The 144,179-nt window shown below is 49.7% G+C and overlaps 1 protein-coding gene and 1 pseudogene across 2 annotated transcripts; one reads left to right on the forward strand and one right to left on the reverse strand.

Moving 5' to 3' along the window:
• Positions 1-9,806: 9,806 nt before the first annotated feature.
• LOC103649269 (DNA repair protein RAD51 homolog A-like) lies at positions 9,807-98,851 on the reverse strand (annotated as a pseudogene).
• A 4,530-nt stretch (positions 98,852-103,381) lies between these two features.
• LOC100280305 (uncharacterized) lies at positions 103,382-119,459 on the forward strand. 2 transcript variants are annotated; one of them, XM_008669640.2, is made up of 11 exons: positions 103,382-103,694; positions 104,577-104,698; positions 110,803-110,949; positions 111,212-111,437; positions 111,930-112,003; positions 112,174-112,266; positions 114,257-114,374; positions 114,907-114,969; positions 117,986-118,018; positions 118,715-118,793; positions 119,176-119,459. In XM_008669640.2, exons 1-10 carry the CDS (start codon positions 103,497-103,499, stop codon positions 118,787-118,789), a joined length of 1,149 nt encoding a protein of 382 aa, XP_008667862.1. In that variant the 5' UTR covers positions 103,382-103,496; the 3' UTR covers positions 118,790-118,793; positions 119,176-119,459. The 2 variants fall into 2 exon arrangements, with proteins under 2 accessions (XP_008667862.1, NP_001146703.1); NM_001153231.1 differs by having other exon boundaries at positions 103,471-103,694; positions 118,867-119,426.
• The last annotated feature ends 24,720 nt before the right edge of the window (positions 119,460-144,179 follow it).

Consider the following 144,179-nt stretch of genomic DNA (forward strand, 5'->3'; position numbering starts at 1 on the left):
ATCCGGCCAGCTCCGCCGGATGGGCAATGATGGCGCTCCACAAGCTCTGTGACGACGGCGGCCCCCAGCTCTCTTACGGAAGCAGGGCGACGTCAGCAAGGACTCGACCGCTCCAACAGCTGTCCCTCCGCCAGGCTCCGTCGCACCTCCGACAGCCACGACATCACGCCAGCAAGGTGCCAAGACCTCTCCGGCTGCCACATTGGCATGTACCTAGGGCGCTAGCTCTCTCTCCGCTAGACACGTAGCACTCTGCTACACCCCCCATTGTACACCTGGATCCTCTCCTTACGACTATAAAAGGGAGGGCCAGGGCCTTCTTGAAGAAGGTGGGCCGCGCGGGACCGAGGACGGGACAGGCGCTCTCTTGGGGTCGCTCGCTTCCCTCACCCGCGTGGACGCTTGTAACCCCCCTACTGCAAGCGCACCCGACCTGGGCGCGGGACGAACACGAAGGCCGCGGGACTTCCACCTCTCTCACGCTCGACTCCGGCCACCTCGCCTCTCCCCCCTTCGCGCTCGCCCACGCGCTCGACCCATCTGGGCTGGGGCACGCAGCACACTCACTCGTCGGCTTTGGGACCCCCCTGTCTCGAAACGCCGACAACAAGGCATGTTAAGAGGAGATTGAAATCTGTTAGAAAGTTGAAAAACTCCGGAGTTATAACTGTGGATTATGTCCACACATCGAATAATTTGGCAGATCAATTCACTAAGGGTCTGTCACGCAATGTGATAGAAAGTGCATCGAGGGAAATGGGTATGAGACCCATGTGAAATCTACTCTAGTGGTAACCTGCTCTATGTGATCGGAGATCCCGTGAAGTAGAGTGGAGAAACAAGCTAGGAGTAGATTGTGAGGAAAGATCCCTTCTTTAACTTATTTCTGATGCACATCTTTCCTATCTGTAAGGCAGGATGGTATTTTACCTTAATGTATTCCAAGAGTCTTATAAAGGTGAGATGTTGTCCTACAGAACATCTTTTGAGGAATACACTTATATGAGTCAGACTGCTGGTCACAGTCTATAGGACTTGGGTAATCCCTAAATACTCATGAAAGGCACTGAAGTGTGACTTATATGCTTCTAAACAGCGGGAATACCCTTTTGCAGCGTAGTATCAGCAAAGGCTTTGAGTAAATCTCACTTCGCACAAAACTGTCAATTCAAGGCTTAGTCCATTGTTCAGTTGTGAATGGATAAAACTCTTATTCTAGATGGATGTTCAACTTAACAGTCTCCATCAAAACACTGGTATATCAAAGGATTGTGATTCTGATACTTCATCATTACAAACCCTAGAGTTTGATGGGGTTGTTGGATCTTTTATGGGCTTGGCCCATTTATTGAATAAACTCTATGGTGTGTAATGGTGGAGAATACTAATAGTACCATATTGGAAGTCCAAGGGTCTGTTGGCTTGACTTATATGGTGGGAATTATTCCACCTAATTTGAGAAGTCAAGAAATGGTCAAGGGCGTGCCACACGCGCGCGCGCCGCCGCCGCCGCCGGCCGGGCGGGGCATGGCGTGGCGTGGCAGGCAGGCAGGCAGACGGCGAGCGGGCGAGGCGTGGTGTGGTGTGGTTGTGTTAATTTTTAGCACTCATTAACCGCGGGAGTTTTCACTCCGGGTTGACCTTTCAGTTGCCCGTCCCTTCGTCTGCCGCATGCGTCGGCGAGCCGACTCATGGCGTGACTCGGCTCTTCCCCTTCAGCTGGCCGACTCATGGCGTGACTCGGCGAGACCCTTCTCCTTCAGCTGACCGACTCTTGGCGTGACTCGGCGAGACTTTAAATAGAGGAGCACCCCTGTCACTCGGTACACACAAAAACAAAACCTTTTCAGAGTCACAAAATCCAGCCGCAAATGAGGGTGTTTCCATCTCGTTGCTCTGCGCGCACAGAGAGGCGAGAGGGCAGGTGCCTCCGGAGCCCTTGCCGTTCGAGACCCTGCTCGGGGGATCGGCAATTAGGTTTTTGGGAGCGTCTACATGACTGCCCAACGTACGTCGTTGTCTTCATGGGCTGGTTCCTGGCATCTTCATCTAGTACGACATGACAAGTGAAGTTGGACAAGGATCTAGATCCTCAGAGCGCATGGGAGGGTATGATCAATTCATCTTCTTACTGATTTACATTCTGCAAATTATATATGTCCATACATCCTGTTTTATATATAGCCATAAATTTATCCAATCTGTTTTGTCGTATTATATCATGACATGTCTGATGCCTGTTCATACTAGTAATATGATAAATCTGTTTGTCTTAATTTTACAGTAATGCTGTTTATGTTGGTATCTGTTTATTTTCAGTTGTTCCATAATAATACATGTTCCATGTTTATATGCTTATTGTATTTATATGATTCATATGCTTTATGTTCTCTTGATCCATATTGTTATGGATATATTTGAGGTCGTGATTTCTATGATTAAACATATTTTATATGTCATCATCATAATGTTAATTTATGGAATTAAAATGATACAGAAAATGACTATATTTCTAACAGTCGCCGCATCAATCCTGGAGCACGCTCTCTAGCCTCAGCAAGGGTAATCACAAACTCCACCGCCAAGTGCCTGGTCCCATCTTCCAGCTGTGCAGCCTCAGCAACTTGCAACATTGCTCCTTCGACATCAGCAATCTGCCTCCTCAGGAACCTTGACTCAGAGCCAGCGAGCTCCACAAGCAGCTCCAGTGCCTCCTGCGCGGAGGCCTCCTGACCAGAGTTTAGGCAATCAGTGAGCGCCCTCATCATTGCTGGAAGCAAATCCTGCATCTTATCCTGGTCGGAGTTGATTGACAGGCACTGGACGAGGTTGACTGCAGCACCCAGGGCCGCAATCCGAACATCAGGGGATGTGGGATGTGCCAGGGCAGAGGCGAAGAGGTTCTGGATAGTCATCAGATGGTTGCGGAGTGATTCCGCGATGTAATCCGCCAGCCTCGCGAAGATGAGCAGCGCTGACTCCTGAAGGTTGGGCGCCTCAGGCCCCGAGGCAGCGCGGAAGAGGAACGGCAGCAGGTCGGGCCAGGCGCTCTCCTCGGGCCCCGTGACAACGTAAAAGGGGGAGCCGTTCTCGCGTAGCAGCGAGGCGGCCAGCTCAGAGATGGCATCGCAGACCTTCTTGGCGATGGGCTTGGGAGGATCGGACTGGAGCGCGGAGAGGAGGTGCGCCTTGAGCGCGGTCTGCCCCGCGGGGGAGAGCTGCGGCCAGAGCGGCGCCGGGGGCGTGGCGTTGTTGGAAAATGCGTAGGAGGACGGGGTCGGGGATAAAGAGCTTGCGGAGGAGGACCCCCGACATGGCGCGCAAGTCGGCGGGGGTGGTGGGCGCAGCGAGCGAGGTGGCCAGCCGCAGCGCGAGGGGCTCCGGATGCGAGGCCCGGAGGCGGTGGAAGGCAGCCTCGGCGGCAGGCAGAGCGGTCGGCGTTGGAAGACGACATGAGCGTCGAGAGTAGCGCGTCGAACGCCGCCAGGTCGCCCCCCAGCAGCGCGGCGGCCGCGGCCTGGTCCTCGGCTGACGCCATCGATCGGAATTTAATCCGGGACTGTCGGACGGCGGTGGTGGGTAGGGTTTCGGGGAGAGGGTTGAACCGTTGGTGGCGGTGGCGGGAAGGGGAGAGTGAGGGTGGTGGAGAGAGAAACTGAGAAATGCTCGGGTTGGGCCCGTCGTTGGCAGTTGCTACGTTTTGCACCGGTGTCGCGCGCTTGCGCGCATTGGTAGAGCTAATGTTTACCGCATGTTTGAATGCACTACAGTTAATAGTTAGTGGCTAAAATTAGTTAAGATATCTAAATACCTTAACTAATAGTTCAGCTATCAACTATTTTTTGTAAATTAGTTAATAGTTAGATAACTATTTATTTGCTAGCTAATTCCACTACCAATTTTTAGCCAACTAATTATTAGTTCTAGTATATTCAAACGCTCTCCTAGCTAAAAAATATACTAGTAGTATTAGCTAGCTAACAAATAGTTAGCTACCTAGTAGCTAATTTACTAAAAATAGCTAATAGTTGAACTATTAACTAGAGTGTTTGGATGTCTCTAACTAATTTTAGCCACTAACTATTATCTCTAGTACATTTAAACATCCCTTAACGTTTGGTTGCGGGACAGCCAGGACAGGAACGTTTTTTGGCGTCCTTTCTTATCCCTCCAATTTTGAGGGATAACTGGAGATAACACTAGAATAGTATTGTTCTAACCCTTGACCCTTAACCAAATAAACTTATTTGAAAGATCGTCTCATCTCGTCTTATTCTGTCATTGCAATCGAACACATTCTAAGTATAGATATAGGAAGTTGCTAAAGAGATTTCTTCAGAGAGAAAAAGTTAGGCCTCCAACAGATCCTTACATTTAGGATCCAAATCAAATTTAAATCTCTGTCGACACCACATGTACTTTTTTTATTTCCTCTTCGTCTGAATCTCACCAGAAATAAGTGCAAGTGGATCAGTTTATTATTGCAGGTGCAGCCGTGTAGGTGCTTTTCTCGAATCCTCTCTATACGCACATCCGAGTTCCAATGCAGGTGTACACCTTTGTGTAGCAGAGTCCAGGTATTGATCGGTGGAGGCTCGCTCAACGTATTGCCGCCACCGAAAAAAACCTCTCCTTGGTACGTGGTGTCACTCCAAAAAAAAATTTTGACTTCTACTCTTTACACATTCCATCTGATTGGTTAGTCGCACTGTCTCATCCTGCATCAGTGCGTGCATTGACTTTATTTAATTCTTTGTTTGGTTGCCTGTATACTAGAAGCGTGAGCTGCATTAGTGGATGCAAAATAATTTATTTTGAGGTTGTTTGACTGCATCTGCTCATACGTCAAAAACTTCGGTTCCTAGCCGGCCTGGATGGCACGCGGTGACCGTTGACCGCCGGCCGAACGATGGGTCGGTACGTCTCCTTGAACAGCAGCTTGGCGTAGCGCTCCGCGGCCGAGACGAGGTACGGGTTACCTGACGACGCGACGATGATGTGGAACGACGGCGACACCGGGACGGACGCGTGCGGCTCCGCCCAGGACATGGACGTCGGCTTGGGCCAGACATTGACAGGAAACGACGCGCCCGCGGCCACGCATGTTAGGAGAGTCACAGGAGAGCCGAGCAAGAACAGCAGCCGAAGGAGGAGCGTCGCCATTGCAGCTCTGGATTGAGTTGCTCCGCTCTGCAGCTCTTGATTGGTGCGGTCCTTGATGTCAAAGGCTCTTTGCTATATATACGTACGTTACAAGTGTGGTGTTATCTGAAGAGATAATTGCAATGTTCTTCGCTGCTGCCTCCAAGTGGCTCAATCAAGTGTTCTTGGAACTAGCGCTCGTCTGCTTCTTGTACCGCTTCTGTCCACAACCTCTTTAAAATCCTTGTCTCCGGTTGCGTCTCGTATCCCAAGTCTGGCCTTGGAACTTACGCTTCGCCGGTTAACTTACACGGCGGAGTTTCTGTGACCTAAGGCTATCCGCAATCGTTTCTCCTAAATTTTTCCCCCTATATATATCACTTTTTTGAGTCACATCATCAACATTTCACTCCCTATGTTTTTATCTCTCGCAGCGGTTCCCCCTAAATACTCCCCCTATACCCCACTACAACTATAAAATATTATTTTCTATATCTAATACCAATTTTTATCTACTAACAATTACTCGTGTCCCTACAGCACAGTGTTGTAGGGGGTGAATAGTGAACCTCTTGATCTGGGGGACTCCCGCGTCCACCCCTACGGCTGCAGCGTGTAGGGGGCTCTCTAGCGTCAGCCGCTGCGCGCGGAGAGGCCCCCTACGCAAGCGGAGAGGGCGCGGTAGCGCAACCGCTGCGCTCAGTCTAAACAATTCGCGTTCAAGCTCCATTTGTCCTGGTCGCAACAGAGATCGAGTTGATTTCACGTCTTCCGCGGCGGTTGTTTAGAGCGCAGTGAACGGGTAGTGGAAGGCCTGATGTTTTTTGGGGGGCTGGGATCTGCCAAACTGGAATACAAATTTCCTAGGAACGTAGCAATAGAAATGGTGCGTGACGGCGGCTCGTAAAAAAATATGTCTATGGTTGACTTCATGAAGCTTCATCCCGTGTGAAGTTAAGCGTGGATACAAAGAAGATTTGTTCACGATGCCTGTTTTTTTAACCAATACGTGCTCGATCGAGCATAAACGGACGAAATCATTAATACATGGATCACCTCCTAAACAAACCTGTAACTCAGATTAATGTAACGATCACATTCCATTATACTACATGCATCCGTCCATAACCAAAAAAAACCCCGTAATTTCTCGTTGGACCATCCTTATCAATTAAATTATTGACAACTAGATTATCTATTCCTTGCTATAGCATTGAACTGAAGAGATCAGCAGACATGGGATTCTGTACCCACGGTTCCTGTAAAAATGTCATTTGGATTATTTATTCCTAGCTGTAGGCTGTAGCGTTGAACTGAGAATTGTTATTTGTTGAAGCTTTACACACAACTTCAGCGCCTCAACTTCCTTTCTGCATAGATGAGCTTACCCTCTTGGTCGTCGAAGCACCCGCCCGCCGAGTGTCGCGTCGTGCCAATGATATGGCTGAGACATCCTAGCTTCAACAACTTCTCTAGGAGTTTCACAACTCTCTTTCTAGGACTACCCTCGTCTACTACGTCAACATTAACGTCATCTACCTCTTTGTCAACCCAGTTCAATACCAACGCACAAAGTATGTCAAAACTGGTCTCCACTTTGTCCATGAGTGGGCTGCTATCGGGGATGTTCACGTCACGATAGCCTTGCCGACATCTTTATCAAGAGCATGTCCTCTTTGATGTATACAACCTTTTGATTCAATCTTAATATCTATCGTGGCTAGAGTTTCGACTACAAGAAATGTTACACTATTATGTGATGTTATGTATATGAGCATAAAGCCCAACCCATGTGGGCTGCTAGTGGGTTGTAATCCTAGACTGGTTAGACTATAGGCCCTACACTGTAGCACTTCTCCAATAATTTAAAGCATCCATTTACCCTCTTCCAAAAAAAACCAATACAATCATAGGTGCCTGTCGGAGAGGAAAATCTATGGCCGGGTGGCAGAACGCACCTGCCCTAAATCCTAATATGAGAAGGGGCCTAAGTGTTTTGTCTGTCTGCTAGATGGTCGATGAACACGAGTGGACACGAGGATTTAGAGTGGTTCAGGCCGCCGGAGCGTAATACCCTACTCCACTGTCTGTGTGTTGTATTGAGTCTGTGAGCTTGAGAGAGCTTGTGAGCCTGTTTGAGCGTCCGTGTGAACTTGTCTTGTAACGTTGTGTGTCTTCCCTTTTATAGCTCAATGGAGGCACATATAAAGATGTTGAGCCCCGCCATATGGGCCCAGGAGCATAACGGAAGGAATACATTATAGGAGTAACTAATGCAAGTAATGCCTGAGCAATCTCCGGGCGCCATGATGTCCGCAGTCCATGCAGTATTGATATGTGGCGGCTGCTTCCTTGGTAACGCGCGAGTGATGATGAGCGTAGTGCACGCGACAGTATGGTCGTGCCGCCTGCCAGTGGAACGGACGGGCATGCCGCCTGTCGCCTGTGGAATGGACAGGTCGCTGCCTGCCAGCGGAATGGACAGGTCTCAATAAATGCAGAGGCGACACACCGCCTGCCAGTGGAATGGACAGGTCTCAATAAATACAGAGGCGGCACACCGTCTGCCAGTGGAATGGACAGACGGCCGCCTTATCCTCAATAAATACAGAGACCGCGTAGCCCAGAGGCCTTACGTCAGGCTCCGCCCGTTGGCTTACGTCACGTGCAGTAGGCCACGCGGCAGCATCGGGTCTCCGCCTGGGCGGGGAGCAGAAGCGTATACGATAAGGTCCGGACACGTGCCGGCTCCGGACCCCCGCCCGACCTTGATTAAGGCCTAGGTATTCTCTGTCCCAGAATCCCGGGACCCTGCTGTGAGCGGCCCAAATCCCACACAGAGGGGTCCAAATCCCATCCTAGGGGTCCGGTTTGCGCCGTGGAGGTCCTGGACCTTACCCAGAGGCCCGGTCTGTATATATAGGGGTCCGGCACCTCCACATGGGGTCTGGGCCCGCTGGTGATGCCCCAGAGTGTGCAGCTCTCTGGACACGCGGCGGTACCGGACTTGCCCAGGTGGTGAGGTCGGTGCTGTTGCTGGCCCAGAGTAGTCGCCCGACGCTTGGGCGAGTCATGGTCTGGTCCCACGTACAGCCTTTTTACCACGCGACTAAAGATAGCCGCGTGGGTACTGCGTCTTCATACAGTAATAAGGGTACCCCTGTTTTAGGGTACTGACAGTGCCTTATACATATCTCGTACACCGCTTGATCGCAAATAAACCTGATGGAACAGTGATGCACATTCATATTCATCAATGCTTCGTTTGAATATCAGTATTGGAGGGTATGGAATTGAATTGGTTTCAATATCAAATTTATTATGGTATTGAAATGAGATACAATTATAGTTCTATTGTTTGGATGTTATAGGAGTTTGAAAGTGGGTGATCTAATTCCACACAATACAGAGGGGTGACACTCTAAACTGAGAGAGTTTCTAGTTATAGTCCAGAATTGGCTCTTTGATTCCAAATCTCAATTCCATGTGCAACCAAACAACATAATTCAGTAAAGCTGATTCCAATTCTCAATTCTGTGCACCAATATCTACATACAAACGGGTATAACTACTTTATCAAGATCGGCCACTGTTGTTTTGTGGATTCTTGTGTCTATAATCCAACACTACACATGCAGCGATTGCTGTGGTAAGCAAGCAATAAAACCCAAAATGGGAACCAAAGTGACATTTGATACATCACAACTACATTTGTGTCAATAATTGTTGGAGTTGTCAGATTGCATGCAACACACAACAGAGCAACATGCATCTTTATTTTAAAACATGACGCCCAGTCACAGGCGTGCATTCACATCTGTGAAGACAGGTGTTTCGTACATCAATGTGAGGCAACACAAAAGTTAACCCAGGAATGCTGAAGCAGACAGACCAGCAATGGATATGAAGATGACATATGCAACACCTTCAGGTAGGGGTGGGCATTTTAAAACCGAAAACCGAACCCGAACCGAACCCGAATAGACCGAATTGTGAGTCTATTCGGGTTTTCGGGTTCGGGTTCGGTTCCTATATGTGCTATATTTCGGGTTATGGGTTCGGGTTCGGTTCCTAACCTTTAAAACCCGAATAGACCTAATAACCCGAAATATAAAAAAACTCTTAATATGTGATGGTATTATTATATGATTTATGAACTTATTAGCTAGAAATAATGATATCATCTTAACAATAGTATATATATCTTTGTATGCTAATTTTTATAGTCACTTGTTGTAGTAATAGTACTTTCAATTAATTATTCATTGTATATATTTTAACAAAATATACTAGTCTCTCTACAATTCGGGTCTATTCGGTGGACCGAATAGACCGAACCGAAATTGTGAGTCTATTCGGGTTCGGTTCCTAAAATATTTTTGGAAATTTCGGTTCTCATTTTTCAGAACCCGAAATTTCACAAACCCGAATAGACCGAACCGAATTACCCTAATAAACCGAATGCCCAGCCCTACCTTCAGGGCTAGTTTGGAAACTTAAGGTCTTGTTCGTTTGTGTCGGATTAGTGGATCGGAACGATTCCTGACCGGATTGCTTTTCTAATTTATATAAAGTTTGATTAAGTGGAACGATTCCGGATGCAATCCGACACAAACGAACAAGGCCTAAATCTACTTCGGGGTTGAAAGAGATTGGACAGGAAATTAGTTCATTTTCACCCCAATTCCCTCCAATCTCGAAAAAGATTTGAGATTCCCAAAGTAGCCCTTAGAAGCTAACTGAAACCTTGCTTCGGCTTAGGCCAAGCAGGAGAGCTTATTACTTCATAGATCCGCTCCTCCCCTCGTCCCTTGCGAATAGCAAGCTTGATAGAAACATCACTGGCATTTTAAGGAAGGGTACATATAGGAATAGAGCTGACATATTGAGAGCTTGGATGTAGATAATAACTAGTTTATGATCAACTGGAGGAGGAGCAATGCACCTTGTAGTCGAAGCATGGGCCATGATGTTTCCTCCAATGGGCTTGAACTGTGGTCCCGCAAACATAGCAGATCCATCCACCTGTGCTACTACTTGATTGGTGATAACAACTACTCCAAACTGCAATGACCAATAAAATCAATTTAAGCAAATCGAACAACCATGATAAAAGGCTAATACATAGCAATAAAGATAAAAGGATACAATTTTCTCAATGACATAAAGTAAAGAATGCTAACATACAACTGACCTCATCAGCTAACTTCTGAAGGCTCCTCAGGAACTTAGCCATGTGCATTTGCCTCGCTGAAAGCTCCCCCCTTCCTGAGAAATCAGTTCTGTACAGAACTGTGGCACTATCTACAACCATGAGAGCAAACCTGCAAATGTAGAGATCCAGAACACAGCTAGGTCCGCTATTATCAGTCTTCATAAAAATCATATAGTGAAAACAGGCATCAGCTATATGGTCATGTGGATATGTACAAGATGCACCAAAAAAACATTTGAAAGAAGAGTTAATGAAAAACACTTCAACATAGTAGCAGTTGCAGCAACAAAAATTGTCTGGTTTCTGTATTGGCTGGTCCGCTGATGTGATAAGATTGTGAGGCGAGATTATCATGCTAGTGACCACAGCATTGGTATATGCGGCCTAACCATAGCACGTGACTAATTAACAGTGTGTCATCTGTCCTGTGTGGTTTGATATGCTAAATATACATCAAATGGCTAACTATATTATATTTTGACTAGTTACTGACATGAATAGCACTGTATCATGAATAAATTTGGGACATTCTTATTCAATGCGCATATACTGAAAATTCACAATACTACAGCTGTAAATAAAAGTGAAGTTCAGTCCAGTACAAGAGGCGCGTGCATATTTTAATGTCACATGGAACCGACATGGCTACAAAGGATCAATACTTTTAACTAAGGCATGATTCCTTTGATTCGTTTGCAGAAAGATAACAAACCATTTTTAAACTCATTTACCTAGTGTATAACTATTGCTCGCCAATCTATAGTAAGTAAATCATGCTTGTATTTGCTATGTGCTCAAAGTAAGACAGTTCACACATAGTAAGTAAATCATGGAAGCTGCCTCCAGCAGAAGTCTAGATTGATGATCCGTGTTATAGCTCTGGCATATGCCACATTCTCTAACACATCCGCACCATTCAGTCCAAACCTAGATTCCAGCATGTGCACGTTTAGCAATCAAAGTTATGTTATAATCTCAAAAAAAATTAGTATGACTAAGGTATAACTAGAGATGGTAATAGTCTCTATATTTTACACTAAAAACTTTAAGGATCGAATCGGATTAGGATCGGACACTATTCCTATTCATTTTTGAACTAACATTATTTAAGGGCTCTAACGTTTTGTGAAGGTACATTTGGATCGTGATCCATTACCACCCCTAGGTATAACCTGTCAGCAATCTCCGGGAGCTAGCCTTTATGGTCTAAATGTACCCTCTCCATCAATATATAGAGCCTTTACTTCACCACCACTACATATTTGAGACCAACAGAGCAATTAAGGAATGAAATGGGAAAAGGGGTGGGTAGATAAAAATCTCACCTGACATGTAACACAAAGGGTGTGACACAACTGCGTCTTTCCAGAGCAAAACTCACCATATATCTCAGTTATAGATCATGTTTCTATCCCACCTGTGGCAGGTATGTCATAATAGAATGCTAAAATCAGTAATCACTGTGACTTGTTATAGTACAATAGTGTATGGAAAATAATATAATGGAATATGCAAGCTCATTACCCTCCAAGATTTTATCAAGCTCTCTTGATCCAGTTGTAACTTGAATAATCTCCGGCCGCTGATCATGAAGTTGACTGACACTTATAAATCCCTGTGGAACTATCTTGGATGCTGCAAAAAGTTTGCAGACAGTTATGAGTTAGAAAGCGTGCAATATAACTTCAATACAACATAACCCATGTGGAAAACTCTAACCCTGGAATAAGGTTGGGAGTTGTATTTATAGACTTGAGGTAAGTGGGTCAGACCCATTATAAAGGGGTGAGAGGGTAATTATATGCAGGGGCGGATTTGGAACCCGGGTCACCTGGGCCGTGGCCCGAGGCGCAGCCCAAAAGTCCTCTTGTATATAAGTTTTTTTTAGCCAAAAAATCTAGCTTAAAATATATTTCAGCCCAAAAATGTGGCCTAAAAGACCTCCTGCTTGCAGCGATTGAGCCTGGCGCTAGCGGCCTCCTTCAGTCGCCCGAGTCATGAGAACACAAGCTCTTCCAATTATTTCGCAAACCTGCGCGGCTGCGTTTCCTATGTTGCCAGTGGCACGACCGCCTCCCTCCAGTCCTCTATCATTCTCCAAGCCTTTGGGCTCCACGAATCCGGCAAGGGCATAAGGCAGCAACCTCCGAGGCGACCGGGCAGGCTCGGACTCAGGCATCTGCCACCGCCAGTCTGACCTCTGCCTCCGCCAGTCTGCCTCTGTCACACCCGGGTTTTAGGGGTCCAAAGCCCGGGCGCGAACATAAACACCAGGTGTGCTGGGACCAAGTCTCACACATATGATGCATAGTGGCACATGATCGAATGTCACATCTTTACTATATAACAGGAGTTCTATACAAAATAATTAAATAATTACATCATATGAGGAAACGATCCAGCAACCCAAAATTGACTGGGAGACGACGGCCTAGACCTCTCACGAACACATCGCAGCATCCTCCATGCGCCTCATCCTGTGGTACCTGTTCTTGACCTGTGGGGGGTGTGAGACAGCAAGAGTGAGCTCACATACGTTCATCGCTCAACAAGTTGTGGGGAATAATGTGTATGAACTCGCCAAAGGTGGGAGCTCACGTGAAGTGTAAGGCTTACCAAAGAGGATGGTTGAAGCTGAGCATTGCTTTTAAAGTTGGTCAAAATTTTATTAGCAATTACTAAGTATAAGTAAATACCAACCCAATTAAATAGTAGAACAAAAGTAACATCATCACCTGCGATGCAATGCATATGACAAATTGAATTTAGTTTCATAAGTTAATCATCAGAGAGTCCTGAGCTGCTCATGACCGTGAGCTCGACTAGTATACCAGTTTTACACTCTGCAGAGGTGGTACCCTTTACCCACAAGTCATGTTACCCATCTGCCAAGGGATCACGACTTCCCATACACCTCTACCGAGGAGGCAAGGCAGGGTAACACTACGAGGCCTTTACAAAGTTTCACTAGCTTCAGAAAACCCGCTACAGTTTATAGGAAGCTCCAATGCAGGGTTCTTGCCTGACCGCCATCGCAGCGAAGTCAAGCAAGGACCTCCCTACACTGACCACTCCCCTACTGCCCTTGCCCCTTTCGGGTAAGGTAGTCCTCCACTAGCTTTCCTAATTAATCAGCCAAGGGCGTCCATAAACCCTTGTGGTGGCACATGTTTCTCAAGTTAAGCTCTATGTTCCAATTAACATTTAATGATCTTGTCATGAACATAAATAAAATAACAACATAATTGGAACATAGATATAATGAAATATTAACCCAAAACTGTAACGCCCTGAATTTGGGGGTAGAATTTTTTTCTTCTTCTCTCTCACCAAATTCGGGCGTTACTCTCTTTTCTCTTTCCCCGTTTGCTCCTTCTTCCCAATTTCAAACCAGTATAACGGCATGTGTCCGTGTCATGTATAAACCAAAACCCAAGTGTCATGGGTGTTGCATCATGCCGAAGCACATTTCTTTGTCTGATGTTGAGTGTTCGTCTCGTTCCGTTCCGGATTTTGATTCGCGTTTTAAGTTCGTTTAGTGGTCCGCGCTCGTCGTGGGTTTTCGATCCGCGAAGTGGCTCGGCCCAGCCCAACTTAGCCCAGCCCAGCTCAGCCGGCCCGGCCCGCCCCGGCCTGCGCGCCCCTAGCGCCCAACCCCCCCTGCGCCCCCCATCCTCTCTCCCTCTCTCATTTGGATCTCCCGCGCAACAACTTCCCTCTCCCTCTTCCACCTCTCTCTCCCCGTGGTGCCCTAGGGTTTGGAGACGGCGATCACCGGATTTTGGACCCCGAGGTGAGCTCCCCTCCCCTTCTTCTCTCTCTCTCTCTCTCTCCCTCCTCTTCTCCCCCGCGCGCGCACTCTCCCTCTTCCCCCTGCCCACGCCCGACCCCGTCCCTGCCCGGCGCGGCGGCGCCCCTGCCCGCCCGCTCGCCCTCCCCGCGGCGGCGCTCGGCGCCCGCCCCCGGCTCGCCCGCCCGGCCTCCCTCCCGCGGCGGCGCTCGGCTCCCCGTCCCCGGCCTCCCCCCCCCCGCTCGGCCCCCTCGGCTCCCCGGCGGCGCTCGGCCCCGCTCGGCCCCGCTCGGCCCTCCCCGGCGGCGCTCGGCCGCCTGCCCCTGCCCGTCCCGCGGCGGCTCCCCGCTCGGCTCCCCGTCCCCGGCCTTCCCCCCCGGCTCGCCCGCCCGGCCTCCCTCCCGCGGCGGCGCTCGGCTCCCCGTCCCCGCCCGGCCTCCCCGCTCGGCCCTCCCCGCTCGGCCCCTCCCCGGCGGCGCCCGGCTCGCCCGCTCGGCGCCCGTCCCCGGCTCCCCCGCCCGGCCTCCCTCCCGCGGCCTCGCCCGCCCCTTCCCCGATCCCGGCGGCCTCGCCCGCTCCCTCCCCCGCCCATCCCCCGGCGCGGCCCCCGACGCGGCTCCTGGCCGGTTCAACCGCTCCTGGCCGGTTCAACCGCCCTTGGGCCGGTTGAAAGGGAATTAGGCTTACACCTAGTTCCTAAATAATTTTGGTGGTTGAATTGCCCAACACAAATAATTGGACTAACTAGTTTGCCCAAGTGTGTAGATTATACAGGTGTAAAAGGTTCACCCTCAGCCAATAAAAAGACCAAGTTTTGGATTCAATAAAGGAGCAAAGGGGCAACCGAAGGCACCCCTGGTCTGGCGCACCGGACTGTCCGGTGTGCCACCGGACAGTGAACAGTACCTGTCCGGTGCACCAGGGGACTCAGACTCAAACTCGCTACCTTCGGGAATTTCCAGAGGCGACTCGGCTATAATTCACCGGACTGTCCGGTGTACACCGGACAGTGTCCGGTGCGCCAAGGGAGGTCGGCCTCAGGAACTCGCCAGCGTCGGGAATCTCCAACGGCTCGTCCACTATAATTCACCGGACTGTCCGGTGTGCACCGGACTGTCCGGTGCGACTCCAGAGCAACGACTACTTCGCGCCAACGGCTACCTGCTGTAGCATTTAATGCGCGCACAGCGCGCGCAGGAGTCAGAATCGCCCATGCTGGCACACCGGACAGCAAACAGTACCTGTCCGGTGTGCACCGGACACCCAGGCGGGCCCACAAGTCAGAAGCTCCAACGGTCAGAATCCAACGGCAGTAATGACGTGGCAGGGGGCACCGGACTGTCCGGTGCGCCATCGAACAGACAGCCTCCCAACGGCCACTTTTGGTGGTTGAGGCTATAAATACCCCAACCACCCCACCATTCATTGCATCCAAGTTTTCCACTTCTCAACTACTACAAGAGCTCTAGCATTCAATTCTAGACACACTAAAAAGATCAAATCCTCTCCAATTCCACACAAAGCCCTAGTGACTAGTGAGAGTGATTTGCCGTGTTCATTTGAGCTCTTGCGCTTGGATTGCTTCTTTTCTTTCTCACTTGTTCTTAAGATCACAACTCCATTGTAATCAAGGCAAGAGGCACCAATTGTGTGGTGGCCCTTGCGGGGAAGTTTTGTTCCCGGCTTTGATTTGAGAAAAGAAGCTCACTCGGTCCGAGGGACCGTTTGAGAGAGGGAAGGGTTGAAAGAGACCCGGCCTTTGTGGCCTCCTCAACGGGGAGTAGGTTTGCAAGAACCGAACCTCGGTAAAACAAATCTCCGTGTCTCACTTGATTATTCGCTTGGGATTTGTTTTGCGCCCTCTCTCGCGGACTCGTTTATATTTCTAACGCTAACCCGGCTTGTAGTTGTGTTTATATTTGTAAATTTCAGTTTCGCCCTATTCACCCCCCCTCTAGGCGACTATCAATTGGTATCAGAACCCGGTGCTTCATTAGAGCCTAACCGCTCGAAGTGATGTCGGGAGATCACGCCAAGAAGGAGATGGAAACCGGCGAAAAGCCCACTACAAGCCACGGGAGCACTTCATCGGAAGAGTCCCGCACCAAAAGGAGGGAGAGGAAGAAGAGCTCCTCCAACAAAGGGAAGGAGAAGAAATCTTCTTCTCACCACAAAGAGAAGAAGGAAAAATCTTCTTCCCACAAGCCGCATCGGAAAGGCGACAAGCACAAGAGGATGAGGAAGGTGGTCTACTACGAGACCGACACTTCATCAACATCGACCTCCGACTCCGATGCGCCCTCCGTCACTTCTAAGCGCCAAGAGCGCAAGAAGTATAGTAAGATCCCCCTACGCTACCCTCGCATTTCCAAACATACTCCTTTACTTTCCGTCCCATTAGGCAAACCACCAACTTTTGATGGTGAAGATTACGCTAGGTGGAGCGATTTAATGCGATTTCATCTAACCTCGCTCCACAAAAGCATATGGGATGTTGTTGAGTTTGGTGCGCAGGTACCATCCGTAGGGGATGAGAACTATGATGAGGATGAGGTGGCCCAAATCGAGCACTTCAACTCTCAAGCAACAACAATACTCCTAGCCTCTTTGAGTAGAGAGGAGTATAACAAAGTTCAAGGGTTGAAGAACGCAAAGGAGATTTGGGATTTACTCAAGACCGCGCATGAAGGTGATGAGCTCACCAAGATCACCAAGCGGGAAACGATTGAGGGGGAGCTCGGTCGGTTCCGGCTTCGCAAAGGGGAGGAGCCACAACACATGTACAATCGGCTCAAGACCTTGGTGAACCAAGCGCGCAACCTCGGGAGCGTAAAGTGGGATGACCACGAGGTGGTTAAGGTTATTCTAAGATCACTTATTTTCCTTAACCCTACTCAAGTTCAATTAATCCGTGGTAATCCTAGATATACCAAAATGACCCCCGAGGAAGTTATCGGGAATTTTGTGAGTTTTGAGTGCATGATCGAAGGCTCGAGGAAGATCAACGAGCTTGATGATGCCACCACATCCGAAGCTCAACCCGTTGCATTCAAGGCAACGGAGGAGAAGAAGGAGGAGTCTACACCAAGTCGACAACCAATAGACGCCTCCAAGCTCGACAATGAGGAAATGGCGCTCGTCATCAAGAGCTTCCGCCAAATCCTCAAGCAAAGGAAGGGGAAGGACTACAAGTCCCGCTCCAAGAAGGTTTGCTACAAGTGTGGTAAGCCCGGTCATTTTATTGCTAAATGTCCCATATCTAGTGACAGTGACCGAGGCGACGACAAGAAGGGGAGAAGAAAGGAAAAGAAGAGATACTACAAGAAGAAGGGCGGGGATGCTCATATTTGTCGGGAGTGGGATTCCGACGAAAGCTCAAGCGACTCCTCCGACGACGAGGACGCCGCCAACATCGCCGTCACCAAGGGACTCCTCTTCCCCAACGTCGGCCACAAGTGCCTCATGGCAAAGGACGGCAAACGAAAGAAGGTTAAATCCAACTCCTCCACTAAATATGAATCTTCTAGTGATGATAATGCTAGTGATGAGGAGGATAATTTGCGTTCCCTTTTTGCCAACCTTAACATAGCTCAAAAGGAAAAATTAAATGAATTGGTTAGTGCTATTCATGAAAAGGATGACCTTTTGGACTGCCAAGAGGATTGTCTAATTAAAGAAAACAAGAAACATGTTAAGGTTAAAAAGGCTTATGCTCTAGAAGTAGAAAAATGTGAAAAATTATCTAGTGAGCTAAGCACTTGCCGTGAGATGATTGACAACCTTAGGAATGAAAATGCTAGTTTAAATACTAAGGTTGATTCTCATGTTTGTAATGTTTCAATTCCCAATCCTAGAAATAATAATGATGATTTGCTTGCTAGGATTGAAGAATTAAACATTTCTCTTGCTAGCCTTAAAATTGAAAATGAAAAATTGCTTACTAAGGCTAAAGATCTTGATATTTGCAATGCTACAATTTCCGACCTTAGAACTAAAAATGACATGTTACAAGCTAAGGTTGTAGAATTAAAATCTTGCAAACCCTCTACATCTATCGTTGAGCATGTATCTATTTGCACTAGATGTAGAGATGTTAACATTGATGCTATTCATGATCATATGGCTTTAATTAAACAACAAAATGATCATATAGCAAAACTAGACGCTAAAATTGCCGAGCATAACTTGGAAAATGAAAAATTTAAATTTGCTAGAAGTATGCTCTATAATGGGAGACGCCCTGGCATTAAGGATGGCATTGGCTACCAAAGGGGAGACAATGTCAAACTTAATGCCCCTCCTAAGAACTTGTCTAATTTTGTTAAGGGCAAGGCTCCCATGCCTCAGGATAACGAGGGGTACATTTTATACCCTGCCGGTTATCCTGAGAGCAAAATTAGAAGAATTCATTCTAGGAAGTCTCACTCTGGCCCTAATCATGCTTTTATGTATAAGGGTGAGACATCTAGCTCTAGGCAACCAACCCGTGCTAAGTTGCCTAAGAAAACTCCTATTGCATCAAATGAGCATAACATTTCATTTAAGACTTTTGATGCATCTTATGTGTTGACTAACAAATCCGGCAAGATAGTTGCCAAATATGTTGGGGGCAAGCACAAGGGCTCCAAGACTTGTGTTTGGGTACCCAAAGTTCTTGTGTCTAATGCCAAAGGACCCAAAACCGTTTGGGTACCTAAAGTCAAGAACTAAAATTGTTTTGTAGGTTTATGCATCCGGGGGCTCAAGTTGGATACTCGACAGCGGGTGCACAAACCACATGACCGGGGAGAAAAGGATGTTCTCCTCATATGAGAAAAACCAAGATCCCCAACGAGCTATCACATTCGGGGATGGAAATCAAGGTTTGGTCAAAGGTCTTGGTAAAATTGCTATATCTCCTGACCATTCTATTTCCAATGTTTTTCTTGTTGATTCATTAGACTACAACTTGCTTTCTGTTTCCCAATTATGTCAAATGGGCTACAACTGTCTTTTTACTGATGTAGGTGTCACTGTCTTTAGAAGAAGTGATGATTCAATAGCATTTAAGGGTGTGTTAGAGGGTCAGCTATACTTAGTAGATTTTGATAGAGCTGAACTCGACACCTGCTTAATTGCTAAGACTAACATGGGTTGGCTCTGGCACCGCCGACTAGCCCACGTTGGGATGAAGAATCTTCATAAGCTTCTAAAGGGAGAGCACATTTTAGGATTAACAAATGTTCATTTTGAGAAAGACAGGATTTGTAGCGCATGCCAGGCGGGGAAGCAAGTTGGAGTCCATCATCCACACAAGAACATCATGACGACCGACAGGCCGCTTGAGCTACTCCACATGGATCTTTTCGGCCCGATTGCTTACATAAGCATCGGCGGGAGTAAGTATTGTCTTGTAATAGTGGATGATTATTCTCGCTTCACTTGGGTATTCTTTTTACAGGAAAAATCTCAAACCCAAGAGACCTTAAAGGGATTCTTGAGACGGGCTCAAAATGAGTTCGGCTTAAGGATCAAGAAAATAAGAAGCGACAACGGGACGGAGTTCAAGAACTCACAAATTGAAGGCTTCCTTGAGGAGGAGGGCATCAAGCATGAGTTCTCCTCTCCCTACACGCCACAACAAAATGGTGTAGTGGAGAGAAAGAATCGAACTCTATTGGACATGGCAAGAACCATGCTTGATGAGTACAAGACACCGGACCGGTTTTGGGCCGAAGCGGTCAACACCGCCTGCTACGCCATCAATCGGTTATATCTTCACCGAATCCTCAAGAAGACATCCTATGAACTCCTAACCGGTAAAAAGCCCAACATTTCATACTTTAGAGTTTTTGGTAGCAAATGCTTTATTCTTGTTAAAAGAGGTAGAAAATCTAAATTTGCTCCTAAAACTGTAGAAGGCTTTTTACTTGGTTATGACTCAAACACAAGGGCATATAGGGTCTTTAACAAGTCCACTGGACTAGTTGAAGTCTCATGTGACGTTGTGTTTGATGAAACTAACGGCTCTCAAGTAGAGCAAGTTGATCTTGATGAAATAGGTAATGAAGAGGCTCCGTGCATCGCGCTAAGGAACATGTCCATTGGGGATGTGTGTCCTAGGGAATCCGAAGAGCCTCCAAGTGCACAAGATCAACCGTCCTCCTCCATGCAAGCATCTCCACCAACTCAAAATGAGGATGAAGCTCAAGTTGATGAAGGGCAAAATCAAGAAGATGAGCCACCCCAAGATGATGGCAATGATCAAGGGGGAGATGCAATTGATCAAGAAAAGGAGGATGAGGAAGAACCAAGGCCGCCACACCCAAGAGTCCACCAAGCAATCCAACGAGATCACCCCGTCGACACCATCCTCGGCGACATTCATAAGGGGGTAACTACTAGATCTCGGGTTGCTCATTTTTGTGAACATTACTCCTTTGTTTCCTCTATTGAGCCACACAGGGTGGAGGAAGCACTTCAAGATTCGGATTGGGTGGTGGCGATGCAAGAGGAGCTCAACAACTTCACTAGGAATGAGGTATGGCATTTAGTTCCACGTCCTAACCAAAATGTTGTAGGAACCAAATGGGTCTTCCGCAACAAGCAAGATGAGCATGGTGTGGTGACAAGGAACAAAGCACGACTTGTGGCCAAGGGATACTCCCAAGTCGAAGGTTTGGATTTCGGTGAAACCTATGCACCAGTAGCTAGGCTTGAGTCAATTCGTATATTATTGGCCTATGCTACTTACCATGGCTTTAAGCTTTATCAAATGGACGTGAAAAGTGCCTTCCTCAACGGACCAATCAAGGAAGAGGTCTATGTTGAGCAACCTCCCGGCTTTGAAGACAGTGAGTACCCTAACCATGTCTATAGACTCTCTAAGGCGCTTTATGGGCTCAAGCAAGCCCCAAGAGCATGGTATGAATGCCTAAGAGATTTCCTTATTGCTAATGGCTTCAAAGTCGGAAAAGCCGATCCTACACTCTTTACTAAAACTCTTAAAAATGACTTGTTTGTATGCCAAATTTATGTTGATGATATTATATTTGGGTCTACTAACGAGTCTACATGTGAAGAGTTTAGTAGGATTATGACACAGAAATTCGAGATGTCTATGATGGGGGAGCTGAAGTATTTCTTAGGATTCCAAGTAAAGCAACTCCAAGAGGGCACTTTCATTAGCCAAATGAAGTACACTCAAGACATCCTAAGCAAGTTTGGAATGAAGGATGCCAAGCCCATCAAGACACCCATGGGAACCAATGGGCATCTCGACCTCGACACGGGAGGTAAGTCCGTGGATCAAAAGGTATACTGGTCGATGATTGGTTCTTTACTCTATTTATGTGCATCTCGACCGGATATTATGCTTTCCGTTTGCATGTGTGCAAGATTCCAATCCGACCCTAAGGAATCCCACCTTACGGCTGTAAAACGAATCTTGAGATATTTGGCTTATACACCTAAGTTTGGGCTTTGGTACCCTCGGGGATCCACATTTGATTTGATTGGTTATTCGGATGCCGATTGGGCGGGGTGTAAGATTAATAGGAAGAGCACATCGGGGACTTGCCAGTTCTTGGGAAGATCCTTGGTGTCTTGGGCTTCAAAGAAGCAAAACTCGGTCGCTCTTTCCACCGCCGAAGCCGAGTACATTGCCGCAGGTCATTGTTACGCGCAATTACTTTGGATGAGGCAAACCCTGCGGGACTACGGTTACAAATTAACCAAAGTCCCCTTGCTATGTGATAATGAAAGTGCAATCAAAATGGCTGACAATCCCGTCGAGCATAGCCACACTAAGCACATAGCCATTCGGTATCATTTTCTTAGGGATCACCAACAAAAGGGAGATATCGAGATTTCATACATTAATACTAAAGATCAATTAGCCGATATCTTTACCAAGCCTCTTGATGAACAAACTTTTACCAAACTTAGGCATGAGCTCAATATTCTTGATTCGCGCAATTTCTTTTGCTAGATTGCACACGTAGCTCATTTATATACTTTTGATCATATCTCTTTCATATGCTATGACTAATGTGTTTTTCAAGAGTATTTCGAACCAAGTCATAGGTATATTGAAAGGGAATTGGAGTCTTCGGCGAAGACAAAGGCTTCCACTCCGTAACTCATTCTTCGCCATCACTCCAAGCAAACTCTCTATTCTTTGGGGAGAAATGAGCATCAAAGAAAAGGACTTCATCTTTGGTATAATCTTAACTCATTCATTTATGACCAAAGGGGAAGATAGCACTCTAAGGGCTCTAATGATTCCGTTTTTGGCGATTCATGCCAAAAAGGGGGAGAAATGAGCCCAAAGCAAAAGGACCGCACCACCACCACCAAATTCAAAAACTTAGTGTTTTCCAAAAGTATTTATCAATTGATATCCTATTATGTTCAAAAGGGGGATTTCAAAAATCTTACATCAAAACCCTCTTGAACACTAAGAGGAGGATTTAATTTAGGGGGAGTTTTGTTTAGTCAAAGGAAAAGCATTTGAAACAGAGGGAGAAAATTTCAAATCTTGAAAATGCTTTGCAAACTCTTATTCATTTACCTTTGACTATTTGCAAAAGATCTTTGAAATGAATTTACAAAATTTTTTTTTGCAAAAACAAAACATGTGGTGCAAACGTGGTCCAAAATACTAAATAAGAAAGAAACATTCCATGCATATCTTGTAAGTAGTTATATTGGCTCAATTCCAAGCAACCTTTACACTTACATTATGCAAACTAGTTCAATTATGCACATCTCTGTTTGCTTTGGTTTGTGTTGGCATCAATCACCAAAAAGGGGGAGATTGAAAGGGAATTAGGCTTACACCTAGTTCCTAAATAATTTTGGTGGTTGAATTGCCCAACACAAATAATTGGACTAACTAGTTTGCCCAAGTGTGTAGATTATACAGGTGTAAAAGGTTCACCCTCAGCCAATAAAAAGACCAAGTTTTGGATTCAATAAAGGAGCAAAGGGGCAACCGAAGGCACCCCTGGTCTGGCGCACCGGACTGTCCGGTGTGCCACCGGACAGTGAACAGTACCTGTCCGGTGCACCAGGGGACTCAGACTCAAACTCGCTACCTTCGGGAATTTCCAGAGGCGACTCGGCTATAATTCACCGGACTGTCCGGTGTACACCGGACAGTGTCCGGTGCGCCAAGGGAGGTCGGCCTCAGGAACTCGCCAGCGTCGGGAATCTCCAACGGCTCGTCCACTATAATTCACCGGACTGTCCGGTGTGCACCGGACTGTCCGGTGCGACTCCAGAGCAACGGCTACTTCGCGCCAACGGCTACCTACTGTAGCATTTAATGCGCGCACAGCGCGCGCAGGAGTCAGAATCGCCCATGCTGGCACACCGGACAGCAAACAGTACCTGTCCGGTGTGCACCGGACACCCAGGCGGGCCCACAAGTCAGAAGCTCCAACGGTCAGAATCCAACGGCAGTAATGACGTGGCAGGGGGCACCGGACTGTCCGGTGCGCCATCGAACAGACAGCCTCCCAACGGCCACTTTTGGTGGTTGAGGCTATAAATACCCCAACCACCCCACCATTCATTGCATCCAAGTTTTCCACTTCTCAACTACTACAAGAGCTCTAGCATTCAATTCTAGACACACTAAAAAGATCAAATCCTCTCCAATTCCACACAAAGCCCTAGTGACTAGTGAGAGTGATTTGCCGTGTTCATTTGAGCTCTTGCGCTTGGATTGCTTCTTTTCTTTCTCACTTGTTCTTAAGATCACAACTCCATTGTAATCAAGGCAAGAGGCACCAATTGTGTGGTGGCCCTTGCGGGGAAGTTTTGTTCCCGGCTTTGATTTGAGAAAAGAAGCTCACTCGGTCCGAGGGACCGTTTGAGAGAGGGAAGGGTTGAAAGAGACCCGGCCTTTGTGGCCTCCTCAACGGGGAGTAGGTTTGCAAGAACCGAACCTCGGTAAAACAAATCTCCGTGTCTCACTTGATTATTCGCTTGGGATTTGTTTTGCGCCCTCTCTCGCGGACTCGTTTATATTTCTAACGCTAACCCGGCTTGTAGTTGTGTTTATATTTGTAAATTTCAGTTTCGCCCTATTCACCCCCCCTCTAGGCGACTATCACCGGTTCAACCGCCCCGGCCCCAGCTCGGCCGCCCGTTCCCCCGTCCCGGCCTCGCCCGACCGTATCTTCGCTCGCCCGCGCTCGCGGTGATTATTCGTTAATTAGCGTGTTGCGTCGCGCGCTTCGCCGCGCGACGGTTTGTCTAATTTCAGATTCTATCTTGTGTTGCGTCGTGCGCTTCGTCGCGCGACGATCCATTTTTGTTTCAGGTTGTTTAAGGTGTAGCGCCGCGTGTGTATTCACGCGACGTTCCACTTTGGACTCAGTTTAGTCGACGTATGCCGTCGTGCGCTTCGTCGCGCAACGTTTAACGTCTCCTCGTATCTAAGGCGAAGTGTCTCGCTGCGTGCTCGGTCGCGCGACGAGTCGTTAACTTTTTAATTTGTTTTAGAGAGCTTTGTCGCGCGTCTCGCCACGCGACCATTCTTTTTATTTATCTCCACCTGCTTATAATAATTAGACATGAAACATGACTTTACTTTACGCTAAACATAGTGTCTACATTAAATTTCCTTCCATTAAGCGAGTAGTTAATTTATAATCATGTAACGTGATCGTTTCTCGACTGTCTTTTCCTCTTTCTCTCTTAACCGTACTCGCGAACCCGCGTAGAACGTCTGTTTACTTATTGCATTCTATTGTATGGTGTACTGTTCTTTTGTATTTGAAAGGGAAATGTGCCCTTGGGCCATTTCTAAGTTTTTTGGTGATTGAGTGTCAACTCAAGTGCTTAAATGTGAATTTATGCAATGGATGAATAAAGTGCAAATCAAGAGCAAAGGTATGTTTCTAAGTCTTAGTACATTGGTTTTGTGTACTAATACACTTGTCTAAGTATTGGAAACAGGAAGAAAAAGAAAAGGAAAGAGGTGGCTGTGTACAGCCAAGGGGCTGTTTCGGTCTGGGGCACCGGACTGTCCGGTGGTGCACCGGACAGTGTCCGGTGCGCCAGGCTGCCTCGGCCGAAGTGGCCACTCTCGTGAATTCGCCGACGGCGTACGGCTAAAATTCACCGGACTGTCCGGTGTGCACCGGACTGTCCGGTGAGCCAACGGTCGGCTAGGGCCAACGGTCGGCCACGGATTCTGCGCACGACACGTGGCCAAGCCAACGGTCGGAAGGGGGCACCGGACTGTCCGGTGTGCACCGGACATGTCCGGTGCGCCAACGGCTCCCAGATCAGCAACGGTCGACTGCGCTGTTTAAGGAAGGAAATCGGGCACCGGACAGTGTCCGGTGTGCACCGGACTGTCCGGTGCGCCCGACGATAGAAGGCAAGATCAGCCTTCCAGATTTGCTCTCAACGGCTCCTAGCTGCCTTGGGGCTATAAAAGGGACCCCTAGGCGCATGGAGGAGAAGACAAAGCAACCTTAGAGCATTCCTGATCATTCACACTCAGTCTTTGCGCATTCGTTTGTCATTCTAAGTGATTCGAGCTCCGTTCTAGTGAGAACTTTGAGATAGTCTTTTGAGCTCGATTCTTGGCCGTGTGTGTGCGCATTTTGCTGTGGATTTGTGTGTGTTGCTTCCCTCCCTTACTCCGTATTTCTTGTTGAATCTCAAGTGTAAGGGCGAGAGACTCCAAGTTGTGGAGATTCCTCGCAAACGGGAAATTGAAAGGAAAAGCATAACACTGTGGTATTCAAGTTGATCATTGGATCACTTGAGAGGAGTTGAGTGCAACTCTCGTCCGTTGGGACGCCACAACGTGGAGTAGGCAAGTTTTGTACTTGGCCGAACCACGGGATAAATCACTGTGTCTTCTCTGTGTTGAACTCCTTGTGATTATCATATTGTGCAAGATCTTCTCTCCAGCCACTTGGCATTAACTGTGCTAACACTTAATCAAAGTTTTGTGGCTTAAGTTTTGAAGTTTACAGGATCACCTATTCACCCCCCCCCCTCTAGGTGCTCTCAATTGGTATCGGAGCCATTCTCTTCAAGAAAGGGACTAACCGCCCGAAGAGATGGATCCTAAGGGGAAGGGAATCGTGATCAACGATAAGGAGAAGGAGTCCTTCGTCAACGAGCCAAAGGATGACAAGTCAAACGACTCGGGCTCGGGTCATAGACGAAAAGATGGGAAGAAGAAGAAAACAAGGCGCATCAAGGAGATTGTCTACTACGACAGCGACGAATCTTCCTCTTCCCAAAAGGACGACGACAACGACTACAGGAAGACGGTCAATTCGAACTTTTCATTTGATTATTCTCGTATTCCAAATAATTCGAATTCGCATTTGCTTTCCATTCCTCTTGGCAAACCTCCACACTTCGATGGGGAAGACTACGGATTTTGGAGTCACAAAATGCGTAGTCACTTATTCTCTCTTCATCCAAGCATATGGGAGATTGTAGAGAATGGAATGAAATTTGATAGCTCGGATAGTCCTATGTTTATTAACGAACAAATTCATAAAAATGCACAAGCTGCTACTGTGTTGCTAGCCTCTTTGTGCAGGGACGAGTACAACAAGGTGAGCGGCTTGGACAATGCCAAGCAGATATGGGACACCCTCAAGATTTCTCACGAGGGAAACGACATCACCATGCTCACTAAAATGGAGTTGGTGGAGGGCGAGCTTGGAAGGTTTGCAATGATAAGGGGCGAGGAGCCAACCCAAACATACAACCGGCTCAAGACCCTTATCAACAAAATAAGGAGTTATGGAAGCACGCGATGGACGGACCATGACGTCGTCCGACTATTACTAAGGTCATTTACCGTTCTTGATCCTCATCTCGTGAACAATATTCGTGAGAATCCCAGGTACACGAAGATGACGCCCGAGGAGGTACTCGGAAAATTCGTAAGCGGGCGGATGATGATCAAGGAGGCAAGATACGTGGACGACGCCTTGAATGGACCAATCAACGAACCGCAACCTCTTGCTCTCAAAGCAACAAGAAGCAAGGAGGCGCTACCTAGCAAGGTGGCACAAATTGAGGCGGCCGGACTTAATGATGAAGAGATGGCTCTCATCATCAAACGCTTCAAGACGGTGCTAAAAGGTCACAAGGGGCAGCCAAGCAAGACCAAGACAAAGGGGAAGCGCTCATGCTTCAAGTGCGGTAAGATTGGTCATTTCATCGCTAACTGCCCCGATAACGATAGTGACCAGGAACAAGGGAACAAGAGGGAAAAGAAGAAGAATTACAAGAAGGCCAAGGGCGAGGCACACATCGGAAAGGAGTGGGATTCGGATTGCTCCTCCGACTCCGACAATGAAGGACTCGCCGCCACCGCCTTCAACAAGTCATCCCTCTTCCCCAACGAGCGTCACACATGCCTTATGGCAAGGGAGAAGAAGGTGAGTACTCGAGACTCCACTTATGCTTCTTCTAGTGATAATGAGTCTAGTGATGATGATGACATAGACTATTCATACTTATTCAAGGGTTTAGATAGATCTAAGATAGACAAAATTAATGAATTGATTGATGCCTTGAATGATAAGAATAGGCTTTTAGAAAAGCAAGAGGATTTGTTGTATGATGAGCATGATAAGTTTGTAGAGGCACAAAAATCCTATGCTTTAGAAGTTAAAAGAAATGAAGTACTTTCTAGTGAATTATCTTCTTGTCATGAAAACATTGCTACTTTAAAGAGAGTTAATGATGATTTAAATGCTAAGCTAGAAAAATCTAGTAAATCAACATCTTGTGTAGAACATGTTGTGATTTGCACTAGGTGTAAAGATTTTGACATTGATGCATGTAGTGAACATCTAGCTTCAATTTCTAAATTGAATGATGAAGTGTCTAGTCTTAATGCCCAACTTAAGACTAGCAAGAATGATTTCGATAAACTAAAATTTGCAAGGGATGCCTACACGATTGGTAGACACCCCTCAATTAAGGATGGACTTGGCTTCAAAAGGGAAGCCAAGAACTTAACAAGCCATAAGGCTCCCATTCCCGCTAAGGAGAAAGGGAAGGCCCCTATGGCTACTAGTGCTAAAAGGAACCATGCCTTTTTGTATCATGATAAGAAAAATTCTAGAAAGGCTTTTAGAAGTTATGATGCTTTTGATTCACATGCTTATGATTCTTATGCCATGACTGCTTCTAGTTCTTCCTATATGCATGGTAGAAATATGTCTAGGAGAAATGCTATTCATCATGTGCCTAGAGAGAATACTATTCATGCTCCTAGGAAAGTAGTAAGTGAACCCTCTACGATTTATTGTGCTTTAAATGCTTCCTTCGCTATTTGTAGAAAGGATAGGAAGATAGTTGCTAGGAAGTTAGGGGCAAAATGCAAGGGAGACAAAACTTGCATTTGGGTCCCTAAGGATATTTGCACTAACCTTGTAGGACCCAACAAGAGTTGGGTACCTAAGTCCCAAGCCTAAATTTGCCTTGCAGGTTTATGCATCCGGGGGTTCAAGCTGGATTATCGACAGCGGATGCACAAACCATATGACGGGGGAGAAGAAAATGTTCACCTCCTACGTCAAGAATAAGGATTCCCAAGATTCAATTATATTCGGTGATGGGAATCAAGGCAAGGTAAAAGGATTAGGTAAAATTGCAATCTCAAATGAGCACTTAATTTCCAATGTGTTTTTAGTTGAGTCCTTGGGATATAATTTGCTATCTGTTAGTCAATTATGCAACATGGGGTATAACTGTCTATTTACAAATGTAGATGTGTCTGTCTTTAGAAGAAGTGATGGTTCACTAGCTTTTAAGGGTGTATTAGACGACAAACTTTATTTAGTTGATTTTGCAAAAGAAGAGGCCGGTCTAGATGCATGCTTAATAGCTAAGACTAGCATGGGCTGGCTGTGGCATCGCCGCTTAGCTCATGTGGGGATGAAGAACCTTCACAAGCTTCTAAAGGGAGAACACGTGATAGGTTTGACTAACGTGCAATTCGAAAAAGATAGACCTTGTGCAGCTTGTCAAGCAGGTAAACAAGTGGGAGGAGCACATCACAGCAAGAATGTGATGACTACTTCAAGACCCCTGGAGCTGCTGCATATGGACCTCTTCGGACCCGTCGCCTATCTGAGCATAGGAGGGAGTAAGTATGGTCTAGTTATTGTTGATGACTTTTCCCGCTTCACTTGGGTGTTCTTTTTGCAGGATAAGTCTGAAACCCAAGGGACCCTCAAGCGCTTCCTCAGGAGAGCTCAAAATGAGTTTGAGCTCAAGGTGAAGAAGATAAGGAGCGACAACGGGTCCGAGTTCAAGAACCTTCAAGTGGAGGAGTTCCTTGAGGAGGAAGGGATCAAGCACGAGTTCTCCGCTCCCTATACACCACAGCAAAATGGTGTGGTAGAGAGGAAGAACAGGACGCTAATCGACATGGCGAGGACTATGCTTGGAGAGTTCAAGACCCCCGAGCGTTTTTGGTCGGAAGCCGTGAACACGGCTTGCCACGCCATCAACAGGGTCTACCTTCACCGCCTCCTCAAGAAGACGTCGTATGAGCTTCTAACCGGTAACAAACCCAATGTATCTTACTTTCGTGTATTTGGGAGCAAGTGCTACATTCTAGTGAAGAAGGGTAGAAATTCTAAGTTTGCTCCCAAAGCTGTAGAAGGGTTTTTATTAGGTTATGACTCAAATACAAAGGCGTATAGAGTCTTCAACAAATCATCGGGTTTGGTTGAAGTTTCTAGCGACGTTGTATTTGATGAGACTAATGGCTCTCCAAGAGAGCAAGTTGTTGATTGTGATGATGTAGATGAAGAAGATGTTCCAACGGCCGCTATACGAACCATGGCGATTGGAGAAGTGCGGCCACAGGAACACGATGAACGAGATCAAACATCTTCCTCAACTATGGTGCTACCCCCAACTCAAGACGATGAACAGGTTCATCAACAGGAGGCGTGTGATCAAGGGGGAGCACAAGATGATCGTGTGATGGAGGAAGATGCGCAATCAGCACCTCCAACCCAAGTTCGAGCGATGATTCAAAGGGATCATCCCGTCGACCAAATTCTGGGTGACATTAGCAAGGGAGTAACTACTCGATCTCGATTAGTTAATTTTTGTGAGCATTACTCCTTTGTCTCTTCTATTGAGCCTTTCAGGGTAGAGGAGGCCTTGCTAGATCCGGACTGGGTGTTGGCCATGCAGGAGGAGCTCAACAACTTCAAGAGAAATGAAGTTTGGACGCTGGTGCCTCGTCCGAAGCAAAATGTTGTGGGAACCAAGTGGGTGTTCCGCAACAAACAGGACGAACACGGGGTGGTGACGAGAAACAAGGCTCGACTTGTGGCAAAAGGTTATGCCCAAGTCGCAGGTTTGGATTTCGAGGAGACTTTTGCTCCTGTGGCTAGGCTAGAATCAATTCGTATTTTGCTAGCATATGCCGCTCACCATTCTTTCAGGTTGTACCAAATGGATGTGAAGAGCGCTTTCCTCAACGGGCCGATCAAGGAGGAGGTGTACGTGGAGCAACCCCCTGGCTTCGAGGATGAACGGTACCCCGACCACGTGTGTAAGCTCTCTAAGGCGCTCTATGGACTTAAGCAAGCCCCAAGAGCATGGTATGAATGCCTTAGAGACTTTCTAATTGCTAATGCTTTCAAGGTTGGGAAAGCCGATCCAACTCTTTTTACTAAGACATGTGATGGTGATTTGTTTGTGTGCCAAATTTATGTCGATGACATAATATTTGGTTCTACTAACCAAAAGTCTTGTGAAGAGTTTAGCAGGGTGATGACGCAGAAATTCGAGATGTCGATGATGGGCGAGTTGAACTACTTCCTTGGGTTCCAAGTGAAGCAACTCAAGGACGGCACCTTCATCTCCCAAACGAAGTACACGCAAGATCTGCTAAAGCGGTTTGGGATGAAGGACGCCAAGCCCGCAAAGACTCCGATGGGGACCGACGGACACACCGACCTCAACAAAGGAGGTAAGTCCGTTGATCAAAAAGCATACCAGTCAATGATAGGTTCTTTGCTTTACTTATGTGCTAGTAGACCGGATATTATGCTTAGCGTATGCATGTGTGCTAGATTTCAATCCGATCCTAAGGAGTGTCACTTAGTGGCGGTAAAGCGAATTCTTAGATATTTGGTTGCTACACCTTGCTTCGGGCTCTGGTATCCAAAGGGGTCTACCTTTGACTTAGTTGGATACTCAGACTCCGACTATGCTGGATGTAAGGTCGATAGGAAGAGTACATCGGGGACGTGCCAATTCTTAGGAAGGTCCCTGGTGTCATGGAACTCTAAGAAACAAACCTCCGTTGCCCTATCCACCGCTGAGGCCGAGTACGTTGCCGCAGGTCAGTGTTGCGCGCAACTACTTTGGATGAGGCAAACCCTCCGGGACTTTGGCTACAATCTGAGCAAAGTCCCACTCCTATGTGACAATGAGAGTGCTATCCGCATGGCGGAGAATCCTGTTGAGCACAGCCGCACAAAGCACATAGACATCCGGTATCACTTTTTGAGAGACCACCAGCAGAAGGGAGATATCGAAGTGTTTCATGTTAGCACCGAGAACCAGCTAGCCGATATCTTCACTAAGCCTCTAGATGAGAAGACCTTTTGCAGGTTGCGTAGTGAGCTAAATGTCTTAGATTCGCGGAACCTGGATTGAATTGTAGCATACATGTATTTATGCTTTTGATCATGTTCCTTGTTGCATTTTGTTGCTTATTATGGTGCTTAAGTTGTACAAACACTCCCTGGACCTCGCAAGTCCGTTGCAAAGTGATGCACATGTTTAGGGGGAGATGTGTTACAACTTGACCCTTTCGAGACTAACCATGTGCTTGAGTTTGATGATTTAGTCTCGAAGGAGGATTGAAAGGGAAAAGGTGGACTTGGATCATGAAAGACTTCCACTGCACTCCGATGAGAGGGTAACTTATTCCAAGTTCATCTTTAGACTCTTATTGCCTTTGTATTCTTATTGAAGATTTTGGTGAGGCAATGGGGTTAAGGGGCCAAGATTGATCCCGTTTTGGTGCTTGATGCCAAAGGGGGAGAAAATAAAGGCCAAAGCGATAAATGGATCAGCTACCACTTGAGAGATTTTGAAAACAGTAGAATAGAGTTTTTTTGTTTTGTCAAACTCTTTTATTGTCTCTTATTGTCTCTCTTGTCAAAAGTTGGCTTCTTGTGGGGAGAAGTGTTGATTATGGGAAATAGGGAGAGTTTTTGAAATCTTTGATCAATCTCTTTAATTTGGAATGACTCTCTTTATGCTTCAACATGTGTGTTTGACTTAAAGATAGAGATTTGAGTTTGATTTGCAAAAACAAACCAAGTGGTGGCAAAGGATGATCCATATATGCCAAAATTGAATCAAAATCAATTTGAGTTTTATTTGAAGTGTTTTTGCACTTGTTGCTTTATGTTGTGTTGGCATAAATCACCAAAAAGGGGGAGATTGAAAGGGAAATGTGCCCTTGGGCCATTTCTAAGTTTTTTGGTGATTGAGTGTCAACTCAAGTGCTTAAATGTGAATTTATGCAATGGATGAATAAAGTGCAAATCAAGAGCAAAGGTATGTTTCTAAGTCTTAGTACATTGGTTTTGTGTACTAATACACTTGTCTAAGTATTGGAAACAGGAAGAAAAAGAAAAGGAAAGAGGTGGCTGTGTACAGCCAAGGGGCTGTTTCGGTCTGGGGCACCGGACTGTCCGGTGGTGCACCGGACAGTGTCCGGTGCGCCAGGCTGCCTCGGCCGAAGTGGCCACTCTCGTGAATTCGCCGACGGCGTACGGCTAAAATTCACCGGACTGTCCGGTGTGCACCGGACTGTCCGGTGAGCCAACGGTCGGCTAGGGCCAACGGTCGGCCACGGATTCTGCGCACGACACGTGGCCAAGCCAACGGTCGGAAGGGGGCACCGGACTGTCCGGTGTGCACCGGACATGTCCGGTGCGCCAACGGCTCCCAGATCAGCAACGGTCGACTGCGCTGTTTAAGGAAGGAAATCGGGCACCGGACAGTGTCCGGTGTGCACCGGACTGTCCGGTGCGCCCGACGATAGAAGGCAAGATCAGCCTTCCAGATTTGCTCTCAACGGCTCCTAGCTGCCTTGGGGCTATAAAAGGGACCCCTAGGCGCATGGAGGAGAAGACAAAGCAACCTTAGAGCATTCCTGATCATTCACACTCAGTCTTTGCGCATTCGTTTGTCATTCTAAGTGATTCGAGCTCCGTTCTAGTGAGAACTTTGAGATAGTCTTTTGAGCTCGATTCTTGGCCGTGTGTGTGCGCATTTTGCTGTGGATTTGTGTGTGTTGCTTCCCTCCCTTACTCCGTATTTCTTGTTGAATCTCAAGTGTAAGGGCGAGAGACTCCAAGTTGTGGAGATTCCTCGCAAACGGGAAATTGAAAGGAAAAGCATAACACTGTGGTATTCAAGTTGATCATTGGATCACTTGAGAGGAGTTGAGTGCAACTCTCGCCCGTTGGGACGCCACAACGTGGAGTAGGCAAGTTTTGTACTTGGCCGAACCACGGGATAAATCACTGTGTCTTCTCTGTGTTGAACTCCTTGTGATTATCATATTGTGCAAGATCTTCTCTCCAGCCACTTGGCATTAACTGTGCTAACACTTAATCAAAGTTTTGTGGCTTAAGTTTTGAAGTTTACAGGATCACCTATTCACCCCCCCCCCCTTCTAGGTGCTCTCAGTATTAAATGTGTGGATGTATGTATGTTTGCAATCGCATAGAGAACGATCCGGTTGAAGAGCCCGAGGAACTCGCAGGAGAAGCCCCTGAGCAGCAGTCGGTTGGTGGAGGCAAGTGTCCTTTGACCTATCTCTGTCCTATTCATTCTTTAATTCACCCCCCGCTTTACATATTAATACCTAAGGTTTGACTAGCTTTTGTTATCCCTATCCTTGCTTACCTATTTGGGTTGGATTATTACTGTTTAGCTTTATGCTATTGCTCAACTCTAATCAATGAACATGATGAGATTATCTATGATACACTGTTTTCCCTTCTCTTATTATGATGTTATGCTTGTGGTCTTCGAGGGGGCTCGAGCGGTTTCTCGAGTGCCTCTCCGTAAGGACCTGTTCTATGGATGACCGCCCGGGAAAACAGTGCAACCATGAGGGTGGAATGGGATGCCCTTAGCTGAATAATTAGAGGATCCGGGGTGTAGTTCACTTAGCCGTCGTGCCGTCAATGGGGCTCGGTGTATGCGGCTCGCTCTGCCAAGGTTGATTTGTCCCTTGGGGAGGAGTGCGGTACATTTAGGAAACCTAACGGGTGGCTACAGCCCCGGGGAATCTTTGTAAAGGCTACGTAGTGATGCCCTGCTGGGTCACCTTGGTAGTGATCAATGGAGAGTCATGATCTCCGGGCAGAATGGGAATCACGGCTTGTGGGTAAAGTGCACAACCTCTACAGAGTGTTTGAAAACTGATATATCAGCCGTGCTCGCGGTTATGAGCGGCCAAGGGAGCTTCAATGATTAGTGGTACTTGATCAGAGACATTGTGGTACAGGTGGTTATGAGATTGATGGTTTTGGTTATGACTATGATGCTGGTAAGTGGTATTCTTTCCGTTTGGAAAGGGTACATCGGGTTAATAACTTGGGTAATGCTAAAACTTGGCTTTCTACTAGTAAGTAATAATCTGACCAACTAAAAGCAACTGCTTGACTTATCCCCACATAAAGCTAGCCCACCACAGCCAAACAGGATACTTGCTGAGTATGTTGATGTGTACTCACCCTTGCTCTACACACCAAACCCCCCCCAGGTTGTCAGCATTGCAATCACTGCTCAGGCGAAGATGAAGCTGTGGAAGGAGACTTCCAGGAGTTCCAAGACTACGACGAGTTCTAGGCGTGGGTTAGCGGCAACCCCCAGTCGGCTGCCTGTGAAGGCCGCGTTTATCTACGTTTCTTTTCCGCACTTTGATTTATTGTAAGAACTATATGGACGTCTCAGACGTACGATGTAATCAACTATTATTCCCTTTTAATACTATTTTGAGCACTGTGTGATGATGTCCATATTATGTAACTGCTGTGTACGTGAATAACTGATCCTGGCACGTACATGGTTCGCATTCGGTTTGCCTTTTAAAACCGGGTGTGACATAAGTGGTATCAGAGCCGTGCTGACTGTAGGACCGCTAACCTAGAGTAGAATGGTCGTTCTAAGGACTATAGACCTCTGTCTCTTCCTTGACTTTGTCATCCCTTCAAAAGTTGGTCATACCGACCAAACCTATGTTCTACTATATATTATACCTTGCTGAAAATCATGTTTTATTCTAATCCTTCATTTACTTATGATTCATTATTTGCTGGTCCTATTAATTCTATTCTTACCCCTTTGCTTGCGATGTCTTTTGTAGATGGCTCGACTTAGACACACTGCACGAAAGTCAGTCATCCCCTTCTTACCCTCCCGCCTTGCTGAGCGTCCGCTTCGCCGTCCCGTGGCCGGACAGTCCAGCCACTTGGAGAGACTACACCACCGCCTGCTTGAGGAGCAGGAACGTCGACGACAGGAGCAGGAGCAGCAGGGCTCTTCTTTCTCGCTCCACCAGGAGATAGAGTCTGTGAGGAGCTGCTCCCCTGTGCTTCCTCTGGAGCCGCCCCCTGCACCACCACTGGGCGTCCCAGCTTCTGGAGTAGCTGCTGGAGGAGACCCAGACGACGGAGATGGCGACGACAGCTCGAGCCACGACACCGACTTCTCTGCTAACCTTGAGCCGGAAGGATGGGTTGCTCGACCCATCACACGCGACGCTGCTCGCGGGTGTCACTTCCACGATGCGCTCGACACCCTGCTACGTCGGGCATTTGACCGGCATACTTGGTCCGTCGAGTATCGCTGTGTGGTCTACCAGCATAGTCGCGGGGTCCACCCGGACCGCTGGGAGGCAACCTGCTTGGTGCGCTGTCCGGAGAACAGTCTCCAGGGTGCTGAGGTCTGCTCAGAGCACTATTCTATCTCTGAACGGGACTCAGCTGAGGCAGCCATGCAAGATGCTGCACGGCGTGCGCTTTCGCACTACTGCTCGGTTTTCGGTGGGGTAGCTGACGGTCTTGACCTGAAGTATTACCCCCGCCGTCCATCTGGCAGCACAGGAGGCGTGATTGTCTCACCTGTCGGTGAGGGCAATCCTAGGTTGAGCAGCACAGTCAACCTAGCCGCCGTGCTAAACACGGAGCTGGACCATGCATTAGACGAGCTGAGTAGGGCTCGTGCTGAGATCGCCCTGCTGCGGGCTGAGCGCGCGGAACGTCGTCACTTGGATGGTGGTTCCCCCGCTCCCGTCGGGACTCAGCACCCGTACCGCTCACCTCAGCGTGGACACCAGTCTTATGGCAATCCCGACTGCAAGACCAAGATAACTCTAGAACCATAGATCGTTAGAGTTGGATCTTGTAATTAATACGAAATATATATACATAGAGGCTTCAGTCTTAGCGTTAGTCTCAGTTTTAGTTAGTCTTAGTTAGACAGGGTAGTTTGCTATATCCTGTGCATTTATGTTTGTCATGATGAACTTTGTTTGGTTTGGATCTTTGTAATGATTGTCACCAGAGTGTGGGTATCCCCTGCATTTTGGTTTACCTATTATGTTAATGGAGTTAGTTATATAGTTGGGAAACCCTTTATTCTCCTTTCCTCTTTATCTGAGAAGCTGTGTGGTCTGTGTTGGAGATCAGTGAAGATGCTCATCTGTTCAGTGCTGTTGAAGAATTCTATTCTCTTTCCTTATGCTGCAAGATTTGCCAGATCAGTTCTGATGTGTGGTTGCATTCTGCAGATGTCAGAGAACAGGCGCAGAGGAGGAAGGCGTGCTCAGCAGGAGCGAGCCGCTCAACAGGATGAGGTGCCCCAGCAGCAGCACCTGCCGCCCCCGCCCCCGATGTCCATCGAGCAGATGTTTCTGATGCAGACTCAGGCAGTTCAAGCCATCGGTCAGACTTTGGCCGCCATTCAGCAGCAGCAGCAGCAACAGCAGCAGGCCCCACCTCAGCCTCAGATGCCTCAGATGCCTAGAGACAAGCGTGCTGAATTCATGAGAGGTCATCCACCAACGTTCGCTCATTCTTCTGACCCCATGGATGCTGAAGATTGGCTGCGCACTGTGGAGCGGGAGTTGCATACCGCTCAGTGCGATGACAGGGAGAAAGTTCTGTATGGTCCCCGTCTGTTGAGAGGAGCAGCCCAGTCATGGTGGGAGTCTTACCTCGCCACCCATGCCCACCCTGACGCCATCACTTGGGAAGAGTTCAGAGGAAGCTTTCGTCAGTACCATGTTCCTGCAGGTCTGATGACAGTGAAGAAAGAGGAGTTCCTGGCTCTCAAGCAAGGGCCATTGTCGGTCAGTGAGTACCGAGACAGGTTTCTGCAATTGTCTCGCTATGCTCCTGAAGATGTCAACACCGACGCCAAGCGACAGTACCGTTTCCTGAGAGGCTTGGTTGACCCTCTGCAGTACCAACTGATGAATCACACCTTCCCGACATTCCAGCACCTGATTGACAGAGCAATCATGACAGAAAAGAAGCGTAAGGAGATGGAAGATCGTAAGCGCAAGATCAGTGGACCCCAGCCTGGAAGCAGCAGTCGTCCTCGTTTCTCAGGCAATCAACCTCAGCAGTTCAGGCAGAACCAGCGTCCACCTCAGCAGCATCAGCAGTTCCAAAGGCAGTATCCTCAGCACCAGTACCAGAACCGTCAGAGCAATCAGTCAGGAGGTCAGTTTCAGAGGCAGAATCAGCAGGCACCTCGTCTTCCTGCCCCAGCAAATCAGCAGAGCAGTCAGGCAGCACCAGCTCAGGTTGGAAACAGAGCATGTTTCCACTGTGGAGAGCAAGGCCACTGGGTGATGCAATGTCCGAAGAAGACAGCCCAGCAGCAGTCAGGCCCCAATGCCCCAGCAAAGCAGAATGTGCCTCAGTCTGGAGCAGGCAATCGCCCTCAGCCGCGTTATAATCATGGAAGACTGAATCACTTGGAGGCTGAAGCAGTTCAGGAGACCCCCGGCATGATAGTAGGTATGTTCCCAGTCGACTCCCATATTGCAGAGGTGTTGTTTGATACTGGAGCAACGCATTCTTTCATTACTGCATCATGGGTAGAAGCACATAATCTTCCAATTACTACCATGTCAACCCCCATTCAAATTGACTCAGCCGGTGGTAGAATTCGAGCCGATAGCATTTGTTTGAATATAAGTGTGGAAATAAGGGGGATAGCGTTTCCCGCCAACCTTATAGTAATGGGTACTCAGGGAATAGATGTCATCCTAGGGATGAATTGGCTAGATAAGTATCAGGCAGTTATCAGCTGTGATAAAAGGACAATCAAGTTGGTGTCCCCACTAGGAGAGGAAGTGGTGACCAAGTTAGTCCCGCCTGAGCCAAAGAAAGGAAGTTGTTATCAGATAGCTATTGATAGCAGTAAAGCAGACCCAATCGAGAGGATCAAGGTTGTGTCCGAGTTCCCGGATGTGTTTCCAAAGGACTTACCGGGTATGCCACCAGAGCGGAAAGTTGAATTTGCCATAGAGCTTCTTCCTGGAACTGCCCCTATCTTTAAGAGAGCTTACAGAATATCTGGACCAGAGTTGATTGAGCTTAAGAAGCAGATTGATGAGTTGTCAGAGAAAGGTTACATCCGGCCAAGCACCTCGCCTTGGGCCGCCCCTGTCCTATTTGTGGAGAAGAAAGATGGCACCAAGAGAATGTGTATCGATTACCGAGCTTTGAATGAGGTCACGATCAAGAACAAGTATCCTTTGCCCAGAATAGAAGATCTGTTCGACCAGTTGAGAGGAGCCAGTGTGTTCTCCAAGATTGATCTGAGGTCAGGTTATCATCAGCTCAGGATCCGACCTTCGGACATTCCGAAGACGGCATTCATTTCCAAGTATGGTTTGTATGAGTTCACAGTGATGTCTTTTGGTTTGACCAATGCGCCAGCGTTCTTCATGAACTTGATGAACAGTGTATTCATGGATTACCTTGATAAGTTTGTGGTGGTATTCATTGATGACATTCTGATTTATTCTCAAAGCGAAGAAGAGCATGCAGATCATTTGAGGATGGTATTGCAGAGATTGCGAGAGCACCAGTTGTATGCAAAGTTGAGCAAGTGTGAGTTCTGGATCAATGAAGTCCTGTTCTTGGGTCATATAATCAACAAAGAAGGTTTGGCTGTGGATCCGAAGAAAGTGGCAGACATTCTGAACTGGAAAGCGCCAACAGATGCTAGAGGAATCAAGAGTTTCATTGGAATGGCCGGATATTATCGGCGATTCATTGAAGGATTTTCGAAGATTGCGAAACCTATGACAGCGTTGCTAGGCAACAAAGTTGAGTTCAAGTGGACCCAGAAATGTCAAGAGGCCTTTGAAGCGCTGAAAGGGAAGTTGACTACAGCGCCTGTCCTAGTCTTGCCTGATGTGCACAAGCCCTTCTCGGTGTATTGTGATGCTTGCTACACATGTTTGGGATGTGTGTTGATGCAAGAGGGAAGAGTTGTGGCTTACTCGTCCCGACAGCTGAAGGTTCATGAGAAGAATTACCCAATCCATGATCTAGAGTTGGCAGCAGTGGTTCACGCACTGAAGACATGGAGGCACTATCTGTATGGACAGAAATGCGATGTTTACACAGATCACAAGAGTCTGAAGTACATATTCACTCAGTCAGAGTTGAACATGAGGCAACGAAGATGGTTAGAGTTGATCAAAGACTATGAGTTGGAGATTCATTACCATCCAGGCAAAGCAAACGTAGTGGCAGATGCTTTGAGCAGAAAGAGTCAAGTCAATCTGATGGTCGCTCGTCCGATGCCTTATGAGTTGGCCAAGGAGTTTGACAGGTTGAGTCTCGGATTTCTGAACAATTCGCGAGGAGTCACAGTTGAGTTGGAACCTACCTTGGAGCGCGAAATCAAAGAAGCGCAGAAGAATGATGAAAAGATCAGTGAGATTCGGCGACTGATTCTAGATGGCAAAGGCAAAGATTCTCGAGAAGATGCAGAAGGCGTGATATGGTTCAAAGACCGCTTGTGTGTTCCCAATGTCCAGTCTATTCGGGAGTTGATTCTTAAGGAAGCTCATGAGACAGCATATTCTATTCACCCTGGCAGTGAGAAGATGTATCAGGATCTGAAAAAGAAATTCTGGTGGTACGGAATGAAAAGGGAAATCGCAGAGCATGTGGCTATGTGCGATAGTTGTCGAAGAATTAAGGCAGAGCACCAGAGACCTGCTGGGTTGTTGCAACCGTTGCAGATCCCTCAGTGGAAATGGGATGAAATCGGTATGGATTTCATAGTCGGATTGCCTCGCACTCGAGCCGGCTACGATTCCATTTGGGTAGTAGTGGACCGCTTGACCAAGTCAGCCCACTTCATACCTGTCAAGACCAACTATAGCAGTGCAGTATTGGCAGAATTGTAAATGTCTCGGATCGTTTGTCTTCATGGTGTGCCAAAGAAGATAGTGTCAGACAGAGGAACGCAGTTCACCTCTCATTTCTGGCAGCAGTTGCATGAAGTTTTGGGCACGCATCTGAATTTCAGTTCAGCTTATCATCCGCAGACAGATGGCCAGACCGAAAGAATCAATCAAATTCTCGAAGACATGTTGAGAGCCTGTGCGTTGCAAGATCAGTCCGGATGGGACAAGAGATTGCCTTATGCGGAGTTTTCCTATAACAACAGTTATCAGGCCAGTTTGAAGATGTCACCATTTCAGGCGCTCTATGGAAGGAGTTGTAGAACTCCGTTGCAATGGGATCAGCCTGGAGAGAAGCAAGTGTTTGGGCCAGACATTTTGCTTGAAGCCGAAGAGAACATCAAGATGGTTCGAGAGAATCTGAAGATAGCGCAATCGAGGCAGCGAAGCTATGCAGACACAAGAAGAAGAGAGCTGAGTTTCGAAGTCGGAGACTTTGTCTATCTGAAGTGTCACCGATCAGAGGAGTCAGAAGATTCGGAGTGAAAGGCAAGCTAGCACCCCGCTACATTGGTCCGTATCAGATTCTTGCAAGACGTGGAGAAGTGGCCTATCAGCTCAGTTTGCCCGAGAATTTGTCTGCTGTGCATGATGTCTTTCATGTGTCTCAGTTGAAGAAGTGCTTGCGTGTGCCAGAAGAGCAGTTGCCAGTGGAAGGTCTTGAAGTCCAGGAGGACTTGACCTACGTTTAAGAAGCCAGTGCAAATCCTTGAGGTTGCAGACAGAGTCACCCGAAGGAAGACCATCAGAATGTGCAAAGTCAAATGGAATCATCACTCTGAGGAAGAAGCAACCTGGGAGCGTGAAGATGATCTGATGGCTAAATACCCCGAGCTCTTTGCTAGCCAACCCTGAATCTCGAGGGCGAGATTCTTTTAAGGGGGATAGGTTTGTAACGCCCTGAATTTGGGGGTAGAATTTTTTTCTTCTTCTCTCTCACCAAATTCGGGCGTTACTCTCTTTTCTCTTTCCCCGTTTGCTCCTTCTTCCCAATTTCAAACCAGTATAACAGCATGTGTCCGTGTCATGTATAAACCAAAACCCAAGTGTCATGGGTGTTGCATCATGCCGAAGCACATTTCTTTGTCTGATGTTGAGTGTTCGTCTCGTTCCGTTCCGGATTTTGATTCGCGTTTTAAGTTCGTTTAGTGGTCCTCGCTCGTCGTGGGTTTTCGATCCGCGAAGTGGCTCGGCCCAGCCCAACTTAGCCCAGCCCAGCTCAGCCGGCCCGGCCCGCCCCGGCCTGCGCGCCCCTGGCGCCCAACCCCCCCTGCGCCCCCCATCCTCTCTCCCTCTCTCATTTGGATCTCCCGCGCAACAACTTCCCTCTCCCTCTTCCACCTCTCTCTCCCCGTGGTGCCCTAGGGTTTGGAGACGGCGATCACCGGATTTTGGACCCCGAGGTGAGCTCCCCTCCCCTTCTTCTCTCTCTCTCTCTCTCCCTCCTCTTCTCCCCCGCGCGCGCACTCTCCCTCTTCCCCCTGCCCGCGCCCGACCCCGTCCCTGCCCGGCACGGCGGCGCCCCTGCCCGCCCGCTCGGCCCCTCCCCGCGGCGGCGCCCCTGCCCGCCCGCTCGCCCTCCCCGCGGCGGCGCTCGGCGCCCGCCCCCGGCTCGCCCGCCCGGCCTCCCTCCCGCGGCGGCGCTCGGCTCCCCGTCCCCGGCCTCCCCCCCCCCGCTCGGCCCCCTCGGCTCCCCGGCGGCGCTCGGCCCCGCTCGGCCCTCCCCGGCGGCGCTCGGCCGCCTGCCCCTGCCCGTCCCGCGGCGGCTCCCCGCTCGGCTCCCCGTCCCCGGCCTTCCCCCCCGGCTCGCCCGCCCGGCCTCCCTCCCGCGGCGGCGCTCGGCTCCCCGTCCCCGCCCGGCCTCCCCGCTCGGCCCTCCCCGCTCGGCCCCTCCCCGGCGGCGCCCGGCTCGCCCGCTCGGCGCCCGTCCCCGGCTCCCCCGCCCGGCCTCCCTCCCGCGGCCTCGCCCGCCCCTTCCCCAATCCCGGCGGCCTCGCCCGCTCCCTCCCCCGCCCGACCCCGGCGCGGCTCCTGGCCGGTTCAACCGCTCCTGGCCGGTTCAACCGCCCTTGGGCCGGTTCAACCGCCCCGGCCCCAGCTCGGCCGCCCGTTCCCCCGTCTCGGCCTCGCCCGACCGTATCTTCGCTCGCCGCGCTCGCGGTGATTATTCGTTAATTAGCGTGTTGCGTCGCGCGCTTCGCCGCACGACGGTTTGTCTAATTTCAGATTCTATCTTGTGTTGCGTCGTGCGCTTCGTCGCGCGACGATCCATTTTTGTTTCAGGTTGTTTAAGGTGTAGCGCCACGTGTGTATTCACGCGACGTTCCACTTTGGACTCAGTTTAGTCGACGTATGTCGTCGTGCGCTTCGTCGCGCAACGTTTAACGTCTCCTCGTATCTAAGGCGAAGTGTCTCGCTGCGTGCTCGGTCGCGCGACGAGTCGTTAACTTTTTAATTTGTTTTAGAGAGCTTTGTCGCGCGTCTCGCCACGCGACCATTCTTTTTATTTATCTCCACCTGCTTATAATAATTAGACATGAAACATGACTTTACTTTATGCTAAACATAGTGTCTACATTAAATTTCCTTCCATTAAGCGAGTAGTTAATTTATAATCATGTAACGTGATCGTTTCTCGACTGTCTTTTCCTCTTTCTCTCTTAACCGTACTCGCGAACCCGCGTAGAACGTCTGTTTACTTATTGCATTCTATTGTATGGTGTACTGTTCTTTTGTATTAAATGTGTGGATGTATGTATGTTTGCAATCGCATAGAGAACGATCCGGTTGAAGAGCCCGAGGAACTCGCAGGAGAAGCCCCTGAGCAGCAGTCGGTTGGTGGAGGCAAGTGTCCTTTGACCTATCTCTGTCCTATTCATTCTTTAATTCACCCCCCGCTTTACATATTAATACCTAAGGTTTGACTAGCTTTTGTTATCCCTATCCTTGCTTACCTATTTGGGTTGGATTATTACTGTTTAGCTTTATGCTATTGCTCAACTCTAATCAATGAACATGATGAGATTATCTATGATACGCTGTTTTCCCTTCTCTTATTATGATGTTATGCTTGTGGTCTTCAAGGGGGCTCGAGCGGTTTCTCGAGTGCCTCTCCGTAAGGACCTGTTCTATGGATGACCGCCCGGGAAAACAGTGCAACCATGAGGGTGGAATGGGATGCCCTTAGCTGAATAATTAGAGGATCCGGGGTGTAGTTCACTTAGCCGTCGTGCCGTCAATGGGGCTCGGTGTATGCGGCTCGCTCTGCCAAGGTTGATTTGTCCCTTGGGGAGGAGTGCGGTACATTTAGGAAACCTAACGGGTGGCTACAGCCCCGGGGAATCTTTGTAAAGGCTACGTAGTGATGCCCTGCTAGGTCACCTTGGTAGTGATCAATGGAGAGTCATGATCTCCGGGCAGAATGGGAATCACGGCTTGTGGGTAAAGTGCACAACCTCTGCAGAGTGTTTGAAAACTGATATATCAGCCGTGCTCGCGGTTATGAGCGGCCAAGGGAGCTCCAATGATTAGTGGTACTTGATCAGAGACATTGTGGTACAGGTGGTTATGAGATTGATGGTTTTGGTTATGACTATGATGCTGGTAAGTGGTATTCTTTCCGTTTGGAAAGGGTACATCGGGTTAATAACTTGGGTAATGCTAAAACTTGGCTTTCTACTAGTAAGTAATAATCTGACCAACTAAAAGCAACTGCTTGACTTATCCCCACATAAAGCTAGTCCACCACAGCCAAACAGGATACTTGCTGAGTATGTTGATGTGTACTCACCCTTGCTCTACACACCAAACCCCCCCCCCCCAGGTTGTCAGCATTGCAATCACTGCTCAGGCGAAGATGAAGCTGTGGAAGGAGACTTCTAGGAGTTCCAAGACTACGACGAGTTCTAGGCGTGGGTTAGCGGCAACCCCCAGTCGGCTGCCTGTGAAGGCCGCGTTTATCTACGTTTCTTTTCCGCACTTTGATTTATTGTAAGAACTATATGGACGTCTCAGACGTACGATGTAATCAACTATTATTCCCTTTTAATACTATTTTGAGCACTGTGTGATGATGTCCATATTATGTAACTGCTGTGTACGTGAATAACTGATCCTGGCACGTACATGGTTCGCATTCGGTTTGCCTTTTAAAACCGGGTGTGACAAAAACCATATAAAGCAGTAGCAGAACTACCCAAGTGATTCAGGGGTAAACAAGGTATTCAGGATAAACAAACTAGGGTGACCTATTGGGTCCCATCAAAATTAAACCTATGCATGGTAAATGATTATAAAGAACATTATTGAGTACAAAGTGGACAAGGGCACAACTTGCCTGGCACTTGAGATTCCAGGTACCAACTTGCTCTTCAGGTGACTCGTGTCCTCACTGCTAAACGTAGCAATACAGACAAACATGGTGCAGGCAAAATTAACATCACACCAAACATATAAATAAAATACACAATAATAATTATCTACGCGTTGCTACGAGATCGCGGGAACGAGAACCACTAAAATCGGAGTTACGGTTAAGGAGTTATGATTTTATGGAGAATTTATGTGATTAAAATGTTAAACTATATTATAAATTGGTTAATACAAATAATATAAGAAGTTATTCTATAAATACTTATCTCAACTTTAATCTAAGTTATAAATTGACATATATCATATTTTAGTAGATCAACATACTAACAAACTATAACCAACATAGGTTAAATACAGATCTAATTATAAAATAATAAGACATGGTATAATAAGTGTTGTTATTGTATAGTAAATGTTTGTACGAGACTAACGCAACTTGAATGAATCAAATCGGAGTTAAAACAGAGAAATTATGAATTTTCGAAGTTATATATTCATTCAAATGAACAATTTTAATTCAAGTTTCAGGGCTAAACAGTGTTACTAGTTGATAGATAATATTAAAACAAAATTATAGGAACTGGAATGGGTTAAAAAGGAGCTAGTATGAAATTTCTATGAATTCTACAAGTTCCAACATTTATTTTTCCGCTATAAATCAATTTCTGTTATTAATTATCAACTTCTTCTGATCCCTGGACTGCGCTCTAAATAAACAGAAGAACAGGGGCTAGCCTGCAAATGTTCCTAAGACTCAGGCTACTCTGCAATGGATGGCGGGTTTAAATACGAAAAAGAGCAGGGGCTCTTTAACAAAAGGTCATGGCCGAAGGGGTACGGGGCGCTTTCTACCGTCCGATTAGAGATCAAGCGCCCAGATTAATTCGAACTGGCTAGGTACACTGCTGTGCCAGTAACCGTTGGATTCGATTTTAACGGTGAAGATTTTATTATCCTAGATCTAACCCTGGCCGCTGGATCAGAGATCCATGACCCAGATCAAAAGATATCATGGCTGATTCTTAACGGTCCGATCTAGATCGAGGGTTCGGATTCAATCTCGAAGGGGGTATGCCCGGGATCCAATCTCAGTCGTACACTCTACATCCTACGGCTCACACTGATTCACCCCCATCCCACCCTTTTTCCTTGGCCCGCATAGCGGCGACGCCGTCCAGCATGGCGGCGCCATGGCTGTGCATGCTAAGCAACGGTCCCAAGGCCAAAAGTCCAATCGGAGTAGTACTACGCGAGGCGGTTACGATCACGAGCATAAAGAGATAAGTCTCACCGGTTATCGCGGCGTGGAGGGCACCGGCCACGGTGCAGCACGGACCGCGGCGGAGCAGAGGCATTGGAGAGCAATTCCGGCGGCTATAGGGTCCTTCCCTCTCCCCTGACGCCCCCATAAGCTTCCCTGCATATCGCCGAACCCCACCGTACACCAATCGAGCCCCCAGCAACGATATGTCTCCAATTAGCCGACGGTGGCGCGACGACAACCCATCCACCCTCCGCCAACATCGATGGTGGCCAGGATAGTCAACTGCTGGGGGTAACACCCGATTGGTTGGGTCCAGGGTGTCGCGGAGCTTGACTTTTATACACCACGGACAAGTCCGCGCGAGGGGGGGGGAAGTTCGACTGGCGAACCTATCGGCGAGGATCACGCGCGTGGAGATCGGTTGACTTGGTTGGAGTCCGCCCTGTTGGCCACGGCATCCGCGAGATTCGCTCCGCCGTTGTACACAGGAGAAGAACCTGTCGGAGCTTGACAGGGAGGACCAAGGGTGGCGAGTGGGCCAGGGACATGGTTGGGTGCGGACAACATCCAGCAACCAGTTGGTCAACAACCGCAGCGGCCGCGGCGAAGTATGCGCGGAGAGCACGACGCGGAGGAGATTTCGGCGGTAGGTAGGTGGGAGATGGCGCTGACGTGCGGGGGCCACAAGTCAGCGAGAAGTCGAGCGCGCGCTGAAGACCGACAAGCGAGCCCCGGCTGGCAGCCAACGGAGAGCGTGCGCGCGGTGAGTGGATGCCAGTGGGCCCCGCCGGTCAGTGCAGGGGCGCGGCAGTCTGCTGGTGTTTGGGCCACGCGGGTGGAAAGCCTGGGAATGGGCCGAGCGCGTGGGGGGGGGGGGGGAAGTCGGGCTGGAATGTGGTAATGCGGCCCAAGGGGGTTTTATTCTTTTTCTCTCTCTTTTTTTCTTTCTTTACCTTCTTTTTCTTTTATCTTCTCCTTCTCTACAAATTCAAACTTCACTTTAAATTCAAACTTTGGGGTACATTTGTACACAGACTAATCACTTATTTTGATCATACCAATTGTGGTGAAGTTATTTAATTATGATTTTATTTTGTATTATATAAAATCTTCATTTCTTTCCTCTTTTCTAAATTCTAGAGTGCAAATAGGGTTGGAACTAATTCTCTTCTTTTATTTATTCTTATCATCATTACCACTGTGTACAAATGCACAAACCAATAAACGCCAGCATGATGCACAATTTTAATGGCATATATTCTTTAATTATTTGCTTTTGAATATGGTGTTCACTTGGGATGATGCATAAAGGTTAAACCCACATAAGGAGAAATTGTTTCTCTATTGGTATTATTTCTAGCAAATTACAAAGTGGGTGTTACAAATCCTATCCCCCTTAAAAATAATCTCGTCCTCGAGATTTGTAAGAAAAGGAATATAGAAAGCCAAATATTTGGTTGTAGTTTAGCTTCGAGTTTTTTTATAAATGGTTTTAACCACAAATATTTTCTATATATTTTTTTGTCATTTAAATAAGGAAATGATTAGGAACACATGGGTATACTATGTTTATCTATTAGGCAGAAGTAGAGAAGGTTGCGGTAACAAGGATTAGGGCAAAGAAAGATTCCATTACGGATGGTGGATCTTGACTCATCTGATGATTCTGTTTTGCCCTTTGAATACTGTAGTTGGTGCTTATCCTCCCTTGACGTGGTTGGTCTTCTGTGGCCCTCAGTCCTGGAGTTGCCATCCGATTTGAGGACATATGGCTATAGCTAGGATAGCTAGGGTACATGAGGTAGTTAGATTTAAACAGAGTTTTACTTTGCTTTTAGGATATCTAGATTAGGCAACCTATGATGTAGGTTAGGTGGTTGTTTACGGACGAGTTAGTCCAAGGTATTAATTTAGGGTAAGATATGTTTATAGAATCAGGGCCTAATTTATGTCTAACTTACTTAAGTAACTTAATTTGGATTAGCTCATGTTAGATTAGGTGGGATCTAGATCAGATTGGTATAACTAGATAAGATCTATTTATTTTAGGCTAGATCATGGTTGTTACACTATAATAAGATAAGCAAAGTGGTTGGGATAAGTATGCTTATTAGGACAAGATGAATCTTTAAGAATAGTGTAGAATCTTTTCAGGTCAGTTAGATCTATTAGGATAAGATAAAATCTTTTAAAGATAAGATGAATCTATTAGATATATTTTAGTGGGGAATATTCTTAGTTTGTATAGTCATCTTATGATTTATTTATTTATATATATTTATGCCTATACGTATATGTAGACTTAATTGTGGGCATTACTCCACAACTAATCGCACTCAATCAAAGATCCAAATCAAACAAGTATCATAAGAACAAACACTCAAGCGCATAGATCAAAATAGTTTTTTTTGTTCCTAAGAGTAGGTCTCCTATTCCTAAAGGTCACTTTAGGCACAGGATTTCAAAAGTGTGAAATCCAAATTTGTATTTAGAAGAAAATGGTAAGAATAATCAGAGTAAAGCGGAAATAGATGAGGAAAGATTAAGAAAAGTTTAGAAAAGAATCAGAGTAGCAAAGGTGAGAGCACCTAGAGGGGGGGTGAATAGGTGATCCTGTGAAACTTAAACTTATAGCCACAAAAACTTGTTAAGTGTCAGCACAATAATCGCCAAGTGGCTAGAGATGAGTCTCAACACAACACAATACCACAAGAGATCAAACACAGAGATGACACAGTGGTTTATCCCGTGGTTCGGCCAAGACCAACGCTTGCCTACTCCACGTTGTGGCGTCCCAACGGACGAGGGTTGCAATCAACCCCTCTCAAGCGGTCCAAAGACCAGCTTGAATACCACGGTGTTTTGCTTTGCCTTTCAATATCCCGTTTGCGAGGAATCTCCACAACTTGGAGCCTCTCGCCCTTACACTTGAGATTCACAAAGAAATACGGAGTAAGGGAGGAACTAGCAACGCACACAAGACTCAAAATCAGAGTAACAGCACGCACACAAGTCGCAACAAGAGCTCGCAACACAACTCAATGAGTTCACAACTCAACAAGAGCTCTAGATGCTATCACAATGAACCAAATGCGCGGAATCGATGTCTTGGTGCTTAGGAATGATGTAGGAATGCTTGGTTGTCTCCTCTATGCGCCTAGGGGTCCCTTTTATAACCCCAAGGCAGCTAGGAGCCGTTGAGAGCAAATCTGGAAGGCTGATCTTGCCTTCTGTCGACTGGTGCACCGGACAGTCCGGTGCACACCGGACACTGTCCGGTGCCCGAATTCTTTCCTTAAACGGCGCAGCCGACCGTTGGCCGCCAGAGAGCCGTTGGCACACCGGACATGTCCGGTGCACACCGGACAGTCCGGTGCCCCCTTCTAGCCGTTGGCTCGGCCACATGTCCCGCGCAGATCGCGCGGCCGACCGTTGGTCCGACCGACCGTTGGCTCACCGGACAGTCCGGTGCACACCGGACAGTCCGGTGAATTATAGCCGTACGTCGCCGGTAAATTCCCGAGAGCGGCCACTTCGCTCGAGCCAGCCTGGCGCACCGGACACTGTCCGGTGCACCACCGGACACTGTCAGGTGCACCACCGGACAGTCCGGTGCTCCTAGACTCAGCAGATTCTTGGCTGCTCGAGCCAAGACATTTCCAATTGAATTTTTCCTGTTTCCAGCATTTAGACACAATACGTTAGTCCATAAAACAATGTACTAAGTCTGAGAAACATACCATTATTCTTGATTTGTACTTTGTCCACCTTTTTACACTTAGACACTTGTGTTGGACACTAAATCACCAAAACACTTAGAAATGGCCCAAGGGCACATTTCCCTTTCAATCTCCCCCTTTTTTGTGATTTATGCCAACACATCATTAATCAAGTAGAACAAGTACAAAAACAATTCAAATAAGAACTCAAAATTGTTTTGATTCAATTTGACATATATGGATCACTCTATGCCACCACTTGGTTTGTTTTTGCAAATCAAACTCAAATTCCTATCTCTAAGTCAAAACCACTTGTAGAGACATAAAGAGAGGTTTTCCAAAGAAATTTGATCAAGGATTTCAAAAACTCCCCCTTTTTCCCATATTCAGCACTTCTCCCCACAAGAGGCCAACTTTTGACATAAAAGACAATAAAAGAGTTTTGACAAACCAAAAGCTCTAATCTACTATTTTCAAAATTTCTCAAGTGGTAGCTGATCCATTTATTGCTTTGGCCTTTATTTTCTCCCCCTTTGGCATCAAGCACCAAAACGGGATCAATCTTGGCCCTTTAACCCCATTGCCTCACCAAAATCTTCAATTAAGAGCAAATAGGCAATAAGAGTTAAAAAATGAACTTGGAAAAGTTACTCTTTTCATCGGAGTGCAGTGGAAGTCTTGCATGGTCCAAGTCCACCTTTTCCCTTTTAATTCTCCTTTGAGACTAAAACAAGCAAACTCAAGCATATGGTTAGTCTCAAAGGGTCAAGTTATAACACATCTCCCCCTAAAACTGTGCATCACTTTGCAACGGACTTGTGAGGTCCAGGGAGTGTTTGTACAACTTGAGCACCATACTAAACAATAAAATGCAAAAAGGAACATGATAAAAAGCATAAATACATGTATGCTACAATTCAATCCAAGTTCCGCGAATCTAAGACATTTAGCTCACTACGCAGCCTGCAAAAGGTCTTCTCATCTAGAGGCTTGGTAAAGATATCGGCTAGCTGGTTCTCGGTGCTAACATGAAACACTTCGATATCTCCCTTTTGCTGGTGGTCTCTCAAAAAGTGATGCCGGATGTCAATGTGCTTTGTGCGGCTGTGTTCAACAGGATTTTCCGCCATGCGGATAGCACTCTCATTGTCACATAGGAGTGGGACTTTGCTCAGATTGTAGCCAAAGTCCCGAAGGGTTTGCCTCATCCAAAGTAGTTGCGCGCAACACTGCCCTGCGGCAACATACTCGGCCTCAGTGGTGGATAGGGCAACGGAGGTTTGTTTCTTAGAGTTCCACGACACCAGGGACCTTCCTAAGAATTGGCACGTCCCTGATGTACTCTTCCTATCGACCTTACATCCAGCATAGTCGGAATCTGAGTATCCAACCAAGTCAAAGGTAGACCCCTTTGGATACCAGAGCCCGAAGCAAGGCGTAACAACCAAATATCTAAGAATTCGCTTCACCGCCACTAAGTGACACTCCTTAGGATCGGATTGAAATCTAGCACACATGCATACGCTAAGCATAATATCCGGTCTACTAGCACATAAATAAAGTAAAGACCCTATCATTGACCGGTATGCTGTTTGATCAACGGACTTACCTCCTTTGTTGAGGTCGGTGTGTCCGTCGGTCCCCATCGGAGTCTTTGCGGGCTTGGCGTCCTTCATCCCAAACCGCTTCAGCAAGTCTTGTGTGTACTTTGTTTGGGAGATGAAGGTGTCGTCCTTGAGTTGCTTCACTTGAAACCCAAGGAAGTAGTTCAACTCGCCCATCATCGACATCTCGAATTTCTGTATCATAACCCTGCTAAACTCTTCACAAGACTTTTGGTTAGTAGAACCAAATATTATGTCATCGACATAAATTTGGCACACAAAAAGATCACCGTCGCAAGTCTTAGTAAAAAGAGTTGGATCGGCTTTCCCAACCTTGAAATCATTAGCAATTAAGAAGTCTCTAAGGCATTCATACCATGCTCTTGGGGCTTGCTTAAGTCCATAGAGCGCCTTAGAGAGCTTACACACGTGGTCGGGGTACCGTTCATCCTCGAAGCCAGGGGGTTGCTCCACGTACACCTCCTCCTTGATTGGCCCATTGAGGAAAGCGCTCTTCACATCCATTTGGTACAACCTGAAAGAATGGTGAGCGGCATATGCTAGCAAGATACGAATTGATTCTAGCCTAGCCACAGGAGCAAACGTCTCCTCAAAGTCCAAACCTGCGACTTGGGCATAACCTTTTGCCACAAGTCGAGCCTTGTTCCTCGTCACCACCCCGTGCTCGTCCTGTTTGTTGCGGAACACCCACTTGGTTCCCACAACATTTTGCTTGGGACGAGGCACCAGTGTCCAAACTTCATTGCGCTTGAAGTTGTTGAGTTCCTCCTGCATGGCCAATACCCAATCCGGATCTAGCAAGGCCTCCTCTACCCTGAAAGGCTCAATAGAAGAGACAAAGGAGTAATGCTCACAAAAATTAACTAATCGAGATCGAGTAGTTACTCCCTTGCTAATGTCACCCAAAATTTGGTCGACGGGATGATCCCTTTGAATCACCGCCTCGAACTTGGGTTGGAGGTGCCGGTTGCGCTTCTTCCTCCATCACGTGATCATCTTGTGCTCCCCCTTGATCACACGTCTCCTTTTGATGAACCTGTTCATCGTCTTGAGTTGGGGGATGCACCGTTGTGGAGGAAGAAGGTTGATCTCGTTCATCTTGTTCCTGTGGCCGTACTTCTCCAATCGCCATGGTTCGTATAGCGGCAGTCGGAACATCTTCTTCATCTACATCATCATAATCAACAACTTGCTCTCTTGGAGAGCCATTAGTCTCATCAAATACAACGTCGCTAGAGACTTCAACCAAACCTGATGATTTGTTGAAGACTCTATACGCCTTTGTATTTGAGTCATAACCTAACAAAAACCCTTCTACAGCTTTGGGAGCAAATTTAGAATTTCTACCCTTCTTCACTAGAATGTAGCACCTGCTCCCAAATACACGAAAGTAAGATACATTGGGTTTGTTACCGGTTAGTAGCTCATACGAAGTCTTCTTGAGGAGGCGATGAAGGTAGACCCTGTTGATGGCGTGGCAGGCCGTGTTCACGGCTTCCGACCAAAAATGCTCGGGGGTCTTGAATTCACCAAGCATCGTCCTCGCCATATCGATTAGCGTCCTGTTCTTCCTCTCTACCACACCATTTTGCTATGGTGTGTAGGGAGCGGAGAACTCGTGCTTGATCCCTTCCTCCTCAAGGAACTCCTCCACTTGAAGGTTCTTGAACTCGAACCCGTTGTCGCTCCTTATCTTCTTCACCTTGAGCTCAAACTCATTTTGAGCTCTCCTGAGGAAGCGCTTGAGGGTCCCTTGGGTTTCAGACTTATCCTGCAAAAAGAACACCCAAGTGAAGCGGGAAAAGTCATCAACAATAACTAAACCATACTTACTTCCTCCTATGCTTAGATAGGCGACGGGTCCGAAGAGGTCCATATGTAGCAGCTCCAGGGGTCTTGATGTGGTCATCACATTCTTGCTGTGATGCGCTCCTCCCACCTGTTTACCTGCCTGACAAGCTGCACAAGGTCTATCTTTTTCGAATTGTACGTTAGTCAAACCTATCACGTGTTCTCCCTTTAGAAGTTTGTGAAGGTTCTTCATCCCCACATGTGCTAAGCGGCGATGCCACAGCCAGCCCATGCTAGTCTTAGCAATTAAGCATGCATCTAGACCGGCCTCTTCTTTTGCAAAATCAACTAAGTAAAGCTTGCCGTCTAATACACCCTTAAAGGCTAGTGAACCATCACTTCTTCTAAAGACAGACACATCTACATTTGTAAAGAGACAATTATATCCCATATTGCATAGTTGACTAACAGATAGCAAATTGTAACCAAGAGACTCAACTAAAAACACATTGGAGATAGAGTGCTCATTAGAAATTGCAATTTTACCTAACCCTTTTACCTTGCCTTGATTCCCATCACCGAATATAATTGAATCTTGGGAATCCTTATTCTTGACGTAGGAGGTGAACATCTTCTTCTCCCCCGTCATATGGTTTGTGCATCCGCTGTCGATAATCCAGCTTGAACCCCCGGATGCATAAACCTGCAAGGCAAATTTAGGCTTGGGTCTTAGGTACCCAACTCATGTTGGGTCCTACAAGGTTAGTGCAAATATCCTTAGGGACCCAAATGCAAGTTTTGTCTCCCTTGCATTTTGCCCCTAACTTTCTAGCAACTATTTTCCTATCCTTTCTACAAATAGCAAAGGAAGCTTTTAAAGCATGATAAATTGTAGAGGGTTCATTCATTACTTTCCTAGGAACATTAACAACATTTCTCCTAGGCATATTATGAACAACATTTCTCCTACCAATATTTCTATCATGCACATAAGAAGAACTCGAAGCAAACATGTTATGAGAATCAAAAGCATCATATGCGTTACATCTCCTATAAGCATTTCTAGATTGTCTCCTATCATGGTACATAAAGGCATGGTTCTTTTGCACACTACTAGCCATAGGGGCCTTCCCTTTCTCCTTGGCGGAGATGGGAGCCTTATGGCTTGTCAAGTTCTTGGCTTCCTTCTTGTAGCCAAGTCCATCCTTAATTGAGGGGTGTCTACCAATTGTTTAGGCATCCCTTGCAAATTTTAGCTTATCAAAATTGCTCTTGCTAGTCTTAAGTTGAGCATTAAGACTAGCCAATTCATCATTAAGTTTGGAAATTAAAACTAGATGTTCACTACAAGCATCAATGTCAAAATCTTTACACCTCTTGCAAGTTTCAACAATTTCTACACAAGATGTTGATTTACTAGCTATTTCTAACTTAGCATTCAAATCATCATTAGCACTTTTTAATTTAGAGATGGATTCATGACAAGTAGATAATTCACTAGAGAGCATTTCATTCCTTTTAATTTCTAGAGCAAGAGAATTTTGTGCACTAACAAATTTATCATGCTCCTCATATAAAAGATCCTCTTGTTTTTCTAGTAATCTATTCTTGTCATTCAAAGCATCAATCAACTCATTAATCTTATTAATTTTAGATCTATCTAATCCCTTGAATAAGCATGAGTAATCTATCTCATCATCATCACTAGACTCATCCTCACTTGAAGAAGCATAAGTACTAGTATCATGAGTGCTTACTTTCTTCTCCCTTGCCATGAGGCAAGTGTGACGCTCGTTGGGGAAGAGGGATGACTTGTTGAAGGCGGTGGCGGCGAGTCCTTCATTGTCGGAGTCGGAGGAGGAGCAATCCGAATCCCACTCCTTTCCGATATGTGCCTCGCCCTTGGCCTTCTTGTAATGCTTCTTCTTCTCCCTTTTGTTCCCCTTTTCCTGGTCACTTTCATTATCGGGACAGTTAGCAATGAAATGACCAATCTTACCACATTTGAAGCACGAGCGCTTCTCCTTTGTCTTGGTCTTGCTTGGCTGTCCCTTGCGTCCTTTAAGCGCCGTCTTGAAGCGCTTAATGATGAGGGCCATCTCCTCATTATTTAGCCCGGCCGCCTCAACTTGCGCCACCTTGCTCGGTAGCGCCTCCTTGCTCCTCGTTGCCTTGAGAGCAGTGGGTTGAGGCTCATGAATAGGACCGTTCAACGCGTCGTCCACATATCTTGCCTCCTTGATCATCATTCGCCCGCTTACGAACTTCCCCAGAACTTCTTCGGGCGACATCTTGGTGTACCTAGGATTTTCACGAATATTGTTCACCAAATGAGGATCAAGAACGGTAAAGGACCTTAGCATTAGGCGGACGACGTCGTGATTCGTCCATCGTGTGCTTCCGTAGCTCCTTATTTTGTTGATAAGGGTCTTGAGCCGGTTGTATGTTTGAGTTGGCTCCTCGCCCCTTATCATTGTGAACCGTCCAAGCTCGCCCTCCACCAACTCCATCTTGGTGAGCAAGGTGACATCATTCCCCTCATGAGAGATCTTGAGGGTGTCCCAGATCTGCTTGGCATTGTCCAAGCCGCTCACCTTATGGTACTCGTCCCTGCACAAAGAGGCTAGCAACACAGTAGTAGCTTGTGCATTTTTATGAATCTGTTCATTAATAAACATGGGACTATCCGTACTATCAAAGTGCATTCCACTTTCTACAATCTCCCATATGCTAGGATGGAGAGAGAACAAGTGACTACGCATTTTGTGACTCCAAAATCAGTAGTCCTCTCCATCAAAATGAGGAGGTTTACCAAGTGGAATAGATAATAAATGAGCATTAGTACTTTGAGGAATACGAGAGTAATCGAAAGAAAAGTTCGAATTGACCGGTTTCTTTCTCTCGTATTCGTTGTGGTCGTCGTCCTTTTGGGAGGAAGTAGACTCATCGCTGTCGTAGTAGAAGATCTCCTTCATGCGTCTTGTCTTCTTCTTTCCATCTTTGCGTCTGTGGCCCGAGCCCGAGTCGTTGGACTTGTCATCCCTTGGCTCGTTGACGAAGGACTCCTTCTCCTTGTCGTTGATCACGATTCCCTTCGCTTTAGGATCCATCTCTTCGGGCGGTTAGTCCCTTTGTGAAGAGAACGGCTCTGATACCAATTGAGAGCACCTAGAGGGGGGGGTGAATAGGTGATCCTGTGAAACTTAAACTTATAGCCACAAAAACTTGTTAAGTGTCAGCACAATAATCGCCAAGTGGCTAGAGATGAGTCTCAACACAACACAATACCACAAGAGATCAAACACAGAGATGACACAGTGGTTTATCCCGTGGTTCGGCCAAGACCAACGCTTGCCTACTCCACGTTGTGGCGTCCCAACGGACGAGGGTTGCAATCAACCCCTCTCAAGCGGTCCAAAGACCAGCTTGAATACCACGGTGTTTTGCTTTGCCTTTCAATATCCCGTTTGCGAGGAATCTCCACAACTTGGAGCCTCTCGCCCTTACACTTGAGATTCACAAAGAAATACGGAGTAAGGGAGGAACTAGCAACGCACACAAGACTCAAAATCAGAGTAACAGCACGCACACAAGTCGCAACAAGAGCTCGCAACACAACTCAATGAGTTCACAACTCAACAAGAGCTCTAGATGCTATCACAATGAACCAAATGCGCGGAATCGATGTCTTGGTGCTTAGGAATGATGTAGGAATGCTTGGTTGTCTCCTCTATGCGCCTAGGGGTCCCTTTTATAGCCCCAAGGCAGCTAGGAGCCGTTGAGAGCAAATCTGGAAGGCTGATCTTGCCTTCTGTCGACTGGTGCACCGGACAGTCCGGTGCACACCGGACACTGTCCGGTGCCCGATTTCTTTCCTTAAACGGCGCAGCCGACCGTTGGCCGCCAGAGAGCCGTTGGCGCACCGGACATGTCCGGTGCACACCGGACAGTCCGGTGCACACCGGACAGTCCGGTGCCCCCTTCTAGCCGTTGGCTCGGCCACGTGTCCCGCGCAGATCGCGCGGCCGACCGTTGGCCCGACAGACCGTTGGCTCACCGGACAGTCCGGTGAATTATAGCCATACGTCGCCGGTAAATTCCCGAGAGCGGCCACTTCGCTCGAGCCAGCCTGGCGCACCGGACACTGTCCGGTGCACCACCGGACAGTCCGGTGCTCCTAGACTCAGCAGATTCTTGGCTGCTCGAGCCAAGACATTTCCAATTGAATTTTTCCTGTTTCCAGCACTTAGACACAATACGTTAGTCCATAAAACAATGTACTAAGTCTGAGAAACATACCTTTATTCTTGATTTGTACTTTGTCCACCTTTTTACACTTAGACACTTGTGTTGGACACTAAATCACCAAAACACTTAGAAATGGCCCAAGGGCACATTTCCCTTTCAAAAGGTAAGTAAGTATTGGTTGTCCAGTTCTATCTAGGTTTCGTCCTACAGTCAACATTGCTTTGATACCACTTCTGTCACACCCGGGTTTTAGGGGTCCAAAGCCCGGGCGCGAACATAAACACCAGGTGTGCTGGGACCAAGTCTCACACATATGATGCATAGTGGCACAGGAACGAATGTCACATCTTTACTATATAACAGGAGTTCTATACAAAATAATTAAATAATTACATCATATGAGGAAACGATCCAGCAACCCAAAGTTGACTGGGAGACGACGGCCTAGACCTCTCACGAACACATCGCAGCATCCTCCATGCGCCTCATCCTGTGGTACCTGTTCTTGACCTGTGGGGGGTGTGAGACAGCAAGAGTGAGCTCACATACGTTCATCGCTCAACAAGTTGTGGGGAATAATGTGTATGAACTCGCCAAAGGTGGGAGCTCACGTGAAGTGTAAGGCTTACCAAAGAGGATGGTTGAAGCTGAGCATTGCTTTTAAAGTTGGTCAAAATTTTATTAGCAATTACTAAGTATAAGTAAATACCAACCCAATTAAATAGTAGAACAAAAGTAACATCATCACCTGCGATGCAATGCATATGACAAATTGAATTTAGTTCCATAAGTTAATCATCAGAGAGTCCTAAGCTGCTCATGACCGTGAGCTCGGCTAGTATACCAGTTTTACACTCTGCAGAGGTGGTACCCTTTACCCACAAGTCATGTTACCCATCTGCCAAGGGATCGCGACTTCCCATACACCTCTACCGAGGAGGCAAGGCAGGGTAACACTACGAGGCCTTTACAAAGTTCCACTAGCTTCAGAAAACCCGCTACAGTTTATAGGAAGCTCCAATGCAGGGTTCTTGCCTGACCGCCATCGCAGCGAAGTCAAGCAAGGACCTCCCTACACTGACCACTCCCCTACTGCCCTTGCCCCTTTCGGGTAAGGTAGTCCTCCACTAGCTTTCCTAATTAATCAGCCAAGGGCGTCCATAAACCCTTGTGGTGGCACGTGTTTATCAAGTTAAGCTCTATGTTCCAATTAACATTTAATGATCTTGTCATGAACATAAATAAAATAACAACATAATTGGAACATAGATATAATGAAATATTAACCCAAAACCATATAAAAGCAGTAGCAGAACTACCCAAGTGATTCAGGGGTAAACAAGGTATTCAGGATAAACAAACTAGGGTGACCTATTGGGTCCCATCAAAATTAAACCTGTGCATGGTAAATGATTATAAAGAACATTATTGGGTATAAAGTGGACAAGGGCACAACTTGCCTGGCACTTGAGATTCCAGGTACCAACTTGCTCTTCAGGTGACTCGTGTCCTCACTGTTAAACGTAGCAATACAGACAAACATGGTGCAGGCAAAATTAACATCACACCAAACATATAAATAAAATACACAATAATAATTATCTACGCGTTGCTTCGAGATCGCGGGAACGAGAACCACTAAAATCGGAGTTACGGTTAAGGAGTTATGATTTCATGGAGAATTTATGTGATTAAAATGTTAAACTATATTATAAATTGGTTAATACAAATAATATAAGAAGTTATTCTATAAATACTTATCTCAACTTTAATCTAAGTTATAAATTGACATATATCATATTTTAGTAGATCAACATACTAACAAACTATAACCAACATAGGTTAAATACAGATCTAATTATAAAATAATAAGACATGGTATAATAAGTGTTGTTATTGTATAGTAAATGTTTGTACGAGACTAACGAAACTTGAATGAATCAAATCGGAGTTAAAACAGAGAAATTATGAATTTTCGAAGTTATTAGGTACTTAGAATATATTCATTCAAATGAACAATTTTAATTCAAGTTTCAGGGCTAAACAGTGTTACTAGTTGATAGATAATATTAAAACAAAATTATAGGAACTGGAATGGGTTAAAAAGGAGCTAGTATGAAATTTCTATGAATTCTACAAGTTCCAACATTTATTTTTCCGCTATAAATCAATTTCTGTTATTAATTATCAACTTCTTCTGATCCCTGGACTGCGCTCTAAATAAACAGAAGAACAGGGGCTAGCCCGCAAACGTTCCTAAGACTCAGGCTACTCTGCAATGGATGGCGGGTTTAAATACGAAAAAGAGCAGGGGCTCTTTAACAAAAGGTCATGGCCGAAGGGGTACGGGGCGCTTTCTACCGTCCGATTAGAGATCAAGCGCCCAGATTAATTCGAACTGGCTAGGTACACTGCTGTGCCAGTAACCGTTGGATTCGGTTTTAACGGTGAAGATTTTATTATCCTAGATCTAACCCTGGCCGCTGGATCAGAGATCCACGACCCAGATCAAAAGATATCATGGCTGATTCCTAACGGTCCGATCTAGATCGAGGGTCCGGATTCAATCTCGAAGGGGGTATGCCCGGGATCCAATCTCAGTCGTACACTCTACATCCTACGGCTCACACTGATTCACCCCCATCCCACCCTTTTTCCTTGGCCCGCATAGCGGCGACGCCGTCCAGCATGGCGGCGCCATGGCTGTGCATGCTCAGCAACGGTCCCAAGGCCAAAAGTCCAATCGGAGTAGTACTACGCGAGGCGGTTACGATCACGAGCATAAAGAGATAAGTCTCACCGGTTATCGCGGCGTGGAGGGCACCGGCCACGGTGCAGCACGGACCGCGGCGGAGCAGAGGCATCGGAGAGCAATTCCAGCGGCTACAGGGTCCTTCCCTCTCCCCTGACGCCCCCATAAGCTTCCCTGCATATCGCCGAACCCCACCGTACACCAATCGAGCCCCCAGCAACGGTATGTCTCCAATTAGCCGACGGCGGCGCGACGACAACCCATCCACCCTCCGCCAACATCGATGGTGGCCAGGATAGTCAACTGTTGGGGGTAACACCCGATTGGTTGGGTCCAGGGTGTCGCGGAGCTTGACTTTTATACACCACGGACAAGTCCGCGCGAGGGGGGGGGAAGTTCGACTGGCGAACCTATCGGCGAGGATCACGCGCGTGGAGATCGGTTGACTTGGTTGGAGTCCGCCCTGTTGGCCACGGCATCCGCGAGATTCGCTCCGCCGTTGTACACAGGAGAAGAACCTGTCGGAGCTTGACGGGGAGGACCAAGGGTGGCGAGTGGGCCAGGGACATGGTTGGGTGCGGACAACATCCAGCAACCAGTTGGTCAACAACCGCAGCGACCGCGACGAAGTATGCGCGGAGAGCACGGCGCGGAGGAGATTTCGGCGGTAGGTAGGTGGGAGATGGCGCTGACGTGCGGGGGCCACAAGTCAGCGAGAAGCCGAGCGCGCGCTGAAGACCGACAAGCGGGCCCCGGCTGGCAGCCAACGGAGAGCGTGCGCGCGGTGAGTGGATGCCAGTGGGCCCCGCCGGTCATTGCAGGGGCGCGGCAGTCTGCTGGTGTTTGGGCCGCACGGGTGGAAAGCCTGGGAATGGGCCGAGCGCGTGGGGGGGGGGGAAGTCGGGCTGGAATGTGGTAATGCGGCCCAAGGGGGTTTTATTCTTTTTCTCTCTTTTTTTTCTTTCTTTACCTTCTTTTTCTTTTATCTTCTCCTTCTCTACAAATTCAAACTTCACTTTAAATTCAAACTTTGGGGTACATTTGTACACAGACTAATCACTTATTTTGATCATACCAATTGTGGTGAAGTTATTTAATTATGATTTTATTTTGTATTATATAAAATCTTCATTTCTTTCCTCTTTTCTAAATTCTAGAGTGCAAATAGGGTTGGAACTAATTCTCTTCTTTTATTTATTCTTATCATCATTACCACTGTGTACAAATGCACAAACCAATAAACGCCAGCATGATGCACAATTTTAATGGCATGTATTCTTTAATTATTTGCTTTTGAATATGGTGTTCACTTGGGATGATGCATAAAGGTTAAACCCACATAAGGAGAAATTGTTTCTCTATTGGTATTATTTCTAGCAAATTACAAAGTGGGTGTTACAGCCTCCTTGCGACCCTGCAGCAGCGCCGCACACGCGGCCTGCACTGGCGCCACGCCACCGCCCATGCAAATCCGCCCCTGCCATTACATCTTCTTCCAAGCTATACAACTTCCTCGACCTGATTCTCTTTTTTCTTATTCATAGGCGAGGGCGGAGCGCCTCCCTGGTCAATGGGCAGCGACTGCGTGCTGCCATGTGCCCGTGATTCTCCACTGAATTGTTTTAAATGTTACTACCCCGTTCTTAAATATTTATCGTTCGCTAGTTCATTTTTAAACCAAATCGTGAAAAATAAAAAGACGGAGTAGTACATCATTACATTTTGTAGAGTGGCCCAGGGCATTAATTTTACAGAGCTCTGCCACTGATTACATGGGGAGAACTCCAAATCCTAGACGGATATTCTAACACCCCCACAGTCGCAACTCTATTATGAACAGATGTTGAGATTAAATCAAAAGTCTAAAAATACACTCGACGGTAACCTCTTTGTGAAGATATCGGCGAACTGCAGCGTGGTGGGAACACCGAGAACCCGAACGTCACCTACAGCAACACACTCGCAGATGAAGTGTAGGTCGATCTCCACGTGCTTTGTGCGCTGATGCTGCACGGGATTGTTGGAGAGATAGACGGCGCTAACATTGTTGCTGAAAGGGAATTAGGCTTACACATATTTCCTAAATGATTTTGGTGGTTGAATTTCCCAACACAAATAATTGGACTAACTAGTTTGCTCTAGTCTATAAGTTCTACAGGTGCCAAAGGTTCACAATAATCCAATAAAAAGACCAAGAAAAGGGTTCAACAAAGAGAGCAATGGATAACCGAAGTGCCCCCTGGTCTGGCGCACCGGACTGTCCGGTGTGCCACCGGACAGTGTCCGGTGCACCAGGGAACTCCAAGCTGAACACTTCACCTTCGGTAATTCTTAGAGACGCTTCGCTATAATTCACCGGACTGTCCGGTGCCCCAAGGAAGAGCGACTCTGAACTCGCCAGCTTCGGGAATCCGCTCCGCTATAATTCACCGGACATGTCCGGTGCACACAGGACTGTCCGGTGAGCCAGCGGAGCAACGACTACTTCGCGCGCAACGGTCGACTGCAACGCATTAAATGCGCGCCTGCGCGCGCAGAGGACAGAGCACGCGTGGGTGGCACACCGGACAGTCTACAGGACTTGTCCGGTGCGCCACCAGACAGCTAGGCGGGCCCACAAGACAGAGCTCCAACGGTCGGAACCCAACGGCCTGGTGACGTGGCTGGCGCACCGGACAGTGTCCGGTGGCGCACCGGACTGTCCGGTGCGCCATGCGAAAGCTGCCTCCTCCAAACGGCTAGTTTGGTGGTTGGGGCTATAAATACCCCAACCACCCCCACATTCAAGTCATCCAAGTTTTCCACCTTCCAACTACTTACAAGAGCTAAGCATTCAATACAAGACACACCAAAGTGATCAAATCCTCTCCCAATTCCACTGAAGGCTTTAGTGATTAGTGAGAGAGATTTATTGTGTTCTTTTGAGCTCTTGCGCTTGGATTGCTTCCTTCTTTCATTCTTTCTTGCGATCATCTCAATTGTAAGCAAGGCAAGAGACACCAATTGTGTGGTGGTCCTTGCGGGAAGTTTGATTCCCAATTGATTTGAAAAGAGAAGCTCACTCGATCCGAGGGACCGTTTGAGAGAGGGAAAGGGTTGAAAGAGACCCGGTCTTTGTGACCACCTCAACGGGGAGTAGATTTGCAAGAACCGAACCTCGGTAAAACAAATCCGCGTGTCACACTCTTTATTCGCTTGCAATTTGTTTTGCACCCTCTCGCTCGAACTCGTTTATATTTCTAACGCTAACCCGGCTTGTAGTTGTGATTAAGTTTGTAAATTTCAGATTCGCCCTATTCACCCCCCCTCTAGGCGACTTTCAATTGGTATCAGAGCCCGGTGCTTCATTAGAGCCTAACCGCTCGAAGTGATGTCGGGAGATCACGCCAAGAGGGAGATGGAGACCGGCGACAAGCCCACTACAAGCCACGGGAAGGCTTCATCGGAAGAGTCCCACAACAAGGGGAAGGGGAAGGAGAAGAAATCCTCTTCCCACAAGTCGCATCGGAGTGGCGACAAGAAAAAGAAGATGAGGAAGGTGGTCTACTACGAGACCGATACTTCATCGCCTTCCACCTCCGGCTCCGACGCGCCATCCATTACTTCTAAGCGCCATGAGCGCAAGAAGTTTAGTAAGATCCCCCTACACTACCCTCGCATTCCTAAACATACGCCTTTACTTTCTGTCCCATTAGGCAAACCACCAACGTTTGATGGTGAAGATTATGCTAGGTGGAGTGATTTGATGCGATTTCATCTAACCTCACTCCACAAAAGTATATGGGATGTTGTTGAGTTTGGTGTACAGGTACCATCCGTAGGAGATGAAGATTATGATGAGGACAAAGTGGCCCAAATCCAACACTTCAACTCCCAAGCCTCAACTATACTCCTCGCCTCTCTAAGTCGAGAGGAGTATAACAAGGTGCAAGGGTTGAAAGGTGCTAAGGAGATTTGGGACACGCTAAAAACCGCACACGAAGGAGACGAGGTGACCAAAATCACCAAGCGGGAAACGATCAAGGGGGAGCTCGGTCGCTTCCGACTTCGCCAAGGGGAGGAGCCACAAGACATGTACAACCGGCTCAAAACCTTGGTGAACCAAGTGCGCAACCTCGGGAGCAAGAAATGGGATGACCATGAAATGGTCAAGGTTATTCTAAGATCCCTCGTTTTTCTTAACCCTACGCAAGTTCAATTAATTCGAGGAAATCCTAGATATACACTAATGACTCCCGAGGAAGTAATCGGGAATTTTGTGAGCTTTGAATTGATGATCAAAGGCTCAAAGAAGATCAACGAGCTTGATGGTCCCTCCACGTCCGAAGCACAACCGGTCGCATTCAAAGCGACGGAGGAGGAGTCTACATCGAGTAGAACACCCATCGACACCTCCAAGCTCAACAACGAGGAAATGACGCTCGTCATCAAGAGCTTCCGCCAAATCCTCAAGCAAAGGAGGGGGAAAGATTACAAGCCCCGCTCCAAGAAAGTGTGCTACAAATGTGGTAAGCCCGGTCATTTTATTGCAAAATGTCCACTATCTAGTGACAGTGACAGGGGCGACGACAAAAAGGGGAGAAGAAAGGAGAAGAAGAGATACTACAAGAAGAAGGGCGACGATGCCCATGTTTGCCGGGAGTGGGACTCCGACGAGAGCTCCACCGACTCCTCCTCCGACGAGGACGCCGCAAACATCACCGTCACCAAGGGACTTCTCTTCCCCAACGTCGGCCACAAGTGCCTCATGGCAAAGGACGGCAAAAGGAAGAAGGTAAAATCAAGATCCTCCACTAAATATGAAACCTCTAGTGATGAGGAAAATGCTAGTAATGAGGAGGATAACTTGCACATTCTTTTTGCCAACCTAAACATGCAACAAAAGGAAAAATTAAATGAATTGATTAGTGCTATTCATGAAAAGGATGATCTCTTGGACACCCAAGAGGACTTCCTTATTAAAGAAAACAAAACGCATGTTAAGGTTAAAAATGCTTATGCTCTAGAAGTAGAAAAATGTGAAAAATTATCTAGTGAGCTAAGCACTTGCCATGAGACTATTGACAACCTTAGAAATGACAATGCTAAACTTATTGCTAAGGTTGATTCAAATGCTTGTAATGTTTCAATTCCCAATCCTAGAAATGATAATGTTGATTTGCTTGCTAAGATTGAAGAATTGAACATTTCTCTTGCTAGCCTTAGGGATGAAAATAAAAAATTGCTTGCTAAGTCTAAAGAATTAGATGTTTGCAATGCTTCCATTTCCGACCTTAGAAGTAAAAATGATATATTGCATGCTAAGGTTGTAGAATTAAAATCTTGCAAACCCTCTACATCTATCGTTGAGCACACTTCCATATGTACTAGATGTAGAGACATTAATGTTGATGCTATTCATGATCATCTAGCTTTAATTAAGAAACAAAATGATCACATAGCTCAACTTAATGCTAAGATTAGTGAGCATGACTTAGAAAACGAAAAATTTAAATTTGCTAGAAGCATGCTCTATATCGGGAGACGTCGTGGCATCAAGGATGGCATTGGCTTCCAAAAGGGGGACAATGTCAAACTTAATGCCCCTCCTAAAAGATTGTCTAATTTTGTAAAGGGCAAGGCTCCCATGCCTCAAGATAACGAGGGTTACATTTTGTACCCTGTCGGTTATCCCGAGAGCAAAATTAGGAGAATTCACTCTAGGAAGTCTCACTCTGGCCCTAACTATGCTTTCATGTATAAGGGTGAGACATCTAGTTCTAGGCAATCAACCCGTGCTAAATTGCCTAAAAAGAAAACTCCTAGTGCATCAAGTGATCATGACATTTCTTTTAAAACTTTTGATGCATCTTATGTGTTAACTAACAAATCCGGCAAAGTAGTTGCCAAGTATGTTGGGGGCAAGCACAAGGGGTCAAAGACTTGTGTTTGGGTACCCAAAGTTCTTGTGTCTAATGCCAAAGGACCCAAAACCATTTGGGTACCTAAAGTCAAGAACTAAACTTGTTTTGTAGGTTTATGCATCCGGGGGCTCAAGTTGGATCATCGATAGCGGGTGCACAAACCACATGACAGGGGAGAAGAAAATGTTCTCCTCCTACGAGAAAAACCAAGATCCCCAACGAGCTATCACATTCGGGGATGGAAACCAAGGTTTGGTCAAAGGTTTGGGTAAAATTGCTATTTCACCTGACCATTCCATTTCCAATGTTTTTCTTGTAGATTCTTTAGATTACAATTTGCTTTTCGTTTCTCAATTATGTCAAATGGGCTACAACTGTCTATTTACTGATGTAGGTGTCACTGTCTTTAGAAGAAGTGATGATTCGGTAGCATTTAAGGGAGTATTAGAGGGTCAGCTATACTTGGTAGATTTTGATAAAGTTGAACTCGACACTTGCTTAATTGCTAAGACTAACATGGGTTGGCTATGGCACCGTCGACTAGCCCATGTTGGGATGAAGAATCTTCATAAGCTTCTAAAGGGAGAGCACATTTTAGGATTAACAAATGTTCATTTTGAGAAAGACAGGATTTGTAGCGCATGCCAAGCAGGGAAGCAAGTTGGTGCTCATCATCCGCACAAGAACATCATGACGACTGACAGGCCGCTCGAGCTCCTACACATGGATCTATTCGGCCCGATTGCTTACATAAGCATCGGCGGGAGTAAGTATTGTTTAGTTATTGTGGATGATTATTCTCACTTCACTTGGGTGTTCTTTTTGCAGGAAAAATCTCATACCCAAGAGACATTAAAGGGATTCTTGAGACGGGCTCAAAATGAGTTCGGCTTAAGGATCAAGAAAATTAGAAGCGACAACGGGACGAAGTTCAAGAACTCTCAAATTGAAGGCTTCCTTGAGGAGGAGGGAATCAAGCATGAGTTCTCTTCTCCCTACACACCACAACAAAATGGTGTAGTGGAGAGGAAGAATAGAACTCTATTGGACATGGCAAGAACCATGCTTGATGAGTACAAGACGTCGGATCGGTTTTGGGCCGAGGCGGTCAACACCGCCTGCTACGCCATCAACCGGTTGTATCTACACCGAATCCTCAAGAAGACATCATACGAACTCCTAACCGGTAAAAAGCCCAATATTTAATATTTTAGAGTCTTTGGTAGCAAATGCTTTATTCTTGTTAAAAGAGGTAGAAAATCTAAATTTGCTCCTAAGACTGTAGAAGGCTTTTTACTAGGATATGTTTCAAACACAAGGGCATATAGAGTCTTTAACAAGTCCACTGGACAAGTTGAAGTTTCTTGTGACGTTGTGTTTGATGAGACTAACGGCTCTCAAGTAGAGCAAGTTGATCTTGATGAGATAGGTGATGAAGAGGCTCCGTGCATCGCTCTAAGGAACATGTCCATTGGGGATGTGTGTCCTAAGGAATCCGAAGAGCCTCCAAATGCACAAGATCAACCATCCTCATCCACGCAAGCATCTCCACCAACCCAAAATGAGGATGAGGCTCAAGTTGATAAAGGAGAAGATCAAGAAGATGAGCCACCTCAAGATGACGGCAATGATCAAGGGGGAGATGAAAATGATCAAGAAAAAGAGGATGAAGAACCAAGACCGCCACACCCAAGAGTCCACCAAGCAATCCAACGAGATCACCCCGTCGACACCATCCTCGACGACATTCATAAGGGGGTAACCACTAGATCTCGTGTTGCACATTTTTGTGAGCATTACTCTTTTGTTTCCTCTATTGAGCCACACAGGGTAGAGGAAGCACTACAAGATTCGGATTGGGTGGTGGCGATGCAAGAGGAGCTCAACAACTTCACTAGGAATGAGGTATGGCATTTAGTTCCACGTCCTAATCAAAATGTTGTAGGAGCCAAGTGGATTTTCCGCAACAAGCAAGACGAGCATGGTGTGGTGACAAGGAACAAAGCCCGACTTGTGTCCAAGGGATACTCCCAAGTCGAAGGTTTGGATTTCGGTGAAACCTATGCACCCGTAGCTAGGCTTGAGTCAATTCGTATATTATTAGCCTATGCTACTTACCATGGCTTCAAGCTTTACCAAATGGACGTGAAGAGTGCCTTCCTCAATGGACCGATCAAGGAAGAGGTCTATGTTGAGCAACCTCCCGGCTTTGAAGATAGTGAGTATCCTAATCATGTGTATAAACTCTCTAAGGCGCTTTATGGGCTCAAGCAAGCCCCAAGAGCATGGTATGAATGCCTAAGAGATTTTCTTATCACTAATGGATTCAAAGTCGGAAAAGTCGATCCTACTTTATTTACTAAAAGTCTTGACAATGATTTGTTTGTATGCCAAATTTATGTTGATGATATCATATTTGGGTCTACTAACGAATCTACATGTGAAGAATTTAGTAGGATCATGACACAAAAATTCGAGATGTCTATGATGGGGGAGTTGAAGTATTTCTTAGGATTTCAAGTGAAGCAACTCCAAGAGGGCACCTTCATTAGCCAAACGAAGTATACTCAAGACATTCTAAACAAGTTTGGGATGAAGGATGCCAAGCCCATCAAGACACCCATGGGAACCACTGGGCATCTCGACCTCGACACGGAAGGTAAATCCGTCGATCAAAAGGTATTCCGGTCGATGATAGGCTCTTTACTCTACTTATGTGCATCTCGACCGGATATTATGCTTTCCGTATGCATGTGTGCAAGATTCCAAGCCGACCCTAAGGAAGCTCACCTTACGGCCGTAAAACAAATCTTGAGATATTTAGTTTATACTCCTAAGTTTGGGCTTTGGTATCCTAGGGGATCCACATTTGATTTAATTGGTTATTCCGATGCCGATTGGGCAGGGTGTAAAATTAATAGAAAGAGCACATCGGGGACTTGCTAGTTCTTGGGAAGATCCTTGGTGTCTTGGGCTTCAAAGAAGCAAAATTCCGTAGCTCTTTCTACCACCGAAGCCGAGTACATTGCCGCAGGTCATTGTTGCGCGCAACTACTTTAGATGAGGCAAACCCTTAGGGGCTACGGTTACAAATTAACCAAAGTTCCTCTTCTATGTGATAATGAGAGTGCAATCCGCATGGCGGATAATCCCGTTGAGCATAGCCGCACTAAACACATAGCCATTCGGTATCATTTTCTAAGGGATCACCAACAAAAGGGAGATATCGAGATTGCATATATTAACACTAAAGATCAATTAGCCGATATCTTTACCAAGCCACTTGATGAACAAACCTTTAACAAACTTAGGCATGAGCTAAATATTCTTGATTCTAGAAATTTCTTTTGATGTCTTGCATACATAGCTCATAAATATACTTTTGATCATGTCTCTTTCATGTGCTATGACTAATGTGTTTTCAAGTATATTTCAAACCAAGTCATAGGTATATTGAAAAGGGAATTGGAGTCTTCGACGAAGACAAAGGCTTCCACTCCGTAACTCATCCTTCGCCATCGCTCCAAGCATCTCTCAGTCTTTTGGTATAATCTTCACTCATATGTTTTATTTTCCAAAAGGAAGAAAGTAGTTCAAAGGGCTCTAATGACTCCGTTTTTGGCGATTTATGCCAAAGGGGGAGAGAGCATGAGCCCAAAGCAAAAGGACCGCACCACCACCAATTTCAAAAATTTTAATCCTTCAATTTGGTTTTAAAGAAGTATTTTCAAATTGGTATCTTATGTGTGATATAATTTCAAATTGGTATACCCTCTTCAACATTAACATCAAAACCCTCTTGAACACTAAAAGGAGGATTTCATTAAGGGGGAGTTTTGTTTAAGTCAAAGGAAAAGCATTTGAAACAGGGGGAGAAAATTTCAAATCTTAAAAATGCTTCTCAAAATCTTATTCATTTACCTTTGACTATTTACAAAAGACTTTGAAAAGAATTTCCAAAACATTTGCAAAAACAAAACATGTGGTGCAAGCGTGGTCCAAAATGTTAAAGAAAGAAACAATCCATGTATATCTTATGAGTATTTATATTGGCTCAACTCTAAGTAACCTTTTGCACTTGCAATTATGCAAACTAGTTAAATTATGCACTTTTATACTTGCTTTGGTTTGTGTTGGCATCAATCACCAAAAAGGGGGAGATTGAAAGGGAATTAGGCTTACACCTATTTCCTAAATGATTTTGGTGGTTGAATTGCCCAACACAAATAATTGGACTAACTAGTTTGCTCTAGTCTATAAGTTCTACAGGTGCCAAAGGTTCACAATAAGCCAATAAAAAGACCAAGAAAAGGGTTCAACAAATAGAGCAAGGGATAACCGAAGTGCCCCCTGGTCTGGCGCACCGGACTGTCCGGTGTGCCACCGGACAGTGTCCGGTGCACCAGGGAACTCCAAGCTGAACACTTCACCTTCGGGAATTCTCAGAGGCGCTTCGCTATAATTCACCGGACTGTACGGTGCACCACCGGACAGTGTCTGGTGCCCCAAGGAAGAGTGACTCTGAACTCGCCAGCTTCGGGAATCCGCTCCGCTATAATTCACCGGACATGTCCGGTGCACACCGGACTGTCCGGTGAGCCAGCGGAGCAACGGCTACTTCGCGCGCAACGGTCGACTGCAACGCATTAAATGCGCGCCTGCGCGCGCAGAGGACAGAGCACGCGTGGGTGGCACACTGGACAGTCTACAGGACTTGTCCGGTGCGCCACCGGACAGCCAGGCGGGCCCACAAGACAGAGCTCCAATGGTCGGAACCCAACGACCTGGTGACGTGGCTAGCGCACCGGACAGTGTCCGGTGGCGCACCAGACTGTCCGGTGCGCCATGCGACAGCAGCCTCCACCAAACGGCTAGTTTGGTGGTTGGGGCTATAAATACCCCCAACCACCCCCACATTCAAGTCATCCAAGTTTTCCACCTTCCAACTACTTACAAGAGCTAAGCATTCAATACAAGACACACCAAAGTGATCAAATCCTCTCCCAATTCCACTCAAGGCTTTAGTGATTAGTGAGAGAGATTTATTGTGTTCTTTTGAGCTCTTGCGCTTGGATTGCTTCCTTCTTTCATTCTTCCTTGCGATCATCTCAATTGTAAGCAAGGCAAGAGACACCAATTGTGTGGTGGTCCTTGCGGGAAGTTTGATTCCCAATTGATTTGAGAAGAGAAGCTCACTCGATCCGAGGGACCGTTTGAGAGAGGGAAAGGGTTGAAAGAGACCCGGTCTTTGTGACCACCTCAACAGGGAGTAGGTTTGCAAGAACCGACCCTCGGTAAAACAAATCCGCGTGTCACACTCTTTATTCGCTTGCAATTTGTTTTGCACCCTCTCGCTCGGACTCGTTTATATTTCTAACGCTAACCCGGCTTGTAGTTGTGATTAAGTTTGTAAATTTCAGATTCGCCATATTCACCCCCCCTCTAGGCGACTTTCAGTTGCAGTAAACAAGGGTGGTGCGTTGAAGGGGGCCGTGGAGCTCGTGGAGTAGCTGGCGCATCCAGGAGGCCTCCGCCACGCCGTTGGCCACAGTGCGGTACTTGGCCTCTGCGCTAGAGCGGGAGACGACGGTTGCCGCTTGACGGCCCAGGAGACGAGGTTGGCGCCCAGGAACACGACATAGCCAGAAGTGGACCGCGCGTGTCGGGGCAGCCGACCCAGTCAGCGTCGGTGTAGACCATGAGCTCCAACGTCGGGGATGGTCGGAGTAATAGGCCACAGTAGAGGGAGTCGCGGAGGTAGCGCAGGATCCGCTTGAGAGCGATGAGGTGGGGCTCCCGCGGGGTGTGCATATGCAGGCATACCTGCTGGACGGCATAGGCGATGTCGGGTCGGGAGAAGGTTTGGTACTAGAACGCATCGGTCAAGCTCTGGTAAGACGTCGCGTCGGTGACCGGGGGCCCTGTCGTCCTCAGAGAGATTCGCCTGAGTGTCGACAGGTGTGGAGCAGGGCTTGTAGTCGGGCATACCAGTCTGTTCCATTCTCTTGTACCACCATCTTGTAAACGTGATCTTTGTTTGTGTTGTGGTATTGTTGAGGATATGAAGGATAAGATGGCCCATTTTTATGGGGGTCTTAATCGGGAAATTCATTAAAGATTCGATTATAAAGAGTATGATTCTATTCAATGTTTGTTCCATCTAGCTATGCTTGCAGAGAAGGAATTACAAGGACATAACCAGCAATCTAGCAACAAGGGTGTTGTTGCCTTTACACCATGATCGTCGTCAATGTCTAGCAGCAAGGTGGGAGCCCCTCATTCGCACACCATTGTTACTTCACTTGGTGTTACACATGCTTCTACTCCTTCCTCTTCATGGAGTTAAGACACTAGTGGCTTCAAGGACAACCTCACATACTTCCGACACCCGGTGCTACCGTTATTAAGGACTTGGCCATATGGAGCGAAAGTGTCCTAGCAAACATGCCTACATTGATACGGTCCACAATGTGGTATGTTAGTGCTTCTGATGTTGAGGATGAAGAATTGTTGTAGCTAACCTTGTAGGGAACAACAATGAATATGAGACAAGTGATGAGAAGGTCATTGGCACTCATGCCATGGAATATTACCATACTCTTATTGTGCATTGTGCTTTGAGTGCTCAAGCTGATCAAAAGTACAAGCCCACATCGGCAAGAAGTGTTATTCGAGTGAGAGATCCTCCGACTCTAACGATGAAGGTGTTGTCTCTTTTCTTTATTAATAAGCTTGTTGTGCTCCCTTTCTACATGTAATGCATGTTCTTGAAAAACATGTGAGAGAGATAAGATTACAATTCTACTACATATTGTAGGAGCATAAAATTGCTAGAGAATACCCCCATTGAGTATTTTAGCTTCTGTTTTTGTCGGGGACCATAATTAGGGGTACCCTCAAGGCTCCTAAATCTCAGCTGGTAACCCCCATCAGCACAAAGCTGCAAAGGCCTGATGGGTGCGATTAAGTCAAGGATCGGTCCATTCGAGGGACGCGATCACGCCTCGCCCGAGCCCAGCCTCGGGCAAGGGCAGCCGACCCCGGAGGATCTACGTCTCGCCCGAGGACCCCCTCCAGCAACAGACACACCTTCGGCTCGCCCGAGGCCCAGTCTTCACCAAGAAGCAACCTTGGCCAAATCGCCATGCCAACCGACCAAATCGCAGGGGCATTTAATGCAAAGGTGGCCTGACACCTTTATCCTGACGCGCGCCCTCCAGTTGACAGAGCCGAAGTGACCGTAGTCACTTCGCCGCTCCACTGACTGGCCTGACAAGAGGACAGCGCCGCCTGCGCCGCTCTGACTGTTGTGCCACTCGACAGAGTGAGGCTGACAGCAGCCAAGTCCGGCCCTAGGCGCCATGGGAAACTCCGCTTCGCCCGACCCCAGGGCTCGGACTCGGGCTCAGCCCCGGAAGACGACGAACTCCGCTTCGCTCGACCCCAGGGCTCGGACTCGGGCTCAGCCCTGGAAGACGACGAACTCCGCTTCGCCCGACCCTAGGGCTCGGACTTGGGCTTAGCCCCGGAAGACGACGAACTCCGCTTCGCCCGACCCCAAGGCTCGGACTCGGGCTCAGCCCTGGAAGACGACGAGCTCCGCTTCGCCCGACCCTAGGGCTCGGACTCGGGCTTAGCCCCGGAAGACGACGAACTCCGCTTCGCCCGACCCCAGGGCTCGGACTCGGGCTCAGCCCCGGAAGACGACGAACTCCGCTTCGCCCGACTCCAGGGCTCGGACTCGGGCTCAGCCCCGAAGGACGACGAACTCCGCTTCGCCCGACCCTAGGGCTCGGACTCAGCCCTGGCATCAGCCGACGGTCTCCGCCTCGCCCGACCCAGGGGCTCGGACTCGACCTCGGCCTTGGAAGACAGATTCGACCTCGACCTCGGAGGAGCCTCCACCTCGCCCAACCCAGGGCACGGACCGACCACGTCGAAAGGAGGCGCCATCATTACCCTGCCCCAAGTTGACTCAGGCTACGGGGAACAAGACTGGCGTCCCATCTGGCTCGCTCCACCATACGAGTAATGATGGCGCCTCACACGCTCTATCACGACGGCAGCTCTCAGCCCCCTTACGGAAGCAAGAGGACGTCAACAAGGACTCGACAGCCCCGACAGCTGTCCTTCCGCCAGGCTCCGGCGCTCCTTCGACGGCCATGACATCACACGAACCAGGTGCCAAAACCCCTCTGGCTGCCACGATGGCATGTACTTAGGGCGCTAGCTCTCCTCCGCTAGACACGTTAGCGCACTGCTACACCCCCGTTGTACACCTGGATCCTTTCCTTACGCTTATAAAAGGAAGATCCAGGGCCCTCTTACAAGGGTTGGCCGCGCAGGGAAGGACGGGACGGCGCTCGCGTGAGGCCGCTCGCTCCCTCCCGCGTGGACGCTTGTAACCCCCTACTGCAAGCGCACCCGACCTGGGCGCGGGACAAACACGAAGGCCGCGGGATTTCACCTCTCACGCCCGTCTCCCTCCGGCTCCTTCCCCCCTTCGCGCTCCGTCTCGCGCCGACCCATCTGGGCTGGGGCACGCGGTGATAATTTACTCGTCGGTCCAGGGACCCCCCGGGTTCGAAACGCCGACAGTTGGCGCGCCAGGTAGGGGCCTGCTGCGTGTTGACGAACAGCTTCCCGTCAAGCTCCAGATGGGCAGTCTCCAGCAACCTTTCCAGCCCGGGACGGTGCTCCGTTTCGGGAGTCTTGAGTTCATGTCCCTCGACGGCAGCTACGACATGATACTCCTTCCCCCGCCGCGCGACAGCGACAATGGCGGCCGACAGCCCGCCCGCCGGCGGCGGAATCGACGACATCTTCCCCACGTGGCGGAAGAACAACATTCGAGCTCACCCCGTCCCCTCCCCCGCCGACGGAGGAGGAGGCGGGGCAACCAAGGCCAAGAAAGAGGCGGCACCTCGTCGGCTGTCGAGCGAGTCGACGGCGCCGGCGCCCCAACGGGGGACACGTCGGGCATCGACCTCACGTCTGAGACGAAGACGAGCGCCGTCTCCCCGCAACACGCCAACCCCGAGCGAACGGATGACGCCAGCACGCTCGCGAAGGACTTGCTAGGCGTCACCCTCATACCTGAGACGACGGTGCAGTCAGTCCCTGACGTGACTTCGTCACCGCCCGTCGACCAAGAGGTACCAACCGATTTCCACCTCACGCCTTTTGGATTCAGCCTCGACCCGCCAAGCGACTTCGCTTTTGTGGACGCTCTAGTAGAGGCGAGTCCAAACCCTCTGGGGTATCGTATGCGGTCACCCTGGGACCAGCTGATGGCCGTCTCGACTTACGGGCCCTCGGGGCCCGAGGAAGATGACGAGCCCGACTTCTGTTGGGATTTCTCCGGACTTGGTAACCCCAGCGCCATGCGGGACTTTATGACCGCGTGTGACTACTGCCTTTCCGACTGTTCCGACGGTAGCCGCAGCCTCGGCGACGAGGACTGCGGCCCAAGTCGTGAATGTTTCCACGTCGATCTAGGGGGTCCCGACGAAGGCAACCATCTTGGTATGCCGGAGAACGGCGATCTCCCTAGGCATGTGCCTCGTGTTGACATCCTTCGGGAGCTAGTTGTGGTCCCTGTCCCGGCGGGGGGTCATGACCCACAACTCGAGCAAATCCGCGAGATGCAGGCCAGGCTCGACGAGGGAGCAGGAACACTTGAGCCGATCCGCCAGGACATCGGGCAGGAGTGGGCGGGCCAACCTCCGGCCGGAGAAGTGCGTCATCTACCCTAGGGTATCCAGCACCGCATCGCCGACGATGTCAGGGTAAGGCCGCCACCCACTTCCAGTGGAGTCGGCCAGAACCTGGCTGCAGCGGCAATGCTTCTCCGCGCGATGCCGGAGCCATCAACCACCGAGGGGCGGCAAATTCAGGGAGAGCTCAAGAATCTCTTGGAGGATGCCGCGGTCCGACGGGCCGAAAGCTCCGCCTCCCGAAGGCAGGGGTACCCCTCGGAACATCGCGCCGTGACTTCCCGATTCATGCGAGAAGCCTCGGTCCACACCGGGCGCACGCGCAACATCGCGCCTGCGGCCCCGGGTCGCCTCGGCAACGAGCACCATCACCGCAACCGTCGGGCCCACCTCGACGAGAGGGTGCGCCGAGGCTACCACCCCAGGCGTGGGGGACGCTACGACAGGGGGGAGGATCGGAGTCCCTCGCCCGAACCACCCGGTCCGCAGGCTTTCAGTCGCGCCATACGACGGGTGCCGTTCCTGACCCGGTTCCGAACCCCGACTACTATCGCAAAGTACTCGGGGGAGAAGAGACCGGAACTGTGGCTCGCGGACTACCGGCTGGCCTGCTAACTGGGTGGAACGGACGACGACAACCTCATCATCCGCAACCTCCCCCTGTTCCTCTCCGACACCGCTCGCGCCTGGCTGGAACACCTGCCTCCGGGGCAGATCTCCAACTGGGACGACCTGGTCCAAACCTTCGTCGGCAATTTCCAGGGCACGTACGTGCGCCCTGGAAACTCCTGGGACCTCCGAAGCTGCCGCCAGCAGCCGGGAGAGTCTCTCCGGGACTACATCCGACGATTCTCGAAGCAGCGCACCGAGCTGCCCAACATCATCGATTCGGATGTCATCGGCGCGTTCCTCGCCGGCACCACCTGCCGCGACCTGGTGAGCAAGCTGGGTCGAAAGACCCCCACCAGGGCGAGCGAGCTGATGGACATCGCCACCAAGTTCACCTCTAGCCAGGAGGTGGTTGAGGCTATCTTCCGGAAGGACAAGCAGCCCCAGGGCTGCCCACCGGAAGATGCCCCCGAGGCGTCAACTCAGCGCGGCGCCAAGAAGAAAGGCAAGAAGAAGTCGCAAGCGAAACGCGACGCCGCCGACGCGGACCTTATCGCCGCCGCCGAGTACAAGAACCCTCGGAAACCTCCCGGAGGTGCCAACCTCTTCGACAAGATGCTCAAGGAGCCGTGCCCCTATCATCAGGGGCCTGTTAAGCACACCCTTGAGGAGTGCGCCATGCTTCGGCGCCACTTTCACAAGGCCGGGCCACCCGTGGAGGGTGGCAGGGCTCGCGACGACGATAAGAAGGAAGATCACCAGGCAGGAGAGTTCCCCAAGGTCCGCGACTGCTTCATGATCTACGGTGGGCAAGCTGTAAGTCGCCTAGAGGGGGGGTGAATAGGCGAAACCTGAAAATTAAAACTTTATCCCCCAACTAGATCCCTTGATCAGTGGTTAGAACAAGATATACAAATGTAGGAGTATACAAACTAAGTTCTTGCTTGAAAAGAGTATTGCTAAATAATGCGGGAGTGATAGATCAATACAACTAATAAGTTATAGAATGACAAAGCAAGAAGCCTTAGAAGAGAAGAGCACTAGGTCAAGTTCTTTCTTGCAACGTGTTGCTTCACTAAATGGGAAATTAACTTGAAGCAACACCAAATGATGTTAGCAAATAATGGTGCAAGAAAACTTAGAGCAAGGGAAAACAAACAAATCACAAGCAATAAACACAATGGACACGGGTGATTTGTTTTACCGAGGTTCGGCCCTCGAAGGCCTAGTCCCCGTTGAGGAGTCCACTTAAGGACGGGTCTTTTTCAACCCTTTCCCTCTCTCCCCCGATCACACAAGGATCGGCGAGCTCTTCTTCTTCTCAAGGATCACTCTCGATCCCGCAAGGACCACCACACACTTTGGTGTCTCTTGCTAGCTTTTACAAGCCTCCAAAACTTTGGAGGAAGTTCAATGGGAGTCAAAACTCCACGCGCAAATGAACACAAAGATGAAGCACACACTATCTCTCGATGAATCTCACAAGGCACTAGTGCTAAACTCAAATGAGTAGCTCTCTTTTGCTTGCTCTCTCTTTTGTGGCGCTTGTGTTGGTTGTAGTGGTCTAAATCTTGTGTATAGGATGGATCAATGAATATATGTGGTTGGGAGGGCTTGAGTATGTCAACTAGATGACTTGGAATGTTGCTTGGACTCCCTCCCCTTGAAGTGGCCGGTTGGGGTGGTATTTATAGCCACCAACCAAAACTAGCCGTTGGTGAAAGCTGTCTGTCAAATGGTGCACCGGACAGTCCGGTGCACACCGGACATGTCCGGTGCGACAGCCACGTCACCAAAGCCGTTGGGTTCTGACCGTTGGAGCTCTGACTTCTGGGCCCGCCTGGATGTCCGGTGGCGCACCGGACATGTACTGTAGAGTGTCCGGTGCGCCAGCATGGGCGTGCCTGACGCCTGCGCGCTCTGGCACGCATTAATTGCTGTTGCAGGCGACCGTTGGCGCGAAGTAGCCGTTGCCCCGTAGTTGCACCGGACAGTCCGGTGTACACCGGACATGTCCGGTGAATTATAGCGGAGCGACCGCTGCGAATTCCCGAGGCTGCCAAGTTCCGAAGCCGCGTCCTCTTGGAGCACCGGACACTGTCCGGTGTACACCGGACAGTCCGGTGAATTATAGCGTGCCGGCTCTAGGAAAATCCCGAGGCTGAGGAGTTTTGCGCGAAGTCCCCTGGTGCACCGGACACTGTCCGGTGCGCCACCGGACAGTCTGGTGCGCCAGACCAGGGAGCCTTTCGGGATGCCTTTAGCTCTCTAATTTGAACCCAACTTTGGTCTTTTTAATTGGCTTGATGTGAACCTTTGACACCTGTATAACTTATACACTGGAGCAAACTAGTTAGTCCAATTTATTTGTGTTGGACAATTCAACCACCAAAATTATTTAGGAACTAGGTGTAAGCCTAATTCCCTTTCAATCTCCCCCTTTTTGGTGATTGATGCCAACACAAACCAAAGCAAATATAGAAGTGCATAATTGAACTAGTTTGCATAATGTAAGTGCAAAGGTTGCTTGGAATTGAGCCAATGTAAATTCTTACAAGATATGCATGGATTGTTTCTTTATTATGAACATATTGGACCACATTTGCACCACAAGTTTTTGTTTTTGCAAATCCTTTTGTAAATTCTTTTCAAAGTCCTTTTGCAAGATAGTCAAAGGTAAATGAATAAGATTTTGCTAAGCATTTTCAAGTTTTGAAATTTTCTCCCCTTGTTTGAAATGCTTTTCCTTTGACTAAACAAAACTCCCCCTCAAATAAATTCTCCTCTTAGTGTTCAAGAGGGTTTTAATATATCATTTTTGAAATACTACTTCCTCACCTTTTTGAACACAATAAGATACCAATTTGAAATTCACCAATGAAAATCTTCAATTTTAAAATTAGATGGTGGTGCGGTCCTTTTGCTTTGGGCCAATACTTTCTCCCCCTTTGGCATGAATCGCCAAAAACGGATACTTGGAATGAAATATAGACCCGTGACAATTATTTTCTCCCCTTTGGCAAATAAAACATATGAGTGAAGATTATACCAAAGATGGAGAGCGGAGCGACGGCTAAGGATGAGTAGTAGAGTGGAGTGGAAGCCTTTGTCTTTGCCGAAGACTCCAATTCCCTTTCAATATACCTATGACTTGGTTTGAAAATATACTTGAAAACACATTAGTCATAGACATAAAGGAGATATGATCAAAAGGATATGTCAAATTAAGCATGATCATAGTTCTATATAACATAGATTGCTCCCCCTAAATATGTGCATGGAGAGGAAGACATATTTTTGGCCTCAAATGCCAATTGCACATAATTAGTTTAATGAGAACATATCTATATTATACAGAATGTGAAGTGCATTTGTGTCATATTGTAAGTGTGATGCTCATGACAGTTTATGCACTTATGAAAGCATGTTGTAAACATTTCAAGCATTTTCCCTTAAGGATTTCAAAGAGGCTTAAGGACCATCCACCTTTGGAATAAAGGCAGCTTATCCTCGTTACAAGGTTAAGCTTTAAGCTCTTTGACAATTAAATCACTTCATCTAGTTTCAACAAAGATGCATTAAAGCATGAATGAATTTTTGAGAAGTTACACTAGATATGAAGCAGGGATATGCATGGACATGCTTTCTCTTCCTTTTAAACAAGATATGTAAAGAGAGTATAGAAAGAAAAAGGAAGATTTAGGTACAAGTTTTAAATGAAAGGAGATAGTTTTACCTTTTTGTACCTTTACATAGGGACGCTCTCTTCATTGTGCTTTGTCCTTAGTCTTAGATGCTTAAGACCTATTCTTAAAGACAATATATGGAAATATTTTGCACAAGAGAGAGTTCTACAACTAGTGATCTTTTCAAGTTATTGTTAGTATATATCAAATGGATCACAAGTTGCATAAATGTATCATGAATTCTCCTTTTAACTTAGTGCACATCAAGAGAGATATTGATTAATAGAATATACGGCACTAAGAAGCATGAATGTTCAATTGAAGTCATTTACTGATCAAACAAATAACATATGTGATCAAAAGAACAACATACGCATTAGATTATCAATTAAGCTTAGGGTAGGAGAATCCAGCAAATACTTCATGAGAAACTCATTCTCATGCAAGAGACTATATGAAATTTCTAAGATAAAGTAAAAGTCTCAACATAATCAAGATATAAAAAGAGGCTCCCCCTAAAGATATGCATCAAGTATTTGAATGAATTGAATGGATGCATTTACTTTAAAGAGAAATAGAGAGAAGCATTATACATCTTGATCAAGGCTCATTAAATTTGTAATAAACAACTTGAGCCTAGCATTCTCATTATGAAAGGATTTAGAATACTCACAACCACACCATTGATTATTTTATAGATCTTACTATCCAAGTAGGTGGTGTTGTTCTTGATGTCCTCCTCTTTCATTTGAGAGTCCTCCCTTTGAAGATGTTTCTTTTTCCTTTCAAACTAGTTGAAAATACTCAAGAAAGATGTTAGTAACACAAGGGAGTATATAATGAAGGATGATTTCTTTTAGATAGGAAATAAGCATAATTCATCATCCATAAGTCACACAGACATGAAGTAAAATCCTCAACATTAGTGCACTTATACTTGAAAAGAGGAACATGCACTATTTAACAATTTGATCACTCATAGGAATTTACTTCTTCATATTGAACTTTATTATCATGACTTAGAGGCGCATCAATATGAGAATGGATATAGCAAAGGCATGAATTAGATTCTAATGGACAAACGCATTTATGAATATGATATTGAATGCACACTTAGTTATTTTAGGTCCAATAAAGAATCTATTCCTCACAAGGGTAGAATATGATAGTTTAGATTAAATACTCATTGAGATGGGAACCAAACTTAATTAAGAAGATGAGTTCCCATACCTTTGCTTTTACCTTTCTTCCTTTGGGTGAAGATCAACCCATGAGGCTTGTGCACTTTCTCTCTTGTAGATTTTCATAATTGAACTCAAGAGAAATGTTAGTAGCAACATAAGCACTAGTTTCCCTCTTTTGTAATCATTTTTTAATGAGGAATGAAACGTGGAGTACTAAAGCATGGAAACTTTATAATATGAACTAGATCATTCCTTGAGGTATGCTTAGTTTTAACTTATGGAACAAGCATAGTAAGTTCTTTAGGATTATGGAAATAAATCTAATTCACAACATGGAGAGCGATGAATGAGGAAGAATCATATCCAATATAGGCAAGGAGCAAATCAACATAGATCATTGGATTGATTTTTCTTTTTATGTTAGATTACACGCTTCCAAAGAGAAACTTATTCTCTACAAGTGAGACTACTTGGGTTACTTAGATAAAAATCATTAGTCTCACTATTCTAGTTATAGAGAGAGTTTTCCTTTTATAAGTGTCCTAAGGATTTTAATTCCTTACATGACACCTTATTCTTTTAAGAACATGAAATATCTCTCTATATCTAGAATCATGGCAATAACAAGATAATTAGGGGAAGAACATGCCATGATATACTTGCAACAAATTAGAGCATGTAGATTGCCATAGTATGGAAATGATGAATGTGCAATCTACCATATGAGAGGAAATTCTTCAAAGAATGGTAATATCAATTTAAAGACATTTGAAGTGCTTCAATTTTTCTATGTGACTACTCAAGACACATAAGAAATGATACTCTAAAATACTTGCACTTAAAAGATAAGTGTTACCATCCTTTGGCTCTCCTCCATGTTGTAGGCCTTGATTTTTCCGCATAAGATAATCCTTTATTTCCTACAACATCAATACCTTCCTCGAGATGATATGAGTTTAAGATGTAGTAATTTGAAGAATAACCTTTGGTCAATCACAGATAAAGATCATTGAAGATTTGATAGCTTGAGTTAAATTGAATCAACTTTCTCAAGCACCCCAAGGCTTCATATCATCTCCTTTTCCTGCAAAGCTTGTCAAGCATATTTTGGTACCCATCGCTTGATGGGTCCATCATGGTTAGTCAACAAAGATCTAGGAACCCAAAAGTCCTTTGTGTTAGCACTAGGTAAACTCATTACCTTTCTAGCACAAGTTGCAATTTTGGGTTGCCTAGTTACATGAGAATTAATTGACAAGCTAGGAGTGGAATTGTTACCAATGGGACAATCCTTACATTGATGTCCCTTCCTTCGGCATGTGTAGCATAGGCGTTTTTCAAGTTTTGAAGTTTTCTTCTTTCCTGGTTTGTTGCTTGCTACATGGTTAGTAAAAACTTTCTTTTTTAACCCTATGCTTTTTGTTTTAAATGGGGACAAGATCTAAGCAAGTGTCCCTTCTTGGTGCATTTAAAACAAAGTCTATCATCCTTGTTAATAATCAAGCCATTTTTAATGTAGGGACATGACCTAATCAAGTGCCCCTCTTCAAAACATTCACTACACCTCTTAATGTGAAGTGTGGCTTGATCATTACCTTGGATGTTACCTTTTGTGGAGGCGTGATTGAGGCTTTTGTAGGAGGTGTTGAAATTCATCTTTTGTTTCTTCCTCTTGGCAATCCTCAATTCCTTGACATTTTCTTCAAGGGATGTAGTGCATGCCATAGTTGTTCCCGTCTCAAGCTTCTTCACCATGTGATCACGGTTATCTTGAGAAGGTTGGGCAATGCATTCCCCTTTTAGTTGAGTCAAGCTCATCTTTAGCCTCTCATTCTCTTCTTTGAGCTTTTGATATGAATCATTGTTTGTTCCTGCAAATTCTAGCTCAAAGGAAGATTTGCTTGTCGACGGACAACAAGCATTAGCACATGGTAATATAGTATCAATTTGAATACATGTGCATGAGTGAGGTTGTTGAGATTTTAAGTTTTCTATCACAACCTCATGAGCAATGTTTAATATGATATGATCATCCATAAGATTTTCATGAGAGCATAGGAGCATATCATATTTATCTTGAAAAGCTAGATTTTCAATTTTTAGCTTTTCTACTTGGTCCTTAAGCAAGGTATTCTCATTTACTAATTGAGCCATACAATGTAGAGCGTTATCTTGCTCAATTGAAATAGTTTCATACCTTTGGACCAAATTATCATGAGAGCACTTTAGCTCCTCATGTTCTTTAGTCAACTCGTCAAAGTATTGCATCTTCATGGAGAGAAAACTTTCTAGCCTTTGACGAGCTTCGCCTTGCTCTCTCGCTCTTTCTAGAAGTTTGAGCATGATCGCCTTATCTTCTTGGCTTAGGCGAGCGTAGAGTTGCACAAAGCTTCTTTCTTCCTCATCATCCTCATTTGTGCTTCCGCTATCATTTTCATTAGCCACACAACATATGTGGGAATCGAAATGGGAAGACAAACCTTTTGGAGAGATGGATTCATCGTTTGGTCTCCACCGTTCATTTTCTTCTTCTTCCTTGCAAGAGTTAGTATCACAAATACCAAAGGAAGTAGAAGCACAAAATGAACTACCATGTTTGGACTTATTAAATTTGCTTTTAATTCTAGTCCAAATATCGTGCACATCACAAATGGGTTTGTCATATTTTATTATGAAGGCATGATAATCTTCTTTGCTAAGGGATTTACTTAAGATGTCATAAGCTAGATAATTTAACCGTATACATCTTAAATCTTCTTCGGAGGCATTTTCCCTAGCATAGTTAGGAGGAATAATACTCTTGACTAAAATTTGTTCTAATTGAGGATCTACCGCTCTAAAAGCATTTATTACTCTAGTAGACCATGAATCATAATTAGAACAATCGAAAAGTAATATCTCAAGAGTTACCTCCTTGGTCTCCTTGGTCTTCTTGTTCTTTTGGGATCTTTTACGAGCCATCACTTCGAGTTGTTAGACTCAAGATGAAGTGCCTACCTCTGATACCAATTGTAAGTCGCCTAGAGGGGGGGTGAATAGGCGAAACCTGAAAATTAAAACTTTATCCCCCAACTAGATCCCTTGATCAGTGGTTAGAACAAGATATACAAATGTAGGAGTATACAAACTAAGTTCTTGCTTGAAAAGAGTATTGCTAAATAATGCGGGAGTGATAGATCAATACAACTAATAAGTTATAGAATGACAAAGCAAGAAGCCTTAGAAGAGAAGAGCACTAGGTCAAGTTCTTTCTTGCAACGTGTTGCTTCACTAAATGGGAAATTAACTTGAAGCAACACCAAATGATGTTAGCAAATAATGGTGCAAGAAAACTTAGAGCAAGGGAAAACAAACAAATCACAAGCAATAAACACAATGGACACGGGTGATTTGTTTTACCGAGGTTCGGCCCTCGAAGGCCTAGTCCCCGTTGAGGAGTCCACTTAAGGACGGGTCTTTTTCAACCCTTTCCCTCTCTCCCCCGATCACACAAGAATCGGCGAGCTCTTCTTCTTCTCAAGGATCACTCTCGATCCCGCAAGGACCACCACACACTTTGGTGTCTCTTGCTAGCTTTTACAAGCCTCCAAAACTTTGGAGGAAGTTCAATGGGAGTCAAAACTCCACGCGCAAATGAACACAAAGATGAAGCACACACTATCTCTCGATGAATCTCACAAGGCACTAGTGCTAAACTCAAATGAGTAGCTCTCTTTTGCTTGCTCTCTCTTTTGTGGCACTTGTGTTGGTTGTAGTGGTCTAAATCTTGTGTATAGGATGGATCAATGAATATATGTGGTTGGGAGGGCTTGAGTATGTCAACTAGATGACTTGGAATGTTGCTTGGACTCCCTCCCCTTGAAGTGGCCGGTTGGGGTGGTATTTATAGCCACCAACCAAAACTAGCCGTTGGTGAAAGCTGTCTGTCAAATGGTGCACCGGACAGTCCGGTGCACACCGGACAGTCTGGTGCACACCGGACATGTCCGGTGCGACAGCCACGTCACCAAAGCCGTTGGGTTCTGACCGTTGGAGCTCTGACTTCTGGGCCCGCCTGGATGTCCGGTGGCGCACCGGACATGTACTGTAGAGTGTCCGGTGCGCCAGCATGGGCGTGCCTGACGCCTGCGCGCTCTGGCGCGCATTAATTGCTGTTGCAGGCGACCGTTGGCGCGAAGTAGCCGTTGCCCCGTAGTTGCACCGGACAGTCCGGTGTACACCGGACATGTCCGGTGAATTATAGCGGAGCGACCGCTGCGAATTCCCGAGGCTGCCAAGTTCCGAAGCCGCGTCCTCTTGGAGCACCGGACACTGTCCGGTGTACACCGGACAGTCCGGTGAATTATAGCGTGCCGGCTCCAGGAAAATCCTGAGGCTGAGGAGTTTTGCGCGAAGTCCCCTGGTGCACCGGACACTGTCCGGTGCGCCACCGGACAGTCTGGTGCGCCAGACCAGGGAGCCTTTCGGGATGCCTTTAGCTCTCTAATTTGAACCCAACTTTGGTCTTTTTAATTGGCTTGATGTGAACCTTTGACACCTGTATAACTTATACACTGGAGCAAACTAGTTAGTCCAATTTATTTGTGTTGGGCAATTCAACCACCAAAATTATTTAGGAACTAGGTGTAAGCCTATTTCCCTTTCACAAGCGGCGAACGCCTCGGCTTGGCACCGCAAGCAAGAGCGTCGGGAGGTCTGTTCGGTAAAGGTGGCGGCGCCAGTCTACCTAGACTGGTCCGACAAGCCCATCACCTTCGACCAAGCAGACCACCCCGACCGTGTGCCGAGCCCGGAGAAATACCCGCTCGTTGTCGACCCCGTCATCGGCGACGTCAGGCTCACCAAGGTCCTCATGGACGGAGGCAGCAGCCTCAACATCATCTACGCCAAGACCCTCGGGCTCCTGCGTGTTGATCTGTCCTCGGTCCGGGCAGGCGCTGCACCTTTCCACGGGATCATCCTCGGGAAGCGCGTCCAGCCCCTCGGACGGCTCGATCTACCCATCTGCTTTGGGACACCCTCCAACTTTCGAAGGGAGACCCTCACGTTCGAGGTGGTCGGGTTCCGAGGAACCTACCACGCAGTACTGGGGAGGCCATGCTACGCTAAGTTCATGGTCGTCCCCAACTACACCTACCTCAAGCTCAAGATGCCGAGCCCCCAACGGGGTCATCACCGTCGGCCCCACGTACCGACACGCGTACGAATTCGACGTGGAGTGCGTGAAGTACGCCGAGGCCCTCGCCGAATCCGAGGCCCTCATCGCTGACCTGGAGAGCCTCTCCAAGGAGGTGCCAGGCGTGAAGCGCCACGCCGGCAACTTCGAGCCAGCGGAGACGGTTAAATCCGTCCCCCTCGACCCCAGCAGCGACGCCTCCAAGCAGATCCGGATCGGCTCCGAGCTCGATCCCAAATAGGAAGCAGTGCTCGTCGACTTTCTCCGCGCAAACACCGACGTTTTCGCGTGGAGTCCCTCGGACATGCCCGGCATACCGAGGGATGTCGCCGAGCACTCGCTGGATATCCGAGCTGGAGCCCGACCCGTGAAGCAGCCTCTGCGCCGATTCGACGAAGAAAAGCGCAGAGCCATAGGCGAGGAGATCCACAAGCTAATGGTGGCAGGGTTCATCAAAGGGGTATTCCATCCTGAATGGCTTGCCAACCCTGTGCTTGTGAGAAAGAAAGGAGGGAAATGGCGGATGTGTGTAGACTACACTGGTCTAAACAAAGCATGTCCGAAGGTTCCCTACCCTCTGCCTCACATCGACCAAATCGTGGATTCCACTGCTGGGTGTGAAACCCTGTCTTTCCTCGATGCCTACTCGGGGTATCACCAAATTAGGATGAAAGAGTCCGACCAGCTCGTGACTTCTTTCATCACACCCTTCGGCGTGTACTGCTATGTCACCATGCCGTTTGGTTTGAGGAATACGGGTGCAACGTACCAATGGTGCATGAACCATGTGTTCGGCGATCACATTGGCCGAACGGTCGAGGCCTACGTCGATGACATTGTAGTCAAGACAAGGAAAGCCTCTGACCTCCTTTCCGACCTTGAAGTGACATTCCGATGTCTCAAGGCGAAAGGTGTGAAGCTCAATCCCGAGAAGTGTGTCTTCGGGGTTCCCCGAGGCATGCTCTTGGGGTTCATCGTCTCTGAGCGGGGCATCGAGGCCAACCCGGAGAAGATCACGGCCATCACCAGCATGGGGCCCATCAGGGACTTGAAAGGCGTACAGAGAGTCACGGGATGCCTTGCGGCTCTGAGCCGTTTCATCTCGCGCCTCGGCGAAAGAGGCCTACCTCTGTACCGCCTCTTAAGGAAGGCCGAGTGCTTCACTTGGACCCCTGAGGCCAAGGAAGCCCTCGGGAACCTGAAGGCGCTCCTCACGAACGCGCCCATCTTGGTGCCTCCCGCTACCGGAGAAGCCCTCTTGATCTACGTCGCCGCGACCACTCAGGTGGTCAGCGCCGCGATTGTGGTTGAGAGACGAGAAGAGGGGCATACATTGCCCGTCCAGAGGCCAGTCTACTTCATCAGCGAGGTACTGTCCGAGACCAAGATCCGCTACCCACAAATTGAGAAGCTGCTGTACGCGGTGATCCTGACGCGGCGGAAGTTGCGACACTACTTCGAGTCTCATCCGGTAGCTGTGGTGTCATCCTTCCCCCTGGGGGAGATCATCCAGTGCCGAGAGGCCTCGGGTAGAATTGCAAAGTGGGCGGTGGAAATCATGGGCGAAACGATCTCGTTCGCCCCTCGGAAGGCCATCAAGTCCCAGGTCTTGGCGGACTTCGTGGCTGAATGGGTCGCCACCCAGCTCCCGACAGCTCTGATCCAACCGGAACTCTGGACCATGTTCTTCGACGGGTCGCTGATGAAGACAGGAGCAGGCGCAGGCGTGCTCTTCATCTCACCCCTCGGAAAGCACCTACGCTACGTGCTACGCCTCCATTTCCCGGCGTCCAACAATGTGGCCGAGTACGAGGCTCTGGTCAACGGCTTGCGCATCGCCATCGAGCTAGGGGTCCGACGCCTCGACGCTCGCGGTGACTCGCAGCTCGTCATCGACCAAGTCATGAAGAACTCCCACTGCCGCGACCCGAAGATGGAAGCCTACTGCGATGAGGTTCGGCGCTTGGAAGACAAGTTCTACGGCTCGAGCTCAACCACGTCGCCCGACGCTACAACGAGACTGCGGACAAGCTGGCTAAAATAGCCTCGGGGCGAACAACGGTTCCCCCGGACGTCTTCTCCCGAGACCTGCATCAACCCTCCGTCAAGATCGACGACACGCCCGAGCCCGAGGCACCTTCGGCTCAGTCCGAGGCACCCTCGTCCCAGTCCGAGGTACCCTCGGCCCAGCCCGAGGCACCCTCGGTTCGGCCCGAGGTACCCTCGGCCCCCGAGGGTGAGGCACTGCGCATCGAGGAGGAGCGGAGCGGGGTCATGCCTAATCGAAACTGGCAGACCCCGTACCTGCAATATCTTCACCGAGGAGAGCTACCCCTCGACCGAGCCGAAGCTCGACGGTTGGCGTGGCGCGCCAAGTTGTTTGTCTTGCTGGGAGACGGGAAGGAACTCTACCATCGCATCCCCTCAGGCATCCTTCAGCGATGCAATTCCATCGCCGAAGGCCAGGAGCTCCTACAAGAGATACATTCGGGGGCTTGCGGCCATCACGCAGCACCTCGAGCCCTTGTTGGAAACGCCTTCCGACAAGGTTTCTACTGGCCGACGGCGGTGGCTGACGTCACAAGAATTGTCCGCACCTGCGAAGGGTGTCAGTTCTACGCAAGGCAGACCCACCTGCCCGCTCAGGCCCTGCAGACGATACCCATCACCTGGCCTTTTGCTGTGTGGGGTCTGGACCTCGTCGGCCCCTTGCAGAAGGCACCTAGGGGCTACACGCACCTGTTGGTCGCCATCGACAAATTCTCCAAGTGGATCAAGGTCCGACCCCTAAACAGCATCAGGTCCGAACAGGCGGTGGCGTTCTTCACCAACATCATCCATCGCTTTGGGGTCTTGAACTCCATCATCACCGACAACGGCACCCAGTTCACCGGCAGAAAGTTCCTGGACTTCTGCGAGGATCACCACATCCGGGTGGACTGGGCCGCCGTGGCTCACCCCATGACGAATGGGCAAGTAGAGCGTGCCAACGGTATGATCCTGCAAGGGCTCAAGCCGCGGATCTACAACGACCTCAACAGGTTCGGCAAGCGATGGATGAAGGAACTCCCCTCGGTGGTCTGGAGTCTGAGGGCAACGCCGAGCCGAGCCACGGGCTTCACGCCGTTCTTTCTAGTCTATGGGGCCGAGGCCATCTTGCCCACAGACTTAGAATACGGATCCCAGAGGACGAGGGCCTACACCGACCAAAGCAATCAAGCTAATCGAGAAGACTCACTGGACCAGCTGGAAGAGGCTCGGGACATGGCCTTACTACACTCGGCGCGGTACCAGCAGTCCCTGCGACGCTACCACGCCCGAGGGGTTCGGTCCCGAGACCTCCAGGTGGGCGACCTGGTGCTTCGGCTGCGACAAGACGCCCGAGGGCGGCACAAGCTCACACCTCCCTGGGAAGGGTCGTTCGTCATCGCCAAAGTTCTGATGCCCGGAACGTACAAGCTCGCCAACAGTCAGGGCGAGGTCTACAGCAACGCTTGGAACATCCAACAGCTACGTCGCTTCTACCCTTAAGATGCTTTCAAGTTGTTCGTATACCTCGTTCCCACGCAAAGTTTAGTCATCAAGGAAGGGTCAGCCTTGCCTCGGCAAAGCCCGACCCTCCCTCGGGGGCAAAAAGGGGGGAACCCCCTCTGCGTCAAAATTTTCCTCGAAAAAAGATCTTTTCTGCCAGAATGTCTTTCGTGCTTTCCGACTACTTCGAAAGTGGATCCTGAAAACGACGGAGTACACGTAAGCAGCCAAGGCTGACCGAGCCGAGGGATTCCTACACCTCCGGGATACGGATACCTCACTCATCACCTTCTGCGATAAGTAACTCGCGCTCGGATAGGTGATTCTGCGGACCGAACAAGTCTTCACGCTCGAAAGCTCCTCTGCCGAAACGATTCTTCGGGCCTTCTCGACTGCGTCGGTGATAGAACCCTATGGACGAGTAAGAGTGCGCGTAAGCGGCAAGGCTGACCGAGCCGAGGGATTCCTACGCCTCCGGGATACAGATACCTCACTCATCACCTTCCGTGAAAAGTAACTCTCGCTCGCACAAACAATTCTGTTACCGACAAATAAGTCCAGATACTCGAAACAAGGGGAAAAGAAACGCAGCTTTACAACACGACGATGGTGTGTTTGGGCCTCGGCGGCCGTAGAAAACACACACTACAAGATAATCCGATCCTGCAGGCTCGGATCTTGACAATTGAAGGGAGCAGCAGCACCCTCGGCGTCAACTACACCTTCGGCGAGGTCCGACCTAGCCTCGGACGGCGACGCGGTCGGAGGATCTCCACCTCGAAGGACGACATCAGCACCACGCCCGGGCCATCGCCGCCAGGGTCTTCTCCAGGAATCCGGCTCGAGCAGACGGCTCGGCCGGTCACCTCAAAGCCTCAGCCAGCTGTCCCCCGAGGACATCAGCTCGGTTTGTGGCCTCGGCAATTCAACTCCGGCGTCGATCCCGCCAGTGGACGACCCGGCCAGGCTCTGGCCGACCAAGTCTTCTTTTCGAGCCAACTCAGCCTCTGTCCGTGCTCACACCGCTACCTTCGGCTTTGGCTCATCGAAGAGCAGCCGAGGGTTCCTTTAACTAAGCAAGAGAAGCCTCGGGCAGCGAGGCCGACCGAGCTGAGGGACTCCTACGCCTCCCGGATACGGATACCTCACTCGTCACCTTTGCACGAGGCAACTCACGCTTGGTGAAGTGGTTCAGATAGCTGACAGGCGAGTCTTAGTGCTCGAAATGAGGAAAAAACACGGCTCTGCGCCAAAAATACATACATGTTCAGGCCCCGACAGTCGCAATGAACAAAAAAGACCGGCATTCAAGGTGCCATTACAAACGGAACTCCGGTTCCGTCCCCGTGGGTATGCACAACCTCCACACCGGGGAGCCTGCGGGGCGGCAAGTTCCGAGCGACTCGCCAGCGACCTCTGCAGCAGCAGCAGCTATGGTCCCAGGACGGACGCGGTCACCGGAAGGCTCTCGTTCGCGTCCCCGCTCAAGGGACGTGAACCAGACATCAAAGCCAAAGAGCCGAAGGCCGGCCCGTAGGTGGCGCTGACGGCCTCGACGGTGGGGAAGCTTCCCCCGGCTGCCACCGCGTCAGCACCGATGGCGGCGTCCGCCTCTCCACCAACGCCGCACCGGCGAACGCGGGCCGCTCCAAAGCGCACCGGCAGGTCCTCGCTCCCGTCCTCGCCACGAAAGCGAGGAAGAGGATAGAATGTTGCATCCTAGCTGGGCAGCAACAGTTCACCTTCCCCGGCATGGCTGGAGGACGCCTCCTCCACAGAGCTGGAGGATGGTTTCCACCACCAGAAGGTGGAAGAGGAGGCGGCCAGCCGACCCGTGCGGGAGGTAGAGCCCCGGCTCGCCTCGCCCTCCGCCCCAGCAAGGATGATAAACATCCTTGAGGCTGAGGGAGGGGCGGGGGCCGCGGCCCAGCTTGCTCCTCCCCATCCAGGGGCTGGTGGTCACCGTCTTGGGTGACCACTGGCGAGGGGATGCGGCCGAGCCGCGTGATGAAAATCCTTGAAGCCGAACGATGGCAGAAAGGTACCAACTTCCACGAAGTTGCGTTCCTCCAATGACAAGGCGGAAGGATTGCGGGTGTTCCCCATCCCGGGGCTCAGAAGGTGGAAAAGCACGATGCATAAGGGAGCGCGAAGACATGGTCGCCTTTCAAGGGGGTCACCCTCCTTTTAAAGGCAACTCTCCCTACTTGCGTCCTCAGCCGTCGCGGGCTGAGTCTTCTCCAACACACTCCAAGGTCCTCCCCATACGGCGCGGGGGCTGGGTCCCACGCGTCATGCAGGCTGGCCCAGAGCAGAAGAAGTCAAACCGCCGCGCGCGGTGCATGCAACTGCCCAGCGGTTACGAGCGTTCCTCCACTTTCGCCCAGACCGGCGGGTGAAAGGGCGGACAGCCATGCAGTCGGCATGCAACCGCGCCAAGTGGGCGCACCCCTTCGACTCCAACGCGCCCAGCATGGAGGCCCAGGCCCACACGTCATGCAACCGGTGCGCCGGTTGCTACGTGCGAGCAGCCGCGCCGCCCCTTGCGCCACTATCGCACCTCCTCGACTGCGGAACCAGTACCGCGACTCGAGGCGATCCTGTGTATGACCCAATAGTGCCAGCCAGGCGCATCGGTCACGGGCCAGTCAGCCGCGGGAGAAGGCGCGACGGTCGATGCGGCCAAAAATGGGCCGGCAGTAATGACGGTGGCAGGCGGGCAGAAGCAGCGGTCACGTCATCAGCCAAGCTCACGTCACCTCGTAGGACAGCGAGAGAACCCTCTCTCACAGCGTGAAGACGACGCGCCCGTGCTCCGTTCCTCGAACGACCCGCGCACGCACAACGGCTGCCCCGCGAACCACTCGCCACGTCGCATTAACTCCGCGGCGGGGCAGGCGGCGCCTCTGGCAGGAGAAGTGAGCGACGCTTCGCCATAATGACCGCGTCAAAAAAGGTACGCCACGTCATTCGATTTCATATCCTTTTCCTTTTCCTCTTTCTCTCTCTTACAACAGGGACCGGGAAAGGGGGATACCCCGAAAAGGATCCTTCTCCGTGAAGGAAACAGGCCCCGAGCCTACCTACTGATCAGAGGTTCAAAGGCTGGCCCCTCGGAGGGGTTTAACAGCCGCCTCAGAGCGCTTGGGCTCCGCACCCACTACTGGTTAGAGGTTCGAAGGCCGGCCCCTCGGAAGGGTTCAACGGCCGCCTCAGGCCACTCAGGCTCCGCGCCCACTACTGATCAGGGGTTCGTAGGCTGGCCCTCGAAGGGTTCACAGCCGCCTCAGACACAGAGCGAGGGATGACCCTGGGTACGTTCGATACATAACCAAGGCTCGGGCTACGCTCCCGAGGTACCCTAGGACATTTCCGAGACCAGCGAGAACGATCTTGTAACGGAATCCCATCAGAGGGAGGCATCGAGCCCTCGGACCCCGTCGAAAGGGGACCGGGTCCGGCAGATCACCCGCAGGTACTTTTGGAGCGCGCCTCCGGGCCTCTAGCCGACCCCTAACAAATGGGGCACGGGCGTCCACTCTGATTACCCGTCAGCAGCTCACTGGAGACACCATGTTCGGCGCCCTCCAAGGGCAACATGGCACTTTTCCCCCCTCCTCCTTGCGGAAAGGCGACGCAGGGGCGTATGTAAAAAGTCGAGTCTGTCCTTGACCGTCCTCTCGCCCTGTGCAGAGGCTCGGGGGCTGCTCTCGCAAACCCGGCTCCGGCCAAACCGTTGACAGCGTCAACATACCAGCCCGAGAACTTGGGACCCGACCGTGCACCCGGGCTACGGCCAACTCGCATGAGGGAACAACCAGACCAGCCGAAGCATTACGCGAGGCATTAAGACCTCGAAGGAGTCAAACCACTCCTCCGAGGCCTCGGGGGCTACACCCGGCGGGTGCGCTCGCGCGCACCCACCGTAACAAAACGCAACCGAGAAAGGCTGGTCCCCTTGCAAAAAAGTGCGACAAAAGCCTCCAAGCGAGTATTAACACTCCCTTCGAGGCTCGGGGGCTACTGTCGGGGACCATAATTAGGGGTACCCTCAAGGCTCCTAAATCTCAGCTGGTAACCCCCATCAGCACAAAGCTGCAAAGGTCTGATGGGTGCGATTAAGTCAAGGATTGGTCCATTCGAGGGACGCGATCACGCCTCGCCCGAGCCCAGCCTCGGGCAAGGGCAGCCGACCCTGGAGGATCTACGTCTCGCCCGAGGACCCCCGCCAACAACGGACACACCTTCGGCTCGCCCGAGGCCCAGTCTTCACCAAGAAGCAACCTTGGCCAAATCGCCACGCCAACCGACCAAATCATAGGGGCATTTAATGCAAAGGTGGCCTGACACCTTTATCCTGACGCGCGCCCTCCAGTTGACAGAGCCGAAGTGACCGTAGTCACTTCGCCGCTCCACTGACCGGCCTGACAAGAGGACAGCGTCGCCTGCGCCGCTCTGACTGCTGTGCCACTCGATAGAGTGAGGCTGACAGCAGCCAAGTCCGGCCCTAGGCGCCATGGGAAACTCCGCTTCGCTCGACCCCAGGGCTCGGACTCGGGCTCAACCCCGGAAGACGACGAACTCCGCTTCGCCCGACCCCAGGGCTCGGACTCGGGCTCAGCCTCGGAAGACGACGAACTCCGATTCGTCCGACCCCAGGGCTCGGACTCGGGCTCAGCCCTGGAAGACGACGAACTCCGCTTCGCCCGACCCCAGGGCTCGGACTCGGGCTCAGCCCCGGAAGACGACGAACTCCGCTTCGCCCGACCCCAGGGCTCGGACTCGGGCTCAGCCCCGAAGGACGACGAACTCTGCTTCGCCCGACCCCAGGGCTCGGACTCAGCCCTGGCATCAGCCGACGGTCTCCGCCTCGCCCGACCCAGGGGCTTGGACTCGACCTCGGCCTTGGAAGACAGACTCGACCTCGACCTCGGAGGAGCCTCCACCTCGCCCAACCCAGGGCACGGACCGACCATGTCGACAGGAGGTGCCATCATTACCCTGCCCCAAGCTGACTCAGGCTACGGGGAACAAGACTGGCGTCCCATCTGGCTCGCTCCACCATACGAGTAATGATGGCGCCATGCACGCTCTATGACGACGGCGGCTCTCAGCCCCCTTACGGAAGCAAGAGGACGTCAGCAAGGACTTGACAGCCCCGACAGTTGTCCTTCCGCCAGGCTCCGGCGCTCCTCCGACGGCCACGACATCACACGAACCGGGTGCCAAAACCCCTCCGGCTGCCATGATGGCATGTACTTAGGGCGCTAGCTCTCCTCCGCTAGACACGTTAGCGCACTGCTACACCCCCGTTGTACACCTGGATCCTTTCCTTACGCTTATAAACGGAAGATCCAGGGCCCTCTTACGAGGGTTGGCCGCGCAGGGAAGGACGGGACGACGCTCGCGTGAGGCCGCTCGCTCCCTCCCGCGTGGACGCTTGTAACCCCCTACTGCAAGCGCACCCGACCTGGGCGCGGGACAAACACGAAGGCCGCGGGATTTCACCTCTCACGCCCGTCTCCCTCTGGCTCCTTCCCCCCTTCGCGCTCCGTCTCGCGCCGACCCATCTGGGCTGGGGCACGCGGCGATAATTTACTCGTCGGTCCAGAGACCCCCTGGGTTTGAAACGCCGACAGTTTTGTTATATATGTTAAGATCCTAGTCTCATATGGGCCACTACATCCAACTTTATTGAGAAGGGAATTCATCATGCAATATTTTTTTCAAAGAGTAATCCAAAGGTCTGTGAGTGGAAAACAAAGAAAACCAATAGCATGAGAAGTTGTATGAAATGATCATGCTTAAACTAACATGTGTCATTGTCTTGCATGTTACTAGAGAAGCCTTCACTCAGACATAAATATGAAGTATCAAGCTGCCATAGGCCATCCACTTTCTGCTGATATTTGGAGATTAAATTAAAATATCATGATTATTTGTCAAATAAGTAAATTTAGACCATGCAGCGATGCTCATATAACAAGTCAACAAAATAATGGCTGAGTTACCTTATATATAGCAACACTACAAGGACTTTGAATATACCCTGCATGTGAGAACTCCGCAAAAGTTTTCCATGCCAGGTGATTCAAAGTCCGCATAACTTGACCAATGACCATAGCTGCCCACTGCTAAAAATTGTCCACATTGTGACCAAGCAACTATTTTCACACCTAACCTACTTTCATAAGCAAGATACTTGAATAGACACCTTCTGACTGTCCAATATACCAAAACATGTACATAACAAAAAAATGATTGTGTTAGATGTATATAGATGGTCTTTATAGTTTCTGTATTTTTCCACTCTATAAGGGGCTTAGTGCATATTTACCTTCTCGTAGGTGTGTATATAAACTAGTTTTATGGCCTCATACTAAAAGCAAGTCCTATTCACAACAGACCAAATATGTAATATGTTTTATCGTTGAAGGATCATTGTAGTTAACATCTCTACATAGTTGTATTATATTTAGTTTAAAGTAGAAAAAATCACGATTTTTTCACAACCAACGGTGATAAACTATTTATAGTTGATTGCTAGTGTCCTATGAAGCATAACTGAAAGATTCAATTATTAAAACAAATATAATACAATAATAATTAAGGCACAAGGTTGATAACTTTAAAGAAAAATATATGCTTCTTGTAGGAAAAATAAAGATTGTGGTATAAGCTAAACAAACTGAGTAACATAAACTTAAATTAAGATTAAAATTGAAATACTAGATTTTTCCATCTATAGAATTGTTATGTAATATGACGAGATATTGAAATTAAAGATACTTTTATTTGTACATAAAAAATATGATAAGTAAAAACAGAAGTTGATTATATAAATATAAGCAAATAAGGAGTCGAATGCCAAATCACATAAAAATGTCATAGACTTGTGAGAAGAAAAAAATATATGTAATATATCCAATCTCATGACCATTCAACAACACCTAAAATTAATATAATATTAAATATATGTAATTTTTACAATTATGTATAGTACAGATCTGTGATATCCAATATTATTAAAAGGAAAGTTAAAATTTTCTTTCTTTGCTCTGTGTCGTTGGGAGATCAGAATCCGTCAATGTGAAGCTCTTTTTTAAACGATATCATTTGGTTATTCGTTTACTTGAATGGGGACGCAGATGAGGGATTTGATTGTGTGTCGTCGGTTTTGCATCAAGGATATGTGAGTTTTTTTTTCTTTTTTCCCCTAACCTAGCAGTCGCTCTCCCTCTCTTCTACCCATTGCAGCCGCCCCAAACCCTAGCCACTCTCTTCTTCCAAGAAACCCTAGTCACCCACAACCTTAGCAGCCGCCTCCCCCTTTGGTTCCTCCTCTTGGCGGTGCGATTCTCCATTGGTGGATTGGTGGGAGGAAGAAGGAAGAGAGAAGGAGTTCAAGGTGATCTTGTTTTTCTTTTGGTATTTGTGACACAATTTCGTTAGATTAGATATGGGGTTTAGATTTTGATCTCGGAATTAGTCTCTCTAGAGTGGCAGATTCGACAGTTTCTGTTCATGCCAGTTTTCTGTGGTCTTAGTGGCCTCAAAAAAAATAAAAAGTCTATCTATGAGTTGTAGATAATTTGTAGATATTTCCATGGCCACAAAGAACACCTCAATCGGACATCAGATCAGAGAGTAATTGAAGTTTGATTATAACAGTTTTTCAGTCTCATAATTCTGTGCATAATCTTTTCTCCTAATATTTAGGCAATTCTATCAACAGAATTGAACTTTGAGTTAGTGATAGAAGTTGTAGATAATTTCATAACTTTGACTCTGTAAAGTTCAGTGGAACAGAGAAGGAGAAGAGGAAGCTACCTGGGAAAGTGAGGACTCTCTAAGGAGGGAATACCCTTACCTTTTCTTGAGCCCCGTCTGAATCTTGAGGGCGAGATTACTTTAAGTGGGGTAGGTTTGTAACATTCCAGATTTTCAACCCGATGTTTGGAACCCTAATCTAACCCCCTATTTATTTCTCCCTAATCTCCTCCATGGGTCTTCTCATCATATGCATACACTTTGTTTGATTAGAAGCACCTCACTTAGATTATATTTTTTAGCACCTAAGATTATCTAGTTAATTAATTGTTCAAAAGGAAAGGAGATAAAAATAGAAATAGAAAATAGAAATTTGAAATAAAAAAGGAGAAACCTTCCCCCTCGCTGGGCCGATTCCTGGCCCACACCCGCGGCCTCTCTCTCCCCGCGCTCGCGACCTTCCCCCCCCCCCCTCTCGGCCCACCTCCGGCCTGCTCCCTCGCGCGCGCCAGCCCGCTCCGCGTGCGCGCTCACTCTCGCTGACAAGCCGACCCCACCCGCCAGCCGCACTCACCCTCGCTCTCTCGCGCCCGCGCACCGCTGACAAGCTGACCCCGCCAGTCAGCCACTCCATCTCCCTCGCCGCGTACGGCTTCACCGCGGTCACCTCCGACCATCGTCCTCTCCTCCTCCTCGCCTGCACTCGCCACACAGGGAAGTTCGGCACCGCCTCGTCCTCGCTGCTGTGGTCGCGTCCTTGCACGGCACCGCCCCGTCGAGCGGTCTCGTCGCCGCCGCTGTACACCATTAACTCCATCGCTGTGCACCTCACCGGCGTACACCTAGCACCGTTGCTCCCCTCCCCTCGGGCGCCTATAAAAGGGCCGTCCCGAGCTCCTCCTTGCCCCGCACCGGCCTCGACCACTCTTCTCCCCCTCGCCCAAGCTCAATCGCGCCAGCTCCGCCGCCCTTCCTCCGCTCCGGTAAGCTCCTCCTCCACCCCCCTCTCTGGTTGTTCAGCGAACAATTCGCTAGGCTCAACATCTTCGCCACACCACCACGGGCTCGGAACACCACTCCCCTGCCCCCGATCACCACCCAAACCTCACCGGCGAGACTCCCGTCGTGGAGCTCCGCCACCTCACCACGGCCCAGCATGACTCCTCTGGCAAAATTGGACCCACCCTTAAGCTTGCCAGCCCCTCCTCGTGCTACGGCGCCTGCCTGATGCCCAGGAACCGGGTCACCGGCGGCGAATCGCTGTTGAACCCGCCGGCGGCTGGGTTTTCCCCGCGGGTCGGACGGTTCACCCCTGCCCCGTCAGTCGCTGACGTCGTCTCCCCTCCTGCTCTCCCTGGCGCGTGGGCCCGTGACCACGACGTCGTTTCCTCGCGCGCCCGCGCCGTTTCTCACCCGTGGGCCGTGCTGGGCCGGCGCGCTCGCGCCCGCTCACGCCCGTGCATCCGACTGGGCCGAAATTCGACCCCCCGGGCCCACCAGAGCCGAAAATCCTTTTTCTTTTTCTTTTCCATCTTTTCCCCCTTTAGTTATTTATATCTTGATATTTTATGTACCAAAAATTATCCAAACACATTCTAAGTCACATAAAATGATAATGTTAGGAATTTGACACACTCCACTCAGTAAACCACTGTTTGATGTATTGTTTATTGCCTGTTTTACTAGAAGAAGCAGGGACCGTCGATCTGGAACCCGTAGCCCCGGAAGAAGGGCAGGAGCCCGACCTCCCAGAGATAAATCTTTTGTGCCAGGAAAGCTTCGACGAAGGCAAGTCCATCCTTCCCTTGATGCATAATTTACCTATTCTTTCTACCACTACCTAGGCCGGGATTACATGATGGAATATTTGCATTGTGAGCAGAGAGATAGCCCGCATTAACATACATCTTTTGAATACAAAATGTGGGATGGGAAAAGGGCAGTGTGTTTCTCTAAGCGAGGTTTTCAAAAAAATGTGCGATGAAGGGTATTCACCCTCATCACCTTGTGAGTGGGATGATCAGGGACTCCCTAGTTTAGGGGAGGGCCTAAGGTGATGGCTCAGCTGGTTTAGGCATGAGCAGAAGGATTGTCCCCTCATATAAGGACCGATTTGTCATCCTTCACTACCTGTACTCATGAATAGTACAACCACTAGAGACTGTGTGGGCAGTCACTCAATCTGAACTCGTACGGTCCAACCCCATGGTTATGAAGGCTGGGGAGCACCGGGAGGATAAAGAGGGGGAATGTTTTGTCCGGTTTGGACATGACGGTGGCTTGACTCCTTCCGGTATAATCATTAAGGTTAGGACGTGCGAGGAAAGAAAGAGATTCGGATTCGGATCTCATTGGCCATGAGATCACAGAGCCGGACAAGTGGGTAAAGTGTACCCCTCTGCGCAGAGTTGAAAACCTATTCGAATAGTCCGTGTCCACTAGTATGGACGAGTCTGGTAGGGTATGCCAATTAGTGTTTTTACAACCTCCGGGAAGAAGGGAATGTGTGTGTGTGAATGCGTTCTTGGAAAATAAAACGATGCCACGGGAGCGGGAAGCTCAGTGGTGGTTGAGTATTGTGTTATTTCTATTTCCTTGGGGAAAACCCTAAAAGTACTGCCTTTCTCTGAGAAAAAGAAGAGTGACTTCAGCTCCACCATATAAAGCATGTATGATATAGGTCCCTTTCTCTTTACGGGAGCAGGATGGACTTGCAGAATACCTAGTGTATTCACCCAGATTTATTTATGTTTTTCAGCAGCCGAAGACTTTTTTTCTCCTATGCTTGATTGAGAGGGCTGTGTCTGCACCCAGTTCTGTCTGTGGCTTGGGCTAGTGTATCTTCTACTGCGTTTTGTATTCTGGCTCTCTCGAGCTTGTACCCCGGTATTGTAATAACATTTATTCGAACTCTGTACTATTTGAAGTAAGGAATGTGGTTACTAGCCTTCTCGGACTAGTAATTGTATCACATTTGAGTCCTAAAGGATCGGGACGCTTCAAAGCATATGCATCAAACAAGAGTAAGATATGAGGGTCAGCATGATGCAACACTTCATTATTCTTTTGAGGTTTTACTCACAAGGAATATAATTACATTTCCAAAATAATAAACCCTTCCAAATGAGAGAAAGGAAAAGAAAAGGTAAACAAGGAAGAAGAGGAAAGAGTAGTAACATCTAAATTGGTGAGTAGTAGCAAATAAATTTTATACCCCAAATTCAGTTTGTTACAAACCTACCCCCTTAAAAGAATCTCGCCCACAAGATTCAAGGTTGGCCAGCAAATAGTTTAGGGTACTTGGCTTTCAGACCATCCTCTCGCTCCCATGTTGCTTCTTCCTGAGAATGATGGCCCCATCTGACTTTGCACATTCTGATGGTGTTCCTTCGAGTGACTCTGTCTACTGTCTCCAGAATCTGAGTAGGCTTCTCTATGTATGTCAAGCCCTCCTGGATTTCGAGGTCCTCTGTTGGTAATTGCTCCTTCGGCACTCGTAGACATTTCTTCAACCGAGATACATGGAACACATCATGCACAACTGACAGACTTTCTGGTAGGCTGAGCTAGTAAGCCACTTCTCCACGTCTTGCCTGAATATGGTACGGTCCGATATATCGAGGTGCTAACTTTCCCTTGACTCTGAACTTTCTGAATCACCTGGTCGGTGACACCTTCAGGTAAACATAATCTCCCACTTCAAAACTTAGCTTTCTTCTTCTAGTGTCGGCATAGCTTCACTGCCTTGACTATGCTATCCTCAGATTCTCCCGGACCATTCTGATATTCTCCTCGGTTCGAACAAAATGTTTGCACCGAACACCTACCTCTCTCCTGGTTGGTCCCAATGCAACAGAGTTTGACAATTCCTCCCATAGAGTGCCTGGAACAGGGACATCTTTAAACTTGCCCGATGACTGTTGTTGTAGGATAACTCTGCATGAGGTAATCTCTTATCCCAATCTGACTTGTCCTGTAACGCATAGGCCCTCAACATATCTTATAGGATCTGATTAGTTCTTTCAGTCTGACCGTCTGTCTACGGATGATAAGCTGAACTGAAATTCAAATGTGTGCCCAAAGCTTCATATAGCTGCTACCAAAAGTGAGAGCTGAATTGCATTCCTCAATCCGATACTATCTTCTTCGGTACTCCATGTAAACAGACAATTCTAGACATGCATAACTCTGCCAACGCTGCACTGCTGTAGTTGGTCTTGACTGGTATGAAATGGGCCGCCTTTGTTAAGCGGTCCACCACTACCTAGATGGAGACATAGTCGGCTCGAGTGTGAGGCAAGCCAACTATAAAGTCCATCTCGATCTCATCCCACTTCCATTGAGGAATTTGTAGTGGTTGCAACAAACCGGCTGATTTTTTATGTTCCGCCTTAATTCTCTAACAATTGTCACATATGGCGACATACTCTGCGATCTCCCTTTTCATACCGTACCACCAGAATCTCTTCTTTAAGTCTTGGTACATCTTCTCACTTTCAGGGTGTATAGAATAAGCTGTTTCATGGGCTTCCTTGAGGATTAGCTCCCGAATCGACTTGATATCGGGAACACATAACCGATCTTTAAACCATACCACGCCTTCTGCATCCTCTCGAAAGTCTTTGCCTCTCCCTTCTGAGATTAGCTGTCGGATCTTATTGATCTTCTCGTCATCTTTCTGCCATTCTTTGATGTCCCTCTCTAGGGTGGGTTCCAGTTCAACTGTCACTCCCTGCGTGCTATTCAGAAACCCGAGATTCAGCTTGTCGAATCACTTGGCCAACTCATATGACATTAGCTATGCAACCATCATGTTGACTTGACTCTGTCTGCTCAGAGCATCTACAAACACATTTGTTTTGTCCGAATGATAATGTATCTCTAGTTCATAATCTTTAATCAACTCCAGCCGTCCACCAAATAGTAGAAAGACTAGTATTGTTTGTTAAAATATATACAATTAATAGTTAATTGGAAGTCTATTATTACAACAAGTGACTAAAAAATAGCATACTGATTATATATATACATTATCGCTAAGGCGATATCATAATTTTGAGCTAATAAGTTCATAAATCATATTATAATAATATCATCACATATTAAAAGTTTTTTATATATCAGATTATTTGGTCCATTCGGGTTTTAAAGGATAGAAACCGAACTCAAACCCATATCCCAAAATATAGCATATATAGAAACCGAATTTGAACCCAAAAATTCGAATAGATCATCAATTTAATCTATTCGAATTCGGTTCATGTTCGGGTTTTAAAATACCCACCCTACTAAACAGTGGCACCTAGCGGAATCTATATTTTGGGGTTGTCAAGCAGCAGCGCACTGCAGCCACAGGATAACACGCCCACGGCTCTCGTCAGTCGTCACCCGCCTTGTCTTGTTTCGCTGTCTTGTTTCGCGCTCCCCCACCCCCCTCCCAACCCCACTACGGCCTTCCCCCCATGGCTCCCCTGGCCTCCCTTCCTCTCCCGCCCAGTACTGCCGTCACCGCTCGCTTCCTCGCCGCCCCCGCCATCCGCGTGATCAGCCCATCGCGGCCCGCGCTGCCGCTCCTCTCATCCGCCTCCGCAGGCGGCTTCCCTCACGCCTCTCGCGCTCCCTGCAGTGCCGCCCGCGAGCACCGCCGCGGCACCGTGCGGGTAAGTCCCCCTGATGGCCTGATTCTGTCTCTAGCCCAATGCCGCCCTGACACCCTGCGGTCGTCTGCGGTGCTTATTCTGTTGCAGCGGGATGCAGCGCCAGAGATTTCCGATTTGTGCTGCAGCTGCAGCACTCCCGCCAATCAAACTGTATTGCTAGCGTTGTTGCTAATGTCATTGTTCCATACCAGTAAATTCAACTGTTCAATTAGAGTGTGCTGCTAGCTCTTCTAGGGAGGACACGGATAAATAATTAGCAATACCTGCTAAGAGCGTACACTAACCGTTGTCATATACATAGTTGCATACATCCTACGACTTTCTTATTCTGCAGTTGTGTTTGGAGGGGCACACGATAGTACTGCTATTTCTAAATGTGCGGTTCATATTTGCATTTCTAAAGGCTACTGCACATATTAGCGACTTTGGTGGGTGTTCAACTATTCATAGAGCCGGGATGTGAATGTATATTGCTATCTGCTTGAATTTTTTTTGCATCCTTGTAAATTCAATTGCACTCTCTTTAACAATGTTTCTAGATTAGGCACACTTGCAGAGTGTAAACATGGATGCCAATTAATTTGTTTTGTTTCTTGTATAGTGTAAATATGGATGCCCGTCAATTACATCAGTCAGCCATTTGATTACCTAGTTACCCTAATTATCATCAAAGCTCCACAAAAATGGATGCCAATCAAAGTATGGAGGATATTACCTTTGGATCGTACTGCATTACTAACAACAGTATTCATGAGAATGATGAATGCATGAGCTCGCCATTGCTATTACTCGGAGGCATCACTGTATTTACCTAACTAAGCCATGCACATCTTTTTGAATGGTATGAGTATGACAACATTGATTTTACTGGTCCTCTTGCAGGAATGCTCTCGAGCTGATGCTGCTGGAGCAGCTCCATTATCAAAGACACTGTTAGACCTCAAGGATTCCTGCTGGAGATTTTTAAGGCCACATACAATCCGAGGAACTGCTTTAGGATCCATGTGAGTTTCTAATGCTCTATTATTTAGATTTATAATGTCAGCTACGTTGTACTACCTCTGTCCACAAAATAATGCAATTCTAGGTACATTCTTGGTCAACATTTCTAAAGTTTGACACAATATATATGTAAAAATATTAATGTTTATGACATCAAATAAGTATAGTATGAAAATATATCCCATAAGTTTAATGATATTTATTTGATATTATATATGTGGGAAACCCTAACCCTAACTCAGGGTTGGGTGTTTGTATTAATAGACCAAATTAGACGGGCCTGGCACATTACACGGGGGTGAGACTGTAATTACAAGGGGCTAACCCCAAAACCCTAACGGGTACTCTAACACCTCCTGTAGTCTCAACTCTATCATGTACATATGTTGAGACTGGATCGAAAGTCGATGAATACACTCGATGGTAGCCCCTTGGTGAAGATGTCGACGAACTGTAGCGTGGTGGCGGCGTTCATAACCCGAACGTCACCGGCAACGACACGCTTGCGGACGAACTGCAGGTCGATCTCCACGTGCTTCGTGCGCTGATGCTGCACAGGATTGGTGGAGAGGTAGAACGCGATGACGTTGTCACAGTAGATGAGGGTGGTGCGCTGAAGGGGGGCTGTGGAGCTCCTGGAGTAGCTGGCGCAGCCAGGAGGCCTCTGCCACGTTGTTGGCTACGTCACGGTATTCGTCCTCTGCGCTGGAGCGGGAGACGACGGGCTACCGCTTGGCGGTCTAGGAGACGAGGTTGGCGACCAGGAATACGGCATAACCGGAAGTGGACCGGCGCGTGTCGGGACAGCCAACCCAATCAGCGTCAGTGTAGACCATGAGCTCCGACGTCGGGGAGGGTCGGAGTAGAAGGCCGTAGTCAAGGGAGCCGCAGAGGTAGCGTACAATGTACGATCCACTTGAGAGCGGTGAGATGGGGTTCCCGCGGGGTGTGCATATGTAGGCACACCTGCTGGACGATGTAGGCGATGTCGGGTCTAGAGAAGGTCAGGTACTGGAGCACACCAGTTAGGCTCCAGTAGGATGTTGTGTTCGCGACCGGGTGCCCGTCGTCCTCAGAGAGCTTCGCCTGGGTGTCGACAGGCGTGGAGCAGGGCTTGCAGTCGGACATGCCAGCACGCTCCAGGATGTCGATGGCGTATTGGCGCTGGTGGAGGAAGAGACCCTGAGGACGACACTCGACAGTGATGCCGAGGAAGCGGTGAAGAGGCCCTGGGTCCTTCATCGCAAATTCCCGCTGAAGGGCGGTGATCGTGCGTTGTAGAAGGTCGGCGATCGATGCCGTGAGCACAATGTCGTCGACGTAGAGGAGGTAGACGGTGTCGTCGTCGTGCCAGTAGATGAACAAGGACGTGTCCGACTTGGCCTCGACGAAGCCGATGGAGGCCAAGTAGGAGGCGAAGCGACTGTACCATGCCCGCGGCGCCTGTTTGAGGCCGTACAGGGAGTGGTTCAGTCGGCAGACTTGGTCCGGATGAGCGGCGTCGACGAAGCCAGTGGGCTGGCTGCAATAGTCAGTCTCCGTTAGAGCGTTGTGGTGGAAGGCATTCTTGACATCGAGCTGATGGATCACCCAGTCTCGGGAGAGGGCGAGGGAGAGGACGGCTCGAATGGTGGCGAACTTGACGACGAGGCTGAAGGTCTCGTCGTAGTCCACTCCGGGGCGCTGGGTGAAGCCTCGAAGGACCCAACGGGCCTTGTAGCGGTCGAGGGAGCCGTCCGAGGTCATCTTGTGGCTAAAGAGCCACTTTTCGGTGACCACGTCGGTGTCTGGTGGACGTGGGACCAGGTCCCAGGTGTGGTTGGCTAGCAGGGCCACGTGCTCCTCCTCCATAGCGCGATGCCAGTGTGGGTCGACGAGGGCGACGCAAACGGAGGAGGGAAACAGTGAGGCATCTAAAGGAGTGGCAGTCGTGTCGGCTGGGTCAATTGCGTAGAGAACGCCGGCGGCGTGGCGAGTCACCGTCGGGTGGACGTGCCCAGGGTCGCGGTGGATGGCGACTGGGTGGTACACGGGAGGCTCGGTGCGGGTCGACGGGTCGTCAGGAGCTGAGGGAGGGGCAGCCCGCGGCGGTGGTAGACGAGGGCGGGGTTGGCGAAGTGAGCCGCGCTCGTCGACGGTGCCGGTTCGGCGGGGGCCGATGGAGTGGCTCGCTCGCGGCGGCGGTAGACGAGAGCGGGGTCGGCGAAGCGGGCTGCGCTCATCGGCAGGACCGCACAGGGCGCGGGAGGGGTCGACGGGGCCGCGCATGGCGCGAGTAACGTCGCAAGGCGAGGCGTCTAGGCCGCACGGGGTGCGGGTAGAGGCACGGGCGGTGGCGTCTGAGCCTAGGGAGAAACAGGCGGGAGCGACCGGGGTGGAGGGGGAACCGGATCGGACGCAAAGAGAGAGTCGAGATCGGTGGGTGGGGAGGAGCCAGCAAGGGAAGCACATCTTCGTCGAAAATGACGTGACGAGAGATGAGTATGCGGTGGGTGGCGAGGTCAAGACATCGATACCCCTTGTGGTCAGGGGAGTAATTGAGGAAGAGACAACGAGTGGAGCGAGGATATAGCTTATGGAGAGCGGTGGCGGAAGTGTTGGGATAACAGGCACAACCGAACATGCGAAGGTGGTCGTAGGAGGGAGCTGTGCCATACAAGACGAAGTGGGGAGTGATATGGTTCACTGCCTTCGAGGGGAGGCAGTTGAGGAGATCTGTAGCGGTGTTCAGGGCCTTTGCCCAGTAGCTGGGAGGGAGAGACGCCTGAAAGAGAAGGCAGAGAATCATGTTGGTGGTGCGAATCATGCGTTCTGCCCGACCATTCTGGGAAGAGATGTAAGGACACGAGAGGCGCAACAGAACGCCATGGGTGAGGAAAGAAGGAGCGAGAGGCATTATTGTCGAACTTGCGGCCGTTATGACACTGAAGGGCACGAATCGGGCGACAGAACTGGGTGGAGACCCAAGCGAAGGTGAGTGAGGGTGGCGAACATGTCAGACTTTAGCCGAAGGGGAAAATTCCAAAGAAAGTGAGAAAAATCATCCAAAATCACCAAGTAGTATTTATATCCAGAAAGACTGAGTACAGGTGAAGTCCAGAGATCACAATGAACTAGATCAAAAGCCTGCTCAACTCTAGAAGAAGTAGGAAATGGGAGACGAGTATGTCGGTCTAGCTGACAAGCACGACAGAGGCTCTCAGAATGTCCCCTACTACATGAAATATCTAAACTACTGTTGAGCTTGGTCATGACGTTAGATCCTGAATGGCCGAGACGACGATGCCAAGTAGTGGAGGAGGTGGTGGAGACCAGGACAGATGGGGAGGACGCGTCAGTGGAGGAAGACCGAAGCGTGTAGAGGGGCCCCGAATTATCACAGCTGGCGAGGGGGGTCCTGGTGGCCAGATCCTTCACAGAGAAACCAAAAGGGTCAAACTTAATGGAACAAGAATTGTCGGTGGTGAACCGATGAACGTAAAGAAGGCTGTGAGTAATGTGAGGAGCTACGAGAACGTTGTTGAGATAGAACGGTCCGGGGAGAACTGAGGCACCTACTGAGGTGACCGATAGAGTGGAACTGTTTCCAACGACGATTGATGAGGGATGGGGGTGGGATGAGCGGGATAACGTGCCCGTGTTGGAGGTTGTGTGGTAAGACGCACCAGAGTCGACCACCCAGTCGGACGGGGGTGGTGTCATCGCCATGGTGCTGAAGGCGGCGGCAAGGGCGGCTGGGTCCCACCCTCTAGCCACCGGGGACCATGGTGTCGGGGTGGAGGTCCCCAAAGGCGGGAGCTGGGGCGGAGTCAGAGGGGGCACGCCGTAGGGAGGCGCGGTCAGGAGGGCCAACGCAGGAGGGCGGGAGGCACTCGTAGCCTGGCTCGGCCACATGGCGATGGTCCCGGTCCAGGGGTTGTAGAATGATGGCCACGCCTGGCCGCCACCCCAGCCGGAGGGACCACCACGGGTGGAGCCGCTGTTCCCGCGGCCACCCTTGCAGGGACGACGACCTCTGTCGGCGTTGGAAGCCGGACGAGGGGCCGCAGGGACAGTGGGTGGAGTGCGGGTGACAGCCCCAGTCGACGGAGGGTGAGGGGCCAGCCCCCCGAGGATGCCTGACCGCCGATTGGAGCACTGTAGGGGGCCGACGCTGGAGCAGGGGCCTCAGTCTCCATTCTCCAAGGTGAGCTCATTGAGGAGAAGTTCGTTTCGGACAGCGTAGAAGGCGGGGAAGGGTATGATCTTCTTGATGAGAGCCTTCAGGTGGTCGTAGCGCGGGCTGAGGCCACGCAGAAGGTTCAGCACCAGGGTACGGTCGACGATGGGCTCGCCGAGGTCGCGGAGAGAGTCCGCCATGCCCTTCATTTGGCAGTAGTATTCTTCCACGGAGAGACCCCCCCTAAGAGAAATGGTGAAACTGGGCGTCGAGGTGGAGTGCCCAAGCCTTCCGGTTCTCGAGGAATTGTCCCTCGAGAGCGAGCCACGCTTGTCGAGCAGTGTCCGCCTGGTCACGGATGATGTCCTGTAACTCAACGATGATGGTGCCGTGGAGCCACGAGAGGACCACACTCATCAGATACCACGATGGAGACGACGGGTCGTCGAGGACGTGGTTGGCGAGAGCATACCGCTGAAGCGTGAGAAGGACCTGACCCTGCCAACGAGGGTAATGGGAGGACGCTGGGTCCAACACAATGGATATGAGGGACCGGATGTTGTGCATCCCGACGGCCTGAGCGTGGAGGGCGACGATGTGGTCGGCGTCGAGTCCGGAGGCGTGGGGGGCCTCGGGAGTGACCTGAGGATATCCTCATGGGTGACCGGAGGATAGCCGAGGATGAGGCGCTGCGCGGTGGCCATTTGGGCGACCACTACCAGGGCGGCACCCATGGCACACTCTTGCTCCAGGGCGATGGGCGCGACGACGGCCGCCTGGATGGTGGCGATGGCCGCGACGAGCGCCAAGGAAATGGGTGGAGGAGCCGTCGACGACGTGACGATGTCGGCCCTCGTGGTGTTGGTGAAACCGGGCGGGGGTCGACGGGTACGCTGCTGCGTAGCAAGGGCGCCGGGTGTGAGTAGCACGAAGATGCCGGGTATTAAGTTGAATGCACCAACCAATTCAACCCAAAAGCTTAAGTTGATAGGAGGAGGTGGACAATTCACTTATATTATATTCCAACATTCCCCTCACGTTGATCCTCTATTGGGTCTCAAACGTGGAATAGGAGCGATCAACAATTAGTTTATTTAATTGCGCTAGCCATGATTTGAACTTGTGACCTCTGGCTCTGATACCATATTAAGTTGCATGCACCAACCAATTCAACTCAAAAGCTTAAGCTGATAGGAGGTGAACAATTCACTTATATTATATTCCAACACCGGGAAGGGGTCCAAGGCCGGAGAGGAAGGGGGCCCCATCCTCGGTGGTCCAAGTGGCGATGTCAGAGAGGAGGCCGGCGTGGGGGGCGAACAGGGCACCCACAGACGTGCCTGCTGGCAGCGAGCCCGCGACGGTGGGTGGGGCCGCGCCGGTGGGTGCACCTGCACTTGGGGCGGCGATGGTGGTGGAGGCCGCGTCCGTGGCCGCAGCGGCAGAGGAGCTGAGCGGATCCATGGGCCCTGACGGCGGGATGGTGAGAGAAGGGGAGGGAGTGGGAGGGCCGACGCAGGGGAGCCTGCAGCGACGACAGCTGGTCCTGCAGGCGGTGGCGGCTGGGGGGCACAGGGAGTCTGTAGCGGCGGCTGGGAAGCCTACTGGCAGCAGCGACTTGTGTTGGTGGGAGGGAGAGAAAAAAAGGAACATAGCTCTATACCATGTGGGAAACCCTAACCCTAATTTAGGGTTGGGTACTTGGGTGTTTGTATTAATAGACCAAGTTAAACAGGCCTGACCCATTATTTACACAGGGGTGAGACTGTAATTACAAGGGGCTAACCCCAAAACCCTAACGGGTACTCTAACAATATATATTGATTTTTTATTCATAGTTAGTTAGACTCAAGATGGATACTTTAATTTGGTACTGTGCTAGAATTGAATTATTTTGTGGACGGAGGAGTACCTTTTCTTGTGGTACTGATCATTGGGTTGACGCAGAGCATTGGTTGCGAGAGCCTTGATAGAGAATTCCCATCTGATAAACTGGTGGTTGATATTCAAAGCATTCTATGGACTTGGGGCATTGATATTTGGCAATGGTTACATAGTTGGGATTAATCAGATCTATGATGTTGCTATTGACAAGTATGTATATTCTTTCCATTAGTTGGCTTATCGAATGATCCAGGTGCTTTTTACTCCCTCCATTCCAAATTGTAAGTCGTTTTGGCTTTTTTAGTATTTAACTTTTGCTACGCACCTAAATATACATAGTAAAAGCTATGTGTCTACAAAAGCTAGAATGACTTACAATTTGCGAAGGGAATATGAATTAATATTGGAAGTAAATATTTCTAACAATTCTTTCTTGCACATCAAACATTTCTGATTTTATGCTACTGAACAGGGTAAACAAGCCATATTTACCCATTGCTGCTGGTGATCTCTCAATTCAGTCAGCATGGTTGTTGGTGATATTATTTGCAGCTGCAGGTTTTTCAATTGTTATATCAAACTTTGGACCTTTCATTACCTCTCTATACTGCCTTGGCCTATTTCTTGGCACTATATATTCTGTTCCTCCATTCAGACTGAAGAGATATCCGGTTGCTGCTTTTCTTATCATTGCAACGGTGCTTTGCTCCTCCCTTCTCCGTATTTATTATTTTATTTTAATAATATCATTGAAATTCTGCTTATTTTGCGCAATAAAAATTCTGCTGCTTCTTTTTCTTTGTTTTGATTCATTCTAAAATACTTGATATCAAACTGATCCTGATTAGACTATGTTTGGTAAAAATAAACAGTTTGAAAATAATGGCAACATCAAACCTCTTTGTTAAGGACTTTAATACCAAATTTTATTAGGAAAAAAAATTCAGGAGGCCTTCTTGCAAATAATGAAATACTGCAGATTTTGCCTCGATTTTTCCAACATTTTATTTTACAAAATACTGATATAGTTCCAAACTTCAGTTATAATTGGCACAGAATGCACAAATTCAGTACTTATTAATCTGGGTTTATGCTGCTTGATCTTGTTTTCTAGATTCTATGTTTAATAAACACAATCCATACACTATTTGTATGTTTTGACGAACCCACCATTCAAATTTTTTGATTAGGTTCGTGGTTTCCTTCTCAACTTTGGCGTGTACTATGCTACTAGGGCTGCACTAGGTCTTACATTCCAATGGAGGTAAATAGTCACTGGAAATTTCTTTGGAACTGTTTCTGCATAAAGGGTATATTTAGCTATTCCGTAATCCATGTCCCTTACCTAGCAGTAGTAAAGTTGTGCTTCATCTACTGACATTCATTCAGAGATGAACATCATATTTAACCTGTTTGGTATTTTTATATATGCAGCTCCCCTGTTGCTTTCATTACATGCTTCGTGACACTATTTGCTTTGGTCATTGCTATAACCAAAGATCTCCCTGATGTTGAAGGAGATCGCAAGTGAGTTTGTAACTTCACATAGTTCTTTTTTTTCTCGAACACGCAGGAAACTGTGTATCTTTATATTAAGAAGAAAAACTTCTTAATATGGAATTATGGCAGCATATTTTCTCTAGTAAAAAATATTAGTATGATATGTTGCTTTGATTCGGTGTATCACTGGTAGTTACTCAAAACTTTGCTTGGGGATCCCTTATGAAAGTTGTAGTTGTTATGGACTGCAATGGGATTGGGGAATTGGAGAGGGAGTTGTAGTTGCAGGAACGCTGGCCGAGGGCCTCTGTCCACGACCGGGCAAGAAGGTTTGCTTCTAATTCTTGCTTACCCTCAATTGATACAATAGCGCCCCTTTTATAGAGACGACTAACTTATCTCTTTCCTAACAACCTAACTAACCAAATCTGATCTAATCTTTATCTCTTCCCTAACTAATCTGATCTAATCCTTATCTCTTGCCTAACAAACCCTATCCTGATTTGATCTAATCCTTGGTACTGTTCACGCCCTCATTTGGCCTCCTTGACACTACACCCCTCCTGGACATGCATCTCGTCCTCGAGCTGCAACCTAACGATACTCCGCTAGACACAAAACTAACACCTAAAAATAAGTCTTTTACATCTCGACTTATTTTATTATTCCGAACCTGAATTAGACTGTGACTCTTTAATTTTGACCCCTTAAGATAAGGCGGACACCGTCCACGCATTGGACTTCCACGTGTGCAGCCACCTTGATCCTATGGGAACAATCTCGTCCAGGCTGCAAACGCCAAGACGTGGCAGCTCACTAGTCCTACGGCTTGAGCTGCCGTGAGTTCCATTGGAGACAGTGCCACCCAATTAGACGTGTTTTTGCTGTCCACATGGCTATGGATCAGGATGGTGAACTGGAGTGGAGAATCAGCCAATCCTTCTAAAGGCCTTGCCGCCACGTGTCGCGTGTTGTTCAACGTGCAATAACGAAGCAAGTCGTTGTGCCAGGGAACAGCGGATCGTAGCCTGTAGCCGCGTCGCTGCTGCCACTTGTCGTGCTTGACGCCGCGCCAGGAAGCCACGTGCCGCAACCTGAAGATGGCAAGCCGCTGCCTGCAGCTGCGCTGCTGCCATAACTTGCAGCATTGAACACCGCATTAGGAAGCCACGTGCTGCCACCTGCAGTCGTGTTGCCGCTGCTGATCGGCGGTCAGACTCCATCTTTGTCGTGAATAGATCACGAAGCTGGAGGATAGCAGATCGGGCCTGCTCTAGATCTGCCCTGACACGAGCGAGCTCCTCACGCAAGGTGTAGAGATCGTCCGCAGCAGAAGTCATGGGAAAGGATCCCTGACTCATGATACCAGATGCTATGGACTGCAATGGGATTGGGGAATTGGAGAGAGAGTTGTAGTTGCAGGAACGCCGGCCGGGGGCCTCTGCCCATGGCCGGGCAAGAAGAACACTTGCTTCTAATTCTTGCTTACCCTCAATTGATACAACAACGTCCCTTTTATAGAGACGACTGACTTATGTCTTTCCTAACAACCTAACTAACCAAATCTGATCTAATCTTTATCTCTTCCCTAACTAATCTGATCTAATCCTTGGCACTGGTCACCTGCTACGGTAACCGCGTGAACAGTGTCCATGCCCTCATTTGGGCCTCCATGACAGTAGTAGTACAAGGAAAACACAGTGCATAAATGGTTCCTTTTTCCTAGGTGGGTGTATCTTTAATACACACGTGTATGTAGACATTTTTGTGGTTGGGTAATTGGTCGAACCACATGGTTATCAACTCCAAAGGGTAAAACAGGGTGAGCTTGCAAGCTGTCTAAAACAGACAAGCTTAGTACTATAGATTTCGCGAGGATAAGAAAAATTGGTTGGAACTTGCAGTGAATTATGTGTTCGTCTTCGTATTCAATTAAGAACATCAAGAAGAGAACATTCTAAAATAAATATCATTGGTTGAATTGCTGACATTCTTTGTACAATATCTTTCCCACCAGGTATCAAATATCAACTTTGGCAACAAAGCTTGGTGTCAGAAATATTGCATTCCTTGGATCTGGTTTATTATTAGCAAACTATATTGCTGCTATTGCTGTAGCTTTTACCATGCCTCAGGTTACCATTCTTCTACTTCGAATCTTCCTACAAGCTTCTTTGCTCATTCCAGACAGATAGACATAAACATAACAAGTGTTGTACATAATATGCATTTTACTGGCATTTCTTACAGTACCTTGTTTTCAGATATAACTAATTCAAATGATAGAAACAAATAAGTGCAATTATACTACAAAAGTTATTGTTCACAGTTACAAACATACAATATGCATTTTCATCCTGTTGCTTATGCATTGTTATTTTGTTAATACTTATTGCACCTTTTTACCCTTGTACTACCTTGCTTATGTTTTTTATTTAAATTTATGCCGTGACATGCATTCATCCTACTGATGTTTTGTCACTGTCATTTTGTACAGCTGTTGTTTAATAGTCAGTATCTTCATGCTTATGCCTAAATTTTTATATTTCTGAACTATATCAGTAATGAGATTGTTTATCTTAAGGATGGTTGGTCTGTTCATTGGATTTTCCCAGAAAATTATGCATGCATTACCTGATAAATTTGCACCAATTTTCCAATATGCAGGATTTCAGGTGCACTGTAATGGTTCCTGTGCATGCTGTCCTTGCTGGTGGTTTAATTTTCCAGGTAAACACACTTGTAACTGTTTGCTTCAATCCTAGGTGATTAGCCAATGTTGTAATGGGTATTGTTTGTGCCTTCTAGTACCTAGCTATTTTTTTATCGGTCATCATTGGTAATTTCATGGGTTGTGGCTCAAAGTGCCTTGGTCAAAACACTAGAGTATTGCTTAAGCAAGTCCGCACATAAGTTCCCAAGGAATGGTGGCTATGTTAAGAGTTGTATGTCATGGGCCTATCTGGCCTAGGTTGGCAGTATGGCCCACTAGTGTTCGAGTTAATTAGAGGTAAGGATTGTTTGCTTAGGGATCAAGTAATCCTCTCTAGATAAGGATTGCTTGCTTCGGGGTCAAGTAATCAGGGGCGAAGCTAGTGTCACTTTCACCATGGTGCACACATTAAAGAATATACACAAGATCTTAGAAATACATGGTAAAAAATATTTGGCTAATGGAAAATATTATTTTACCCTGGTGCTAGTGCACCAGGCAAAGTGTATGTGACGTCGCCTCTGCAAGTAATCCTCTCTAGATAAGGATCGCTCGCTTGGGGTCAAGTAATCCTCTCTATATAAGGAGAGGAGATCTATCAATCTAATCAAGGAAGAATTAAGAAAGAAAACCCTTCCTTACTCGATTGTGGGCAAAGCCCTCGGCCACCCTCCTTGCGCTCCCTCAACCTTAGTCATCGCCATAATATCTGGTATCGAAGATGTCGGGTTTCGACGATAGCGACAAGCACCTACTGTCTCCATCTGCATCGCCGACTGACGGCACAACGAAAGCCCTGGTGGACCTAGCGAAGTCAATGGCAGCCATGTCGTTCACCTTGGCGGCCCTAGTGGCCCGGCTACCACCAGTGTCGACCACTACCATGCCGCCAGGGTTCCCCTACGTCTTGTCGGACTATGGGACGATGACCGTCTTCATGCCAGATTCTGCCGCAACCCTGTCCTAACTTCCATCACATGCTATGTCGATGGCACTACCTTTGCTGCTGGCGATCGTTCATGTGGCATGGGCAACACACTATCTTCAAGCGACGGTGTCGTCAACCCTACAGATTGGCTATTTGTAGCGGTAGCAGTCTTGCAGCAGATCGAGAAGATGTCAGATTCTGCTGGAACCCTGTCCCAACTTTCATCGCATGCTTCATGTCGATGACACTACTTTTGCTGTTGTCGACCCTTCATGTGGCATGGGCAGCACACCATCTTCAAGCGACGGCTCCGTCAACCCTACAAACTGGCTATCTGCAGTAGTAGCAGCCTTGAAGCAGATTGAGAAGATGAAGGAGCTTGCGAGGTTGCAAGCACGGAAGATGCATGAGCTCGAGGCATCAGCGGCGGTGCGGCTACAAGCTGCCACACACGGACTCCTAGCGCGTCAGCGTGTGCGGGAGATGCAGCTTCTTCGCAACTCCTCCAAGTTGCGCTTCGTTGCGCGGACCACGAAGGACATCAATATCATTCACCGCGTCTGGAATCTTGGACATGTTATTCCCCTCGTGGGTGGTGGGCATCAAGGTTTTCAAGTCGATAAGTCGAGTCGAGTCGAGTCGACAAGGTACCGACTTGGTGACTAGTCGATAAGTCAGTCGACTAGTCATCGTCTTGCCAATATAGTGGCTGTTTTGCCTATATAATAGCTTCATATAGACAATATAGCATTTATATATGAAGAAAGAGCATGTTTTACCTCATTTGAAGCCTGAAATTGAACAAAACTGAAATAAACAGCAATTCTTACCTCATTTGAAGCCTCAAACTGAACCAAATCAGCCACATAAGTGATAAGTCATAACAGCCATATAGTTCAAATTGGAAAACAAATGGCAAGAAAATATAGTTCAAACTTGAAAGGAAATAAGCTCTATTAGATAGCTAAGCTGCAGCTGCAGCTAGATAGATACTAGATAGTAGATACCCTAAATATCTCCTAAATCAAGACCATCCATTGCATTTTCTCCCAAATCAAGAAAATATGTTGTTTAATGGGCCTTTGGGCTGTTTGGGCTGAACTGGGGCACAAGTCGGCCGACTTGCCAGACCACGTCGACGACTAGTCGACTGAGAATTTCTAGTCGTTGACAAGTCGCCCGACTTGCCAAAAAAGTTGAGCCGGCTCCCCAAGTCGAGCTCCCAGGACCGGCTGGACGACTAGTCGGCGGCGGCGACTAGTCGACGACTTGAAAACAGGGGTGGCATGTTGTCCCTCTCGCGAGCGGCAGACTCAAAGTCTATAGCGATGATGGTTGGGGAGGGACACCCCTCGTCGTTCTTCATCGGAGCCCCTCCTCTCTTGTAGCGACGACGGTTGGGGAGGCACACCCCTCCTTGCCTTTCTCCATCGGAACCCCTCCTCTCTTCTCTGTGCGGTGTGGACTATGCCATGGGATCTAGGTGGCTGATACATGCAACTCCGTCATCTTGATGGTGTTCACCTTCAATTGTCGAGGCAAAAAATGTCCACCTATATTTTGGATTAAGAATAATAAAATAAGCCGAGATGTAAAATAGTTATTTTTAGGTGTTAGATTTGTGTGGTTGCAGCTCGAGGATGAGCTTTTTGTCCAAGAGGGGTGTAGTGTTAGAGGTGTATGTCATGGACCTATCTGCTATAGATTGGTAGTATAGCCCATTAGTGTTCGGATTAATTAGAGATAAGGCTCGCTTGCTTAGGGGTCATCAATCCTCTCTCTATATAAGGATCGCTTGCTTGGGGGTGAAGTAATCCTCTCCAGATAAGGATCACTTGCTTAGGTGTCAAGTAATCCTCTTTATATAAGGAGATGAAATTTATCAATCTAATCAAGCAAGAATTAAGAATGAAAATCCTTCCCTCTTGTCCGACCGTGGGCCAGGCCCCTTGTGCCCCCTCAACCTCAACCTCAGCTGCCGCCATAACAGATTGCTATTGAGAAATGAACAAAAAGTTTCATCCATACCTAGCATAAGATCTTAGTTCTACATGAACTCTCTGCGTCTTTTATTCTAACTTGTTTGTTCTGTTCCATTATTTCAGACATGGGTTCTGGAGCAAGCGAAGTACAGAAAGGTGAAGTTTTTCAGCATACATCTTGCACGACTAAAGTATAGGCATACAATAACAAAAACTCTTCTAAAAAAGACTTCACTAATTAAAATGCCAGCACAATTATTTTGCATTTGTGCATGCGTACTCAGGTATTTTACTGAGGCAAGTAGTCGCCAGACGCCAGTCACTATTGTTTTATGCATTCTGCTTTATTACTACAAAATGGCACAAAATAATGTTGTATGCAATCTGAAAGTTAAAGACCCTTTATTCCTATGGTAAACATGACCACCAGTGCCTTAGACATTGAAACATAGCTAGCACAAGTAAAAAGAAATTTCAAGATAGCATGTAACGTATGCGAATTATTTATGTTAGTGCTTCAGGACGAAATGGCACCATCGGTATTACAATTGTTCCTTTTGAAATTGGTTAAGCCCTTTCTCAGAGTATCACATGCAAAAGTTATTGCAATATATGATAGGATAGAAAAACCTATAAGGGCTAGTTTGTCAACTCCATTGTTTCAAGGGATTTCTATTTTTTCAAGGAAAATTAGTTCATGCTCACTTAGGAAAATTGGAAACCCTTGAGAAAATAGAGTTGTTAAACTAGCCTTATGAAAAAAAAGTTTTTTTTGGGGGGGGGGGGGGGGGGGGGATCAGAACGACTTGTGCTATCTTGTTGTTACAGATGGTTGCCTTCATCTGTTTGCAGGATGCTATTTCGCAGTACTATCGGTTCATCTGGAATCTCTTCTATGCTGAATATATCTTCTTCCCGTTAATATAGAGAGGTGAGTTTCCTGATTAGCATTCAGCATCCATGACCCCTTGCTTCTGACATTTGTCTGCACAAAAAAATGTCAGATCCTGTAGTTCATCTTGATCTTGGGCTACAGCCTAATTCATGGTGAAAAGAGGGAGAAGTTGGCAAAGTGAGGTCTGTTGTGCATATTTTCAACGGAAACAATGGAGTAGCAATATTGCTATGCTAGGGTTCTGAAGTTGTAGGAGCTTTTCTAAGCTTTTACGATGTTGAAGGCGTTGTTGGAGCTGTGGAAGCTGTTTTCCTTTTTTTCCTTTTGTATCAACAGTGTCGCGTTCTGTACGGTCTTACTTGGAAGTGCTTTGACCTTTGAGCACATGAGTTGAAGCTTGAGATCTGGTCCCGAACAGGTGGCGGTGGAACGGCCAAGACAAGCTTGTTTCATGCCACTCGAGGTCGAGGCTAAACCACTACGGCGTGCTCTTCCATGAAACGCAGAAAACTAAGGAAATGGCTATATATATGGTGCAATACGTTGTATATTTTCTGAGTTTCAGCTCGTATATATAGTAGGAACCTCAACTTTTACCCCATCGATTGGAAGACTGAAACTTCTTGCATGCGTATGTATGCCTGTGGGTATGTAAAAACCTTGGCCCGCACAAAGCTACATGTTACAGAACTTTCAGCTCGATGGATCGGTGAAAAAAGTGTCCTATTTTGCGACCTGGTTTTCCTGCAGCTTCGTCCCTCGTAGCATGTGACAGCAACGCGGCAAAGGATGAACAGCGTGACGGCGAAGAAGGCCAAGGCTCAGATCGGTAGAGGTAGAATTGTCGATGGACCTGCTGGGTTGGTCCCGGCTGGCGTGATAACGCACCGTCGCGTGCGGCCTGGCGACAGGGACAGCGGAGACGAGCTGTTCTGTTCCCAGCGCGCGGGAGGTAGGCTCCCGGCTTCGCTGCCGTTTTTCACGGAGCCATCCTCAGTTCCTAGTGATGGCAATGGGTACCCGCGACCCGATATCCGATGGGTATTTACTCTATTAGGGTATATATGTGGGCTAAATATTCTACCTGTGGGTCTGTTATTAGGCAAAAATCTTCACCCAACGGGTAAACGGGTATTAGAACGTTCCACCTTCACCCATACCCGTTAACCCGTGGGTATAAAATACCCAATATAAACTTATCTGAAGCATGAACTTGGACTTTAGTCATCTAACTTTTTTACTATTTAACAACAATTTAATAACCATGTAATGGAATATGTAATGTGCTATGTAGTACTATCATAGTGTTACTACTTTATCCAATTATCTTTGGTGTGTTGAATGGATGGTTAAATGATGCTAGAAAATTTTGTAATGGTATTTATATGGATATACTTGACATTTGTATAGTATAATATTTCGATAGTTTTTTAATTTTTGTGGGTACGGGTGACCCGATGGGTGACCCATACCCACATGGGTATGGGTATGGGGGTAAATCCATACCCGCCAGTGTACATGGGTGACCCGGTGGAGTTATTTTTGTGTCGTGGGTATGGGTATGGGGTAGTAATATCCGGTGGGTATTTACCCATTGCCATCTCTATCAGTTCCTCACCGGCCATAAACCAAACACGACCTACCGCAGCTCCGACTTTAGTTGTTTTAATGGTTACTTTTAGATCTCTCTGCGATTTATTTTATTTTTAGACCCCCTACCTTAACGTTATTTTATATCCTTAATCCATCTTAAAATATTTAATCTGAAATACACAATTTATTCACATATTGCTAATTGTAAACTCGTGCAGGTTCTTCGAGTGTTCAGGCGTCGCCGCGTCGCCTACCAGTGCTCATCCTCCTCGTCTTTTCAGGGCACCATGAGGTACACACGTCTCTATCTCCACGTTCTCGGGATCAACATCGCCGAAGGTGTTCATACCACGGCATCGCCGACGTGCTCATACTCAATAGCCATCAACAAGGGATGATGCTTATATGTGGCTGACGGACCTCCACAAATGTGTTTCCCTTTTTCGGTGGTAGTAGTATAAAATTTCTCAAAAAATATCATTTTTTTCTAAAAAATATTGGAAACGAACGTAGGTCGTAGGGCGTCCTTGCACCATGTGTCCCCCTCGCCCCTAGTAGAATAGTCATTACTCCTACCACACGCCTCAGGTCGTGGACATGTACAAGTACAAGTACAACATAAAGACCTTCTGCCCTTGATTCGATTTTTTCAATTATAAAAGACTGTTAAAAGATTGTATGATATAATCTAGACTCTCCTGCATTAAATAATTATGTTAGCAGATCAAACTACCATGTCTTTAAACATAGGAACAATTGGATCTATACCATTAAAAGATCCAAACTTTAGATATATACCATGGACCCCACATGTCATTGACTCATGTGAACCCACATGTAAGTGAGATAGTAATGGTATGGATCCAAAGTGGTGATCTTTTAATGGTATGGATCCAAATTTCCCTTAAACATATTGTCGGCGTTTCGAGACCGGGGGTCCCTGGGCCGACGAGTGAAATGTCGCCGCGTGCCCCAGCCCAGATGGGTCGGCGAGGCCGAGCGCGAAGGGGGAAGGAAAGGCGGCCGGAGGCGGGCGTGAGAGAGGTGGAAATCCCGCGGCCTTCGTGTTCGTCCCGCACCCAGGTCGGGTGCGCTTGCAGTAGGGGGTTACAAGCGTCCACGCGGGAGAGGGAGCGAGCGGCCTCACGCGAGCGCCTGTCCCGTCCTCGTCCCCGCGCGGCCAACCCTCTGTAAGAGGGCCCTGGTCCTTCCTTTTATAGGCATAAGGAGTGGACCCAGGTGTACAATGGAGGGTGTAGCAGAGTGCTACGTGTCTAGCGGAGGAGAGCTAGCGCCCTAAGTACATGCCGTCGTGGCAGCCGGAGAGGTTTTGGCACCCGGTTCGTGTGGTGTCGTGGCCGTCGGAGGAGCGCTGGAGCCTGGCGGAAGGACAGCTGTCGGGGCTGTCGAGTCCTTGCTGACGTCCTCTTGCTTCCGTAAGGGGGCTGAGAGCCGCCGTCGTCACAGAGCGTGCGGGGCGCCATCATTGCCTATCTGGCGGAGCGAGCCAGGGACGCCAGTCTTGTTCCCCGTAGCCTGAGTCAGCTTGGGGTAGGGTAATGATGGCGCCTCCTGTCGACGTGGTCGGTCCGCGCCCTAGGTTGGTCGATGTGGAGGCTCCTCCGAGGTCGAGGTCGAGTCTGTCTTCCGTGGCCGTGGTCGAGTCCGAGCCCCTGGGTCGGGCGAGGCGGAGACCATCGGCTGAGGCCAGGGCTGAGTCTGAGCCCTGGGGTCGGGCGAAGCGGAGTTCGTCGTCTTCTGGGGCTGAGCCCAAGTCCGAGCCCTGGGTCGGGCGGAGCGGAGTTCGTCGTCTTCCGGGGCTGAGCCCGAGTCCGAGCCCTGGGTCGGGCAGAGCGGAGTTCGCCGTCTTCCGGGGCTGAGCCCAAGTCCGAGCCCTGGGTCGGGCGGAGCGGAGTTCGCCGTCTTCCGGGGCTGAGCCCGAGTCCGAGCCCTGGGTCGGGCGGAGCGGAGTTCGCCGTCTTCCGGGGCTGAGCCCGAGTCCGAGCCCTGGGTCGGGCGGAGCGGAGTTCGCCGCCTTCCGGGGCTGAGCCCGAGTCCGAGCCCTGGGTCGGGCGGAGCGGAGTTCGCCGCCTTCCGGGGCTGAGCCCGAGTCCGAGCCCTGGGTCGGGCGGAGCGGAGTTCGCCGTCTTCCGGGGCTGAGCCCGAGTCCGAGCCCTGGGTCGGGCGGAGCGGAGTTTCCTATGGTGCCTGAGGTCGGGCCTGACTGCCTGTCAGCCTCACTCTGTCGAGCGGCACAACAGTCGGAGCGGCGCAGGCGGCGCTGTCCTCCTGTCAGGCCGGTCAGTGGAGCGGTGAAGTGACTGCAGTCACTTTGGCTCTGTCGACTGGAGGACGCGTGTCAGGATAAAGGTGTCAGGCCACCTTTGCATTAAATGCTCCTGCGATCTGGTCGGTTGGCGTGGCGATTTGGTCAGGGTTGCTTCTTGGCGAAGACAGGGCCTCGGGCGAGCCGGAAGTATGTTTGTCGCTGGAGGGGGGCCTCGGGCAAGACGGAGATCCTCCGGGGTCGGCTGCCCGTGTCCGAGGCTAGGCTCGGGCGAGGCGTGATCGAGTCCCTCGAATGGACCGATCTCTGACTTAATCGCACCCATCAGGCCTTTGCAGCTTTATGTTGATGGGGGTTACCAGCTGAGAATTAAGAGACTTGAGGGTACCCCTAATTATGGTCCCCGACAGTAGCCCCCGAGCCTCGAAGGGAGTGTTAGCACTCGCTTGGAGGCTTTCGTCGCACTTTTTTGCAAGGGGACCAACCTTTCTCGGTTGCGTTTTGTTCCGGCGGGTGTAGCCCCCGAGGCCTCGGAGGAGTGGTTTGACTCCTCCGAGGTCTTAATGCCTCGCGTAATGCTTCGACTGGTCTGGTCGTTCCCTCATGCGAGCTGGCCGTAGCCCGGGTGCACGGTCGGGTTCCAAGTTCTCGGGTTGGTATGTTGACGCTGTCAACGGTTTGGCCGGAGCCGGATTTGCGAGAGCAGCCCCCGAGCCTCTGCACAGGGCGAGAGGACGATCAGGGACAGACTCGACTTTTTTACATACGCCCCTGCGTTGCCTTTCCGCAAGGAGGAGGGGGGAAAGCGCCATGTTGCCCTCGGTGGGCGCCGAACATGGTGTCTCCGGTGAGCTGCTGGCGGGTAATCCGAGCGGACGTCCGTGCCCCATTTGTTAGAGGTCGGCTAGAGGCCCAGAGGCGCGCCCAAAAGTACCTGCGGGTGATCGGCCGGACCCGGTCCCCTGTCGACGGGGTCCGAGGGCTCGATGCCTCCCTCTGATGGGATTCCGTTACAAGATCGTTCCCGCTGGTCTCGGAAATGTCCTAGGGTACCTCGGGAGCGTAGCCCGAGCCTTGGTTATGTATCGAACGTACCCATGGTCATCCCTCGCTCTGTGTCTGAGGCGACTGTGAACCCTTCGAGGGCCAGCCTACGAACCCCTGATCAGTAGTGGGCGCGGAGCCCGAGTGGCCTGAGGCAGCCGTTGAACCCTTCCGAAGGGCCGGCCTTCGAACCTCTGACCAGTAGTGGGTGTGGAGCCCACGTGCTCTGAGGCGGCTGTTGAAACCCTCCGAGGGGCCAGCCTTCGAACCTCTGATCAGTAGGGAGGCTCGGAGCCTGGTTCCTTCACGGAGAAGGGTCCTTTTCGGGGTATCCCCCTTTCCCGGTCCCTGTTGTAAGAGAGAAAGAGGAAAAGGATACGAAATCGAATGACGTGGCGTACCTTTTTTGACGCGGTCATTATGGCGAAGGCGAAGCGTCGCTCGCTTCCCCTGCCAAAGGCGCCGCCTATCCCGCCGCGGAGTTAATGCGACGGGACGAGCGGTTTGCGGGGCGGCCGTTGCGCGTGCGCGAGCCGTTCGAGGAACGGCCGTTTCGCCTTGGGTTTTTGAATCCCGCGGTGGGTCCGGGCGAAACGTTGAACGGGTCTCGCCTTGGCCTTTATATACTCGGGGGAGGGTCTGGCGACGGTCCTTTGCTCCGCCTCTTGCCTCCTTCTTAGGTTTTCGCAACCTGAGAGGTTTAGCCGGAGAAAAAGAAACCGCCCACCCAGTCCTTTCCGCCGCCACCCCTTTTGCTCGGCGATGGCCGACCGGGTGACCATCATCTCGCCGCGCGATCCATGGCCCTTCTCCACAGTCACAGCGGAGGACCTGGAGGATCTTGTTGCCGAGGGTTTACTTCGCCCTCTCTCTGATGAGAGGCAACCAGAGTGGATTCCTCCCGCGGGCGGAACCGCCCCGTCCCCGCCGCCGGGGTACGTCGTGAGCTTCGTCTCCTTCCACGAGCGGGGGTTTGGTGTGCCGGCAAGCCGCTTTATGCGGGCGATCCTGTACAACTATGAGGTGGAGTTGCACAACCTCAGTCCCAACTCCATTTCGCAGGCCGCCATCTTCGTAGCGTTGTGCGAAGGATACTTGGGGATCGCCCCCACTGGGACTTGTGGACTCATCTCTTCTCCGCGGAGCTTTTTGCTTCGTCGACGGGAGAGAGAAGGGTCCGCGCGGCAGTGCGGGCCGGCGGTTGCATTCTCCAGCTGAGGCAGTCGCGGGCGTCGCTGTACATCCCCGCCATCCTCGCGTCCTCGAACAAAGGGTGGCAGCGCCGGTGGTTCTACCTCCGGAATGACGGCGAGATGCTTCCGCCGTTTTCCCAACGAGTGGTCACCGCCGCCGCTGATACCTGGCGCTACGGGACCCCGCACGATAGGCAGAAAAACCTCGAGCCCCTTCTCAAGGCCCTGGAGGTGTTGCGGAAAGGGGGACTTACTGCCGCGGGAGTGATTGCCGCCATTCACCGCCGTAGGGTGCTTCCCTTGGCGGAGCGGCGGTTGCCGCTTTGGGAGATGACACCGGAGGCCGACTTGGAGGGCTCGCGGATGTCCTCGGATCCGCTTACCATCGACGTTCTCCACGGGCGGGTGGCCGTCGCGCTGGGAAAACCGGACGCCAGCGCCTTCTCTCAGCCCTTGATGCGCCCCGACCACGGGTGTGTGACCCTGGTGAGTGTCCGCTCCTTCCTTCTCCTTGCGTCAGGTTGCCTCTGGTCCTTACGGTCGGGATTTCCGTCCGTCTCCAGGAGGTAGGGTGGCACAAGCCTTCCCGGCCACGGGTCCCGGAGGACGCGGTGGACCGAGCAGCGCGGCGGGTTGCCGCGGAGGAGGAGAAGAAGAAGAAGGACGCGGAGAAAGCCCGGGCCCGCGAGCGGACGCGGGCCCGAGACGCCTTGGAGAAGCTCCGTCGTCGGCAGGAGAGGGAGGGGCTCCCGAGGGAGCCGTCACCGGAGACGCCTGACGACGACGACGATGAAGATGATGACGAGGACGACGACATGGCTGCTCGCCTCGGCCTCAGCCCGGGTCTGAGGCTAGGCCAGGAGTCGTCAAGCCAGCCCCCGAGTGGGCTGGCGCCGTCAGTTCCCGGAGTCGGGACACCGAGGTCCCGGCCCGACGAGCGGGGGCAGACCGAGGGGGTACTTGACCCCTCGGCCGGGGAGGTCGAGGTGACCCCGGGGAGTCAGGCCGAGGCGTCTGTTTCTCGGGAGCCGTCGGCCACACCGACAGCGCACGAGGGTGACCCTCAGGTCGCCGTGGCAACGCCCGGGCAGTCCGTCTCCCGGGCGTCCAAGGTGCCCAAGGCGAGGGTGATGCCGAAGCTGGCGACGAGGCGGACCTCAGCGGTGTCTTCGGGGGTCGAGATCCGAGAGACCTCCCCTCAGGCGCGGTTGATCATGGCCCGGAGCGGGTAAGTATCTTGGAGCGTCTTCGTCCTGGCTTCTCATTCGTATGTCCCGACCGCGACTTTCCTTTCCTCCTCAGCAAGCGAAGCCATGGCCTGACCGATCTGGCTCCCCGGAAGGCCCTTAAGACGGCGTCGGCATCTGCGGCCAGTGTCGCGCCGGGCCTCGCTGTTTAGCTGGCCTTCTCGCAAGGCGCTCCACAACGGGGGGCTCTGGCGGCACTAGCCGTCGTGGAGCGAGTTCCCGAGGCCGGCTCTTCTGTCGAAGCGGCCATCGTGCTAGAGGAGGCGGCTGGCGCAGACGTGGCCCTGGGCCCACCGGACATGCCGCCGGTGCCGGCGCCTACTGCTGCTGAAGCCGCTGCCGTCCCAGTCGGGGAGCGACCCGTTGCTGCCGACGCTGAGATGGCCGAGGCATCGGCGCTCGGTGCCTCGGAGGAGGGGGCGTGGAAACACGATCCGCCCCACCGAGCGACAGCCTTGTCGCCGCGCGGCGGAGCTCCGAGGGGCGGCGCCAGTTGCTCCGGTTTCGGACCCGTGGGGCTTCGGATCCCTTCTTCGTTCTCGACGACGAGCGGGAGGAGCAGTCTTGGGACGAGCTCCGCGAGTGCGCCGAAGCAACGGTGGGGTCGCTCTGGTCATTGCTGGAGGTCTTCTGCAGGGACATCCCCAAAATCCTCCAGGTAATGGTTTTAGGCATACATTTTTGTGACCAAGGCGTCTCTTGTGACGCCCCGCTTCCTTCCCTCAGGATCTGACGGATCTGAGCGCCGCCAAGTCGTCGTTCATCCGCCACGAGGTCGATTTCTAGGGCTCGCTGCGATCCCTGAGGACCTCGCTTGCCGGGGCTACTGCGCGCCTTTCCCAGCAGGGCGCCGAAGTGGCGGACCTTCGGTTGCTCTGTGTCGATCTGAGAGCCGAGGCGGCAGCGGCCCGCGCAGAGGCGGCAGCGGCACGCGCAGAGGTGTAGCGATGGCAGTCGGAGTTCGACCAGGTCGCCGACGAGCGAGACCAATCCCGGGGTCGGGCTACCGAGGCCGAAAGCCGGGCTGGAGCCCTTGCAGCGGACCTAGCCGTAGCCCAGGCCACAGCTTCGGAGCTGCGTGCCCGAGCCGGAGGTATGTCCTGGTCATTTCCGGTTTTCGTTTCAGCTTGTTTCCTCCGCTTGTGTTTGAGGCCTTGCGTTCTGGCTGTTCGTAGAGCTTGAGTCCGCCCTTGATGAGTCCACCAGGGCGCTTGTCGGGGCGGCCGAGCAGAGGGAGGCCGACCACGTGGCCATGTCCGAGGCCATCTCAGACTTCTGCTGGGTCTTTGGCTTTGGCAACGTCCCCTCGGGAAGCTCCCCTCAAAGTCGCCTGCAGGCCTTGGGCGATCATGTGCGCGGCAGACTCCGCGAGGCGCTACACCACGATGTCAGGTGTGCCTTCGTCGTGCTCGCTTCCCACTACGTCGTGGACCTAGAGCGGGTCAGCGAGGGGTATTGCCTTCCTGACGAAGATGAAGCCGCCCTGGCAGAAGTCCAGAGGCTCGACGCGGCCGCCGCGGGTCCGAGCGTAGTGCTGGCGACCACCTTCGAGGCAGAGATCCTCCCGCCTGCGCCGTCGTCCGAAGCCGGGGTGGACTTTGCCGAGGGCAGGGACGAAGCCGAAGGCGCGGCTCCTTCCCAGGGCGACGCCTAACTCTGCCGGAGCAGTTTTTTGTTGGATGCACGTGTGTCTCTTTGCGGCCGCTGAGGCCTGAACACTTTATTGTCGTTGCATAAAGTCGTGCCCCTTTTCCTTTCATTTTGCGTGCCCGGCCCCGCCCGTCAGTAGCAGGGTGGCTTCCCCAAGTAGGAGTCACTTTTCGTGGTGGGTGACGAGTGAGGTGTCTGTAACCCAGAGGCGTAGGAGTCCCTTGGCTCAGTCAGCCTTGCCACTTACATGCACCCGCGTTCGCTCCTTGGGGTCCTGCTTCCGACATAGCTAGGGGAACGCAAAAGCCTTTTTGATTGAAAATTTTGACGCAGAGGGGGTTCCCCCCTTTTAGCCCCCGAGGGAGGGTAGGGCTCTGCCGAGGCAAGGCTGACCCTTCCTTGATGACTAAACCTTGCGTGGGAGCGAGGCATATGAACAACTTGAAAGCATCTTAAGGGTGGAGGCGACGTAGCTGTTAGACGTTCCAAGTGTTGGTGTAGACCTCGCCTTGACTGTCGGCCAGTTTGTTTGTTCCGGGCTTCAGAACTTTGGCGATGACGAGTGGCCCTTCCCAGGGGTGCGTGTAGCCCTCGAGTGTCTTCCGCAAGGGGTGGGTCTGCCTTGCGTAGAACTGACGCCCTTCGCGGGCGTGACAATTCGGGTGGCGTCGGCCACCGCCGTCGGCCATTAGAAACCTTGTCGGAAGGCGTCTCTAACAAGGGCTCGGGGTGATGCGCGATGGTCGCAAGCCCCCGAGTGTATCTCTTGCAGGAGCTTCTGACCTTCGGCGATGGGGATGCATCGCTGGAGGATGCCCGAGGGGCTGCGGTGGTAGAGCTCCTTCCCATCTCCCAGCAAGACGAACGACTTGGCGCGTCGCGCCAACCGCCGAGCCTCGGCTCGGTCGAGGGGTAGCTCTCCTCGGTGGAGATATTTCAGGTACAGGGTCTGCCAGTTTTGATTAGGTGTGACCCCGCTTCGCTCTCCCTCGACGCGCAGTGTCTCACCCTCGGGTGCCGAGGGTGCCTCGGGCTGAACCGAGGGTACCTCGGGCCGAGCCGAGGGTGCCTCGGACTGAGCCGAGGGTACCTCGGGCTGGGCCGAGGGTGCCTCGGGCTCGGGCGTGTCGTCGATCTTGATGGAGGGTTGATGTAGGTCTCGGGTGAAGACGTCCGGGGGAACCGTTGTTCGCCCCGAGGCTATTTTAGCCTGCTCCTCCAGCAACGGGGGGGGGGGGGGCACCAAGACGGGCGCGTTCGTGAGGAGCGCCTTCAGGTTCCCGAGGGCTTCCTTGGCCTCGGGGGTCCAAGTGAAGCACTCAGCCTTCCTTAAGAGGTGGTACAGAGGCAGGCCTCTTTCACCGAGGCGTGAGATGAAACGGCTCAGAGCCGCAAGACATCCCATGACTCTCTGTACGCCTTTTAAGTCCTTGATGGGCCCCATGCTGGTGATGGCTGCGAACTTCTCCGGGTTGGCTTCGATGCCCCGCTCGGAGACGATGAACCCCAAGAGCATGCCTCGGGGCACCCCGAAGACACACTTTTCGGGATTGAGCTTCACGCCTTTCGCCTTGAGACACCGGAATGTCACTTCAAGGTCGGAAAGGAGGTCGGAGGCTTTCCTCGTCTTGACTACGATGTCATCGACGTAGGCCTCGACCGTCCGGCCAATGTGTTGGACGAACACATGGTTCATGCACCGCTGGTACGTCGCGCCCGCATTCCTCAAACCGAACGGCATGGTGACATAGCAGTACATGCTGAAGGGCGTGATGAAAGAAGTCGCGAGCTGGTCGGACTCCTTCATCCTGATTTGGTGATACCCGGAGTAGGCATCGAGGAAAGACAGGGTTTCGCACCCAGCAGTGGAATCCACAATTTGATCGATGCGAGGCAGAGGGTAGGGAACCTTCGGACATGCTTTGTTTAGACCAGTTTAGTCTACACACACCCGCCATTTCCCTCCTTTCTTTCTCACAAGCACAGGGTTGGCAAGCCATTCGGGATGGAATACCTCTTTGATGAACCCTGTCGCCATTAGCTTGTGGATCTCCTCGCCTATGGCTCTGTGCTTCTCTTTGTCGAATCGGCGCAGAGGCTGCTTGACGGGTCGGGCTCCGGCTCGGATGTCCAGCGAGTGCTCGGCGACATCCCTCGGTATGCCGAGCATGTCCGAGGGACTCCACGCGAAGACGTCGGCATTCACGCGGAGAAAGTCGACGAGCACTGCTTCCTATTTGGGATCGAGCTCGGAGCCGATCCGGATCTGCTTGGAGGCGTCGCTGCTGGGGTCGAGGGGGACGGACTTAACCGTCTCCGCTGGCTCGAAGTTGTCGGCGTGACGCTTCACGTCTGGCACCTCCTTAGAGAGGCTCTCCAGGTCGGCGATGAGGGCCTCGGATTCGGCGAGGGCCTCGGCGTACTCCACGCACTCCACGTCGCATTCGAACGCGTGTTTGTACGTGGGGCCGACGGTGATGACCCCGTTGGGGCCCGACATCTTGAGCTTGAGGTAGGTGTAGTTGGGGACGGCCATGAACTTCGCGTAGCATGGCCTCCCCAGTACCGCGTGGTAGGTCCCTCGGAAACCGACAACCTCGAACGTGAGGGTCTCCCTTCGGAAGTTGGAGGGCGTTCCGAAGCAGACGGGAAGGTCGAGTTGTCCGAGGGGCTGGACGCGCTTCCCGGGGATGATCCCGTGGAAAGGCGCAGCGCCTGCCCGGACCGAGGACAGATCGACACGCAGGAGCCCGAGGGTCTCGGCGTAGATGATGTTGAGGCTGCTGCCTCCGTCCATGAGGACCTTGGTGAGCCTGACGTCGCCGATGACGGGGTCGACAACGAGCGGGTATTTCCCCGGGCTCAGCACGTGGTCGGGGTGGTCGGCTTGGTCGAAGGTGATGGGCTTGTCGGACCAGTCTAGGTAGACTGGCGCCGCCATCTTCACCGAACAGACCTCCCGACGCTCTTGCTTGCGGTGCTGAGCCGAGGCGTTCGTCGCTTGCCCACCGTAGATCATGAAGCAGTCGCGGACCTCGGGGAACTCTCCTGCCTGGTGATATTCCTTCTTGTCATCGTCGCGAGCCCTGCCACCCTCCGCGGGTGGCCCGACCCTGTGGAAGTGGCGCCGAAGCATAGCGCACTCCTCAAGGGTGTGCTTGACGGGCCCCTGATGATAGGGGCACGGCTCCTTGAGCATCTTGTCGAAGAGGTTGGCACATCCGGGGGGTTTCCGAGGGTTCTTGTACTCGGCGGCGGTGACAAGGTCCGCGTCGGTGGCGTCGCGTTTCGCTTGCGACTTCTTCTTGCCCTTCTTCTTGGCGCCGCGCTGAGTTGACACCTCGGGGGCATCTTCCGGTGGGCGGCCCTGGGCTGCTTGTCCTTCCGGAAGATAGCCTCAACCGCCTCCTAGCCAGAGGCGAAATTGGTGGCGATGTCCATCAGCTCGCTCGTCCTGGTGGGGGTCTTGTGACCCAGCTTGCTCACCAGGTCGCGGCAGGTGGTGCCGGCGAGGAACGCGCCGATGACGTCCGAATCAGTGATGTTGGGCAGATCGGTGCGCTGCTTCGAGAATCGCCGGATGTAATCCCGGAGAGACTCTCCCGGCTGCTGTCGGCAGCTTCGGAGGTCCCAGGAGTTTCCAGGGCGCACGTACGTGCCCTGGAAATTACTGGCGAAGGCTTGGACCAGGTCGTCCCAGTTGGAGATCTGCCCCGGAGGCAGGTGCTCCAACCAGGCGCGAGCAGTGTCGGAGAGGAACAGGGGGAGGTTGCGGATGATGAGGTTGTCATCGTCCGTTCCACCCAGTTGGCAGGCCAGCCGGTAGTCCGCGAGCCACAGTTCTGGTCTCGTCTCCCCCGAGTAGTTTGTGATAGTAGTCGGGGGTCGGAACCGGGTCGGGAACGGCGCCCGTCGTATGGCACGGCTGAAGGCCTGCGGACCGGGTGGTTCAGGCGAGGGACTTCGATCCTCCCCGCTGTCGTAGCGTCCCCCACGCCTGGGGTGGTAGCCTCGGCGCACCCTCTCGTCGAGGTGGGCCCGACAGTCGCGGTGATGGTGCTCGTTGCCGAGGCGTCCCGGGGCCGCAGGCGCTGTGTTGCGTGTGCGCCCGGTGTAGACCGAGGCTTCCCGCATGAATCGGGAAGTCGCGACGCGATGTTCCGAGGGGTGCCCCTGCCTTCGGGAGGCGGAGCTTTTGGCCCGCCAGACCGCGGCGCCCTCCAGGAGATTCTTGAGTTCTCCCTGGATTTGCCGCCCCTCGGTGGTCGATGGCTCCGGCATCGCGTGGAGAAGCATTGCCGCTGCAGCCAGGTTCTGGCCGACCCCACTGGAAGCGGGTGGCGGCCTTACCCTGACATCGTCGGCGATGCGGTGCTGGATACCCTGGGGTAGATGACGCATTTCTCCGGCCGGAGGCTGGCCCACCCATTCCTGCCCGACGTCCCGGCGGATCGGCTCAAGTGCTCCTGCTCCCTCGTCGAGCCTGGCCTGCACCCCGCGGATTTGCTCGAGCTGTGGGTCATGACCCCCCGTCTGAACGGGGACCACAACTAGCTCCCGTAGGATGTCAACGCGAGACACAGGTGTAGCATCCCAAAAATCCTAATCTAGGTTTGAAACCCTAATCCACCTTTTTCCCCTCCCTTCATCCTCTAATTCTAAGTTCTCCACTAAGTTTTTCTTTCATCATATGCATACATTTTGTTTGACCACAAAGCACCTCACTTAGATTCTATTTTCTAAACACTTAGAGTATTCACAAAATATTTTGTTCAAAAGAAAAAGGGGCAAAATGGGAAATGGGAATTGAAAAGTAAAAAGAAAAAGGGAAAACTCTCTCCTCTCCCTGTTGGACCAAATCTCGGCCCAACACCCGCAACCCCCCCTTCCCACGCGCCCGCACTCCTCCGCTTTCGGCCCAACTTCGGCCTGCTTCCGCACGCGCGACAGCCGCTCCACACCCCGCCCTCCCTCTCGCTGACAAGGCGTCCCCACCCGTCAGCCACCCGCTCTCTCGCACGCTCGCTCCCTTTGACCAAGCAGCCCCACGAGTCAGTTGCTTCGTCGTCCGTCCGCCGTCACCCTCGCGGCCGCACCGTTTCCCCCTCGCTCGTGGGCCGCCGCTGGGCCAAAAGCGCCTCAGCGCGCACTCGCGCCCAGGGTGGGCCAAAAATCGTGCCCCCGGCCCAGGAGAGAGGAATTCTCTTTTCCTTTTCCTTTTCCACCCTTTTTCCCATTTAAATAGTTTTCTCAATACTTTATGCACAAAAAAATTATCAAAAAGGATTTCCAAGGTCACATAAAATAATGTTGTTAGAAAATGGCACACTATGATTGATGAACTACTGTTGATGTATTGTTTTACTGTATGTTTCCTAGAAGAAGCGGGAACCGCAGATCCGGATCCCGTAGCTCCGGAAGAAGGGTCAGAGCCCGAACTTCCGGAAGTAGATCTTCTGTGCCAAGAGAGCTTCAATGAAGGCAAGTCCACCCTTCCCTTGATGCATAAATTACCTACTCTCTCTACCACTGCCTAGGCCGGGAACTATGGGGGAATATTGCATTGTGAGTGAGAGATGGCCCGCATTAACATATACCTTCTGGATACGAAATGTGGTTTGGATAGAAGGGCAATGTGTTCCTCCAAATAAAGTCTCTTTTTGAAAAGTTTTGCGATGAAGGGTACTCACCCTCATCACCCTGGGAGTGGGATGATCAGGGACTCCCTGGTTTAGGGGAGGGCCTAAGGTGTTGGCTCAGCTGGTTTAGGCGTGAGCAGAAGGATTGTCCCCTCATATAAGGACCGGTTTGTCATTTTCACTACCTGTACTCCTTTATCGTACAACCACTCGAGACTGTGTGGGCAGTCACTCAATCCGAACTCGTGCGGTCCAACCCCAGGGTTAAGAAGGTTGGGGAGCACCAGGAGGATAAGGAGGGGGAAAGTTTTGTCCGGTTTGGACATGGTGGTGGCCTGACTCCTTCCGGATAACCGTTAAGGTTAGGACGTACGAGTAAGGAAAGAGATCCGGCATTCGGGTCTCGCGACGGTGAGATCGCAGAAACCGGACTAGTGGGTAAAGTGTACCCCTCTGCGCAGAGTTGAAACCTATTCGAATAGTCCGTGTCCACTGGTATGGATGAGTCTGGTATGGTATGGCAATTAGAGCTTTTTCACTGAGTTTCTTGACAAGGGAAAGGTGTGATTAAATGGGTGTTGAAAAAGAAAATAAGGCCACGGGAGCGGGAAGCTCAGTGGTGGTTGAGTTTTTGGTTACTTTTAAGACCATGGGAAAACCTTCAAGCAACTGCCTTTCTCTAAGAAAATGATGAGTGACCACAACTCCACCAAATTGAGCATGTATATCATAGGTCTCTTTCTCTCTACGGGAGCGGGGTGGGCTTGCGGAATACCTAGTGTATTCACCCAGATGTATTTATGTTTTTCAGCAGCCGAGGACTTCTTTTCTGCTATGCTTGATTAAGAGGGCTGTGTCTGCACCCAGTTCTGCCTGTGGCTTGGGCTAGTGTATTTTCCTACTGCGCTTCTCTATTTGGCTCTCTCGAGCTTGTACCCCGGTATTGTAATAAATTCATCTAAACTCTGTGCTATTTGAAGTAAGGAATGTGTTTACTAGCCTCCTGGGACTAGTAATTGTTTCACATTTGAGTCCCAAAGGATCGGGACGCTTCAGGTGGTATCAGAGCCCATAGGACTGGCCGTAGGTCACAGCCCTGACCCTAAAACTTACCCTAAAAAGAAAATACCTCTTGCCTCAAGAAAAGTTTTCTCTTCCCTTCCCCGGTTTTAACAAAACCCTTCTTTTCCTATTCCAGATGGAAGACTCTCTGGCCATTAAGTCATCCTACTGCTCAGAAGTGGAAGGGTTCCCACGCCTCTTGCGAAGCTGTGCGCTCCGCATGGGAACCCGCAAGAAGCCGGAATACGTCTGGACGGAGCATATCGAGGGCGGAATGATAAGATGCTCTATGGCAGTCTACCTGGGGGAAAGCCAAAGCTATCCAAACCAACGTTCCTTCCAAGTCACTTTTACCGGAGTCCATTTCCTAGATGCTTGCCAAAATGTCGCCCGAAAAGCCCTCCGTCAACTGTGTCAGAACTACAACAAAGTAATCATTGAAACCCCCCTTCGCTACTTTCCACCTAGCAACAAGAATACCCCCACCTGGAGGAAAAGACTTCAAGCCCTATCAGGAGGAGATCCTATTGAGAATGATCCCACCATTGTCTACATGGCTGGATACCTTCACACCCTTGATAACCAATACGATGACCTCGCCCTTCACTGCACCTCCCTAACCTCCCGGGTGGAAAGCCTGGAGCAAAAAGTCAGGGAACTTTCAGAAGAAAAAGCGTCCCTTCAAGAGAGCCTCTCGATAGCTGAAGGCGAAGAGACCAATACCCGTGAAGCTTACCGCACCCTCAAAATGGACTACGACAAGAAACTGAAGAAGCTCGCCCCCGCAAGAAAAATCCGCAAGAAGACCAAAAGCCAAGGATGTCAGACTGAGCAGAAGGAAGAGAACCCTCCTAGAAACCAGTCCGACACCGAGGACATGTCCCTGGCCAGCCTTGATGACCTTCTCAAGGAATTTGGGGACACTTTAGAGAAAGAGTTCGGGGGTACCCTAGGTAGCACTCGTGTGTGATGAGCTTGTGGTAGCAGTATGCTATGTAATGTAATGGCTTGATGTAATGAATAAAATAACTAGTTAAAAAAATGGCATGTGCATAATAGTGACTCTCTTCCCATGGCAGATGGCTTCGGATAGAACCACGCCTACCGCCTCCGGGATTGGAGCAAGACTTCCTCTAGGAGCTGAAGGAGAGGCTGGCGAAGAGGGGGTGAGACCCACCTCCCCGCACCTCCAGAACTACCACTAGACCTAGCCCAAGTTCTGGCCAATCAAACCAGATTCATTGAAGTCCTCACTCGAAGTCTGGAAAACCAGCGCCCAGGCGGCGGAAGGCCCCAGGACAGGATGGGAGAATTCTTGAGACTCAAGCCGCCCACGTTCGCGGGGTCCAGCAATCCCCTCGATGCAGATGACTGGCTTCGCACGATCAAGAGGAAGTTGGAAGCCATCGCTTGTCCTGAGAATCAGCGTGTTCAGCTGGCAGCTCATCAGCTTTCAGGAATGGCTTTAGCATGGTGGGACACTTTCAGTGAAGCCGTCAGAGATGCTACATGGGCAGAATTCGAAGCAGCCTTCCGTGAGCACCACGTACCCCAGGGGATAGTTCAACTCAAGGAGGATGAGTTCCGGGAGCTAACTCAAGGCGGGAGAACAGTCAGTGAATATGTGCACAAGTTCACAGAGCTGGCCCGCTACGCGCCCGAGGATGTCAGCACCGAGGCCAGAAAAATGGCCTGTTTTCTGAGAGGGTTAAGACCCGAGCTTAAGACCATCCTCGCCAGCCAAGACTTCCACAGCTTCTCTCACCTTTCCAACAAAGCTATTCAAGTGGAAAGAGCAAAAGAGGAGGAAAAAGGGCACATCAAGAGGAAATTCCAGGTCCTCCGAGCGCAACAGCAAGAACGTCACCAAAGAGCTCGACCCTTTGGGCTTCCACCCAGGGGTCCAAGCTTCAATAAGCAATCTGGACCCTCTCCATCGCGCTACAGTCAGCAGAGTCAGAACTCCCATCAGGCACCCTCCGTTGCAAGCAACCAGCCGCCAGCAAACGCCTGTTGGCACTGCGGGGACCCCAGTCACTTCAAGAACAACTGCCCTCAGTTGAAGGCACCAGGACCAACCTACTCCAACTCGGTGAATGGCCCCAAGATTCCATCGGCACCTACCTCCAAGGCGCTTCCTTCCAACAGCCAGCAGAGCAGGACTCAGTACCAGGGCAGGGCCCGGGTCAACCACGTCGACGCTCAGGAAGCCCAGCAAGCCCCGGGAGTAGTGCTCGGTGAGTTCCTTGTTGAATTTACTCCCGCTTCTGTGCTTTTTGATTCGGGAGCATCCCATTCTTTTATAGCCGCTAAGTTTGTGGAGAAGCATGGCATACCCTCTACACCCCTAGCTATCCCTTTGGTCACCCGGACCCCGGGATCAGACCTCCTGTGCAAACTCAGGTGTTCCCAAGTCAGAATTCTCTTAAGTGGGGTAGTGTTCCTGGCAGACTTAACCATCTTGCCATCCCAAGGAATTGATGTAATCCTAGGAATGGATTGGCTAGCTAAGCACAAGGGTGTTATCAGCTGCGCAAGCAAGACTGTTCTTCTCATAGATCGCCAAGGAAAGGCAGTTTCCTGTCAAGCCCAACCGCCCGCAAATGATCCAATGATATTTAATCTGGCAGTAGAAAGCATGTCTGTAATCAAGGAGTTTGAAGATGTATTTCCAGAAGAGTTGCCCGGGATGCCACCGGAAAGAGGAGTAGAGTTCTATATAGATCTCATTCCCAGCACTGCGCCCATTGCAAAGAGACCATATCGTATGGCCCCCACTGAGCTGGCAGAATTGAAACTTCAGATCTCAGAACTACAACAAAAAGGGTACGTCCGTCCCAGTTCGTCTCCCTGGGGAGCACCCGTTCTTTTCGTTACCAAAAAGGATGGGAGTATGAGGATGTGTATTGATTATCGATCCTTGAACGAAGTTACAATCAAGAATAAGTACCCTCTCCCTCGGATCGATGACCTCTTCGACCAACTGCAAGGAGCCAAATACTTCTCCAAGATAGACCTCAGGTCAGGGTATCACCAACTCAGGATTAAGGAGGCAGACATTCAGAAAACTGCATTCGTCACTAGATACGGGCAATATGAATTCACAGTGATGCCATTTGGACTAACCAACGCACCCGCCTTTTTCATGAACCTCATGAATAAGGTATTTATGGAAGAATTGGATAAGTTTGTCGTGGTTTTTATCGACGACATCCTCATCTATTCCAAGAGTCGCAAGGACCATGAGCATCACCTTCGAACCGTCCTCGGAAGACTCAGAGCACATCAACTTTATGCTAAACTCAGCAAGTGTGAGTTCTGGTTAGAGAAGATAGCCTTCCTAGGGCATATCTTGACTGCAGAAGGGATAGAAGTGGACCCATCTAAGGTAGAAGCTGTTTCAAATTGGAAGCAACCATCCAACGTCAGTGAAGTACGAAGCTTTCTGGGAATGGCAGGGTATTATCGCCGCTTTATCAAGGGATTCTCCAGTATAGCTAAGCCCATGACCGAACTTCTCAAAAAGGACAATAAGTTTGTATGGACTCCCAAATGTGAAGTTTCCAAATCATCAAGGAGAAACTTACAACTGCACCAGTCCTGACTCTGCCAGACATACACCAGGATTTTGTCATCTTCTGTGATGCTTCCAAGCAAGGCATAGGGTGTGTCTTAATGCAAAATGAGAAAGTCATTGCTTATGCATCCCGATTACTCAAGCCGCACGAACAGAACTACCCTACCCACGATCTGGAATTGGCAGCCATAGTGCAAGCCCTAAAAATTTGGAGGCATTATCTGATTGGGAACAAATGCCACATCTTCACTGATCACAAGAGTCTAAAGTACATCTTCACGCAACCGGACCTCAACCTCCGTCAAAGAAGGTGGCTCGAATTAATCAAAGATTATGACCTCGAAATCCACTACCACCCCGGAAAGGCCAACGTGGTAGCAGACGCCCTCAGCCGAAAACCTTTCGGGGTTAAAGGAACAAACTTTCTGGAAGATTGGAAGAAAGAATCAGCTCAGCTAAATGCATGTCTGGGAGACAACGGTGGCCTGGAAGTCAAGCCAAATCTAGAAGATCTCATATGCAAGGCCCAACGCCTGGACGCAGAAACAACCAAGCTTATGGAAAGAGCACGAAAGGAGCAACTTCCGGACCTCAGGACAGATAAGCAAGGAGCCCTCTGGTTCAAGGACCGCCTGTGCGTGCCAGTGGGAGAAGCACGAGAAACCCTGCTCGATGAAGCCCACAACTCAACTTACTCTATCCACCCAGGGACCACCAAGATGTACCTAGACCTTAAGGCCAGATATTGGTGGAAAGGGATGAAGAGGGAAATAGCACAGTATGTGGCCCGATGTGACACCTGTCAGCGAACAAAGGCCGAACATCAGAAGCCTGCAGGCCTACTTCAACCCCTCCCAATACCCGAATGGAAGTGGGAAGAAATAGGCATGGATTTCGTAACCGGACTGCCCAGATCACAAAGAGGAAATGATTCCATATGGGTAATAATCGATCGTCTCACCAAGGTGGCCCATTTCGTTCCAGTAAAGACCACTTTTGGAGGAGCAGCCCTTGCCCGAATATACCTTAAAGAGATAGTCAGGCTACATGGCATTCCACGGAAGATAGTATCAGATAGAGGAACGCAGTTCACTTCAAAATTTTGGAAGGGCCTTCAACAAGCAATGGGCACCAAGCTAGATTTCAGCACTGCTTATCACCCCCAGTCAGATGGTCAAACCGAAAGAGTCAACAAGGTCCTTGAAGATTTACTCAGAGCCTGTGTGTTAGCCTTCGACAGAGATTGGGAGTCCAGTTTGCCGTACGCCGAATTCTCGTACAACAACAGCCATCAGGCCAGCATCAAAATGTCACCATTCGAAGCACTGTATGGAAGAAAATGCCAGACTCCCCTAATGTGGTCCAATGTAGGGGAAAGGACACTAGAAGGACCCAACTTTGTTAAAGAAGCCGAAGAAAAAGTTGCTTTGATCCGCAGAAGGTTACTTGAAGCTCAGAGTCGACAGAAGAGTTACGCAGACAATAGGCGAAGGGAACTCAGATTTGAGGAAGGAGATTTTGTTTATCTCAAGGTTTCCCCAATGCGTGGTGTCAAAATGTTCCAGATGAGAGGAAAGCTAGCACCCCGTTTCGTCGGTCCTTACCCTGTCAGTTCCCGAATAGGACCCGTGGCATACCGTCTTGAGCTACCAGAATCCATGTCAGATATTCACAATGTGTTCCATGTGTCTCAACTCCGCAAATGCCTAAAAGTACCAGAAACCCGTATCGAGGCAGAGATAATTCAGATTCAAAAAGATCTCCAGTACCGGGAAAAGCCAGTGAAGATACTCGACTCAGCAGTCAGAAGGACCCGCAATTCAGAAGTAAAGCTCTGTAAGGTTCAGTGGAGCAGAGATGGAGAAGAGGAAGCCACTTGGGAAAGTGAGGACTCTCTGAGGAAGGAATACCCTTACCTTTTCTCGAGCCCCGTCTGAATCTCGAGGGCGAGATTCCTTTAAGTGGGGTAGGTTTGTAGCATCCCAAAAATCCTAATCTAGGTTTGAAACCCTAATCCACCTTTTCCCCTCCCTTCATCCTCTAATTCTAAGTTCTCCACTAAGTTTTTCTTTCATCATATGCATACATTTTGTTTGACTACAAAGCACCTCACTTAGATTCTATTTTCTAAACACTTAGAGTATTCACAAAATATTTTGTTCAAAAGAAAAAGGGGCAAAATGGGAAATGGGAATTGAAAAGTAAAAAGAAAAAGGGAAAAACTCTCTCCTTTCCCTGTTGGACCAAATCTCGGCCCAACACCCGCAACCCCCCCTTCCCACGCGCCCGCACTCCTCCGCTTTCGGCCCAACTTCGGCCTGCTTCCGCACGCGCGACAGCCGCTCCACACCCCTCCCTCCCTCTCGCTGACAAGGCGTCCCCACCCGTCAGCCACCCGCTCTCTCGCACGCTCGCTCCCTCTGACCAAGCGGCCCCACGAGTCAGTTGCTTCGTCGTCCGTCCGCCGTCACCCTCGCGGCCGCGCCGTTTCCCCCTCGCTCGTGGGCTGCCGCTGGGCCAAAAGCGCCTCAGCGCGCGCTCGCGCCCGGGGTGGGCCAAAAATCGTGCCCCCGGCCCAGGAGAGAGGAATTCTCTTTTCCTTTTCCTTTTCCACCCTTTTTCCCATTTAAATAGTTTTCTCAATACTTTATGCACAAAAAAATTATCAAAAAGGATTTCCAAGGCCACATAAAATAATGTTGTTAGAAAATGGCACACTATGATTGATGAACTACTGTTGATGTATTGTTTTACTGTATGTTTCCTAGAAGAAGCGGGAACCGCAGATCCGGATCCCGTAGCTCCGGAAGAAGGGTCGGAGCCCGAACTTCCGGAAGTAGATCTTCTGTGCCAAGAGAGCTTCAACGAAGGCAAGTCCACCCTTCCCTGGATGCATAAATTACCTACTCTCTCTACCACTGCCTAGGCCGGGAACTATGGGGGAATATTGCATTGTGAGTGAGAGATGGCCCGCATTAACATATACCTTCTGGATACGAAATGTGGTTTGGATAGAAGGGCAATGTGTTCCTCCAAATAAAGTCTCTTTTTGAAAAGTTTTGCGATGAAGGGTACTCACCCTCATCACCCTGGGAGTGGGATGATCAGGGACTCCCTGGTTTAGGGGAGGGCCTAAGGTGTTGGCTCAGCTGGTTTAGGCGTGAGCAGAAGGATTGTCCCCTCATATAAGGACCGGTTTGTCATTTTCACTACATGTACTCCTTTATCGTACAACCACTCGAGACTGTGTGGGCAGTCACTCAATCCGAACTCGTGCGGTCCAACCCCAGGGTTAAGAAGGCTGGGGAGCACCGGGAGGATAAGGAGGGGGAAAGTTTTGTCCGGTTTGGACATGGTGGTGGCCTGACTCCTTCCGGATAACCGTTAAGGTTAGGACGTACGAGTAAGGAAAGAGATCCGGCATTCGGGTCTCGCGACGGTGAGATCGCAGAAACCGGACTAGTGGGTAAAGTGTACCCCTCTGCGCAGAGTTGAAACCTATTCGAATAGTCCGTGTCCACTGGTATGGATGAGTCTGGTATGGTATGGCAATTAGAGCTTTTTCACTGAGTTTCTTGACAAGGGAAAGGTGTGATTAAATGGGTGTTGAAAAAGAAAATAAGGCCACGGGAGCGGGAAGCTCAGTGGTGGTTGAGTTTTTGGTTACTTTTAAGACCATGGGAAAACCTTCAAGCAACTGCCTTTCTCTAAGAAAATGATGAGTGACCACAACTCCACCAAATTGAGCATGTATATCATAGGTCTCTTTCTCTCTACGGGAGCGGGGTGGGCTTGCGGAATACCTAGTGTATTCACCCAGATGTATTTATGTTTTTCAGCAGCCGAGGACTTCTTTTCTGCTATGCTTGATTAAGAGGGCTGTGTCTGCACCCAGTTCTGCCTGTGGCTTGGGCTAGTGTATTTTCCTACTGCGCTTCTCTATTTGGCTCTCTCGAGCTTGTACCCCGGTATTGTAATAAATTCATCTAAACTCTGTGCTATTTGAAGTAAGGAATGTGTTTACTAGCCTCCTGGGACTAGTAATTGTTTCACATTTGAGTCCCAAAGGATCGGGACGCTTCAACAGGCCTAGGGAGATCACCGTTCTCCGGCATACCGAGATGGTTGCCTTCGGAGGGACCCCCTAGATCGACGTGGAAACATTCACGACTTGGGCCGCAGTCCTCGTCGCTGAGGCTGCGGCTACCGTCGGAACAGTTGGAAAGGCAGTAGTCGCATGCGGTCATGAAGTCCCGCATGGCACTGGGGTTACCAAGTCCGGAGAAATCCCAACAGAAGTCGGGCTCGTCATCTTCCTCGGACCCCGAGGGCCCGTAGGTCGAGACGTCCGTCAGCCGGTCCCAGGGTGACCGCATACGATACCCCAGAGGGTTTGGACTTGCCTCTACGAGAGCGTCCGCCGAAGCAAAGCCGCTTGGCGGGTCGAGGCTGAATCCAAAGGGCGTGAGATGGGAATCGATCGGTACCTCTTGGTCGACGGGCGGTGATGAAGTCTCGTCGGGGACTGACTGCACCGTCGTCTCAGGCACGAGGGTGACACCCAGCAAGCCTTTCGCGAGCGTGCTGGCGTCGTCCGTTTGCTCGGAACCGGCGTGTTGCGGGGAGACGGCGCTCGTCTTCGTCTCAAACGCGAGGTCGATGCCTGACGCGCCCCCTGTTGGGGCGCTGGCGCCGTCGACTTGCTCGATAGCCGACGAGGGGCCGTCTCCTTCTTGGCCTTGGTTGCCCCGCCTCCTCCTCCGTCGGTGGGGGAGAGGGCGGGGTGAGCTCGAATGTTGTTCTTCCACCACGCGGGGAAGACGTCGTCGATTCCGCCGCCGGCGGGCGGGCTGTCGGCCGCCATTGCCGCTGTCGCACGGCGGGGGAAGGAGTATCATGTCGTAGCTGCCGTCGAGGGACATGAACTCAAGACTCCCGAAATGGAGCATCGTCCCGAGCTGGAGAGGTTGCTGGAGACTGCCCATTTGGAGCTTGACGGGAAGCTGTTCGTCAACACGCAACAGGCCCCTACCTGGCGCACCAACTGTCGGCGTTTCGAGACCGGGGGGGGGGGTCCCTGGGCCGACGAGTGAAATGTCGCCGCGTGCCCCAGCCCAGATGGGTCGGCGCGAGGCCGAGCGCGAAGGGGGGAAGGAAAGGCGGCCGGAGGCGAGCGTGAGAGAGGTGGAAATCCCGCGGCCTTCGTGTTCGTCCCGCGCCCAGGTCGGGTGCGCTTGCAGTAGGGGGTTACAAGCGTCCACGCGGGAGAGGGAGCGAGCGGCCTCACGCGAGCGTCTGTCCCGTCCTCGTCCCCGCGCGGCCAACCCTCTGTAAGAGGGCCCTGGTCCTTCCTTTTATAGGCGTAAGAAGTGGACCCATGTGTACAATGGGGGGTGTAGCAGAGTGCTACGTGTCTAGCGGAGGAGAGCTAGCGCCCTAAGTACATGCCGTCGTGGCAGCCGGAGAGGTTTTGGCACCCGGTTCATGTGGTGTCGTGGCCGTCGGAGGAGCGCTGGAGCCTGGCGGAAGGACAGTTATTGGGGCTGTTGAGTCCTTGCTGACGTCCTCTTGCTTCCGTAAGGGGGCTGAGAGCCGCCGTCGTCACAGAGCGTGCGAGGCGCCATCATTGCCTATCTAGCGGAGCGAGCCAGATGGGACGCCGGTCTTGTTCCCCGTAGCCTGAGTCAGCTTAGGGTAGGGTAATGATGGCGCCTCCTGTCGACGTGGTCGGTCCGCACCCTAGGTTGGTCGATGTGGAGGCTCCTCCGAGGTCGAGGTCGAGTCTGTCTTCCGTGGCCGTGGTCGAGTCCGAGCCCCTGGGTCGGGCGAGGCGGAGACTGTCGGCTGAGGCCAGGGCTGAGTCCGAGCCCTGGGGTCGGGCGAAGCGGAGTTCGTCGTCTTCTGGGGCTGAGCCCAAGTCCGAGCCCTAGGTCGGGCGGAGCGGAGTTCGTCGTCTTCCGGGGCTGAGCCCGAGTCCGAGCCCTGGGTCGGGCGGAGCGGAGTTCGTCGTCTTCCGGGGCTGAGCCCAAGTCCGAGCCCTGGGTCGGGCGGAGCGGAGTTCGCCGTCTTCCGGGGCTGAGCCCAAGTCCGAGCCCTGGGTCGGGCGGAGCGGAGTTCGCCGTCTTCCGGG

The sequence above is a fragment of the Zea mays genome, chromosome 2 (genome assembly GCF_902167145.1).
Source record: "Zea mays cultivar B73 chromosome 2, Zm-B73-REFERENCE-NAM-5.0, whole genome shotgun sequence".
NCBI lineage: Eukaryota > Viridiplantae > Streptophyta > Magnoliopsida > Poales > Poaceae > Zea > Zea mays.

Coding starts and splice junctions, on each gene's coding strand:
- LOC100280305 (XM_008669640.2), top strand. CDS start 103,497: ATGGCTCCCCTGGCCTCCCTTCCTCTCCCGCCCAGTACTGCCGTCACC. Junction 110,950..111,211: donor TATGATGTTGCTATTGACAA/GTATGTATATTC, acceptor GCTACTGAACAG/GGTAAACAAGCCATATTTAC. Junction 114,375..114,906: donor TAGCTTTTACCATGCCTCAG/GTTACCATTCTT, acceptor TCCAATATGCAG/GATTTCAGGTGCACTGTAAT.